The following is a 104,624-nucleotide window of genomic DNA, read 5'->3' on the forward strand; positions in this document are numbered from 1 at the left end:
AGACTCAGCCTTGCACTCCCTGAACATATGATCTTCTCCCCCACATTTTCCGCAACTGTTGGACCTGTCACGGTCACCGGTGCATTTCCCCGCTATGTGGCCAAGTTCTAAGCATCTAAAGCAGCGCTTGAGGGACACCTGTTCCCTGAGTCGGCAAACGACCCAGCCTATTTTTACTCTAGCAGTTTGAACGCAGCTTCAGCTAGTAAGATTATGATTGCCGTTTGTGAGCCTCCGTATGCCTTCCTCAGTCCCCTGATTGCGGAATCTTGCAAGCCAAGTGGTCAGAACTGCATTTCTAAGGCGTCACGGATATCTTCCTTGGTCGTGATTTCATCAATGTCCTTACATTTTATAACAATCTCCTGCTTTCTGGCCCGTACTTGTGCTTCTTCCCCTAAGGACTTGTCCACATTACCGAGGAAGTTTTCTACCATTTTGCCCGGAGACTTCTTCAGCTCCAGTATCAAATCTCCTTTTTGAGAGCGTCTGATACGGCTGACGTTTTCTCCAAGGTCCATCAGCTCAGGATCGGATTTGACCTTCCTCAGGATATCGGCGTAAGTCATATCCCCTTTTTTGGAGATAATAATTAAATCGGGCCGTAATCTTCTTTTCTATGTCACATTTTTCTTCCCGCCAACCTTAGTTCATGCTTCCTCGGTTCCTTTTTGGGGCTTTGCCTCCCTTGGGTGGATTGGAGCCAGCGCCGCAGTTTGCCTTCCCTTTTGCCGGTGAGAGGCCTTTTTGCTCTTTCGCGTCCTGGGAGAATCCGAAAGAATCGTTTGCGCACTATCTGTCTGCCTGTCTGTCTGTCACACGCACTTTTCTCAGAAAAGGCTATACCGATTGACACGAAATTCGATGAGAAGATGGGAACTGTTAACGCAGTGAGTGATATCCTTCCACGTTGAGATTTAGGGGGGGTCCCCATACATGTAAAAGGGGGGTGTAAAAATTTTTTTCACCCAATATAGTCATGTGGGATATCAAATGAAAGGTCTCAGTTACTACTTTTCGAAGCCAGTATTAGTTTTGAGATTTGTTAGAAAGGCGGGGAGTGGGAAGGGTGGAAAGTGACGATTTCTTTAACGGACCTATTCTCAGAAACTACCCAACCGAAAAATCTAAAAAAAATCATGAAGCTGCCTCTATATGGTGCCCAGGCCTCAAAATACTCTCCATATCGACATCCGTTCAAATCAAGTTATTAATAGTATATTACCATATTTTTGGGGAAATTGAGTAAAACCGCCCTTAGGTGTATCCCAGAGCTATAAAAGTTGGTAGTCGTATAAAATATAATATGAAGCATTATCCCTAAGTTTGATCAAAGTAATGCTATTAGTAACAAAGTTACAGTAGCTCAAAGTTGACTTTACCGTGTAAATTTACTGGAACTAAATATCAATATCACAAAAGTGGGTAGTCCCACATGCTAAATGCATATACATAACAGGCTACGTACAAATGGGATAGTTCTGAACTCAAATATACTCACAGAAGAAGCAAACAAAACCTTTCATGCCTGAAGCGCCCAGCTTCCGGTTTCCCGACTTGTTATATTAGTAGAGTAGCAAACTATTACAGGCAACCCCACCATGAAACGGTAGCGCCCGTGGAGAGGACGCACGAGGGACAGCCGAGGGAAAAATTTCGAACCCTATTTTATTTAATAATCTCGGGCGAGCACAATTCTGACCACATTGCTTCTTACAGTGTACTGTGGTGCACTGTTACGGTCTTGAATGAAGTTGTCTAACACACTTCAAGGCCCTGATCCAATATGGATTGTTGCGCAAATGATTACTGATGATTGCCTATGTGCTATCAATACTAATTTCGAATTAAAATGAACTAAATCTTGCTCTTCTTTTACGATCTTATTTCTTACTTATACCGCAACTAACTGTAAATTCTTTAATTGGTTGGTAAACGAGTTATTTTGATTTGCGAACAAATATCGGAGTTTATGCATCAACAAAAATAATGTAATGTGTGGGATTAGAATCAAACTATAAGTGGCATTATTGATATCTCAGTCTATTGAATCTAAGTGTCGCCATTGTTCTTTATTGATTTTATAGTAAGAGAGATTAAACAAGATAGTACATATCATACGAAGTATCTATGTATATTGTTGTCAATTTAATTGTATTGTGATTTTAAAAGCTACTATTTATAGTTTAATTTATTTATTTTTCAAGTGGATGGTATCATAACTACCGTGTGGATGGATGTGGATCATAAGTATCATGCCGTAATTAGTTTTCCCTTCTTGGTTAACAAGTCAAAAGTTGGCATGGCCGGAGTAAGCGGTTAAAACCGCCAAGGAGGTAACATTGGGGGCGCACCCCCAGAAACAAGGAATAATTGGTTTGACGAAGAGTGTCAAGAAATAATGGATAGGAAAACCGATGGCCACAAACAATAAGTGCAATGACCTACTAGAACTAAGAAATATCGTCAGCATCGGCCCTTGAAGATTAGCCAATAGGGCACTGAGGATAAAGAAAAGACACCATTTTGACAATGCACTAAGGGACTATAATGATTTAACGACTTGCAGAAATTATCAAAGAAAACTGATACTCATGTGGAGGCACCACCAGAATAGCGTAACTTACCACGAAGCGAAACTCACCCGCCTGAGTGGCTCGCCTACCTGTTGGTACGGGGGTGGTTGGAAGAAACCAGGGAGGATTAGTCTGCTGTAGCAAAGAGAAAAAAGTGGAATATCGATTGAATAATTTTTAGATTTGGAAATATTAATATTCATGTTTTTGGAAACTGGATGGATTGTTATAAAAACTTAAAAGATTTTTAATTTGAATGTTCTTAATTATTAAATGTGAAAAGATTGATATGTGGTGTGTTATTTTACCAAACTAAGTAGCACTATAGTCATTCTCCCCCGGAGTTCGAAAGGATATCATTAGCTTTGCTCAGAAAAAACTTCGTATCTTTGGGAAACTTGAAACTTAAACAAAAATAAAGAAATCATTTTTAATAAAACGAATACCTTTTAATTGCTTTCGTAAAACATCTGGAAAATTAATTAATAAATTACTGATACTTTGCATATTCGAAAGTATTTCCGACCTTGATTAGATTAAAATATTGAATAACATTAAAATGAGTTGTTTTATCCTTGGAGTATTCACGTCATGAAGGTCCCATCGTCACATCGTGTATTTGGATTCTATGCAAGAGTAATTTATAAATGAGCCAAATGTAGTTGATTGAAGAAAAATCTAAATATGCCTTCAAAAAGAAAGACAACAATTGCATTTTTGATGCTCGAGTCAAATCTTTGGGATAACAATAATTAATTTAACTACATCTGGAAACTGTACGAGCATTTTAGCATAAAAAAATGGAGCAAATTGCAATCTCTTCAGTGCGAAAAGGTGGGTACTTTGAACTACCACACATGCAGTTAGCTACATCGTTTTACGTTAAATTTAGGGGGGTCTCATACATGCATGCACATGGTTTAGCATTTTTCCCACCGAATCGAATTGTGTTGAATATAAAATTAAGAAACCTTTCTCGATTAGTACTTTCGGAAGGAAAGGTGCGGAGCGTGGGAACCAGAAAGTGATCATTTTTTCTCGGACTCATTTCCACAAAATACCCAACCGAAAAATTTGAAAAAAATCACGAAGCTGCCTCTATATAATGTCCAGGCCTCAAAATATCCTCCATACCGATATCTATTCAAATTAAGTTCATATTAGTATTTCACTCTGCTTTTGGGAAAATGACTAGAAACCCACTTGAGTTTATTTTAGAGCCATGGAAGTTTGTAGTAATATAGACTATAGTATAATATGATAAAGTTTGGTGAAAATAGTACTCTTACTAACAAAGCTACAGCCGCTCAAAATAGTCTCTGCAACCCAAAACAAAAACTTTAAATATCACATTAAAGTGAATGACAAATATATATATATGTGTACATTACGGACTACGTAAAAAATATACCTGCACAAGAAATACACGAAACTGTCATACCTGAAACATGGAACTTTTGGTTTGTTTATTGCATACATATAGGACTAACCCTATATCAAACCAATTAAACTAAATCACCTACGCCAAAAACTTTTCTTTTCCACTGACAGCAGGCTGGCAAAGCTACAGGCCGACCCTTATGTTTTTCAAGTGCAAGAGTCGTGGATTTAACGAAATCTGCGGTATTGGATCAGCTGAGAGGACTAGGATCCTGGTGTCGAAACTGTTAGAAGTTGCCATCCTGAGACGATTCTGTTCCTAGAACCTAGTTGTTGTAATCGTACAATACAAAAGTAATCCTATGGTTCTCTCTAAGAGATGTGGTAGCGTATGCAGAGCCAAATGCATTATACATTTCTAGAGTACTTTGAAGAGGCTTGTCCTCTTACTCCAAGCAAACGTGGTAAAACGATTTTCTGGTGAAACAGGGACCTCCAAAAATCAGAAAATCAACCCTTGACTTCAGCATTACTGACAAAAGTAATAAGAATGAGGACTCTTAAACTTCAGGAACTCACAGCATGCATACATAATAATAATCGTTGGCCCAACAATCCAATTGGATCAGGGTCTTGAAGTGTGTTAGAGCACTTCATTCAAGACCGCAACGGTATACTACAGGATTAGAGTACCCTATAAAAGGCAATCTGGTCAGCATTGCACTCGCCATAAGTTATTACCCTGATTTGATTCAGGTTCGATGGTAAATCGCGATACAGATTCCACTGCCACCAGTGAGATTTGAACCGCGACCTTCCGTACGACAGCCTTGTGCTCTAACCACTCACTTCCCAGACACTGAGCATGAATACATGGCGGCCGCAAAAACTCGAAGGAAAACTGTTTTAAACAAGCTGTTGAGAACTGGAAGGCGAAAAAAACTTCAAAGTTGAGCAGAGTCCTTAAAAAGATCGGTTGGTAAAGTTGGACTCCTCTAGAAAGCCGGACAGTATTTTCACAAACTCTAGCGTTGAGTCAGTACAGATTTTCTTGGAAGTACACCATCCGTGAGAACAGAGAACAGGAGATAGGAGCAAGGGGAAGGAATTACCGGTGGTTAGTAGTGAAATAGCAAGAGCTGCTTTTAAACGCTTCGACGCACCTGGTGTGAATAGCATCTAACCAGCGATATCTAGAGCTGCCTTTAGCAAATATTTTTCTTGGCAGAATTATTCAGACACAGAAAATTTCAGATATATCAACGTAACATTATCCTCCTTAAAAGATCTGCATAGACTGGTTGAGCATCACATTCGCAAGAAGGCGTTAAACTTGTACATATCGTGGAAAGCGTGGAAAGTTTGTGAATGACTACGCGTTTAGCGTGCTCGTGCAGATTGAAGGGGCTTTTGGCTATGCGCCTTTGCAAAAACTTTATGGTGCCGTTAGAGATTATAGTGTCGATGATACGTCAGTTAACGGAATGATATGCAAACGTAGAGTTTACTATGTCCTGAAATAGGTGTTGATCGTTACCTAATAACGGAAGAAATGAAATCGCCCCCAAACAGTTGTACTTCTGTGGAGCTTGTTAATAGACTCACTGCTGTGTAAACTGTAAACTCTGCCAATACATATCCAGCCTTATGAATGTGAAGTGATTATGATCGACACGTCGGAACTGCGTATCGAACTATAAAACGCGCCTTTTCTTTGATTGTCAGTTGGTGGCTCAGACGTGGACTTTCAGAAAATTGAAATAATATTACATTGATACAATATTATTTACAAAAAGGAGGAAACCTTTTCTTTCCAGGGACGAGGGAAATAAACATTGAACTCTCCGGAGAAGGGAAGCGTTATTCTATGGAAAAAAGATTCTTTAAAGTAAATATATAGCAGCAAAGGTGAGACAGGTTCCCACAGCTTATCGACTTTGCACGCGGACCTTTGCCACAAAATGGGACTTGGGCTTCATGTGGCAATGTGATTATACGTATTTTGCTATTACTAACTGAAAACGAGCCTTAGTATATAGAACTCTATGTATGTATATCCGGCACAGTCCTCAACTTACAACCCTTGGATATATATTCAGAGCGCTTTAATGAGAAGAACCCATTTAAGTTTATGAACTTCATTTAAGTTTGTGAAGAATCAATTGATATGAGGCGCACAGAGCATTGAAAGAGATATTTGGAAAACTAAATCTTATTTTTATAATGGCTTCTGATTTTCGAATCTCCAAATGTGTATCTTCAAACATACGAACGAACCTGGAAAATGCGTAGGCACCCAGCGATTTGCAGCGATAGTAAACTGCATTGAGGGCGTTGAACAGTCCTTTCATTAGCAGATGTGCTGTAAAGTCTATCCTGTCAAAAAGCAGGAATATTTACAAAAGTATTGTGGGCATTTTGAATGGCTATAATTCACTGTAACGAGCAAGTTGAATCCACGGCATATTTGCTATGTGAGTGAATCGCCTGTGGATGCACCCGACTTCAGATCCAGTTGCAATGGGTAGTATTACGTCCACTAGCGACAATCCTACTATATAGAAACTAGTGCGGGATAGTTCGTTAGACGGGGCGTAGACTGCAGTGACCTGAGCGCTTGGAGACTATGTCTCCTTCCCACTCCATATACACACAAGGGTTATAAGAAAAGGAAGCTACATTGCATCCCGCAAGCACTGCAAATGGTTGTAAGTCTTTATTCTTTAGATTAAAGAACATTTACGAAAAGGTTAAGAGGTGAAGTTAACAGAATATTTAGTAACCCTCACCGTACTATACGAATATGAACTGCTTCCCCAAACACCAAACTATAACTGCCACTTGCACTTATTGGAGAATCATGGGAACCCGACTGGAAAAGGGGGAAGATCGCTAAAATCCGGAGAAGGGCGCAGGTGTTGAATGCGGTACCTGGAGAGGTATGTATTTGCCTACTCTCCACTACCGTGAAGATAATTGCAGAAGTCATGTTCAATCATTACATTAAAGGATAATACAAAGCTTGATTGACTGTGTCCTCCTGTGCTCGCCAAATCGACACGCTGAAGATCATTGTGGAGGATTGTATCGAGTTTATTTGAGTACCCGCTCAAGGTAGGTATTTCATCGATTTGAAGAAAGATTGCGACAGGGTCGATGGGAGAAACAACATTCCGGAGAAACTATTAGCACGGAATATTTCGGCAAAATATAATGTGCTACATTGAGATCAAATCGGTGACGGTCTTCATGCTAATTTCGCTGGAGACCGATGGACAGAGTATTGAAGGCGTCGATCAATTTGTGGGTTTAGGTAAAATTGTTTCTGCCGACAGTATCACCGAACTTTATATTGCTCGAAACATAAATAGTGTAGTGATTGACTTTTGCTGTCCAAATTCTGGAAATGGACGTGCCTGAATATCAACACTAAGGTGAGATTGCATATTGATGTGACGGGTAAGCGGATGGATGACTGCTCACGGTTTCAAACTTGCGCTGGAAAAACCGAAGTAGTCATCCTGACCAGAAGGAGAATCCTGACTCTGCGTCCCATATCGATCGACGAGTTGACTATAGAGTCAAAACCAGCGGTTAAATACCTTGGTTTAATGCTCGACTCAAAGGTGAGCTTCTTCGAGCAAATCAAAGCAGCAGCGGACAGGGCTGCAGCTAATGGCGAATGCCGGGGGCCGCATATAGGATTCGTCTCCTTATGGGAGCAACGCAGTCGGTTCTTCTCTATAGTGCGGAGGTATGGGCTGATGCCCTTGACAAGGAGGTGCATCGTAAACGCCTCGCTCAAGTGCAGAGGCGGGGAGGTTTGCGAGTGGCACCTGCTTATCGCACCATCTCCGAATCGGCCCGTTGCCCTTCTTGGCAAAGAGCGCAAAGCTATCTACCGCCATAGGGGCGAAAACCTAAGAGAGGTGGTTGCCCGTGAAGAACGTTAACGCAGCCTTCTCGAGTGGCAACTTTCTTGGCAAAATGAGCCAAGGGGCAGGTGGACTGCACGGCTCGTGGACAAATTAGTCCCATGGTTGAACAGAACGCACGGTGAGATTGATTACTTCCTTACCCAACTTCTAAGTGGGCATGGAGGTTTTCAGTCTTACCTGCACAGGAATGGGAAGGCGCGATCTCCAGATTGTGTGATCTGCAATGGAGTGGCGGACGACGCTGAACACACCTTTTTCTCTTGCGAGAAGTGGAACGGTCTTCGCGCGGGCTTATGAGGATAGCTGGCAGAGGATAGATTAAGCGCTAAGAAAGAGAGAATGAAAGGAAACTTCATTCCGGCTGAGGCATGCAGCAGAATCCACTAACCCAGAATAGTCAACAAATGGGAGCGCGTGGCACAACTTGCCTTTTATCCTCTCTCTGCTTTTGAGTGAAATTGTTATAGTTTTTAGTGGGTACATTTTAAACCCTGACCCACCTACTCTCCAACCTATATTGAAATTTCCGAAAAGCGGTAATGAAACCCTTTCAGTTAATATCTCATACGACCATATATGCATCCTCTTTCGTATGTATGGAGACAGAACGGCTTTAATAAGGCTTTGTCTGACGCGAAAAGTTGAAAATTCCTTAATTGCTCTTTATGTTCAATATCTGCGTACTTAAATTCTATGCATTGCAAACCTCATAAAATCCTACTGAATCGTTTCCCAACTTGTTTCTAGACATCTAAGAGACCAATGAGCAGTTGGTCACGTACCTTTCTATGACTACGCACCCTTCCCAATTCCTTCAGAGGGAATAACCGCTTTAATTGTGTTCATTCTTATATTATGAATTTCTCTTTAATCGGTTTATTTGCATTTAATGGCGACCAATTCAGACGGCGCAATTTTCATTCCAAACACCATTGTGTCGGGTAATCCTTAAATTTCATTTTGCACGCAACGAAACTATCTATTTACCCACTTGAACAGTAATCAATAAACAATTAAATTGCAAAATGATTTTCCAGGAAGAAATACTTGTTCATGAATGGTTTTCGACTCGCAATTACGATTAGGAGTTCAAATTGGTTAGAGTTATTGAACGAGAAGTTGAAAAAGTGTTTTAATGTGGCAGATTTTTATCAAAAAAGACCATTGTTTTCATTGTAGTGGCGACTAATAGATATCACCTTTTGCTTGTTCTTATTAATTACAAACTTTTCCCAGTTATTCGCGGAACTAACATTAAAGGACAATAGCCCAAAAGGTGAGTGCAAAACTTGGATATTAGCCTGAATGAGTGGAGTGATGTGTCTGCATAGTTCATTGTAAAACGATGGTAGTGTGAGGATTAACTTTGACCACATACTAATGCATACCAAAAACATTGAAGGATATCTTGAAATTTCCAGTTGAAAATCATTTGTTGCCACAATGGGAACTATCATTTCAATGATCAAATCTAAACCTGATGCCATTCCGGAAATGGTGAAACTCAATGACGAAGATGCTGCAAACATCAAAAGAACTTGGGAAATACCTCGCGCAACTCCCTTGGATGCTGGTGAAGCTATTCTTCTGAAATTTTTCGAACTCTATCCGCATTGGCAAAATAAATTTGAACATTTTAAAAATACACCGCTCTTGACTTTGAAGGTATCATATCAGATAGTGTGCGGTAGCTAAGAAAACTTTAGAATTATCAATCAGAAAATGATGGATAGTTTCTCTTCCAATTTTTATTGTTTTTTCTATTAGGGAGCACCAGGGTTTCGCACTCATGCTGGAAGAATCGTAAAATTGTTCGATGATACTATTCAGGAACTTGGAAACGATGATTTTGAAAAGGCGTTGCCGAGGATTTGGGAAGTGCATGGTCGGAATCATTATCGTCGAAGCATTCCAATACGGGCGTTTCGCGTAATTATTTTAAACATGCTGACATACTTTCTTTGAACTAATTTGTTATCCGTAGGATTTGAAGGATGTCATTCTGGGTATCCTAACGGAATTATGTCATCTAACACCAGGAGAAATACAATCATGGGAAAAGTTGTTCTGCAACATTTATCACGTTACGTTTACTACCATGGAGCAAATGGCTATTGAAACTGGAAAAAGTCGTTAAATGTATAAACAAAGCTGATGTACAAATGTATTATAAAATCACATTACTTTATCAATATTAATATTTTATTGCAAAACTAATTGTTTAGCTATAACCGTTTCTCTGAAATAGATCCCAATTACCTCTTCCCGTATATGTTTTTCCCAGCAGAAATTTGGCACGTTCTTGTTGTCCTCATTTATCTATTGTATGTCTTTCATCTTGTGGTTCTGGTCATGTTTAGTTTAATTGATCTCAAGGCGGACTTCTGCCCCTCATAATGTTCTTCCGAACTCACTGACCTCGTAATCAAATTTTCGAGCATAAGGTTCTGTATATGTAGCTGTCTTGCCTAGTCTGTGCCATAAAGGGACAATAAGAGTTTCAGAATATATTTTTAGGAATATTGAAGTGGAAATCAAATACATATAGAATATAGATATAGATATATGAAAGGTTTTGTTTGTTTCTTTTGTGAGTATATTTGAGTGCAGAAGTGTCCCGTTTATAAGTAGCCCGTAATGTATCTGCATTTAGCATGGTAGACTACTGATTTTAGTGTGATATTGATATTTAGTACTTTGGGTTGAAGTAAATTTACATGAAAAGACAAGTTCGAAATACTGTAACTTTGTTAGTAATAGCATGATTTTGATCAAACTTGCTTCATACTATAATCTATATTACTGCAAATTTTTATAACTCCAAGATAAAGTTAAGGGGGGTTTTAACTTAATTTCCCATAAAATACTTCTTTAATGTATGTACTATTATTAACTTAATTCGAGCAGATATCGATATGAAGAGTATTTTGAAACCTAGGCAACAAATAGAGGCAGCCTCGTGATTTTTTTAAGATTTTTCGATTGGGTAGTTTCTGAGAATGGGTCCATTAAAGAAATCACCGCTTTCGACCCTTTGAACTCCCCGCCATTCCAAAAAATGTCAAAAGTAACTGTTTTGTTTTGCAGACAAAACCTTAAAAGTACTAAAACCAAGTAAACAAACAAGTCGGAATACCGGAAGCTCGGCACTTCAGGTAAAAGGTTTTGTGGTCATCTTTTGTGAGGAACTCTCTAACCACGATTTTCCATTCGTACATAGCTAAGAATACAAAATATTCCGCAATATTTTTCTAAACTCTAAGATATACATATGTACATACAGATGAACGAGATAAATAAACAAACATTGCCTATTACCGCATTGATAAATTGATCTAACGCATTTCCATTTTACTCCGTGCACAAAAGCAAATTCAAAACCACTGAAACTGATGATCTGTTCTACTTGTTACTACCTGTACATGTCTCATTCAAGTGATTGGCGCTAATATACAAATAACAGAAAAAAACCAAAAAAGGCAAACTAAAACTTTCCCATGGACCCCGCCATTCATATAAGTGCACTTTATATGATGATGACATCATACACATCTTAGAACGCAATAAATTTACCTGAAATGCGAAACTTTGACCTTCTATAACTTTGTTAATAATAGTTGGATTGACTTTCTTTTGGGAGTAGGGTAGGTGAATGCGTTTACGCACAGAGTGTTAGACTCCCGCAACAGCACGCTGGCAGACTACCAACTAAACACCTCCCCTATCATCAGACAACTAGCCTGGAACCGTTTGACACATTACTTCGAGCTAGCCCTCCCGCTCTCCCGGCTTTCGGAGCCTTTAAGTCAGGGAATTCCTTTCACCAACGGAAGGGGAAGGGAGGAAAGGAGTCGCCGGTCGAGTTCAATCTTCTTCGCAATAAGAAGAGTTCGAACATAACGCGAACTACGATTCCAGCTGCCAGCGCTCTTCTGCATCCCTCTGACAATGTTGTCTGGAGAGAGCTCCCCTGTATCTGCATAAAGCTGCTGACGAAAGCCGTCCCACCTCTCGCAAGAGAAAAAGGTGTGTTAAGCATCGTCCGCCACTCCATTGCAGAGCACACAATCAGGAGATCGCGCCTTCCCAATCCTGTGCAGGTAAGACTGAAAACCTCCAAGCCCACTTAGAAGTTGGGTAAGGAAGTAATCAATCTCACCGTGTGTTCTGTTCAACCACGGGTCTAATTTGTCGATGAGCCGCGCAGTCCATCCGCCCCTTAGCTTATTTTGTCAAGAAAGTTGCAACTCGGTAAGGGTGCGTTGACGTTCTTCAAGGGCAACCACCTCTCTCGAGTTTTCGCCCTTACGGCAGTAGATAGCTTTGCGCTCCTTGGCAAGAAGAGCAACGGGGATCACTCCCGCGATCACCAGCACAGCCGGTTCGGAAACGGTGCGATAAGCAGACGCCATTTGCAGCGCTCCTCGCCTCTGCACTTGAGCGAGGCGTTTACGATGCACCTCCTTTTCAAGAGCATCAGCCCATACCTCCGCGCCATAAAGAAGAACCGAGTGCGTTGCTTCCATAAGGAGACGCCTCCTAGTTGATATAGGTCCCCCGACATTCGCCATTAGCCGACTCAAGGCCGCAACTCCAGCTGCAGCCCTGTCCGCTGCTGCTTTGATTTGCTCGAAAAAGCTCATCTTCGAGTCGAGCATTAAACCAAGGTATTTAACCGCTGGTTTTGACTCTATAGTCAACTCGCCGATCAATATGGGACGCAGAGTCGGAATTCTCCTTCTGGTCAGGATGACTACTTCGTTTTTTTCCGGCGCATGGTTGAAAGTATGAACAGTCATCCATCCGCTTACCCGTCGCATCAATATGCCGAGTCTGCTTTGTGCTTTGTTCAACAGTGCGTCCGGCAACAAGTGCCATAACCTCGTCTGAATAAACGACCAGGCGCGACTCCTCGGACATATCAAGTCTCAGCTGACTATCGTAGGAAGCGTTCCAGGGGTCCGACCCTAGAATAGATCCCTGTGCTAGTCGCGACGTAATTTCCATCCTCCTTTTGCCCTCTAGCGTCTCATATAGCAGGGAACGGTCTTTCAGATAGTCCCTCGATATCCGCAAGAGATAGCTTGGTACGTGAAAGGAGTTTTCTAGTGTGCCTAGCATATCTGTCCATCTTACGGAATTGAAGGCATTTCTGACATCAAGCGTTATGAGGAGGACTATCCGTCGAGATCGGCGGCCGTGTGCCTCGGCTCGATGAACCGCATCTACGACCTCCATAACAGCATCCACTGTGGATATCGCTGTCCTGAACCCGAACTGCCTTGGGGATAAGTCCTCGGCAGCGCGGATCGCTTCAGCAAGTCTACTCCAGATGATCTTCTTTAGCACTTTTCCGGCCGTGTCAAGCATACACAGCGGCCGGTATGCAGACGAAAGCTCCGGGTCTCCTTTACCCTTACTGATCAACGCGAGTCTGGCCACTTTCCAGCGGCAAGAAAAATGTCTTCCTTCAACCAGACGTTGAACACTTCAAGCAGCGATTCTGGCCGTTGGATGCCATCAGGACCTGGTGCTTTCCTATTTTTCATAGTGAGAACCGCTTCTTCGAGCTCTCTCATTGTGAAAAGGTAGCAATCCTCGACGCTTCCGGCGCTATTTACATCAACGCGTACAGGGCGTCTGGGGAACAATGGCCGGACAATACGGTCCATCTGATCGATGCTCAGTTTGCAGGGTATGCAAGTCTCCACAGGTCGTCATTCACCTCGTTAGCAAGGTTCTGCCAGCCGCGAGCTTTGCTCTCCTCTCCTTTTTGCTGATCGATATTGTGCCGTAAAGGCGCATGGCTCCTCGATGGCGCGCAAACGTTGTGCCAAACGGCGGAACTTATGACCTTCCGTAGGTCGGCAATTTCTGCCGTCCACCCGTACATAGAAGGCGCCTGGGGCCCCTAAGGAGCATGGAAGCCTCACACGCCGTCGTTATCAGGTTCATCACTGAATTTACGACGGTGTCAGCTGCGACACTACCACCTCTGGAGTGCTCCCAGCGGGGCCCTGCCTGCTCCAAGAGCTTCGACGAGCTTCCCGATGTTCACCCTCGCGACAGTCCACACGCAGAGGGAGCTCGCCGGCAAGTATCGTCAACCACTTCGAACGCGATGTACTGATGATCACTTGCCGAAAAGTGTTCTAGGACTCGCCACTCGTCCACCGATGATGCCAAAGATTCCGACGCAAATATGATGTCAGAAATGCATCCTTTACAGCCTGGGCGCCGAAACGTTGGCGTGGATCCGGTGTTTAAAACTACGAGCCCGATTCTCGCCGCCATTTCCAGAATCCGTTTCCCTCTGGAGTCTGACTGAGGCATGCTCCATTCAAGAGCACTGGCATTAAAATCACTGCCAACCAGGATTCGTCTCCCCGTGCTCGAAACGGCGTCCTCCAAAGCATCAAGCCGGCGCCGAAAGTCCGGCATCGTCTCATTCGGCGTCAGGTAAACGCTAAAAAAGTTATCCCTAAACACCGGATCTAGACAAACCCGTTCCCCCGGCCTTCGACAAGAACACGAAGTCGAACGTCGTCCCCAACCCAGATGGAAGCGGTGCGCGATAAGTCGAGATGCCATGAGGACGGGTCCTTGTTTCGGTATTGCTCGCTAATCAGCACTAGATCAGCATTTACTTCCGCAGCGAACTGTGCTAGCAACTGGTGAGCGGTTGCACTCCGGTGGATGTTAATTTGCAAAATGCGCTTGGCCGCATCTCCATAGTGCAGACACCTGTAGCACTCGGCGGGGACTATCCGCATTCGCACCCTGCATACTACCCATCCGTTTTGGATTCTCCCGCTGCTAAGGAGTTTCTTCGCTCACTTCCACCACGGCGAGCTTTTGCCCTCGAGCATTTACAGATGTGATACCTATCCGGGGATTGGTTACCTCTGGACATTCACGCTTTAGCATCTCCTCTACTTCAACTTTTTTTGTGAGGCAGTCAAGATCCCGGATTTCCAGAGAGCACATGGGCTTTAGCCTGGAAACAAGAGCCTTCTCCCCTAATAGCCCCTTGACCACTTCGCAGAACGTACTCTTGTTGGTGGTCTTGGGGCCCAGTTCGACGAGAACTCCGCCACTCCTCGTTTTCCATATGGAAGACACCTCTACTCCGTTGTCTTCGGATTTCATCCTGTAGCAGATTTCACTAAGGACTTCCGCAAATGTCTTGCCTTCCGTCGGCTTAATGAGCAGAGCCGACGATCTAGTCCATCTTCGCTTCCTCGTCTTTTCTGCTCCTGGCTTTCGGCAGTCTCCTTGTTTTTGGACAGACGTGTCTCTGGCGGCGGAGTCAGTTGCTTCTTTTTTTCCTTTTTCGCCTCCTTTTCTTGGGCCCTGAGAACTTCTTCAATAAAGTCGCCTTCTGGCACATCATCCTCTTTCCGCTTTTTCCCTGGATTGACTTTAAACTTTTCAAAATTATGTCCTATATTATCGCCTATGTTACTACCAGATTTTGTATTTCTGGGATGAACTTAAATGGGGTTTTCGGTAAATTTCTAAAACATGGTAATATATTATTATTGACTTTGTAGGTGCAGAGACCAATACGGAATATATTTTGAGGCCTAGATTTCATATAGATGCATCACTGTCATTTCTTTCAGATTTCTGAGAACAAGACCTGTTTCACTTTTAGGAGTGCACATTTTGAGCCCTATCTCCCCTATGTTTTACTCAATGCCAGCAATAAGTAACAATTGAGCCTGCTTTTGTATGCAATCGAAATATGATCGGTTGCAAACTAAATATTATACTAATCCAAGCAAAACATTGCTTATTAGCACATACTAATGTTATGCATACTACATATATATATGCGCCAAGAAGACTATACACAGGACCAACTCCAGTGGTCAAAGGGCATAGTTTTTAGTTTTTATTTGTCAATAGTGACTTACATCTCAACCTTGGTAGCTTATTTCTAGCTTAAGTTGAACTTAGCTGCCCTAATTCTATTTCAACGGGTGGCTAGTACATTTGTTTGGACTACCCGACCTCCTATGTAAATTTACTTCCCTGTGCATTTCATATATGTTCATTCGTAAATCTTGACATTTTCTTAGTTACCAAACATCAACTTTATTTAAAACAAGTCGGGAAACCGGAAGCTTGACGCTTCAGGTATAAAAGGTTTTATGCTTCCCTATGTGAGGAGCATAACGTAGTTTTCCATTGGCTTATAGCATTGACGCGAGATATTGAAATCGCTCCATTCTGGGCAGGTTACTGCCATTGCCAGAACTCAGCGATTTAAGTATCTCGAAGGGCAGGTTACTGCCATTGCCAGAACTCAGCGATTTAAATATCTCGCGTCAACGCTATCAGCCAATGGAGAACTGCGTAATGAAATTGCTCCACGCATTAATGCAACCTAGATGAAGTGGCATTCCCCAACTGGTGTTCTTTGTGATCAACGTGTCAGCGCACGTCCCAAATCTAAAATTTACTGCAATGTCGTCCGTCTGCCACTCTCTATAGTTCTGAGTGTTGGCCGACTATAAAGGACAATGAACGGCGTCTTGCGGTAATGGGGACGAAGATGTTGCATTGCACTGGTGGCGTGACACGTTTTGATTACGTCTGAAATCAGAATATCCGCGATCGATATGGGTTTGCACCGATCGTGGAAAAATTGCAAGAGAGGCGTTTTCGATGGTGTGGTCACGTAATTCACGCTAACGAGAATTCAACAACCAGTATTGGTCAGAACATCGAAAGCAATGGCAAGTAACTAAAATCCGCCAAAACAATGGTGGCTTGATACGCTGAATGGGGATTTAAAGGTCTCGCGATTACATCCTGATCAGGCATTTGATACAATAAAATGACGAAACCGATCATCACGAGCCGACCCCGCTTGTGAACTGAAGGCTGAAGAAAAAGAAAAAGATGTGAGGAGCGACGAGTGCACGACAGCTCCGTGTAATATAGCTAAAAATTCCATTACCCTCTATTTTCTAGAAAGCGATTTAAATAAATCATTTGATGGAAAGCCCTGTGTTGATAATGGTCACCCTCGCACGTTTCACGCTCTTAGTTTAATATTATTAGCGAATGAAAACAATTTAACCAGCATCAAATATAAACAAGTCGGAATACCGGAAGCTCGTGCTTCGGGTATAAAGGTTTTGTGTTCATCTTATGTAAGAAATTTCAACGCACATTTTTCTATCCGTGTATAACTACAAATTGAACATAATCTTTCATATTTTTCCAAACTACGAGACATACGTACATATTACAGCCATAGATATTCCGCTCACCCTAAACAAACAAACTGTCTATTTCCGAATACTGTACACATATATGCACGTATATAAATGGATCGTACCCATATTTCCGATTTACTTCTTATATCTATTTGAATTAGGCACTACCCGCAAAGTTCATTAGCACGCATTTATTATATACCTACATACATACATGTCTGGTTGGCAAATAACTAAAAAACTAAAACAAAATAATTCTCTGGAACCCAATTCATAAGAACTCATTTCATTGTGGTATTGACGAATTGATATCTGATGATGACGTCATGCAGGTTGTAGAGTGCACGAAATTCACAAAAAAATGTAAAGTTTCATCCCCTATAACTTTGTTAATAATAGTTGGATTTTCTTCAAACTTGACCAAACTGTGCATTACATTCTTCATTACACGCATGGCAAATTTCGTACCTCTGGGATGAACATAAGGGGGGTGCCGGGTAAATTTCTAAAATGTGGAAATATACTATTATTAACTTTATTTGTGCAGATATTGGAACCGGATATATTTTGAGGCCTAGATTTCGTAGAGATGCATCACTGTGATTTTTTTCAGATTTTTCGGTTGGATAGGTTCGGAGAACGAGACCTGTTACACTTTTTGGGGGTCATATTTTGAGCCCTCACTCCCCTATGTTTCACCCGACATCAAATATTCAACCATTTTCGAAAAGTACTAATTGAGACCTTTCATTTGATACCCCACATGGCTACATTCTGTGAAAAAAAAATTTGCACCCTCCATTTACATGTATGGGGAGCCCCCCCTTAAACTTAACATAAGATGGCGCTACTTGCCGCATGTAAAGGGAACACCAGATTACATACTCCCATCAAATTTCGTGACAATCGGTCCAGCCGTTTCTGAATAAATCAGGTGTGACAGACAGACAGACAGACAGACAGACAGACAGACAGACAGACAGACAGACAGACAGACAGACGGACAGACGGACAGACAGACACCGTCTCGATTCTAATAAGGTTTTGTTTCACACAAAACCTTAAAAAGGGCTAGGGAGAATTAGATTCTTCTTGAATGGAATTTTAAGATTTCACTCGAATTTCAATTATTCTCGTTAATTATGACGTCAGCATCTTATTTGTATGGCTTACAATGCTGTTAATTAGCACGAAATTGATAAGTTTGAACTGCTATAACTTTCCCATTAATAGTTGGATTTTCATGAAACTTGGCATGTGTATGCACGAGGCTGTCCTCTATGTCGGTGGAATTTAGTACACTTAGAATGAACTTAAGGGGAGTTTTTTAGTCAATTTTTAAAAGTTAATAATATACTAATAGTAAATTTTTTGAGCAGATACCGGAATAGGACATCTCTCGAAGATTAGATTTCACATAAGTGTTTTACACAAAACCTTAGAAAGGGCTGTAGATAAATAGATTCTTGATAAATGTGACTTTAATATTCCACACGAATGTCAATTATAATAATAATAATCGTTGGCGCAACAATCCATGTTGGATCAGGGCCTTGAAGTGTGTTAGAGCACTTCATTCAAGACCGTAACGGTACACTAGGAGGCAATGTGGTCAGCATTGCGCTCGCCCGAGATTATTACCCTGATTTGACTCAGGTACTCATTCACAGCTGAGTCGACTGGTATCCGACGTCAAATCACGATACAAATTCCACTGCCACCAGTGAGATTTGAACCGCGACCTTCCGTACGACAGCCTCGCGCTCTAACCACTCAGCTATCCGGACACAATGAATGTCAATTATTCCGGGTAATTATGACGTCAGCATCCGATTTGCATGGCTTTGGAAGCAGTAAACTCGCGCGAAATTGCTAAGTTTGAACTGCTATAACTTTGGCGTTAATTGCCTGATTTCTATGAAATTTAGGGCAAATATTGTCCTCTATGCTGGTACCGAATCCGGAAATCCTAGGATGAATTTAAGGGGGGTTTTCCAGTAAATTTCTAAAAAGTAGTAATATACTATTAGTAAGTTTATTTGAGCAGAATCGGAATGGGACATATTTTGAGGCCTAGATTTCATCTAGGCGCACCACCCTGATTTTTTCGGATTTTTGGGTTGGGTAGTTTCCGAAAATGAGTCCTGTCTCACTTCAAATGCGTACATTTTGACTCATTACTCACACACTTTGCAATTTATGCCAAAACTATTGTCAGTTTCGGAAAGTACAAATCGAGACCTTTCATTTGATACCCTACACAACTATTATATATCCGGTGAAAAAATTTTTTGAATCCCTCTTTGGCATGTATGGGGAGCTCCCCTTCAAACTCCACCTAAATTTATGCCACTCGCTGTATGGGTGGGATTTCATAGTTCCCATCTGTCCACCAAATTTCGTTCGGATCGGTTTAGCCGTTTTGGAGAAAAATGCGTGTGACAGACAGACAGACAGACACAAAAGGTTTTACACAAAACCTTAAAAAAGGGGCTAGGGAGAATTATATTCTTCTTGGATGGAATTTTAATATTTCACTCGAATTTCAATTATTCTCGTTAATTATGCGTCAGCATCTTATTTATATGGCTTAAGATGCTGTTAATTAGCAGGAAATTGATAAGTTTGAGCTGCTATAACTTTCCCAATAATAGTTGGATTTTCATGAAACTAGGCATGTGTATGCACGAGGCTGTCCTCTATGCCGGTGCAAAATTTAGTACACCTAGGTTGAACTTAAGGGGAGTTTTTTTAGTCAATTTCTAAAAGTTGATAATATACTATTAGTAAATTTTTTGAGCAGATGCCGGAATAGGACATCTCTCGAAGATTAGATTTCACATAAGTGTTTTACACAAAATCTTAAAAAGTGCTGCAGATAAGTAGATTCTTCATAAATGCGACTTTAATATTTCACGCGAATGTCAATTATTCCGGGTAATTATGACGTCAGCATCTGATTTGCATGGCTTTGGAAGCGGTAAATTCGCGCGAAATTTCTAAGTTTGAACTGCTATAATTTTGGCGTTAATTGCCAGATTTCAGTAAATTTCTATAAAGTAGTAATATACTATTAGTAAGTTTATTTGAGCAGATATCGGAACGGGACAGATTTTGAGGCCTAGATTTCATCTAGGCGCACCACTCCGATTTTTTCCGGATTTTTAGGTTGGGTAGTTTCCGAAAATGAGTCCTGTCTCACTTCAAGTGCGTACATTTTGGTTCTTTACTCACGCACTTTGCAATTTATGCCAAAACTAATACCAGTTTTGGAAAGTACAAATCGAGACCTTTCATTTGATATCCTACACAACTATATCCGGTGAAAAAAATTTTGGAATCCCCCCTTTGCATGCATGGGGAGCCCTCCTTTAAACTCCACCTAAATTTATGCCACTCGCTGCATGCGGGGGATTTCATAACTCCCATCTGTCCACCAAATTTCGTTCGGATCGGCTTAGCCGTTTTAGAGAAAAATACGTGTGACAGACAGACAGACAGACATTGAAACGATTTTAATAAGGTTTTGTTTTACACAAAACCTTAAAAAGGCGCTCGCACTAAAAGCACCAGAAGGTTACTTAAAAAACTACTATTTATTTGCTTAATTCTAACTTAGGATAGTTACAACTACTTAAAACTACTATACCTATACAATGGCGCATCACAGTAACTTGTGCTTATCCTCTATCTACCCCTATGAGACCAAGAGTGCCAAAGAGGGAAAAGATGGGGGGTCTTAGGTTATTACTCACAATTTGGCTGGGCCTGAGAAATATGGCCAATGTGGATATACTATCCTGACCTTTCTAGTTTTGCAGTTATAAGATAGGCCAATGCAATATCTTAGTAGTCGGAGCTCAAACGCTCCGCATTTATTCATAGCAGGGTTGGATCAAGTGATTCATTTAGGTGCTCCGTAATAGATTATGGGCCTTATCAGGGTCTTGTAGAGAATCAGTTTGGCTTTGGTGCTAAGACCTATTTTCATACGAAGAAGTTAGTAGATCCTACTAACTTCGTAGTTCGTTAGTAGATCCCATAGCCCATACGGAGTCAAAGGCCGTTTCTAAATCCAATGCACAGGCTATGGTTGGTTTATTGTTGACATTAAGTCTAGAAACGACAGTGTCGTGAATGTAGCTCAGTGCATATAGCGTTCCGTGTTGACTGGAAATGATATTTTTAAGATTACAATGCGGGACGAGTTCCAAGCCCTCTCAACAAATTTTCATAGGTTGGAAAGCAGAGAAATGGATCTGAAATTGTTTGGCTCGTAGGAGATTCCCTTTTTTCGGATCGTTTCAATTTTTGCCTGCCGTTATTAATGCAAACTGCTAAAAGACAATGGGCAAATTTTTAATGACGCAATTGGTAATCTTGTCAGGTCCGGTTGATTTTTTACCGTTTAGGTTGTGGGTCAAGGTGGTGAGTTGTGGAAGACTGTTCGTAGTCGAATAGGTCACTAACTTATTGGAACTTTTGAGAAGCAATTTTTTAATTTCGCTTCAACTGTCGTAGTTAAGGCCGAATTGCAGAGCCTCAACCTGTTTATATTCTAAAACATATTAGGCGCGGGTTTTATGTCTGCTAATTTCCTGGTTAATTCTTTATTGGGAAAATTCGCCACCATTTGCTGAAAAATTGTACTCAGGGAATTAATCCGGGAAAACGATGCTTTATACTTTGCATTGACTTTATTTCCATATTAGTGAAAAGTACGTTAGTGGTTCCTGCACCATATTTGTCTGACTTTCATTCGAAGTCATCGACTTTTATTAGCTTGGTGTTTCGGCGTGTAACAATGTTGATAGCTTCGTCGATTTCTATATCTGATAAATTTCGGATTTTTCAAGTTCAGATTAGGCACGAAATGTGACTTGAATTTGTCCCATTTTGTGTGAGTGAGGGATCTGGTAGTCGTTAGGACTTGCTTTTGCAGTTGAGGCGACGTGGGAAGTTGGAGTTCAACTGCAAAATGGTCGGACTTGTCCGTTCAACTGAAATCTTTGCTTGGTTTCATCAGACAGTAGGAAGTAGTCGAGGATAGACTAACTACTCGGTCTTGTCGGTGTATCTGACAAATCCATTTCCGTATTGGTGAGCGAAAAACGGTCGTGAATCCATTTTAGCAAGGTGTCCCTATTTATATTGACTGCCTTGTCGCCCCAGGAGGTGTGCCTCGAGTTGAAATCGCCTCCGAGAAGAAAGTATTTTGACTTTAACTGCAGATTGCCCAGTTGCTCAATTTTAAAATTACACTTGACATTGACCGAGACTACTAGGATCCGCCTACCATCGGTAGTTTTAACTATTTTCGCTGCAGCCGAAAAAGTTTGCAGCTTCTCAATGGCGACTTTCTCAAAAACATAGTCTTTTCGGACTAGGAGGGCAGTGCCTGAATTGTTATCGTTTCGAATAATGATATATCCAGTGAAGTTCACGTTATATTTGCTTTTAAGGTGAGTCTCCAAAATGCAGTAGAAATCTTCAGAGTGTCGATTAACAATTGGGCGGTGGCACTTTGGGCGTGCGAGATGAAGGTCGCGGAGTTGAATGTAATAATACTTAATTCTATAAGTAAAGGATAAGTTTAATCTCAGCGAATTTACGCTGCTCGTCGCTGGGCGCAGAAGCGAGAGCTTCAACCCACTCTCGGAAACTCTTGTTTGGTTGCTTGGCGTTTGCTTGATTCGATGCATTGGGAAGAGATTTCTTAGCAGCTTGTGAGTATGACACGCCTGGGCTGGTCAAACTCTGTGAAAGTTGAGTCACTGTGGCATCATAGCCGCAGTTGCAGCAGTGCGGAACTCCCGTTGTGGGTATTGAGCATTTCCCACCTCGATGGCTCTTTGCGCATTTAACGCATCTGTGCACTATCGACCCACACACTGTGACACTTCCTCCACTGGTTTGACCTTTTCGAAGGTAATTTTTTGATGAAGAACATACTTCACCTTGAAAACTTTGCTTAGTTCTTGGGAAGGCTCAAAACTGGCTATAAAAAGACGAGATTGAGATTTGATGGGGAGCGGAGGATTCTTCCTGTGAAGACCTTATCTTGTTTGCAACGAAATTTCAAAAGTGGTTACTCTGAAATGAGTTTGGCCATAATTTCTTCAGGGTCAGTTTGCCTGTGGAGACCGCGGATAATTATGGACTGAGTTCCAAACGATTGAGGGGTTCTTATGGTGCCACTAAGCCATGGTCTCAAGCGGACTCCACAAAAATGAAGGCTATATCACCCCTCGTATTTTTTGGGATACCTTTAGACCTTGACCGTTAACTGATTTCAGTAGCTGCGGGACATTAATATTATATGCCCTAATTCAAGGAATTTTCTCCTTTTTGGACTTTTAGGCACCAGCAGAGGAGGCGCTGACACTTGTCACTTGGGGAGCAGTTACACTTAGTATTCACTTGTTGCTTTTTGGGCTTTGAGTCGATGACCTTAAAGCACATCTATTCTATTTCGGATCCCTGCCTTGGCTCACTTGTGGGACCCTCCCGCGCTGGACGTTCTGACGAAGTCGCTGCTTGACGTGGTTCGCATAGTGGGGGATAATCAACTGGTACGTCTGCTGGTTTGGTCAGGGAAACATTGCGCTGTCTCATGTTCACTGCGGGAAAAACTGTCGCAGCATAGATTGCAGTACGCTTACTCCCATTTTACCACAGCACATCATCATACTTGGCTCGCATTTCGTCGAGCTCGTTGAGCTCCGTAGGAATTTGTAACTGTTTTTCTAAGTCATTGTCATTAGATGGTATCGGTAACTCTGGCCCGACGTCATCCACGGAAACTTCGTTAATATCCTGGTCATCGTTGGTGGTTTTACGGCGCTTAGGGCCGCTTTTCTCCGTACTCATCAACTGCAACTGCCAAAATCTATTTTTAAAAAGCGTTTTCATAGTTTCTTAAAGAAGAGAAAACATTATTTTAAATGTTGGTCGGCACAGAGTGCCTAAAACTTTGTTGACGAGTCACAACGTCCGGCGACAGTCTGGCAGCGATACAAATCTCTGCTCCTAAAAACTGTTAGTTGATAGCGGCGGTGAGAATTTTCCTTAGGTTCGCACGGGTGGCAGTCCACTTTCTTCGAACCTGAAAAAACCATTTCCTGTCCGCGGTAGTGAGATACATGAGGTAGGTAAATTGACCGAGATCCATGTGGTTAATGTATTGTTCTGTCAGTCTATAGATTTCGATTAGATGGTTTTCTTGTGTGGGTGTTTCCTCGTCCTCTCCCCACATATACGTTTTAGAGTGTAATCAATTCATGTGAAAACTTTTAACCTTCTGTAGCTTTGTTAAGAATAGTTGGATTTCCACCAATTATACCCTATATTAACCCTTATAGTGCTGCCAAATTTTGTACTACTAAAATGAACTTAAGGGAGCTTTCGGATAAGTTTCTAAAATATGGTAATAAGCAATTATTCATTTTATTTGTGCAGATATGGGAATGAAATGTATTTTGAAACCTAAATTCCGTGTATATATTATACATCATTGTGTTTTTTTCGGATTTCTCGGTTGGATAGGTTCGGAGAACGAGCCCTGATTCATTTTTTAAGGCTAACATTTTGAGGAGTGTCTAAAATCGGAACCATGACCATATTTCATAAAAAAATGTCGCCCCCCCCCTTTTCCATGTGTGTAAGTATCCTCCTTAAACTCAACGCAAAATGACGTCACATGCTATAGTTAAAGGGATTCAGAGAATACATCTTCGCACCAAATTTTATGACAATGGGTCGACCGTTTCCGTGTAAATCGGGTTTGATAGACAGACAGAGACGTAGACATCGAATCCATTTTAAGCTTTGTTTCCCACAAAACCCTAAAAATACGTCAGCAACTAAATAAACAAGTCGGAATATTGAAAGCTTCTAGTATAAAGGTTTTGTATTCATATTATTTGAGCAGATCTCTATGCATATTTTTCCATTCATACATAGCTAAGAATGCAAAATATGCCATCATGTATTGCCAAACAAAATACACATATGTACATACATATTAAAAACATGCTCACCCTAAACAAACAAACGTTGCTTATTACCAGTTAATGATGCGTACATAAATATTTTTTTTTTTTTTTTTGTGCGTACACGGAGGTGGAAAATCTTAGAAAGACACGTCCGCCGCAGCTCCGCCGCCCGAACGGCGGAACAACAGCGGGCGCGTGTGGGATTCACACCCACTAAAAACCACCCCCGGTCTCTCCAGCCCCAGCCCCGCGGGACCACAATTGAGGTATTACTTCGCGGGGTAGGTTTGCCCTTAGGCACTCATCCTTCTCCTATTTGCAGCTTTCCTCCTTCTTTGTTCTTTCAGCAACTCCTCCTGCATTTGGATGATTGCGGAGCCAACCGCAAGCCACTTCTCCTCGGACTCCAGCATCTCAGTAACCAAGCTCTCCGGGGTCACACTCCTGCCCAGCACCTGGTTTAAGCTCCTTCTCTCCATCGCAAATCGTGGGCAGTGAAACATCACATGCTCTGGATCCTCCGGTATGCCATCGCATCTGGGACAGTTCGGAAAGTCATCCAACCCAAAGCGGTGCAGATACTGCCTGTAGCAACCACCGTGTCCCGTGAGGAACTGGGTAATGTGGTAGTTGGTATCCCCATGTTTTCGCTCAAGCCACACCCTAATGTTGGGAATGAGCCTGTGCGTCCACCGACCTTCCGTAGACACGTCCCATCTGCTTTGCCGGAGATCAAGCGACTCTGACTTGCCGCATTTCTACGCTGTGCATGCCCCTCTATACGTCTTGCATTGTACAGGACACTCATTTCTTTGGCCAGAATGCCGACCGGGATCATGCCTGCCACCACCAATACTGCCTCATCTGATGTGGTTCTAAAAGCACTGCAAACCCTCAAAGCCATCCGCCGGTAAACCGAGTTCACCTGCTTCCGTCTCTGAAAGTTTGCAAGCGCCTCTGCCCACACAGGCGACGAGTAGAGCAGGATGGAGCGCACCACTTCGGCTAGCACCAACCTCCGACAATGTTTCGGCCCACCAATATTTGGCAACATTTTTGCAAGTGCCGTGGTGGCACTGGCTGCCTTTTGGCATGCATACTCTAGGTGCTCCCTAAAACTCAATTTAGTGTCAATTATTACCCCCAGGTATTTGATAGCCGGCTTTGATACGACCGTATGTCCACCGACCTCCACTTTTACAGTATTATTTTTCCTGCGTTTCGTTATCAAGACCGCTTCCGTTTTCGCGTCCGCAAGGTCAGCCCGGCCTTTTCTAGCCAGGACTTTACCGCTCTCACTGTTTCCGTTGCGTAAACCTCCACATCTTCTGGGTGTTTTGCTGCAACAACCACAGCTAGGTCATCAGCAAAGCCGACAATCGTAGTACCCTCTGGGACGGAAAGAGCAAGCACCCCATTATACATGATATTCCACAACAGGGGACCAAGTACCGATCCCTGTGGTACCCCGGCTGTGACAATGTACTCTTTGGGGCCCTCATCCGTCCCGTACCAGAGAGTCCTCTCTGAGAGGTAGTTTTCCACCAAATTCGCTAAGTATCCGGGGACACCTATGTCAGCCAACGCCCCTTTAATTCTATTCCAGTTGGCCGAGTTGAATGCGTTTTTGACATCCAACGCCACCACGGCACAGCAGCCGCCAGAAATCAGTGCACCTTTTGCCAGGTTTACCACCATGCCAATTGCGTCCACCGTAGAGTGGGCTCGTCGGAAACCAAACTGGCGTTCCGACAAACCATTGCTGGCTTCGACGATGGGCAGAAGTCTGTTGTAGATGACTCTCTCCATCATCTTCCCCATTGTATCCAACAGGCAGATAGGACGATACGACGCTGGGTTTCCAGGTTGCTTGCCAGGCTTCGGAAGCAACACCAACTTTTGCTTTTTCCACTGGGTAGGGAATATTCCTTCTTTTAGGCACGCCTCGAAGGTGTTGGCGAAAAGGTCGGGCCTAGTCTTCACTGCCAGTTTCAAAGCTCGGTTGGGGATGCCATCCAAACCTGGGGCCTTGTTGTCACCGACCCTACCACATATTTCCCGCAGCTCTCCACAGTTACAGGCGGTATTATGCCGTCATTTGGCTGGACACAAACTTGCCTTCCCCTATTTTCGTGGTGAGGGAACAGAGTGGTAACAATCTGTTTCAGGAGGCGCAGACAGGTCACCTGGGGTGATTTCCGCAGCCTTTTCATCACCACTCTGTAAGCCTCGCCCCAAGGGTTTATGTCGGCATGGTCGCACAGCTGTTTGAAGCAGTTCTTTTTGCTCCTCCGAATGGCTTCCTTTAGGCGGCCACGCAATTGCTTGTGTGCCTCCTCTCGACCGTCGCCACCGGGTTTTCCCCTGAGTCTCTGGCAAAGCCTCCTTGCCCGAAAACATGCGGCTCGCAAACTTGCGATTTCATTGTTCCACCAGTAGTTGGGTTGCCTACTGGGGAGCAATCGCCTTCTGGGCATAGTAGCATCGCATGCTTCCGTCACCCATCGAGTGATCTGGGTGGCTTTCTCTCCAGCCGTACCATTCAGGGATATGTCGGATTTGAGCACCGCGGAAAACGTGTCCCCCTCGAAAGCTTTCACTGTCCAGCCAAGCATACCACCCGGCATTTTGCGAAAACTCTTTTTCGAGCTCGATCCGCCCTTGATCTCTATGTAGATTGCCTGGTGGTCGCTGTGAGTATAGTCCTCACTGACATGCCAAGCGATTCTACTGGCTAAAGTGGCACTCACGTATGTCAGGTCCACTATAGACCCCAGGCCCCTTCCCCGGAAAGTGTACGAAGACCCAACATTCGCCAGTACCACGTCCAGCTCCGCGAATGCTTCGAGGAGAACACGTCCCCTGACATTAGTTATCCGGCTGCCCCATTCAAGAGCCCACGCGTTGAAATCGCCTCCTATTATGATCGGCCAACGTCCTCTTGCATCCAAAACAAGAGCAGCAAGCATCCGCTCATACTCGACGAGTGTAGCGCTGGGTGGAGCATAGCAGCTGTAGATGTGGATGCCCTTCACCTTCGCTCTGATGAAGCCCTCCTCCGGGTGCTCCATTATTTCCTGGAAGGCTTGTTCTCCACAAGTCCACAGCGCTGCTTGGCCCGTTTGGTCTTTGACCCAAACGCTACCACCGCGGTTTCGGTATGGTTCACTTAGTATGGCCACATCGATGTTTTTCTCGCGGATGGTTTGCGCGAGCAGAGCCTGCGCCGCCTCGCAGTGGTTGAGGTTGATTTGTATCAACCTCATCTGCGATTTGTGCTAAGGGCTCTCCTGTATTCCGGGCACCTGCTGCTGCCTGCAATGTGCCGATGGTCCACACCCTCCTTTCCTTTGCACAGTAGACAATTTGGGTCAGCTCCGCAATCCTTGCTGATGTGGCCTTCCACTCCGCATCTCCTGCATTGCTTTGACCTGTCATTTGGGTTAGTGCATGAATTCGCAATGTGACCAAAGCCAAGGCATCTAAAGCACCGTTTTAACGCCACCTGTTCCCTAAGGCGACACATAACCCAGCCTATTCTCACTCTCCCTGCTGCTAACAGTTTGAGTGCGTTCTCCACTGGTAGGCTGATGATGGCGGTTTGTGTTCCCCCATAGGCTTTCCTTAGCGTTTTCACCGCTGACTCTTGTAGTCCGGCAAGATCGAACTGTTTCTCCAATGCTTCGCGAACCTCCTCCTTCGTCGTGATTTCATCTATATCTTTGCAGATTATAGTGATCTCCGGCCTGCTAGCTCTTATGTCAGCTTCCTGCCCTAAAGTCTTCCCGATTTGGCTTAAGAATTTTTCCGCGGTTACATCCTTGGATTTCTTAAGTTCCAACATAAGATCTCCCTTCTGCGACCGTCTAATACGGCTGACGTTGTCTCCCAAATTGGTGAGTTCAGGGTCTGCCTTCACTTTCCTGAGAATGTCGGCGTATGACCCTTCGCCTCGTTTGGAAATGAAAATCACCTCCGGTCTAATCTTCCTCCAATAATTTCTTTTCCGCGGTTCTACCTTCCTCCAAGCTTCCGCATCCGCCTTTGAAGGTTCGATCCCTTTTCTCGAGGTAGCCACTGCAGTATTTTCCCTGGTAGCTTCAGACGTACTTTTCATGAACTCCGCCTTTTTGGGAGTTGAGTCCTTTTTTCTTTTCGGGGTTTGCTGGCCTGTTGAGTCATTCAACTTCTCGCGCAGCCTCTTCCCCGGTTTCTCCCCTTTTGTGTTTTGAACCGGCGTTACTTGAGTTGCCTGGTTCACTTTTCCAATCGGCGACTTCCCTACTCGTTCATCCTGGGCCTTGCCGTACGTCAAACGGATGCCTCTTATCATGGCCCTTATATTTTGGTGAATGTTCCTGCGCTCCTTTATAAACTCACACAGCTCCATGATCTTTTTACCGAGGGCAGTAAAGGCAGCTCCAGACTGATCATTGCCCAAAACATCGCTCGGGTGAATCGGCGTCAGCGATTCTTCCTCATCGAAGACTCCCGCTATACGCTTCCCACTGGGGGTAGCGATCGTGGGGGCTTGTGCCCGTGTGGGAGGGGATCTGCGAAAAATCGAGCTCCTTCTGAACGGATCCATCACTGGAGTCAGTTCAAGTTCCTCCCGTACGCTTGTAACATTAGATGCCACAGTAGCCAAGGTTCCCACTACTGAGGCACTGCGGTCGTTGGATATCGACGGCCGGGAGCCCGCTCGCTCACTCCCAAAAACCGCCGGCACTGGGTTTCCGAAGCCCTGCACCGTAACTTCATTCTTCTTCTGCTCCTCCATGTTTGGTTTTATTTCTGGGTATCCTTCCCATAGCCAATTTTTATCCACGGGTGGGTGTTTACTTCCCACCTACCCGGCCTGCGCATAAACATGCCCATACACGCACATCTCCGGATGCGTGCATGTGCATGGCCATGACACATTCGCCGAGCATTCCCTTATCCGCACGAAGGGACGCGCCTGATGGGAGATTTGGCAACTCCACACAGGCGTACATAAATATGTACACATTTAATTGATATAAGGCATCTTGATACTTTTGCACATTCGTGCTTCACTCTGTGCACGAAAGCATACATACGTATACAGATGCCCTCCTTATTGAACACTACCCGCATATCTATGTATAAACATATGCCTGTCTCCAGTAATTGATACTGACACGCAAATAGGCAGAAAAAGCTGACGACCAAAAACAAAAATGTTCCCATGGACCCGGCTATTCTCCCTCTTTTCAATAAAATTCCTACTCAGAACACCCGAACATTTTGAGCTCCGGGCGAAATCCTTTACCATCCCCCTTTCCCACTTCTCTCGTTCGACCTGATGGTTTCAATCCCACGAGGTGCTCCGTAATTGCAACTATCGCCAACTTACTTAACATACAAACAAATCAACGTTGCCTCGTCTAACACGCAGAAGTCCCGTACTCTATCCTACATAATGTTGCAGAATAGTGGTCTCAAATTGAGACCACAACTGAACTAAATAATGGTTCAATATTTTGTTGCACTAGGTTTAATGAAATCGTTGCAGCGTTTTTTGTATGTATTTGGGTGTTTGCATGGGATTTAATTGCACTTTTACCCATCTTCCCTATGTATACATCTACAGAGCACACTTTACAGAATGCATAATGACAGCCTTTTGTTCCCTCAGATAACCATTTAAATTCACTTTCCCAGTATTTTACGTACTTTTGTTCATATTTCTGCTTTTTCGATTTTTCACATTCCTTATCCTTTTCCGGACTTTCATTAATTCCTTCGGTGCTTTCCGAGTCAGGTTCAGAACTTGAAGATGCCCGCTGCGGGTCCTTCGAAACTACTTCGAAAAATCTTTTCATTTTCATGCCTAAAATTATCTTTCTTACAGTTACATGCTAAACTTAATTTTCAATTCTTACTTACATGAATAAATTTAAATTCCAATCTCATAGAATTCAAACGAAACGGACCGGCTCACCGGCGCTAAACAAAGTGCGAACAGTTAAACAAGTAAAAAACACAATCATGTCATGACACACTCTGACACACTTTGACACATTTTCCAACTGCAATTTATACACATGCACGGCCTCATGTCATGCATACACAAACCAAGTGACAAGCCACAAGACTTGACCGTTGAACTACCATGGTAGTCTTTATACTACTGTTTTTAGTTCAGCATCAAGATCCATTCTACTCTAAACGAAAATTGTTGTAATACAACCTTCTACTTCAATGACTATTTATGCGCTTTGCAAAAATCGAAAAATCAATCATAGCGTGTAAAAATAAGTAGATTTCATGCAAAAATAAGGAGATAAGTAGATCTCCTTATAAATAAGTAGAGTTTGCATCCCTGGTCTCAATACAGAAATTTCACGTAATATTTACATATCTCACAAAATAAGCTTTTTTCCTGTCATCTCGGCAGAGCTAAGTAGCAAGAGGCAGCCAGTTTGACTAAAGTTTCCTTAATTGATTCGTTTTCTAGTTGGCCGAATTAAAAGCATTTCTGCATTCCAGCTTGGCCATCGCCTACCAAGCCAAATCCGCGGCCATTATTACCGCATCGACCATAGAACATGCTCACTGAAACCTATAGACTCTCATAGTTAGACGTTGTCGTATATCACTCTCCCCAACATCTTCTCCGTAGTATCTAAAAGTTTTTTTTGAGGCTCTCGCAGCACGACCAACATTTACCTTTTCCCCTTGGCGGAAACCACTGGCAACGAAATTGAGAACTTTATTCGAAATTCCACAGTATTGTTATCCCGAGTAGTTCATCCTTGGATCAAAGGACGTCCTATTATTGCTAATTCAATTTTTATGAATAGAAGTGACGGGACTAACGCTAGTGACATTAAAAATTAACACTTGCAACGCAAATAGTTCTTTCCGCAGTCCTCAAAACGGATTCATTTAAATTAATTACATTCAAAAAGACCAGTCGAAAACGAAAAGTGCTGCCAAATTGCAAATGGCATAATCTGTGATCACAACGAACCTTGTCGACATGGAGCAAACTTTGCAGACCTGAAATCTTCATTGTACATTGAAACTGCGTGCGGATCGGAGCTTGTCTATGCACGCATCTTGATTGTGTTTCCCACTTTACTTTGCTGGTAGAGTGAGTAGAATCTCCCTAAAAAATTGCGTCTCAACTCCTTTTTCTTTCAGTTATTTGCTCTTATAAGGATTTTGGCATAACGTTCGACAGTAAACGTCGATTTAATTGTCATTATGTTGCCATCCTCAGCCGAGCTTACAAAATGTCTTCGTTTTTGAGGTTCCTCTTATGCTACTTTTACTCCCCTGTGCTAAGAATGCCAAATGAACAACAACCGCTTGCAGCTTGGTCCTTTATCCTCATCAGTGTAACGTTTCTTTTTTTCTTATATATCCTTACAATATCTTTTTGAAATATCTCGGTTTATTGTACATTTTGATTTAAATAAATAAACAAAACGCTGACCAGAAGCAAGAAAATGCCTTTGCACCTCAAAGGAACAGGCAGGGAAGGAGTGATAGCGAACGTTTACAAAAGGACTAAAAAAGAGGTTGTTCGACACATTTTTTCGAAAAGCAACATAGTATTGATGCCTGAGCTAAAAATATTCTCTACCAATAGGGAGCCTACGTCCCCGGATTACAGCAAGTCCACTTTTTGAAAATAAAAATTATGAAGAAACCTTTCCTTTCAGAGAAACAGGTGCAAAAAATATTATAGCGGACCCAAGAAAATATCGACTACGGCTGTACCAAAGCTATTTTTACAGATAAAGCTGGAAAGCCAAAGATCCCTCCAAACACCACAAAATACCCTGCAAAAATCTACTATATATTCATAGATGCATTTCTGCATAAAGCTTTGGCTTTAGCTTTGATGTTGCAGTTGTACAAATCTGCAACTGAAAGACTGATATAACACTGATTTCAAATATTGGAGCCAATTTTGCAAGCAACTGAAAGGGAACAAGTTGGAAACCGGCAGCTCAGGTGTGGACTTTCCTTTGTAAGAAACTTAGGGTCCACAACTTATTTTTTTATATCATATATACATCTTCTGTTTACTCTTTTGTGGAGTATCCCCACAGTCTCTTTGGAAAGTTTTGTGTGAAACAAAACCTTATTAAAATCGTTTTACTGACTGTCTGTCCGGTTGTCTGTCTATCTGTCTGTCTGCCACACGCATTTTCCTCGGAAACGGTTATAGCGATTGACACCAAATTTGGTGGAAAAGCAGGAACTGTCAGCGCTCACGCATATACTTAGTGAGTGCATCATTCTGTGGCGAATTTAATGGGTTTTCCCATAGATGCAAAAGGGACGGTTTTTTCATCAAATATAGTCATGTGGGGTATAAAATGAAAGTCAGGGTTAGTACTTTCCGAAGCCGGTCTTAGTTTTGACATTGAAAGTGAGGTGTCGAAAGTGAAAGTGAAGTGAGGAGGTCGAAAGTGATCATTCCTTTAACGGACCCATTCTCAGAAACCACCCAACCGAAAAGTCTGAAAAAATGGGGATGCTGCCACTATATGGTGCCTGGGCTCCGAAATACCTTGCATACCGCTAATCAATAGATCAAATTGGCCATATCTCGATTAGGTATAGTTTTAACAGCAGTCCTGTCTGCTAACAAAGAAGCAGAACGGCTCTCTCACCCATTGTCATTAAAATGTATTTGATCTGCGATTAGCGTTTCGCCTTAAGAACCGATTTCTGTTGCGCAAACGAAAGAAACTTTCAAAAACCCGCATGCGATATTGAAGAGCACTGGATCGAATCAAAAGTTTCTTTATCTTTGACACGGGTAAACAAAATTTAGTTTTTTTTTTCATTATAAAAAAAGCCGAAAAAACGGCTCACATAACAGAAGAAATTACACTTCCCTTGCCGGACACGAGCTGGATGTCCGAAGTAAACTGGTTTATGAAGTCCAGGTGCCGAAGTTGACGAGGGGACAGTTTGTCGGGCTTCTGCTTAAAAGCAAAGGGAAGAGGCTTATGGTCCGTGAATACTGGAACGAGCTCCCTTCTAAGAAATATCGAAAGTATTTGATTGCCATGTACGCGGCTCAGGATCACTCAACAGCTGCCAGATTTGGTTCACCTTTTGGTGAAGGGTAGCATCTACTGCGATGTCTGAGGCATTGGTGAATACGGCTAGGGGTGCAGCTGGATGGAATGCCAGGAGTGTAGTAGCGTCCGCCAGATATCGTTTGCTAACTCAAACGCCTGGACGGCTTCTGTAAACCACGAGCCTTTGATCATGGGCCCAGACAAGTAGGTGTTGAGGATGGCTTGATGTTGTGCGGCTTTGGGCAAAAAATGATGATAGTAATTTAACATGCCCAATAACCTCCGCAAATCCTTGACCGTTTTAGATGATGGCCTGAACTTTGCCTGGATCCGGGTGGATTCCCTCAGGGGAAATCCTGTAGCCTAAAAACTTCACCTGCTGTTGAAGGAATTTGCATTTTTCCACGGTAAGTACAAGACCGGCCTCAAGGAGACGTTGAAAAATGCATTCGGTATGTTCCAAATGCCCAGACTCAGAAGAAGAAGCAACCAAAACATCATCCAAGTACAGGAAACAAAAGCTAAGGTCTCACTAAACAGGGTGAATGCACCTCTGAAAAGTTTCCACCGATCTACACAGACCAAAAGGCGTCCATGCGAAAGATGTGCACAATGCCGTTTTCAGAATGTCTTCTGGAGCTACAGGGATTTGATGGTACGCCTTGTTTAAGTCCAAGGTCGTGAAAACACAACAATTAACGAGGTTGTGCTCAAAGTCGTGGATGAATAATATGGGATAGCGTCCTGAAATGGTCTGAGCATTCAGGCGTCTATAATTTTCACATAGTCTCCATTTGCCATTGGGCTTTGGCACCATGCGCAGTGAAGAAGACTAGCAGTTATTTGAAGGTCTGCAAATTCCCTTCTTTAAAAGTATATCAAATTCTTTCTTAGCAACAGCGAGCTTCTGGGGTGGTAACGGACACAACTTCGAGAAAATCATCATGCTTAGCTGGGTTCGAGAGACTACTTTCGGTAGTTATATTGCTGTATTTTTAAGGGAGCGCTCGAATGCGAGGGTCGACTACTTCTTCAAAAATTATAGAAAAACTGACAGTTGAGCGGGTGGCAAGCTTTTCTGAAGACCTAGGTGAGGTTGTCGGGTCTATAAGAGACCTGTTCTGCAGATCTACCAGCGATCCGTAATGGCGTTAGAAGCCTGTGCATGATATGCGACTGCTGAAGTCCGCTGTAACAAAACGCCAAACGCCGTCGAAGTCCCAGACATCCACTTGCCTATAGCCGTAAATATATATAGTTGAGGAATTTGACGCCTCTGGTTTGAGTTGTGCTCAAGGTATGGGACAGCGAATCAATGCCTGACGATTGGCAACGAGGCATTATCTGTCTCATACATAAAAAGGGAGATATCAGACAGTGCAGCAATTATAGAGGTATCACGTGACTGAGTACCATCTATAAGATATTCTCCGCTATCTTGCTAGGCCGGATAGCCCCAAACGCTCAGAACATCTTTGGCCCATACCAAAGAGGCTTCACTCTAGGCAAATCAGCAACGAATCAGATTTTCTATGTGCGGCAAGCGATGGAAAAACTGTTGAAATATGGACAACAGTTGCACCATCTGTTCATCGACTTTAAAGCCGCCTATGATAGCATAGCCATGGTAAAACTGTACACGGTTATGAGAGAATTCAGTATCCCGACGAAATTAATAAGACTGACTAGGCTAACCCTGACCAATGTGCGAGGTCAGATAATAGCAGCAGGATCGCTCTCAAGACCATTCGACATCAACAACGGTTTACGACAAGGGGATGCCCTATCATGCGTCCTCTTTAATCTTACCCTCGAGAAAGTGATCCGTGATGCTGAGGTAAATGCAAGGGGTACGATCCTCTTTAAGTCCACCCAACTACTGGCCTATGCTGACGATATCGACATCATGGGAAGAACCACCCGAGAAGTACAAACTGCCTTCATCCAGATCGAGCAGGCGGCAATAGGCGCGAGATCTTGGACTGCACATCAATGAAGGCAAGACAAAATATATGGTGGCAACGTCAGCACGGAGACGAATCAACCAACAACATCAAACCGCACTGGTCAAACAGGAAGAATAAGGATAGTAGAATACAACTTTGAGACCGTTGACAATTTCTCCTATCTAGGGTCGAAAATCACAACCGGTAAAAGCTACGATGATGAAATCCGCGCACTGTTATTGGCAGCCAATAGAGCCTATTTCAGCTTACAAAGACTTTTCCGCTCGAAACGTCTCACCATTGGGTCAAAGCTCTTACTGTACAAGACAATGATCTTGCCAATCATCATGTATTCCTCGGAAACTTGGGTTCTTAGCAAAAAAAATTGCGAACTCTTGGCCGCGTTCGAGAGAAGAATCCTCCGAAGAATTTTTGGCCCCTACATGAGGATGGACGATTCCGTAGCCTACACAATGACGAAATCTATGAGCGATACCATGACCGTCCGGTTGTGGATAAAATTCGGCTCAATAGGTTACGGTGGGCGGGTTACTTAATCCGTATGGATGAGGATGATCCCACCCGGAAAGTCTAGAAGGGCAATATCTATTTTAGGAAAAGAAGACGAGGCAGACCCTGCCTAAGATGGAGCGATGGCGTAGGTCAGGACGCCAGACAGCTTTTAGGGATATCGAATTGGTGGACCTCGGCGCAAAACCGGGATGTCTGGAGTTCCTTATTAAGGCAGGCCTAGACCGGATACCGGTTGTTGCGCCGTTGATGATGATGATGATGATGGTTTGAGTTGTACGGGATCAATTTGTGATTCCGCGATACCGGGAGGACTGAGACGTTTGTGGCTATGTCGACTAATTAAAGGTGCTTACTCAAAGGATCGTTGATGGTTAGGCGGCTTGGAGCTGCGTTCTGGGTTGCCGCTACCGGAGCTCCCTCAGAGTTTAGCTTTTTGTTAATGTGAACGTGCACTTCCTGGTATATTTCTTTGTCTTGTCGGCAAAGATGCAGTAATATCAACAAACCGCAGGACTCGTTGAGGTCGCCCATTTCGGTTGGCGGACCGCGATCGAGTTCGGCGCCTATCACACAGCTCGCAATGTTGGCGCTAGGTTAGAGACGGTAGTCCCGAGGGTGGCCACCGTCTGCTGAAGCTCAGTAATTTGGCCGTGGTCTCCCGTGACCTTCACTAACCACAGGGCGCCCATGCGCCTCGTGGATCTTGCCAGCGGTTTTTACTAACACTTCCAAAGGCCCGGAGTCTGCACAGACCAAGATGGCATGGTTCCATCCATAGCAACTTCAGGAACTCTACCCCGACTTTGTCCCCGCCCAACTGCTTCACCTCACGCAGCAGCTTTGCACTTACCGACAGTCGCTTGATAAGCGTTCCCTTTAACTTTGAGTAAAATCACTTTTCAAGTGCGTCGGCGAAAAGCGCATGATTAAATCGCATCTCGTCTGTAGTGATGCCCGCGAGCGCGAACTGCACCTCTAATTTTCGGAACCAGGCCTCCGGATTATGTCGCCAAAATGGTGGCACCTGGCCCTTCTCTTTCCGTCTTTGCGGCCACGGTGTGTGAGTGTGTGAGTGAAGCCCCACAATAAGCGCAAAGCGGGACCGGAGCAGAAAATACAACAGCACTACAAACGAAGTGGAACTCCCCCTCAAAGCGAAATCACCAGAGCTCCAATGTCAATATCAAGAAGAGAAACCACGAGAAACGCTAAAATCTCACGGAATAGGTGTTGGCTATCGAATAGAGACGAAGATTGCCTTTTGTTATATGTGCATCATTATTGAAAACAGGATCTATAATAATAATAATCCTTGGCGCAACAATCCATTTTGGATCAGGGCCTTGAAGTGTATTAGAGCACTTCATTCAAGACCGTAACGGTACACTACAGGATTAGGATCCTAGGCAATGTAGCCAACAACGGCGTCTACTGAAGTTTTGAATGAAATATACTGTGTTGATTGGAAACGGAAAGCGACAGAGTCACACATACATATGTGCATACGCCGCATCTGAAAAAAATAAGGTTATTGTCCGGAAGCAATTCGATGGAAAGCTGACTATTAGAACGTAGCAGCCAAACATCACAAATGGTTCAGAAAAGAATCGAGTTAGAGCGCATCGTCCACAGTTAGATACTAGACAGCTACCTCACTCCCCCTTGCCCCTCAAGGGGGGAAATCAGTGCGAGTACACACGATTTCAAATTGTTTTGCCCTTGAGCATGAGCGAGATGTACCGAAAACCCGATCAGCTGTGTTTGACATACTGCCCGGACTTGCCAATGTATTGGTGAGATTGGCAAGTTTTTGCTCATATTATAAGTATAAGTGAATACGTGAAACAACTTTTTGCTATATGGGTCAGCACGCCGTAGTACCAGAATAGCAAAAGCTCACCGATCTCTCTCTTACCAATACGATTTGACGAAAATTATACCTTTTCCTTGTTTAGCGTCTCTGATGTGTACAGATAAGCTTCTGCAAGCACATTTGCAAGTGGGGTCATTTTTGTGAGGGTACTGCCTATAGTAGATCTACTGTGGCATAGTCTACCCTGTGACCCGCTTACTGGTTTTTGCCGGTAATTTACAATAACTAAAAGAAACAAAGGGAAAGAAAAATGCTCTATGGGTGATTAATAGCCATCATTTCACTAGAAGTCTATCCAAAATTGTCCATCTTTTATTTGATGAGACGAAGAAAAACTGGTAATAGAATCGTTTTATTTTGCTCTTCCCTTTTTGTTTGATTGTTAAAAACTACTTATCGTTAATATTGATTACTCATAATTATAAGTTTATTCTCATTTTGGCTACAGAACTACAAGCTATTAACATTGTATTCCGACCGCTATCTGGGAAAATTTATTATATAAACAAAAGTTAGCCGACACGCGACTGAATGATCCAATCAATTGGGTAAATAGACCGCCAATTCGTACAACAATCTCCCCTTTTTACAATCCTGTTGACTGTAGATAAATTAGCAAGATAACCCAGAACAAGTAGTAAACTATTTAATATACCACTTACTGTTTTAAGTCCTCATTCATTCATTTCACCATTCAAAATTTCAGAGTAAGGGAAACGTGTCAGTTTTTATTATAGACAGAAGCGTAAGGACCTTACAAATCGAACAAATCATCGAGAGGACCAAACAGCGAAGCTAACGTAGTGCAAGTTGGTGTTTTAATTTACCGTTCTTACTCTTTTGGTATCATCTAAATTGCAAGGGAAAATAAGGTTGAATACTTAAAATGGGGATGATTGTATCCTTTCTGCAACCCAAGGATAAAGTACCCGATTTCATAGAATTCACAGCAGAAGATGTAACCAACATAAAACGGACATGGGTACTTCCGCATGAACATCCAATGGACGTTGGCGAGAAAATTCTCTACAAATATTTCGAGACATTTCCGGTCTATCAAGAGTTCTTCGAGCACTTCAAAAATTACCCTTTATTGACCTTAAAGGTAATGTCATCTTCGTAGAAAGATATAAAATCATTAAACCTATTTTTCCCCAATTTTCTTTAAGGGTGCACCTGGTTTTCGAACACATGCCGGTCGAATGATTCGAGTTTTCGATAGCAATGTGGACGTCCTGGCCGAAGGAAACATTGAAACGGAAATGGAGAAAATTTGGCTACCGATTGCCCGGAGTCATTATCGACGAGAAATTCCACAAAAGGCTTTTCGGGTAAGATGGAAATTTTCTTGAGATTGGAGAACTGGCTGAAGTGTTTTTCCTGTGAATAGGATTTTAGAACTATTGCGGTCGAAGGACTTCAAGAATTGTGTAACTTAACGGAGGCCGAATGCAAATCGTACAAAGTATTTTTCAATAACGTCCATCATGTTGTATTTGAAGGACTAGAGGCTGTGGCAAAACTTGAAGGACATCACCATCATGCTCATAACATATAATCTGCAATGAATAGATAAGTGAGAAATCGTTCTTCTTTCACTACAAACTTGTTTTAAGCCCAGGAAATATCCTTAAAGGTTAATATATTATATGTAGTAATTGTCCTTATGGCAAAATGAAGCAAAGGCAAAGGCAATATAGTGAATAGAATTCATTAGTTCCAGTAGTGATTCTATTTTATGGTATTTCGCGACAACTTTTTTTAAACTCTTCATCTTATCAGCGGTGAAATGTGAATGATAGTACACAAAGCTTGTCTTAATCCATATCATTAACGGTGTCTGCTCCATGGAAAACTTATGTAATGGATCTGTCAATTTAAGGATTAACAACAAGTTTGAGACCAAAAGCTTCAGGTGTGAAAAATTGTGTGGTATTCTTATGTGAAGAACTTGGGGTGCACGACTATTCCACATTACCATGAACCTGATAATTTATAATGTCTTCGAGTAAATTGAATTCACGTGAAAAACACAAATTTGCCCTAACAATAATATTAATAATTAAAAGGGATTCGTACTACTTTGGGAAGAACTGTTGTGTTTCTTATCAGAGCTCTCGCAGCTTTTCCACATGCATCAGCGAATACGTTTTCTAAATAGCTTTTGGAATAACTCAAGCATTTGCCCACCCAAAAGACCGCAGTGTTTCTGACTTCCTTGTGGGACAAGACATTTTATATTCTCTCATGCTTTAGGTTTTCATAGGCGTTTTCGATGGTCAGCAACGCGCACAGAGCCACTTCTTCAGTTTCTATTGTTGCTGTTTATATCTACGCTTTCAGACAAAGGATGACAATCTGGAAAACCTAGGGTGACAAAATTCCATTTCGCCCACTCTAGGGGTAAAGGCAACTCCTGCCAACCTCAGTACTCTTAATGTGCGCCCCCAGGCTACACCGTCGCTTATTACAGTCAGAAAGGAACTTGGAATGGAACCCTTTAGAGTAGTACTCGAAAAATGCCATCTGTTCCGGATAAGTTCCGTGGTTTAGAAGTCCCAAATACAATTTTTGTTCTAATTTCTGAGCACAACTTTCTTGCTATTGTTCATCATCATTATCAACGGCGCAACAACCGGTATCCGGTCTAGGCCTGCCTTAATAAGGAACCCCAGACATCCCGGTTTTGCGCCGAGGTCCACCAATTCGATATCCCTAAAAGCTGTCTGGCGTCCTGACCTATTTTTTTTGCTAAGAACCCAACTCTCCGAGGAATACATGAGGACTGGCAAGATCATTGTCTTGTACAGTATGAGCTTTGACCCTATAGTGAGACGTTTCGAGCGGAAAAGTCTTTGTAAGCTGAGATAGGCTCTGTTGGCTGACAACAACCGTGCGCGGATTTCATCATCGTAGCTGTTATCGGTTGTGATTTTCGACTGTAGATAGGAGAAATTGTCAACGGTCTCAAAGTTGTATTCTTCTATCCTTATTCTTCTTCGTGTTTGACCAGTGCGATTTGATGTTGTTGGTTGATTCGTCTTCAGTGCTGACGTTGCCACTATATATTTTGTCTTGCCTTCATTGGTGTGCAGCCCAAAATCTCGCGCCGATTGCCGCCTGCTCGATCTGGATGAAGGCAACTTGTACATCTCGGGTGGTCCTTCCCATGATGTCGATATCGTCAGCATAAGCCAGTAGTTGGGTGGACTTAAAGAGGATCGTACCTCTTGCATTTATCTCAGCATCACGGATCACTTTCTCGAGGGCCAGGCTAAAGAGGACGCATGATAGGGCATCCTCTTGTCGTAGACCGTTGTTGATGTCGAATGGTCTTGAGAGTGATCCTGCTGCTATTATCTGGCCTCGCACATTGGTCAGGGTCAGCCTAGTCAGTCTTATTAATTTCGTCGGGATACTGAATTCTCTCATGGCCGTGTACAGTTTTACCCTGGCTTTGCTATCATAGGCGACATTAAAATCGATGAACAGATGGTGCAACTGTTGTCCATATTCCAACAGTTTTTCCATCGGTTGTCGCACAGAGAAAATCTTATCTGTTGCTGATTTGCCTAGAGTGAAGCATCTTTGGTATGGGCCAATGATGTTCTGAGCGTATGGGGCTATCCGGCCCAGCGAGATAGCGGAGAATATCTTATAGATGGTACTCAGTAACGTGATAATGCCTCGTTACCAATCGTCAGGGATTGATTCGCTGTCCCATACCTTGAGCACCAGTTGATGAACCACTTGGAGTAACTGGTCGCCTCCATATTTAACCAATTCGGTTGTAATTCCATCGGCTCCTCGCGACTTATGATTTTTTAGCCGATGAATTGCACGGACTGTTTCTCCTAAACTTGGTGGTGGCAGTATTTGTCCGTCGTCTTCAGTTGGCGAGACCTCCAACTCGCCGATGTTCTGGTTGTTCAGCAGCTCATCAAAGTACTCAACCCATCGCTCTAATATGCCCATTCTGTCGGAAATCAGATTTGCCTCTTTCTCTCCGCAGGATGAGCATCGAGGTGTATAAGGCTTCATCCTGCTGACTTGTTGGTAAAACTTCCGCGCCTGGTGCGGTTGCTCCCTGTACTTTTCTAATTCACAGACTTGCTGGTTCTCCCAGGCCACCTTTTTCCGTCTGTGAAGTCGTTTCTCCGCTCGACGAAGTTCGTGATAAGTCTCTGCGCGTGCCCGCGTTCTTTGAGAATGCAACATTACTCGGTAGGCGGCATTCTTCCGTTCCGTTTCTAGATTGCAGTCATCGTCAAACCAGCCGTTCCGACTCCTTTTGCGGCTGGGGCCAAGTATGTTTGTTGTCGTATCCAAGATAACGTTCTTCAGGTGATTGTGAAGATCATTTGTTGATACTTCATCTCCAGATCCTCTGTTGGCGTCCATTTCCCTCTTATAGGTGTCGCGGAGGGTTGTGTTGTGGATGGCTTCTGTGTTCACTCTCACCTGATTATCAGAGGGGATTCTAGGTGGTATTGTTATTCGAGCTCGGAGCACCATACCAACGAGATAGTGATCCGAGTCTATATTGGCCCCCCTATATGTTCTGACATTCATCAAGGCTGAGAGGTGGCGCCGTTCGATCAACACGTGGTCAATTTGGTTGAAAGTGGTCCCGTCTGGAGAGGCCCACGTATGTTTGTGGACCGCTTTCCGCGCAAAGCAGGTACTTCCAACAACCATTTCGTGTGACCCTGCTAATTGAATAATCCGTAGTCCGTTATCATTTCTATTTTCGTGTAAGCTATGGGAGACAACGTATCGCCTGAATACGAGCTCCTTCCCTACTTGGCTGTTAAAATCCCCAAGTAATATTTTAATATCATATCTGGGACAGGCTTCGAGGGTTCGTTCTACTACCTCGTAGAAAGTATCCTTCTCCGACTTTGCAGTCTCCTTTGTATGGGCGTGAACGTTAGTGAGGCTTATATTTCTAAACTTGCCTCGCAAGCGTAGAGTGCATAGCCGTTCGCTTATGTTTTCAAAGCCGATAACAGCAGGTTTCATTTTTTGGCTTTTTTTGGCCTACTCCGAACACATAGTTTACTGGATGACCGCTATAATATATGGTGTAGCGGCTCTTCTCCAGGAAACCGGTCCCCGTCCATCGCATCTCTTGTAACGCTGTTATATCAGCCCTATATTGGGACAGGGTATCGGCTAGCTGCTCATCAGCTTTATCTCTGTACAGGCAGCGCACGTTCCATGAGAAAATGCGCAAATCGTTAATCCATTGTCGTTGCCGGGTTCGTCCGGGTCCATCCTGTCCAAGGCTCCTTTCGTGGCTCCGTAACATCGGTTTTCCGTGTAGGGTTGTCAACCCTACACAACCCCCAACCAGGATGTCCCGTTTTTAGGCGCGGGAGACTCGCCTTCATCCTTCTCCGTCTGCAGCTTTTCGTTACGAAAGAGCTCCCAGCGGTCACCACGTGGAGGTGAAGATAGGGTTTGGTAGTAAAGCTGTTGGTGTTGGTTCAGCAGGCATTTCCCAGGTTTTATACTCCATCATGGGTACCAATCCACGTTTCGCACTGGGACCTATACTAACCTTTGATCACCTTGCTATTGTTCAGTTTTTATAAAATTTGGCCAGTTCCCGGCTTTTGTCTGTGTATTTAAAACTCTACCTTCATCTTGGTTAGGTTCTTCTTCCACCAAGATGATGAGGTTGCCTCCCATGTGTCTTTGGTGACTTTATTCCACAATTGCTTCCAATTCCGGTTTGTTCCAAATGTCACTACACACCTTTTAGAGAAGCCAGTTGTTACTCATGTCTTTTATCATACATAGAAATTCCAATCTGTTCTCCTGGTATTCCTCATTCTCCTATCTGGTTAAAAAATGCAGTCAAACGTAGGGATTCGTCACATTAAATATGATCTAAATTATTCTGCCGTGTTCTCCTTAATGTAGTCTACCAGTAGTAGTAAGTAAACTTCCCGTTCCGTCCCGTCCTTGCCCTCTCATTCTCTCGACATTAAGTTTTGGAATTTTTCCCTTCCTCTTATAAATGAGTATTATCCCCGTATATGACGTATATATAGGTAAAATAGCCAGTCTAATGCCCTTGACCACGCTAGCACAGCTAATGCCTGTCCATATGGTTCCTTTCCCTCTGATCTACGGGAGACATTCTCTTAGTTGAGTTGGTGGCTTTGGTGTCATGAGAAGTTTTTCGCCTTGACAGCTAATATCCACGGCAAGGCTCTGCTCTTGGCAGTTCCTCGGCGAATACAGTCGGTGTTCCGCTGGCGGCTGTCGGGGGCCGAGTCTACTCGCACTACCTAGCAGCCGCGAGCCTGAGATGGTGAAGGCTTACAAGCTGTGCCAAGTCAAGGAGAATTCGGCCCGCTTATAACATAGCCCGATCACAAGAGCTCCTGTGCCAGACGCGTGCAAATGCATTCAAGATTACGGCGATCTGCACGGAGCACTGGCCCATAGGGGACCATGCCGCTAGGCTCGGCTTACCGTACAACTCGCATTGCCGAAGCTGCGAAGAAGGAAGGGAAACCCTCATGCACTTTCTTTGCGATTGCCCAGCTCTGGCTCGAGTCAGGCTGCGGACACTGGGTAAACCATGCTTTGGGGACCTCAGCGAGATTTCTAGCTGCAGGGTCGGAGAGCTGCTTTCCTTCGTGAATGCTACGGGCTGGCTCTGAAAATCCGAGCCGGCGGGACTCTGCTTCTCTGCTCCCATAACAGCAGTCACGGTCTTAGGAGTTTGTGGCATCAAAACGGCGCACCAAAGCGCTAATTGGGCTCCTCGGAGCAGCCACTGATATCTACCTACCTACCCGTCTTATCCATTCGTTCATTCCTATAGGTACTTATTTGTTCTACTATGAAGGAAATAACCGGTAATAGTTCCTCACAGCGATCAACAGAGTCTTCAATCCCTTCCGTTCATCGATCCTTCCATGATTTCACAGTGAACCAGATCTTGTGATGCCCCTTCGGAATTTGGCCGACGGCATAAGTAGCACCCGATAAAAGAACATTTTTAAAGACAGCCCAATGTTCACCAATATTCGCAGACGTATTACTCAGGGTATCTGCCGCCCCATCAGTAAGATAGCTTTCCCTCTTTCGAGTGGCAGCTCGATCATACAAGCGATTGATGTTCAACTTGAAGGGTCGCAGCTTTCCAATCCTGCGAGAAGTAGCAGACCCAACACGGAAGCGAAGTTAAGTGACGAATAAATGTTAATCCCTTTTGAGGCCAATGTCAGCGACTCTCTTATTACAAATATCCAGCAGACAACTTCTAAATCGACTGCTGGTGGCGAGGTGATCGATATGATTGCTTGTCTGTGCTCGAACAAAATGGCACCAATTACGAGGCGGTGGAAGTTGCTAAAATCCAAGACCGTATTTCATCATCATCACATGCCCACTTTGGCATTCACTTCACCTATCACGATCATAATGTCACCATCTCCTGAGTTGCGTGTAATGCAAATTGTTCTTCACTATATCGGTAATGTCCGTTGATACATAGAATCCGGTTCCCACCGTAGCCGTGGGTAACAATCCAACACCAGATTGGCATTTGCTACCACTTGGCCAGAGTACAGAAGCATCGTACCGCAAGAGGGAAAGGAGTACTTTCTAGAGTGCCACCATCTCATTCAGCTTAAACCCAGAATATCCAGCTTATATCCTTAAATTTCTAATTGAAGTTGGAGAAAGCAGGCGTTGAGGGGACCCTTGGCATCATTCCAGAGACCAATCATAAGCGGTTTCCGATAGCCATAGGTCATAGCTGTGATGTCAGTCCCTATTCGAGGAGTTGTTGACGTTTCTAATGGGAGTAAAGTTTCAAGTTGCTATCCCACAAATTTCTATCCTTTTTAGTCGCCTTTTACAACAAACAGAGGAAACTTTCAATGTATTTTTAAGCCCCAACTCAGAGCTCTAAAACACATATCTTACGGGACAAATTAATACAATTGGTGAGTAACTACGCTGCAAGAGTAAGGTTGCGCTTAAGTACAACTCCTTTAGCTAAGAGGTTCGACATTGTTTTAAATAAACTGCATATCTTTATATTTCCTGGTTTTTCACCATACCATCAAGGAATGCCCCCAATGGTATATTTGCGGCACTCGTTCATACGACCTACAATGTTTTCTAATTTTACTGTGCTATTTCACCAAATGACGAACATATAATTGACGTAACAAAAATAATCTTTGTAAACTTTCTCTTTAAATCTGTCGATGGGAATCTCACCTTCAGGGGATGCTTGAGGGAAGGTAGGCTTTCTCGCTCCAGCTTCATAGCCAAAGAAATTCACTCTGCTGTTATCCTTAACAAGCATTTTAGGAATATACAGTTGCTAATGTCTGCGTACGGCAACTACAAATGAGAACCATCATTTTCGCTTTCTAAAAATTTGCGATTGCTTCAACCCCTTCAGGATCTCCTAAGAACCCTAGACTGTTTCTCTTCTGTTCTGCATCAAAAGTTTTCTCGGCCATCTTGGGGTAGTGCCATAACCGGCAGTGGAGTTTTTGCGTTTTCGAATTTTGATCAAGACGTCTGCAAGCATCTGGCCTGCATGCTAACGTAATTTTTTCTTCGTGGTTGTACCGGGCCAGAATGATACTTCAGAGACAATTTTTTTAGGCGGACTTAAAACTATTAGACCACAGGGCGATCACTTCTCAATCGCTACCCCCCTGTAGCAAACTAACCAACCTACACTTTCCAGATATTTGACAGAGCAGTGAAATCGAACTTAGTGTTGTTAATGTGTTAATGACATTGAGTTTAATGCCCCTATATCACTTTTTCTATTAATTACCCCTACCTCCATCCCTAAACCCAAAGTCATTTGTCCTAAGTGCATGACTCTTTGAGAGAGCCAGAAAATATTATTAGCCTATTTGAAGTTTTTTTTTAATAGAAACTCCACGCTCAACAAAAGCCTATACTCTGGGCAAAGCAACATGACGGAATTGCAGCCGGGTCTTATAAGTGGTCGCTATTGAATGTCGGAGGAACCCCTTCGTCCCTGTGAGTCATCCCGGACGAAACATGGAAGCTAGACTGTGCGATTATCAATTGATCTCTCTCTCTTTAACTATTGCTGATCACGTTACGGTCAATCTAACTGTACCATCAAGGGAGGCAAAGGATTTTTCGCCCGAAATGCACAATTATGGAACTATCAGCCTTCGAAACTCTCTTTAATTCAATTTTTGGTTAAGCATTGAGGAGTCCTAAGTCCGCATCCACTTGATGTCGAACCGAACCAAGTGAAGAGCAACTTGCTTCTAGTCGGGAGCGTATAATATCTGTGGGCCGCTTCGGTCACGTTGCCCTCGGGTTGGGGTGAGGCAGCGTCTGATGAGTTGCCTCTGGTACGAAACCATAGCTGTCTTCATCCCTCTTTTAATTCTCTTTAGCTATTAAACTCAAAATTTTCAGCACGAAATATACATTTTCTCCTCCTCTTTTTCTCCTTTCCCTCCTTCAAAAATTGAATCTTAAAAAATGATGTTTTCTTTCCTTTCGACAGGCCAATACGGAGTTCATACATTTTATTCGCGAGTTGGAATTTTCGCAGCCTGTAATGATGCTCACCCTTTTTACAACCAACACATAATGCAAGGACTAATTGGAAAATAAAAAATCATCATTTTTGTTAAAAATGCTTTGTTTATCGATTATTTTTTACATAATATAATATAAATAAAATATAATTTTTCCCTCAATTGCAAATAACAATATCTATACTTTATAGAATAATTATTTAGTATCTATTCTATGTTATTCAACAATAACATACTAAATCTGAAAGACTAGTGCAACTATTACATGTACTGAATAAGAATTTATATACTAAAAATGTTTACTAAATAAAAGATATAAAAAGATCCGAACTTATTACGTAATGAATAATTAATTATTTCGATTCAGCTTCACATCCAAAACTAATTAACTAAAGCAAAATCATCAAATAATAAGAAAGGATCTAATGAGACGAGATTTTCATATGGCCCTACTGGTATCGCAATCAAAAAGTTGGCGTGTATGATGTTTCCGAAAATATGCGGCGTCCTGTATACTGGGGTATGGAACAGATTGTTCCCGAAATATCGATATTTGCTTTATAAAATAATCACTACTGGCTTGGTGCCAGTTTGTGTAAGCGGATCTACACAAACCGGACACCGCAAATCAGTGAAGCTGTGAAGAGGAAAACAGACCCTTTATAAATGAGGACATGGGAACTGGTGTACCTCGAAATACGCAATTCTAACAAAACTCAAACAAAATGGGATGGAGTTTCTGGCGGTACGGTGTGAAAGAAATCTGGTCACATGCCGGCCGTGGTATGTCAAAACTCATGAAAGTTGGTCAAATTAACCTGCAGCATGCCAAAGCCTCGGCGGGTGTTAGGTAGTCATATTGTCAAATCACCGGCACCTAAAATTCAGTCCGATTATTGCAATCTGTAATACAAAGACGGAATCCTAGGTAAACGGATTGGACAAAGTTCGATGAGCTTCTTACCAATAAAATGGGGCGACTAAGGACTCCTAGAAGATGAATTAGGAACTCAAAGTCGCACATTTTTAGAGCTTTATGAACGGACTTGTCCTATTACCCCGGGCAAAGCGGTAAAACGGTTCCCTGGTGAAACTGCAAACTGCAAAAACTCAGGAAATCAATCAGACGGGTTCTGAGCCGTGCTTGTAAAAGCGATATGAATGAAGACTGGTTAAACTTCCGGAACGCACAGTGTCAATATAAAGAGGCTCGTAAAGTGTTCGAAACGAGACTATTTTAGGGCATGCAGGGAGGAACTGGAAGTGAAAGAGAGACTTCGAGGCTGTCGGCGGCGAAGCCCTTTAAAGGGATGAGTCGACCAAATTGAACAGGAAGCAGATGGTACTTTCACTGCCGACTGGAATCAGTATATCCGGGAGAACTGGTGAAAGAAGTGGAATGGGAAGAGTTGGCGTCTGCAACCCTTTCAGCACGTAAGTGTGGCAAGGTGAATTGGATTGCGAGAACGGTTGTTATCAATAAAAATGTCAGCGCTACCATACTGTCCTTTGAACACCTCAAAGCACCGCGCTTGGATGACATCTACCCAGCATTACTAAAGGAAAGTATAGATCCATTAGAACGACTGCTCAAAAAGTATTTTTCTAGCATACCTTGCTTTGGGCTACGTGCCTACCTCTTCGTTGACGGTTAAGGTAATCTTTACACCGAAACCTGGAAAAAGTGCTAAAAGATTTGGAGAGGCTGAATAAGCGTCACATTTACGGGAAGGCGCTAAGGTCGCACCCACGAAATCAAAATCAACATGTTTACCAACGTCAAAAGTTCTGAGTCTGGAAAGTGAGTATGCGATGAAGGTGTCCGTGGACACTGAAGGGGCGTTTGCGGTACCTCCAGAGTGCATGGTGTCGATAGTACTTTAATTAAGTGGATCTATGCTATGCTAACGCAGAGATTGCTGTGTGCTGCAGTGGGTATCGATCGCTACCTAACAGCAGAAGCAACAAAAGACTGCCCCCAAGGAGGTGTGCTATCGCCACTACTAATATTTCATTGTTAAAGGGCAGGCGATAGCTAAGTTTCACTAAAGACTTTGAGTAAACCTTTGATCACATAGAAAATCGTTCAGCAATGTAGAAACCGGTTGAACTCTATTTGTAGATTCAATACCTGGTCACTGTGGTATAGAGGGAAATGAAGTCTCGGATGCTTTAACAAAATAGGGGGGACTGGAACCAACAATTGCAGGATCACCAGCATTGGCTAAGGCTGTTTTTATAACCTGGGAACAAGTTTTCTATAATGGCAGGAGGCAGAGCATAAATAGTGCTAGACACACCAAACTTTCCTTCAGAAACTAACATACATAATGCAAAGTTTAGCCTGTCGTGAAGTAGAAAGAATTGCATAGATATTGTGGACAATCTGGCTGGCCATAATTTTTTAGCTGTATATATATTCAGTATAGGAATTGTACAAGATGATACGTGTCCCTCCTATAATGCGGAAGCGGGATCCACGCAGCATTTTCCGTGGATGCCCCTCCTATGGACGCATCGGACATCAGATATTTGGTGTTGATGTGCTCCAGTTGCAATGGGTCGCATCACATCCACTAAAAAAATTCCTGCTTATCGCAGGAATAAACGAATCCGGGATATTCTGTTAGACGGAGAAGTCGAATACAATGGGCCACCATAGGCTCAGTGCTCAGAGGGCATGGCGGCAAATAATTTTCCCAATAAAAATAAGATTTTAAACTTAGTATCTATTATTTATTGGCATCTTTACTAATTACATTAGTGCGTAACAGTTCAAAAACATATAAAACATTAGCTTATCTTGTAGCTAAGAAACTTTAGAATTAGTCACTTAGCATTTTGATTTGGTAAATTGTTAAAATATTTTTCGCGAAGGGAAACGTTACTCTTTCGGCCTTCCTGCTTGCAAGGCACTCGTCGTTATTAATCATAATTCGCAATGGCTAGATAGCACCACAACTAAATATTAGAGTTCATTCGATTGACTTGGAACCAAAGTAATCTAAGCAATGCTTCGATACTTTGTGAAAAGACTATAGAGAACACGAAGTGTAGACTTTAAATCGCTGTTAACAATATCTGAAAATATGTTTAAATAAAAACGTGACGTTAGTTGTTTTGAGTCGATTATCAAGATAAAAATTACCTTCAGGTCTGGCTTTCGGTTTAGCTAGCCCGACATCTTGCATGAGTTCGAATGAGAATGCTACATTATGAACCATCTGGTCCATATCATGAGGCGTCAGATGGAATTCATAGAGCGGGACGAAAAATCCACCCAACAAGCCCATCAACAAGCAAAGGTAAACTCCATCACGAAAATCGGTACTCAAATCATTGACTTCGAAGTTCAATTTAGACAAATGTTTGTTCACGAAAGTCACCAAGGACTGCAACGAGAAATGACGGGTGATATGACTGTGACGAGTAAATTTAAAATTATGTAGAACATACCTTTTTAACAATCGCAAGTTTTTCCGGAGCACAATCGAACAGAGTATCGAAAGCGTCCTTTTCGCATCGCATACCAATGTCATCGTATTGCGAAGTGATTTGCTCCTGATACGTCCTAAATGAAAAAGAAATTTACTCAATGAGTAAAATTAGGCACAGCTTCAAAAAATAATAAATTACTTTGCATTAACGACTGCTCCGCTTTTTTGGGCGATAACGACTGTAACAAATACATTTTCCGGTAAACGGATAGGCGCCCTGAAGTGCCGAACGAGCGCAACCAGTAAATGAAGAATAGCTACAAGATTTTTCGAATGAACACTTTCGACAGACCATTTGGGTATTTTGTGATGGAAGCCAAGTTTCTAAAACTGAAATGTTATCGCAAATGAACACAACGAAACAGCCATTAATCCCTTACATGATTCACTGCATTCAACACGATGTGCAACTTCTGCCGCTGACCTTCCTCCGATTGAGTCACTTCTAAAACATCCAACTTTTCGCCTGTTAACTTTTCCCAGAGTTTATGCAAGACCTAATCAATAGCAATTAATGCAATAACCAGATTCAGCAAGCTTCTCACTAGCGGTTACCTGTCCATCATACAAGTCTTCCTCGATATTCTTCACAATAATTCGCTCGTCAGCCAATTCATCATTAATCCAATCAATTAGGATTTGCTGTAATTGTTTCACTTGTGGGTCGTTGAGAGATTGTGGTTGAATGAGGGCACGTTGTTCATTATCCCCTGTAGAAAGGCATTTGATTTCGTTGATGGAGGAAATTGGATAAATCAAATCATCACAGAAACTTACGCAGTTCATAATCTTCTGGTGGGATATCCGGCGGATTTGGATTTCCAGGAGCGTCGATTGCATATTTGCCTTCTTCTTGGATTTCTTGCACTAAAATCAAAGTTAGAATTGCGTCAGTAGTGACTCGCAATATAATACTCGTATAGTAAATACACCCAGTACCCGATCTTACTTGTTCAAGGTGCAAGAGAACAGTATTTATTCTGAGAATACGCAATGCGTAGTAAGCTCATTGGTTTCAAGTCAAAGTCGGAATGAAGACTTTACTGACCAAGCAACTCCGAACAACAAAAAGCTGAATACACTAAATAAACACAACCGATTTATCAAAAACATCGACCACATTGGAGTTTATATTATATATACAAGCCCTCATTCTTCATAATGGAATGACTACTACTGATACTGTTTATGTAAAGAGCTTATCAGAATTTTATCAACATTGTGTGCACTTGAAATTTTGCAGAACAGCATTTTATGTTTTAAGAAAGCCAGAAAGAATTATGTTGAAAACTCGCAGTTGAGTCTGATAAAGCGTCAATAAAGGAATAGAAATGAAACGTTTGATAGTGAATAGTGGACCAATAAGTACATTTTTTAATAAATGTAAAGTGAAATATTTGGGTTTAAGTGTATCTGTATTCGCTACAAGATGTAATTGGTGAGTAAACAGTGAAACTCCCTTTTCGTGGTTGGTGAATTCATAGAAGTCTTTAAAAACGAAAGCCTGATTTCCATTTCAAGTCAAATATATTGTGGCAAGCGATGGAAAAACTGTTGGAATATGGACATCCGTTGCACCATCTGATCATCGGCTTGAAAGCCGCCTATGACAGCATAGCCACAGTAAAACTCTACACGGTCATGAGAAAATTCGGTATGCCGACGAAATTGATATAATAAGACTGACTAGGCTGACCGTGACCAATGTGCGGGGCCAGATAAAAGCAGCAGGATCACTCTCGAGACATTTCAACATCAACAACGGTTTAAGACAAGAGGATGCCTTATCAAGCGTCCTCTTCAAACTGGCCCTGGAGAAAGGGATTCGCGATGCAGATGTAAATGCGAGAGGCACCATCCTCTTCAAGTTCACCCAACTATTGGTCTACACTGACAATATTGACATTATGGGAAGAACAACCTGAGATGTACAATCTACCTTCATCCATTGATTGAGCTGGCAACCCGAAATCTCGGGCTGCACATTAATGAAGGCAAAGGTTCATGCTAAGAACCCAAGTCTCCGAGGAATACATGAAAACTGGCAAGATCATTGTCTTGTACAGTAAGAGCTATGGTGAAACGTTTCGAGCGGAACAGTTTTTGTAAGCTGAACCAAGCCAACAGAGCCTGGCTGACAACAACCGTGCGCGGATTTCATCATCTGCAGCTGTTACCGGTTGTGATTTTCGACTCTAGATAGGAGAAATTATCAACGGTCTCAAAGTTCTATTCTCCTATCTTTATTCTTCCCGTTTGACCAGTGCGGTTTGATGTTGTTGGTTGGTTGGTTTTTGGTGCTGACGTTGCCACCATATATTTTGTTTTCGCGCCTCCTGCTCGATCTGGATGAAGGCAGTTTGTACGTTTCGGGTGATTCTTCCCATGATGTCGATATCGTCAGCATAGGCCAGTAGTTGGGTGGATTTAAAGAGGATCGTACCTCTTGCATTTACAGCAGCATCACGGATCACTTTCTCGAGAGCCAGGTTAAAGAGGACGCATGATAGGGCATCCCCTTGTCGTAAACCGTTGCTGATGTCGAATGGTCTTGAGAGTGATCCTGGTGCTTTTATCTGGCCTCGCACATTGATCAGGGTCAGCCTAGTCAGTCTTATTAATTTCGTCGGGATACCGAATTCTCTTATGGCCGTGTACAGTTTTACCATGGCTATGCTATCATAGACGGCTTTAAAGTTGATGAATATATGGTGCAACTGTTGTCCATATTCCAACAGTTTTCCATCGCTTGCCGCCCAGAGAAAATCTGGTCTGTTGCTAATTAGCCTGGAGTGAAGCATCTTTGGTATGGGCCAATGATGTTCTGTGCGTATGGGGCTATCCGGCCTAGCAAGATAGCGAAGAATATCTTATAGATGGTACTCAGCAATATGTTACCTCTATAATTGCTGCATTGTGTGATATCTCCCTTTATATGTATGAGACAGATAATGCCTCGTTGCCAATCGTCAGGGATTGATTCGCTGTCCCATACCTTGAGCACCAGTTGATGAACTACTTGGTGTAACTGGTCGCCTACATACTTAACCAATTCAGACGTAATTCCATCGGCTCCTGGCGACTTATGATTTTTTGCACGGACTGTTTCTCCTAAACTTGGTGGTGGCAGTATTTGTCCGTCGTCTTCAGTTGGCGGGACCTCCAACTCACCGAGTGTTCCGTAGCTCATCAAAGTACTCAACCCATCGCTCTAATATGCCCATTCTGTCGGAAATCAGATTTCCCTCTTTCTCTCGGCAGAATGAGCATCGAGGTGTATAAGGCTTCATCCTGCTGACTTGTTGGTAAAACTTCCGCGCCTAGTGCGGTTGCTCCCTGTATTTTTCTAGTTCACAGACTTGCTGGTTCTCCCAGGCTTCCTTTTTCCGTCTGTGAAGTCGCTTCTTCGCTGGACGGAGTTCGTGATAAATCTCTGCGCGTGCCCGCGTTCTTTGAGAATGCAACATTACTCGGTATGCGGCATTCTTCCGTTCCGTTGCTAGCTTACATTTATCGTCACTTCTTTTGCGGCTGGGGCCAAGTATCTTTGTGGCCGTATCAGTGATAACGTTCTTCAGGTGGTTGTGAAAATCAAGCCTATTTCAGTTTGCAAAAACGGTTTCGCTGGTAACGTCTCACTATAGGGTCAAAGCTCTTACTGTACAAGACAATGATCTTGCCAGTCCTCATGTATCCCTCTGAAACTTGGGTTCTTAGCAAGAAAAATTGGGGACTATTGACCGCATTCGAGAGAAGAGAATCCTCCAAAGAATTTTCGACCTCCTACATGAGAATGAACGATTCCGTAGCCTACATAACGACGAAATCTCTGAACGATACTACGACGTCGAATGTGGATAAAATCCGGCCCAACTACTTCAATATTCAGACCAATGTTGGTGAGTGAATTAGTGAAATAGAGCGAATTACGTGACCATATCATCGAAGACGCCTCGCCCGTAATTTTGTCACAATCGAGGCAACCTCATATCGATCGCGGATATCCTCATTTCGGACGTGATCATGGCGTGTTACGACACCGATTCAAGTAACATCTTCTTCTTCATTACCGCGAAACGTCGTTCTTTGTAATTTATAGTCGGGTAACATTCACACCATAGAGGACGACAGGGCGGACGACACTGCGGTAAATTTTGGATTTGAGACGATCGTTGATACATCGATCACGAAGAACCCGAGTTGTGGAATGCCACTTCATCCAGGATACGCTAACGCATGAAGGAATCTCATAACACAGTTCTCCATTGGCTGATCCGAGATATTTGAATCGCTCAATTCTGGACGGATCACTGACACTGATAGCGCTTGTTTCATGAGGATCGTTCGTGAAAAAATTTTCTGTTATTCGGATTCAATCTGGGACTGTGTTGCATAAGGCGATCATTCCATTCCTAAACAAGTAACGATTTTGAATGTGTTCTCACACTTCAAGGCCTAGATCCCAATGGATTGTTGCGCCAAAGATTATTACATATTATCTTATACTCGACTAAAATAGTGATTGACCTGAGTTGGGAATTAAGAATTTATCTCGTTTGCCTTAAAAGGCTAGTGATCTGCAAATTTCGAAATGTTCTTGCTAATGAAACGCCATCCACGCTATCTATAAGCAACTGAATACAATCCAGAAGAGGCAGATTTAGAGATAATAAATATCTGGATTGACACACTTCATTTTTTTAGGATGAGAATATTGTAGAGTTGCCGTTTAAATTTAAGGAGTTAGGTCCTGGAAAATAATGCTGCCGCGAATGAAAAATCCTCACTCTTAGCATTGTTATTATTAACGAATGGAAGTGCCGATTTAGATTATCCTAAAAAATATAGCAAAACGGCATACAAAATAGCGCTCAAAAACAATCCCAAAGGTGAGTACTTTCCAACTACAGTAATTTTATTTCGAGAGATTTTACTCATCTGCAAAAAATTTTAAACGAATTTCTTTTTCACAAATTGTCCGCCTAGAAAATTAAGCGCGGGCACCCCGGGCAACCCCAGAACTCCATAAACTATACAAAAATCCCATTCAAATGAAGAAACTCTGATCAGCATCTATTCGCGCCATCATCACCAAGCATCGAATGCCTTTATCCTTAATGTCCTTTCTTCACATGCATCTCAGATTGAAGTCCTAAAAATATACAATTTATTAAATGGAGAGATTGGGCAATTGTGACTCAAAATACAGGATTATGATTACATGACTACCTGATCACAATCGTAATCACATCGTTAATCATGAATTTGAAATCGTAATCATTATGATTTCGCCCACCACTGCCTGGGGGATGTGTAGGAATTAAAGACTACATCATCTTTCTTTAAGCTACGCTGATGACCTCTGTGTCCTCTCTTACTGAAACATACCTGCGACTCAAATTAAACACCAACGATACCAAAGTTCTTAATCCGGCTAGTCATCACACTCTGCCTATCTATGTTAATAGATAAAACTTCGAAGGCGTTGATCAATTTCTATACTTAGAGAGCTTTATTCCTGCCGATTAATAGTTCCAAATTCCCTTCGTTTTGTCCAAAATTTGGAAAACAAGTGTCTCAACACTAACATCAAACTGAGGATGTTCCGTGCCAATGTTGCTGCTATTATATGGGAGTTGTACATAGAAAGTGACCTCCACTCTTGCTCAAAAGCTCGAAATTTTTCATTAATTTATATCTGCGTCGAACTTGATCGGCATGCGGGGCAGATGGGACAAGTTGACCAGAAAGCGGAACCGGTAGCGGTAGGTGTATAAGTGCTGTTGACGAGCTATACTCACATGAGACTTTATGACATCCATTAACAGAGCTTATAGAAATTGTTCCGCTCGAAACCATAGGTTTCTACCGTACATAGAACGGAAATTAGGTTCTTTTCCTTTTCTTTAGCGGTCGCACAAGCAGGGTCGGCTCGTGATGATCGGTTGCACCATTTTGTTCTATCCTGGATGCAGTCGCGAAGCTTTCAAATCCCCATCCAGCGTATGAAGCCACCATTGTTTCAGCCGGCCCCTAAGTCGCTTATAATCGACTTCCATGCTCAAATCAATCTTGGCGAGTGAATTCTCGTTAGCACGAATTACATGAGGCGAAGACGCCTCTCTCGCAATTTTTCCACGGTCGACACAAACCCATATCGATCACGGACTTCCTCATTTCGAAAGTGACCAAAGCATATGGCGCCCTTAACCCAACGCAGCATCTTCATCTCCATTACCGCAAGACGCCGTTCATTGTCTTTTGTAGTCGGCCAACAGTTAGAACCATGGGCGGCGCTAATCCGTGAAGCAATCTCTCGCAGTTCTTCATTGGCTGATAGCGTTGACCCGAGATATTTAAATCGATTAATCCTGGGCCACTCACTGCCACTGACAGTGATAGTACCTGCTTCTTGGGGATCGGTCATTCAAAACTCAGTTCTATTCAGATTTAATCTGAGACCGTGTTGCATGAGGTGATCATTCCATTTTTGAACAAGATGCTTGATGATTTTTGGTGTTAGACGGTAGGAAAACATCATTTGCATAAAGCGGTGCATAAGGCGCTGGATGTTGCATGTCGCGTCTGACAGTGTCCATAACAACAAGAAAGAGGAGTTATGAGAGGGCACTTCCTTGAACATTCTGCTGGACGACCGTTCTTTTTCCACATTTTAACTGTGGGGCAGTTTCTTGCCAGCCAAATGGTGTTCTATCTTCCTCAATAACCCGATTGAAGAATTCGCTGAGCCACAGTGTCGTGTCCTAGCTCTTCGCTTTCCAGAGGCCAGATGCGATATTGTCAGGTCCTGTTACTTTCCCCGATTTCAATCATTTTATTGCTTCCTCGACTTTAGTAGCGCGGTCGGTAGTACCGTTCTTGTCATTAACGCAACAGAAGTAAGCACGGAATTTAGGTTGCTAGCTGAGGAGCTGAGAGGATGAAAGACTCTGTAGTCTATATAACAGAAATTTATGAGAAAATCTGAGTCGATAGACTTCTTTTCGATGGTCACTTAATCCACGTGGGTGAGAATGGTCCAGCCTGCAAAGTCTGTAGGGGCAATATCTATAGTAGAAAAAGAAGACCTGGCAGAATGTGCTTCAGATAGAGTGTGGGGCAGCGGGGTTAACAACATTCCAAATTTATTTCGAATGTTGTTAACTCGATTGACAGTGGCTACCATCGGTGTTCTCCGTGGCGGAGCAGGCCGTGATTAGAAAAAAAAAATTGAAATTTGAAAAATGAATTTAGTGAGATATCAATTTTAAGAAAGAGAGTATACACAAAGTTTTTAGTTCCTCTTCCATTTTTTGTGTAATAAAGTTATTTACATTCTAAAATCAAATAAAGTTTTATGATTGATTTCCTTCTGCGGTTTTAACCCAAAAGCAACAAGTTTATAGACTTTATTGAAAGATTGGCGAAATCTAGCAGCGTGGTCCGATCGAAACCATATTTATCGCTACCAAGCTATACTCCTGAAGAAAATGTTTGATGAATCGAGTTGCATTGAAGTTTTGCGGAAAGCTCAAGATTTCCTCGAGCGAGTTGCATTGAAATCGTGCGGATAGCTCAAAATTTCCTCAAGCGAGTTGCATGGAAGACTTACGAAAAACTAGAGATTCTCTCGAAAAGAGCAACGGGGTGGGTTAGGACGCTAAATAGTTAAGAGGGATATTGGATTGGTGCACCTCAGCGCAAAGCCAGGAATATGGAATTCTTATTCTTATTAGGATAGGTCTACTCCACTAAATAGGACAAAGCCTTTCCTGAAAGACGCTCCCAAAATGATTTTGCCCGGTGAAATACAAAGTCGAGTAGTTGATTGTCGTTATTGAATCATAATAATATTTTTAATACAGTAGAATACCGATAATTATTACGAATTAAGGGGGTAACCAATTATCACAAGTACAAAATAAAAATTTACTTATAGCCACTGGCCACGGCGTTTATAATTTGTTATTTCTCTTAAATAGAAAAACTTTTTCGGAGACATGGTTGGGTGTCACAACGATAACGAAAACGAGACTGAATTATAGAAAGGAAAGAAAAACTAGCAGCAAATCAACAAAATTTGTAAAACTCCCCTTTAATTCTGTGTGAACTAAGTGATTCCCTAGGAAGCACTTCTCTCGCACCTCCCATTATCCTCTCTCCCCGACTTTAAAAAGCACTAGAAATTAGTGAAGTTTTTAAGCTGGAAATACGAATTATAAGATGTTTTAAACGAGGCCTAACATAAATTTAACAAAAAACTTATCGAGAATTTCTCTGGGGACCCACAAATTTATACAACGTGGGCATAGAGACACGAATTACCTGCCTTCCACTGTATATCGAAAGCAAAATCTTATTCAAATCGATTTACTGTCTGTCTGTCGTAATATCTGTCACAAGTAATTTTCTTTGAAAGGGCTACACCTATTAACACGAAATTTACGAGAATACCCACATGAATGGTGAATTACATTATACCACGTTAAACCTTACGATGTGGGGAAGTTGTTCTTATACATGTAAAAGATTGCACAACACAAGATTGAACTTTTTCTTCCACCGAGTAAAACCATGTGCCGTACAAAATGACAAATCTTGATTAACATTTTTCAAAGCAGATATTAGTTTCGACGCTAATTGCAAAAGTAAGGAGTACGGGGGGCCCGAAAAGGGCCAATTACTTCAAGGACCACTTCTCAAAACTACCCAAGTGGAAAACATGTACATGATATCTAGGCCTCAAAATTCTCTCTTTTACGTTATCTATTCAAATTAAGTGAATTACAGTATACCATTATATTTTTAAATTTAACGCGAACCAAGGTTCATTCCAGATCCGCAGTATTATAGGTTTTAATTTGAGGCATTATACTGGCAAGTTTTGTAAAAATCCTACTACATATTATTAACAAATTTATAGTAGATCAAAAGTTGCCTCTTTCGCGTCAAATGACTACTCCCTAACAGATAAAACATCAGTACCACATTGAGTTGAACATCGGTAATATTCACCCTATACAACCTATACATTGCTGCGAATGAAGTAATAGCAGTCAGTGTTGGGCGATAATTCAAAAGTTTTTTTTTTCAAATAACAGAAAAATCCCCTAAAAATAGTATGCAAAAGCAAAATAAGAATTACTCCCACTTTTGCTTAAAAAAAATCAAAGTCATCAGAAGAAGAACGAGCGCTCAAAAAAAAGCAGTCGAAATATTTTTTGAGAAAAAACAAAAAACAAATTTCATTTTATCCAAATGAGAATAAAACGTTACATTGTGGTTAATATTTCATTGCCTGACCGTTATTTTAAATTACATCGGCTGCTTATTAAACGGCTCAACTAGTGTGAAAATGATGATTTATAGCTTTAAAAATAACACCGAAATTTCAAAATCGTATCTCAAATAGCATTTCTGCAGCAGATTAGAAATGCTACCTGGGGGCCGTCCCTAACTTATAGCTCGGACTATGTGGGTATTGCAAATAATCATAATAGTATTAGGGACCCTATTGTTGACTTTCACATACACAGATACGCATTAGCAGCTAGGCGCTGGCTAATTTGAATGACGTATTTACTTTTCTTGTAATCGTTGAACAGAACACAGTCGGAATATTGGAAGCTTGGCGCTTCGGGTATAAAGGTTTTGTGTTCATCTTATGTGAGGAACTCTCTATGCGCGTTTTTCCGTCCCTCCATAGCTAAGAATGCAAAATATTCCCTCACATATTGCCAAACTCCAAGATACCAATATGTACATACACATTAAAACAAACAAATTACCTATTATCGCATACTACAACTTAAGGAGGTTTTTGGGTGAATTTCTAAAATACGGTAATATAATGTTATTCACTTTATTTCTGCAGATATCGGAACGGGATGTATTTTGAAGCCTAGATTTCAATTAAATGCACTATTGTGGATTTTTTTCAGATTGAGGCCTGCAACCTGTTCCACTTTTTGGGGCAGACATTTTGAGGCTTCATTCACCTGTGTTTCAATCAAGATCAAAAAAATGATCAACTTCGAAAAATAGCAATCCAGCCCTTTCGTTTGGTATCCCAGAATGACTATATTCTGTGAAAAAAAATTTGCACCATCCTTTCGCATGAGCCCCCCTCAAATTCAACAGAAAATGGTACCACTTGCTATATGTAAAGGGATTTAGAGGCCACACGTTCTCACCAAATTTTGTAACAATCGACTCAGCCATTTCCGAGTAAATCGGGTGTGACAGACAGACAGATATTGAATCGATTTTAATAAGGTTGGAAGGTAGTGATCCTGACGGATATGAGAAATGTCTGAATCACAACATAATGATTACACATCACATCGCGTCGGCTTCAAAAATGAAAGTGGGTAGTGTAAAAGACATGTTTAGCCGCTTGAATTGAGTGGAATATACGTAATATATTGGTGACAATTACCACATTTAAAAGAATGTCGGAATTGAATCCATATGATCTTTCTGTACTTCAAAAATACTACAGCCTAGTGATCTTGAGACATCAAGACAACGTGGATGAAATGTATCATGAATTCGACTGATGAGAAACCAACCCATGGAAACTGTCCACAAGGCACAGAGAACTGCCATGCTTGTCGGACTTGACGCCGTTCAAACACGATTACCCCCGCTTGATCCATTGGTTCAAGAAGCTTTGCAGCTAATATACGTGGATTTAGTAGACGTGAGTTGCTCAACAGATGTAAGGGAAATAATCCAAACAATAGCAACGAAAGCTACAATGGCTTGCTTTGGCACTTTGCTCCCAAACAGCTCGACAGTAGTTTTAAAACCATTGGATTATCCAATTTCATTGCTGGTTCTACATTGAATGATGTTTTTTAATCAATCCTAAAATGTTTAGTGTGACGGGAATGACAATCGGACCTGCAGCAAGAGATTCTGCCAATGAGGGAAATGCCGGCATGCTACATCTAGCACAGCATGATCACTAGGTTACGTCGAAAGAGGCCTGATAAGCTCGAAGGAGAGCTGCATAGATCATTACCTGAATTACGCAGATTGGCTTCAGGTATGATATTTATCGATTTATAACAATGGAATCAGTACGTTTATCTTTAATCGCGTTTTTCTCAAAACTACATTTTACAAATTTGCTGCAGTTCTAACCCGATAATAAATTGCCCGATCCATTTGTCTTTGGTACATCTTTCTCCATACTGGATTGGATGAAAAATGTAATTTAACCATTCCAAAAACTATCAAATTTTAGGGCAAAATTCGAAATTTCAGTTTGTGAAATTTCATTTTTTCACTATTGTGGGTCATTGTATAGACAATACCTTGTAGTTTAGCATTTTTTTTTATTATTTCAGACACTGTGAAGGTCACAATCACTATAGTAGTGGGGAAACCTTTTTGTTTCTTTTCAAAATTTCACCATGTACACATTATTTATCTAAAAATATAACCACAACATTTCAAGTAATTCGATCGACTAGTTTTTTTGGTATCAATTGCATCTAGATATACTCGTAGTGTAGAATATATGGGCAGTGATTTTTTGATATTCGGAGTCGTTTAGAAATTATAGTGGAGAACGACCAGTGCAGAATGTGTGGTTCGCCTTTAGAGGCGTTGGACCATCTTATTTCTGGCTGTATTGTTATGACACCGGTGCAATACATCGCCAGGCATAATGCTGTATCTAAGGTTATCCAGCAAAACCTTGCATAAAAGCATGGGCTGATCACGGGAACATGTCCGGTTTACCGATATGAGCCACAAACAGTACTTGATAGTTCTGCTTACAGATAACAGGCCTGACAGACTGTTAGTTGAAAAGACGGGTCGCTCCGCATATATTATTGATGTTGCTATTCCCCATAACAGCAGCATCAAACGGAAATATATGGAGAAAAAAGTGAAGAAGGAGAACTATGAGCCATTGGCTCGAGAAATCAAAAAAATTTGGCGTCTCGAGCGAGCGGTTGTAGTTCCCATAATATTGTCAGCAACAGGTATTGTACCAAAATCCCTCGCGGCTTCCCTTGATGTCCTGGGACCCTCACACAGTCTGGTTCAAATCATGCAAAAGTACACTATTCTGCATACGTGCGCGATGTTGCGGGGAGTTCTCGACGGATTCTCCCATTGACCTACCACCAGCGCCCCTTTATAATTTAGAGCTTAGTGCTAGTATTAGGTAAAATCTGGCATCATTCAAGAACGTAACGGTATACTACAGTACAATGTAGGATTCAATGTGGTCAACATTGCGCTCACCCGAGATTATTACCCTTGACAAGTACTCATTCAAAGCTGCGTCGACTGGTATCCGACATCCAGTCATGATAACAAATCCCTCTGCCACTAGTGAGAATTGAACCACGACCTTCCGCTGCGACAGCCGACCACTCTAACCACTTGAGCCATTCGGATCCTTAGCTTTCAACATTTTTTAATAATCCTAGTTTGCGGACTGTGGTTAAGTCCGCACGTTAAAATGCCGTTTACATTTTTTTTAAGACGATCACAGCGCCCTCTAGCGTGGCAGCAGAAAACGCCTTTGTTTGGAGATGGGTGTAAGGTTGATTTGTATTTCAATAATGAACTATGCTATCAAGCTGGAAAAACTACTACACATGCTCAAGATATTAACAAATATATGGTGAAAAATTCGTATTTATACCTTTATCTATTCTTCATAAAAAAGTACTAAAAAAAAGCGAAAAAACTTTTTTACTCGGATTTCAGATTTTCAAATTACTGTCTTCCAATCTTTGCGGAACAGTATGAAGAGTAACTGCATACCTGAAGTGTCGAGCTTACACTTAAAATGTTTTCGTAAAAAATGTCTTAGTTTTAAAAAATGTCAGGTGATGACGGCTTTACGGTTTCTTACCAGGGCAGAGGAAAATCTGTCTACGAATTATATTGAGCGCAAATCCGCCTTATTGACCAGAGGTTGGCCAGAGCTGAAAATATTTTCTTGCGAATCCTGGGGTGCTAAGTCCGCATCAACTTAATACCGGACCGGACCGAATGAAGAGGCAGCGTCTGACGATTTGCCTTTGCCCTGCCTGGTAAGAAACCGTAAAGCCGTCATCACCTGACATTTTTTAAAGATTGGGTGCTTAGCCCTAAATGAGGGGTCCGTGGACAAAAAAAAGAGGGTGTAAGTTGCTCCCCATTCGGTCCAGTCCGGTATTAAGTTGATGCGGACCTCACAATTCTCGAAAAATAGTCTTAGTTTTAAGTTACTTCAGATCTTAAAATAATTATGCCCGGAATTTTCAGACAAATGTCCTTATCTGGCATATCGATAATGCGATTGTCAAGAATGCACTCAAAAATGTTCATGATATGAGTTAACATTGGAGCTGGACAATAATTTGAAGAAAAAATGTGGCTGATGGTTGATGCCCAAAGGAGACAACTCATCAGAGGCTGCACCAATTCTGGTGCAACATGACCGAAAGCGGCTACAGGCGGTAATCGCTTCTCAATCTTGAAAAATAATAATTTCGCTTCGGCTAATTTGGATCTGAATAGATAAGGCGGATTTCACTTGGATATAATTCGCACTTGTCAGTCACTTTTTGAGTTTTGGGATATTTAGCTCAAAAAAGAGGAGTCCGTGGACCACAAATGCGGAAGACAATTTCTTCCTAATTGGTCCGGTCCGACATCCGAATGCGGACTTAGGACCCCCTCAATCCTCAAACAAAAGTAATGTGAACATTGCGCCGGATCGCCACTCTTCGATTTTGGAACGGTTGTGCCTTATTGCCAATCGAATGGGGGAACATAAAAAACACTTTCAAATATTTCAAGACTTTCAAACTGGAATGCCATCTAAACTTTTATCTTCATATCCGTCATTTGTTTACTTAAGGTCGCTGTCGGGCACCACCTGGTCGGAAAAAACATGTTCTAATTGCTCAAAAACCAATTGCCGACATTACATTTGCAGAAGCCTCACCACTCTGCTATTTACAGAACCATTCAGTAACATCCACGCAAAACCCAGCCCTAATTTCCACCTTTCCTTTGAAATTTATCAATGAATTAGATATCTTCCTCCTTATATGGGCATTTGGTGATCAATGGAATGAGCGCAAATCGGACGAGAGAGCTCACCCACTTCACAAAGCTGCCAAGAACAATTACCTTCCTTGATGCGCTTCTTCCTTCCCAGCGTTCCTATCTTATCCCAGAAACTTTCATCCTTTCCCGGGCTGCGGACGGGATGAGGAGATCTCGGTGATTTTGGGCGAGGAATTGTTGACGCCATCCTACCTTTCTCTTTGCTCTCTACCACTTTACAAATGAAAGACGAATTTTACTATATTTCACCAACGATTCCGTGATTCATTGACAACTGACAGTTCCCACGCCGCTGAGCGTTGCCAGACCTGGTGTTTGAGCATTCCGCTGAATAGGAACAACTTTGTTGATAGTTTTCAAAATTAACTAAAACATAAATTAGTGAATGTTAAGACAGCGGATCGAAGTAGACAATCTTCTGAATATCATTGAAGACCATTCCTAAATAACATAGCATGAATGCAACATTGTTAAATTTTCTTCAACTATCGGGATTTGCCGCTTCTGGCGCTTCGAGCGGCCATTGCGCTTTGGTCGAATCTCACCAATCGGCCACTATCGAAACGATTACGTCATGTGTCATTCGCTAAAAAGAGCAAACAAAACGCAAATACAACTGCACAGTGCATAGTAAAAAAGCATGGCCGCCCAGACTGCTCGTAGTGCGTAAGAGGGTGTACGGAGGTTTTAGGTTTTGCGTTCTTCGGTTTTTTAAGTGCACACAGTTTTCAGCCGGAATTTCCGTACGACGTCGAATCAATTACTGCCGCTGTGGAATAGTTCGTAGGTGTTTGTAAAGTCCCGCAAATAAAAGGTTCGTGGAAATCCAAACTCAAAGTAGAGAAAAGTTTGTCCAGGGCACCTCGCCCCATCGTCTCCGTCATTACGAACGACTTTTGCGTACGAGCCCCAAAGAATTGCAGAATTTTTTCGGGTTCGTCGAATGCAGTTGTCAAAGTGATTTTCGCATGGCGATTTTGTTGCATTTTCCATTGGATTTTGGTGTTTTTGCCCGGCCGAGTGCGATCAGTGTAGCTGGGAATGTGATTTCATGTCGGTGTGAATAGTTTTCCAGGCAGAAAACTCGCCTACTACAGCTTAAGTTCGAGTAGCTATGCATGCGCTGCGAGGAAACCTTTTTTTCTTGCGTTCTTGGTGTCGTTTTTGTTGGTGTCTGATTGCTGCTTGACATTTCCTCCGCAAATTGCTACGAGTCTGAAAAGCGAAAGAAGGTATTGCAAAACAGTCTTTTCTTAGCGAAATAGGCTTTCAACTATAAATGAATTGCTAATTGGATTGTTTGCGATGTGAACGTGGAGTGCATGCTGGACTGCAAGGAAGTGCTGCCCCTCCAGACGCGTTTTTTTTATTCATTCATCCCAGACTTGACCAGACGATTGCCCAGGTCACTAATCAGTTGCCTGGAATGAAATCTCAGCGTAAGGTCGGTTTTACGTGAAAAGCTATTAGCTATGTGCTAAATATTTGCGAATTATTCCCCTAAAAATGGACGTTTCAGAGGATAGCACTTGACGACTGGGTAGGTAGGTAGGTATCAGTGGCCGCTCCGAGGAGCCCAATTAGCGCTTTGGTGCGCCGTTTTGATGCCACAAACTACTAAGACCGTGACTGTTGTTATGGGAGCAGGGAAGCAGAGTCCAGCTGGCTCGGATCTTCAGAGCCAGCCCGTAGCATTCACGACGGAAAGCAGCTCTCCGACCCTGCAGCTAGAAATCTCTCTGAGGTTCCCAAAGAATGGTAGGCCCTCGAGAGCCGCCAGCGGAACACCGACTGTATTTGCCGAGGGACTGCCAAGAGCAGAGCCTTACCTGGCCAATCCGTCAGCCCGCTCGTTCTCCTCTATGTTTCTATACCCGGGAACCCAGATGAGAGTGACCTTGAGCGTGCCGCCCAGATGGTTGAGCGCGTCTCTGCACTGCCCCACCAGCCGGGAAGATGTCGTCGTTGAGTACAAGGCCTTGATGGCCGCTTGGCTCTCGGTCAGAATGGCTATGTTACGCTACGCTTGGGGCTCGAATCACGCTCCAGCCATCGACAGACTTCCAATATCGCCAGTACTTCCGCCTGGAATACACTGGCGAAACCAGGGAGACTATACGACTTGGAGACACCGTGTGTATTCGAGAAAACCCCCGTGCCGACTCCATAGGCCATCTTTGATCCGTCCGTAAAGAATACCGTGTCATAGTCTTGCAACACGCCGTGGGGCTTCCCCCTTGCCCTAATTGGAAGGTCCACCGCAAAGTTTCTCGTGAAGTTCAGCTTGCATGTGACATAGTCCGTGAGGGATGCCCAGATTTCTCGAGGTATTTCATCTAGGATGTTGCTGTGGCCGTAGGACTTCGCTGTCCAGCATCCGGACTCACGTAGTCTGACGGCACGGTACGCTGCAACATATTTGATGTGGAGGTCTAGGGGGAGGAGATGCAGGAGTACATTGAGAGCATCTGCCGGGCAGGATTGCAGAGCCCCCGTAGCACCTGCACACGCGGTTCTTTCAATCCTATTAATCTTCGTTCTATTGTATTTCTTCTTCAAAGCCTGCCACCATACAATAGAGCCGTAGGTCAGGATCGGACGCAATACAGCGGTGTACATCCAGAGAACCATCCTTGACGACTATTGCTTAATACTACTATTCCTACGATATGCTCAATAAACGACTATTCTTCAAGGTGCACTTAAACTGCATTTAATTTGTTTTAAACATTTTACTGGTATAATTGAGGCTATTAACATAGTACGCTGGTTCCAAGCCCAGGTATTAGAGGAGGGTTTGACACAATATACTCTGTACTATCCTTAGTAAACAAAAATAAAATGCTGAGATCAGGAAAAGAGATAAATAGAGTATAGTTGGAGTTATTCCACTATGCTAAATCCTACCAGATCTCTCTTGGTGACAGGTCCCGCGACAGGCCGACCAAGAAAATTCATCCAATGTCGTTAGAAACAAGATCGAGTAACAAGCCTCGGAAAAATGATAGAGCGTTCACTTCAGTCGACGCGGCAGGACCGACCCCGGTCCTGTCGAGAAATGGACAAGGGTTCTTGATGCATGGAGGCGTCAGGAAATAAGTTAATCCGAGCAAAACGTGACGGCACCCTAACTGGAAAGGCTGAACTCGAAAAGTCCTTCGGAAAAGGTGCATTGATATCTGCATTCTGCAAGAAACCTGATGGTCTGGTGCCAAAAGCTGCGACTTTGAACACGAACGCGGCTACAAAACTTCTCTATTTTAGTAGCCCACGGTATGTTTCCGTGATGCCATTAAAGAAGTCGAACGATTCACTTTTTCGCCGGAAAAATACCACAGACAAGTCGATCGGATGGCGAGAAAGATACCTTCTGGCAACTTCACGATGAAAAGACTAGTAACGTGTCTGCTACCGACTAAATTATCATTGCCGCCGACCTTACTGGACATGTGGGTGAAAAGGCAGACGGAAACAGGTGCCATGGAGAAAAGGGGTTTGAAGCGCACAATGAGGGTGGAGAGCGTATAATCGATTTTGCGGACACCCATGACCTTGTACTTATGAATACATGGTTCATCAAACAGTTGTCTCTTAGTACTTTAGAATACTAATCACCATTTTCTCTTGTTCACTTGGATTGGCTGTTATTCTTTGGGCAATAAATTTACAATTTCAATTTAAGTTAATTTTAGGTTTATTGAGTTAGCAATATTTCACACTATTTACTTTATAATTCAAATAATACTTAATCTTTGAGTAAAGTGACGTTGAGCGACTGGTCGCGGCGATATCTGGAGGCAGAAGAGATCGGTTCGTCTCCATGCGGTTCTTTCTGCTCCCAACCAACGGCAATTCTCACCGCTAGCTCTCCACTCCCGTGACGAATTCTAAAGACGTGGAGACTTCCGTGCGCCAGCTATCCGCTCGTATTCGCAACATTCGAAATAAATTTCGAATGCTGTGAATCCTGCTGCGCCACATCACACCGCCCCCAGATGAAACCTAGGGGGTTTCAGCGACTGAACCCGAAACTGCGTTCTCCATCAGTCCGCGAAGCGAACGCGACGTTGCTTCAGGGCGCACACGGGTTTCAGCCTGGACAGAGAGACCGCCTTTTTGCGTCCCTCGATCTCAAACTGGAAGAAATGTTCTCCCCGCTCGAGAACGCGGTACGGGCCCTCATATGGAGGTTGCAGCGGCTTCCGGACGGCATTCGTCCTGACCAGGATGTGCGTGCACGTGTCCAGCTCCCTGGGCGCACAGACAGGTGCGGACGGCATCCGTCATGACTAGGACGTGCCTGCACGTGTCCTGCTGCCTGGGCGCACAGGCAGGTGCGGACAAGTGTCGGGTGGGTGGTGTGACTTTGATGCGTCGGAGATTGTCCCTCAGCAGACGCACCAACCCCGACTCTGTAAGACTCGATCTTTCTGCTGCGAAGACTCGGGGAAAGGGACCTCGGCCATACATTTTGCAGTGTAATGAAACGCAAATCGACTATATTATCATAAGACGCCGACATTTTACCACCGTCACTGATTGCAAAGCTGTTCCCTATGAGACCTTCGCACCTCAATATCGGCCGCCATCGATACGAAGAACGCACTAGCCCGCCGCGTATTAAATGGTGGCGATTTCGTGAGAAGGAAGAAAAAATGATCTAACGCGATTACCAACCATTACGAATGTGAAAGAATCGTGGAACCAAATGAAAGACACGATCTACAGAAAATATTTCGGGCAGATTTCAACTGAAGAATTTGTTCATCCTCCACTTCCACAATCATCGCCGACATTTGGAGCAGTTCCACCTGTCAGCGTAACTGAAGTCGAGGAGGCAATAAAATAAATGAAATCGGAGAAAGCAACAGGACCTGACGACGTCGCACCTGAGCTCTGTAAAGCCAAGAGCTGGAACCCAACACTGTGGCTCAGCAAATTCTTTAATCGGGTTATTCTGGAAGGTAGAACACCATCTGATTGGCAAGAAAGTATCACTGTTCCAATATGGAAAAAGAAAGGTAGTCCAGCGGAATGTTCAAATTCCCATATCATGAAGATTTTTGAACGCATTCTTGACAACCGTATTCACGATATCGTTGAAATAACCGTAAATCAAGCCAGATTTGCCAAGAAGTGCGGAACTACTGACGCAATATTCGCTGCGCGGTTACTCATTGAGAAACACTGTGAGAAGCATCACCTTCTTTACATTGCATTTCTGGATCTAGCGAAAGTGTTGTTGCCACACGAATTCATCTGGTATGTTCTACGACAACACTTAGTGCCAGAAGAAATCATGCGCTGGGTTCAATTGCTCTACCACGATCCGAAAAGTAAGTTCGAAATGTGACGGGTGTATCAAAATCGCTTCGAGTCTCTGTTGGTGTTCACCACTCCTCTTTGTTCTTGTTATGGACACTGTCACACGGGATATCCAACGTCCCGCGCTCTATGCACTGCTGATGATGTTTCCCTAGCGTCTAATAGCAAAAATGATCTCGACCAACTTGTTCAAAAATGGAATGATCACCTTATGCAAAACGGTCTCAGATTGAATCCGAATAAAACTGAATTTTTGACGATCGATCCCCATGAAAGAGGTACAATCACTGTCAGCGCAGTGACCTGCCCAGAACTGAGTAATTTAAATATTTCGGATTAATGCTATCAGCCAAAGGAGAACTGCGCTATGAAATTGCTTCGCGCATTAACTGAACCTGGATGGCGTTCCACAACTGGTGTGCTTTGCGATCGACGTATCAACGAACGTCTCAAATCTAAAATTTACCGCAATGTCGTCCGTCTTGTCGCTCTCTATGGTTGTGAGTGTTGGCCGACTATAAAAGTTAACAAGTCGGGAAACCGGAAGGTGAACGCTTCAGGTACGAAAGGTTTTGTGTATTTCTTAGTACGTAGCACGTAATATATCCATATATTATGTGAGAGTATCCACTTTCGGGTGATATTGACATTCATAGTTTTCAATTTTCAAAGAAGCAACAAATTTGAGGTATTATAACTTTGCTAGTAATAGCGCGATTTCCACCAAACTTTTCACGATCATGCTCTATATTATAGCCCATATCACTGCAAAATTTCATGGTACTAGGATGAACTTAAGGGGGGTTTCCAACCAATTACAAAAAATTGTAGTAATATACTATTATTAACTTTATTTAAACAGATATCGGCATGGAAGGTATTTCGGAGCCCAGGCACCATATAGTGGCAGCCTCCTGATTTTTTTCAGATTTTTCAGTTTATAGGTTCTGAGAATGGCCCCCTTAAAGAAGTGATCACTTTCAACCCCCCGCGTTCCCCACCCATCCAACGAATGTCAAAACTAAGATCGGTTTTGAAAATTACTAACCGAGACCTTTAATTTGATACCCCACATGACTATATTTGATTAAAAAAAATTTACATCCCCCTTTTGCATGTATGGGGACCTCCCTTAAATTCGACGTAAAAGGATGTAATTCACTGTATGCGTGAGCGTTCACAGTTCCCACCTTTCTACCAAATTTGGTGTCAATCGCTATAACCGTCTCCGAGAAAAATGCGTGTGACGAACAGACAGACAGACAGTAAACCGATTTTAATAAGGTTTTGTGTTTACAGAAAACCTTAAAAACGGCATTTTGCGGTAATGGAGACGAAGATGTTGCATTGGACGAGTGGCGTGACACGTTTCGATCACATCCGAAATTAGGATATTCGCGATCGATAAGGGGTTGCACCGATCGTGGAAAACCTGCGAGAGATGCGTCCTCGATGGTATGATCACGTAGTTCGGACTAACAAGAATTCACTTGCCAAAATTGGTCTGAACATCGAAGTCGATGATAAACGACCAAAAGGGCAGCCAAAAACAACGGTGGCTTGGTGTATCTAGCAGCATCATGGGAAGCTTGCTCCCAATTTTTGAAGGCAATCTTAGCTAATTTTACTGAGACTCACAATTCCTGGTTCTGATCCCGACATGGGAGAAATTGAATCCTCTTTTCCTAAGGCATCCAAAATGTCATTTTCTTCTAATTAACAATGACCAGGTAAACAGAGCAGGTTCTTCGTATTGAGTCTAGAAGTAGAGTTCAATTGGTTTCTACATTCCTGAATGATTTTCGAGGTGATGAAAGCTTTACTCAACGCCTCACTCCAGCCTGGCTATCAATGCAGATTGTGATGCATCTGTCCTTCAACCGCTCGCCAAGCACCCGAGTTGTCGTCCGTAGGATTGCATAGACTTTAGCCAGAAAGATCATGTGTTAGTACAGTCATCCCAATTCTGTTAATCCGCGTCGAACCTTGGTATGCGCACGCATAGCAATTCACTTTTTCCAGCTCCCTATTAAAGAGGAATGGTAACGGATTGATCTGACTTTTTGTCCAGCTAAATATTTAGTTGAGTACTCCCATTCCATTGAACGATAGATGATGCTGGCAATCAAATCAGCTGTTATGGAATTACTGACACAGCTTTTGCATACTCCTAGCTTTGGTTCAACTTGCACGTATGAATGTAGAACTATTTGCGATTACTTTTACGCCATTATGTTATACGTAAACTGTTAATCATACAAACAACACTGTTTGTCCTCTTCGCGTTGGCTTTAACTATAATACATCTTTTTGCAGACGGTTCAAAAAGGTATATTTATTGGTCCCTGCTATCGCTTCTGAATGATTTTCGTTTCTGTAAATAGGGCTCACTCAACGATCTTGCACTCATAGAACAACACGTTCTCGAGATGACGAATTTATTCATAGCCATCATTTATCGCAAAAAGTGGGAACTTTTGAGAGTTGAGTAGTTCGGGAAGTATATTAGCAGCTCTGGGATGCTAACAACGGCTAATCAATTTTTCGAAAATCAATAAGCCTCGAAATGCTCCAAAGATGTGCCACTCATTCGATTCGTCTTCGACATATAGAGTGTTCAGCTCAAGGCCCTGTATACTGTTGGCAAAACGGTTACAATTGTTGAGAAACTAGTGCCATTTAGAGGCCGATATTCATTTCATTAGTATATATCGTTGTATTTCATCGGAGAGAAAAGTTGTTAAAGTTTTTCACGAAACGCAGCCTACAAATGAAATTCTTCCATCAAACAATAAGCACAATCGTTGCTAGATCTGTACCAGTCATAGTAATCGCAACGTCTTCGGTACTCGGATGTGAAAAATGTGCATTTGTGCTCACCCCAAATACAACATTTGTATTCTTGCGCTTCCCGTATACTCTAGAATTAATTTTATCAATTATTGATAGATATTGTTGCTGTTTTTACGATAATCCTCTTAAAAGAGTCCATTTTTTCGTCATTGTGACCAAATATTTCAATCGGTTATCATAAATTTTCGATGGAATAACTAGAATATTGAATAAAGAGTCGAGTTAAGCAATTTGCAATGTATGTCTTACCGAGGTGTCTGTTTTATAGAAGTATGCGCATAGTATGTGGATGCATACCAACGACATTTAAGCATGTCGATACTAACTTTCGATAATGATTAATGCAGAGAACAATGAAGGTGCTGAAAATGCAAATGCCTTAAAATAAATATCAATACAATATTTTTGTAGGATCAATAATCAAAAATCATCAGCTTTATTTGTGGACGAAGCACCACGAAGTTACAACGCTAGTCTAGCACAATCTTAAGTAACATAAATATCTGTAAAAGTATAGGGTAGTCGACAGAAATAGTAGTAGAAAAATGGCTAAAATTCTATGCCGTTCAGTACAACCTAATTTCGCGACAAACAATAATTCTTCCTTGTTGATCGCTTCGCATGAGTAGAACTCAGCATCTTCTAGATGCTTTGCAACTACAACTAGTGCTATGTCATCGTAACTAAATAGTTGCAAATAACTATCAGTGACAGCAGTGAGATAGGTGGGAATATTGCTGCTCGTATTAGGTTCCAATTGGCCGAATTGAATGCATTTCTCACTTCCAGGGCTACCACCATACAATATTTGCTAGTTATACCTTTTCTTAGCAGGCCAGTAACCAATTTTATGGAATCAATGGTTAATCTAGCTCTACCGGACCCATACTGTCGAATTGAAATACCTCCTTGATTTTGGACAACCGCTAGCAATCTGTCTGTCATACCTATTATCTCAGAAACGGTTACTCCTACTGATATGAAATCTGCTCTTAATAAATACGATGTCTTAAATCAAAGGAAAAGTCATACCATTGCGGGTTTTAAGTGTGATTGTAAGGATATTACAGAAAAATTACTAATTCGAAAAATCTATATTTAAATTGAGAATTTTTCCCCTAAATCTCTTTCCATTGAATCCTACTTTGCATCCGTGTTGTGAGGGTTAGGGTGAGGCAAAAGAGTCTTCACTGAAACCTAGCCTCACTGCAGAGAACTGTATATATATGTACTGTTCAATTTGCAAACTTCAAATATACATTCATGGGTAGCAGTTCATAGGCTAGTTCGTTTAGCACAGTGCATTGGAAGATATATTGAGAGAACTCTTCTTGTAATGTCCTGTGGTTCTCTGATCAAACGGAGAGAAACTGGAACGAACCAGAAGAATAAAAGGCCTTCTACAATGATGGCTTCAATATAGAACAAGGTTCTGAAATAGGAGTCTGGCTTTGACATAAAAACCAGAAATGATCTTGTTTCTTACGACAATACATGGACAACGGTCTTTTAGAGTGCGATCCTAAGAACCGCAACCTTGGTGATTGACAAGCGATCAAAGGTCAGGTTCATCGTAGTTGATAGCAATTGTCAGATACTGGGAGTGACCCAGGGAACTCGCCCTTTTGTAACTCAATTTTCAAGAGCTCGCCAGAAACACGTGAGTAATAACTTATCATAAACCAAAAACAAAATTTTTCTTACCTGAGCCTACAAAACAAATTATATCTCCCAGTTCAATAAAACACCATGTACAGGGTGCGGCAGCATAACTTCCTTTTTTAAAATGCGCGCCACTCAGTTAGTTGATGTCATAGCGAAGCGCTAGTGGTCTCGTTCAAGAGGGGATACTGTAAAGTTTTGTCCCGATACGGTTCAGTCGCCATCATGCGTTGGAATAGTGAGGAGCGTGTCTTTGCCGTTGAGGTTTACTTTTCAAGCGGATGTTCGGTTATTGCAACACAGCGTGCATTTCGGTTAACAAACAAAACATGCGTTACTGAGCTGACACCAACCCTCGAGAATTGCATCAAAAGCCTTTCCATTCACCCAAAGTCACAGTGTGGTGTGCAATTTCCTCAGCTGGAATTATTGGTCCCTGGTTTTTTGAGGAAAATGAGGTTACAGTGACAGTGAATTCGGACCGGTATGTAAACATGCTACAGAATTTTTTTTTTCCCACGGCTAGAAAATTTGGATTTGGGGGACACTTGGTTCCAACAAGACGGTGCAACAGCATACACTTCAAGAGCATCGATGGCTGTTTTGAGGGAACACTTTCCAGAGCGCCTTATCTCAATTAGAGGCGATTTGGAATGGCCGGCACGCTCTCCCGATCTGTCCCCTTGTGATTTTTTTCTATGGGGTTTTTTGAAATCCCGTGTTTATGTGAACCGTCCAAGAACCCTACAAGATTTGAAGACCAACATCCAAGAAGAAATTGCCAACATAACACCTGCTATGCTAACAAGATTCATGGCAAACGCCAGAAATCGGTTTACGCAATGTATGGAGAATGGGGGACGTCACCTAACAGATTTGATCTTCAAAACAATGTAAATAAAAAATTTAGACATGTACCTACATTATAAAAAATAAATAAATATTTTCCGATGCATACAATAGTTTTTATTGAGTTTTGAAAAAAGGAAGTTATGCTGCCCTGTAGAAGAAGTTTGAGAGCTTTCAACCAAAGGGCTGGTATTAACAAATAAGTCCATTATGTCATGCACAAAAAAATGGTCTTTGCTGCTGTGCTCGAACAGAGTATTGAATGTAACCGAGAGTTGAGCAGAAAGTGGCCAGAAATTTTAGATTCGCATTTTTTCAGTTTATTTTTATTTTTTTTCAAATATAATTCCAGCTAAATTAAATATGAATAACTTTGTTGCAATCGCCTCCTACTGAACTATTCTGGAGAAGTCCTGCCGCACTTTAAATTTGTTCTTTCTTCTTGATATCAAAGGTTTCGTAAAGTATCAATCCCCTCATCTCCCGTTTGATACCCCATATGGCACATTTGGGGAAAAAAAGTTACGCTCGATTTCATTTCACACAAAATCATGTACACCCTGTATGGCAGAATTCATAGTCTGCATATGTTAACCAAATTTGATTTCAATAGATGTAGCCGTTTCTGATTTCTGTCTTTACATACATCCTTAACAAACAGAAAGTTTGTGGTTATTCTATATGGTTTGAACTAGACTTTTTGGGAATTACGGAAGATTTAGGAAAACCGTATTTATTGTCCTTTGTGCGTTCACACGTGTGTGTAGCTGTTTTCGAATATTGAGGGATGGTACCAGTTTTTTGTTAGTGTTCTCGAGCTTTAGGTTGGCAGTGTAGGTTCTGATGGATAATGCCTGCCCGTGTACAGTGTGATCACAGTGTAATCAAAATTGAGATCATTCAATGTTTCTAATGCAGAACCATACATTATAGACTGATCGTTTTCCGTCTTATGCTGAGCGGGAATGGAGCTAGGTACCTAGAAAACGACATTTCTCAAATATCCAATAGCTCCAAATTTTGTTGCAGTGCTTAACACCTACCTCGATGTATCGATGGATGCATAAGAAACGCTAACCTATCATACATTGTCCCTTCTATCGGTGGTAGAGCAATTATCTTGCCGTTAATTTCATGCTAAGGCTGTCCTCCATTAATACTCTATACGCTGCAAGTATAGTAAATTTCGAATCTTCATTGAGCGATATTGTAATCAAAATACACTTTACTGCTGTATGCTGTACAATTGACAAAGATTATATAACTTTCCCCCTGAGGAAGGTTTAAAGAACATATCAGAGGACTTACAATTGTAGTGCAAAGGTATCCCAGCCAGTCAAAAAATGCCAGAAATGTCCCGGGAAACTAAAACATGTCTTCGAATCAAAGAAGGAGATTTTTGTACGATTAACGAACTGCAAAATATAAAAACATGGTATGCCGGTGCATTCTCCAAATGCAACAATGTTGCATTGGGTAACCTGAAGATTAAAGACAATGTTGTTATTCGATTCTTGTCCAGTTTCTAGAATGTGCCTAGCAATGCCAGCTTGAGATTAGTGTCTCCTGTTCGCTCCTTTTTGGAATCTGGCACATCCACCCAGTCTCTTTTTTTTATTAAAAACTTGTAAGTAGTTTGCAGGATGAGTTTAAATATTGCTTGTAATTGACTATCTAATCGAACTTTACATAGCAAGCATATTGCCGGATATTTTAAAGATCAATAAAACTGATGTCACCACGTATCTTCTACCACTACACAATTCTATGTTGAATTTGTTAAATAAAGAAATATTCCAATCTTTACATGCATACGGAAGTATTGCGTGCCTTGCAATCCCATACAAGTGTACTTTGATAGCACAATGATAAGCGATGCACGTTCACAATCAAACTGAGTCTTACAGTCGTATCTTGCGCTTAAATTTTCTCATATAAATTTTCATTTTTCATCTAATTTACGTACGCATAAAATGTATCATAACAACTAGTGAATATTTGCTTTTGTATTGCATTTCTTTTTGTTCTTTGTTTTTTTTTTCTGTGTGCCTAACTCATCTCACAGCCACATTTCCATTTCCATTCTTTTCCGCTTACAGATTATTAGGCATGAACAATCAATGCATTTTAAGATTAACATGGAACCACAAATGCAAATAACCGATCTGCTCGACTCGCAGCAATTTGATCAATTCAGCAGTATTTTTGCTATGAGCTCTGTTGCTACCGCAACTGCTGCCACTGTTGTTACTGCCGCTGCCACAACCGCCGCTGCTGCACCTACTGTAAACGCAAATAATATCGGAATCTTATGCAACGGCAGCGATAATAATTATAATTATAATACATCTACGCAATCTCAGAATCAGCATCAATCCCAGTCGTCTCAGACACAAACGCATCATTTAGTGAGCACAAATAGTTTTGAATTGAACGCTGCAACTTCTTTAAGTGATGACTCAGGTGTTCCACTAACAAATAGTTCAATATCAAGTGGTGATTCTTATCGTTTAGGTTTGTGCAAGCTGGAGTTGGAGGTAAATTTTTGTCTCCTATATTTTCTCACATTTTGAATTTTGATTACATTAACAATATTTGTTTGTTATCTGTCGTTGTATTTTGTTTGTTTCAACAAGATTTTTTAGCACTGTTTTTTGAAGTTGTTACTAACAAAGTGATTTTGTCCAGTTGGTAGAAAGCGATGGTGAAGTCTCGCAATTCGACTCGTTGGATAATTGTTCGGATGGTGGCATGAGCGCAGAGAATTTTAATACTTTAAAGAAAGGTCCACTCGCGCCAATAGACCCGCCACCAGAGTTCCAGGTAAGTTTTATGTTTTCATCCTGAAACGTGGCATGTTCATACAACACTTGTTTTTGTTCGCTTGTTTTTTTTTAATGTTTTATGTTGCGTCCTGCCTTCAGAGCACAGTGATAGTAACTATTCAAGTTTTGCATTAAATGTTACGCTGTTCTCCCAAGTGTTCTTTACTTTTTGTACTTGCTTTTACATAGATAACATGTCTTCTGCATTTGTTATAGCTTAGCGAAATTGTGTTCGAACACAAATATTGGACAGGGTACCATTTACACACGCATTAATGGCTGATCTGAAGCTGTCTTAAGAAGGATGATAACGGCACCTCAATTGTATTTGAGTTTTCAAAATACTTATAATTATGTACTGCGATAAGCAGCATTTCTTTTTGTTTCTTAAAATGATTCAAACTTGTATCCTTGTCTTTCGGGCTAGCTTCCGTTTACCTCAAGGGGTAATCGTTGATCTGAATTGTATTCGTTTAGGACGTTTATATACTCAAGGCTCGACTCTTGGACATAATAAAACGAGTCTCAAACACACAAATGTTGAGTCTTTCGAGTTGCGAAATGTTGAATCAACCACGAATCTGCGATTCCTGTGATAGTGAATTTTTAATTATGGTCAGAAAAGAGCTGTTATCGTATGGTTTTCATTCTTGAAACTATTGGTAATCATTCTTAATACACTGCTTGCAACTCCTGCTTCATTGCGCCCTTTCATAATTCACTGCCTTTTTTATCTTTTACTATTTCCCTAGCTCTACACGATAACGAGAGATAATCGTGTATTACGGTAGCTAAATATAGCTCTTTCTGAAAGACCCTTACATATAGCGATGGATGGGTGTGTAAACTAACTGTTCTAGAGATTTTTTCGATTTTTTAATAAGCGTAAACTTTGACGCTCTCATTTTTTGAAAATAATATTTCCTTCTCCTTCCTTTCCGGGAAACTATAAACATGTTGACGAACGTATTTGGTAGCTTTTGTAAATTCCATTTGATGTTCAGGAAATAATGTCATGACACTCAATAGCAATTAAATAAAAAAGTTCCATTTCCTGGACTTTTAACATATATCTACATGCAAATATTCTATGCTGCATTCTGTTTTGTTTTTAACCCTATTAACTTTCTTGCCTGTCTATTTGAGATTTAGTACTTCAAAACAACATTATACAGTCGAAAATAAATGAAATCATTGCGGGCTGCTGTCAATAGAAACGTACCTTCGTGATCAATTTCAAATCAAAAGTCCACTTTCCAACACTTTTCATCCTATTTGTTCAAAGCTTCGTTGAGTTTATCATGTCGCTAGATTATTCTACTCAGACCAACTTCAGAAAAATGGAATCTTTTCTCAAAAGAAACAAATATAGGAGCGTTTTCCTTTATTGACTTAAATTAAAAAGCAAGCCTGGGAGCCGGAATTTGTGTTCCCCTATGTCAGGAAGGATGAGTGCATGACAAATTCGGAGGATATTCACTTCCACGTGATACTGACATTTAAAATCTTGAATTTGTACCAAAGCGGCAAGTTTGATCTATTATAACTTTGTTAGTAATAGCGCGATTTCAACCAACCAACCAGACAGGATCATGCTCCATGTTATAGCCTGCATTACTGCAAAATTCTACGAGCCTAGGATGAACTTAAGGAGGGTTTTGAAGTCAATTACTAAAAATTATAGTACTATTATTAACTTTATTTGAAGCATATAGTGGCACCTATAATCGTTTCTGAGAAAAACCGCGTGTGACAGACAGACAGGTAGTGAACCGATTTTAACAAGGTTTTGTTTTACACAAAAACCTTAAAAAGGGCTGGAGAGAAGTGGATTCTTCAAGAATGGAATTTTAATATTTCACTCGAATGTCAATTATTCTCGTTAATTATGACGTCCGGACGGTGTCCGGATAGCTGAGTGGTATGAGCACAAGGCTGTCATATGGAAGGTCACAGTTCAAATCTCCCTGGTGGCAATGGGATTTGTATCGTGATTTGACGTCGGTTACCAGTCGACTCAGCTGTGAATGTGTACCTAAGTCAAATCAGGGTAATAATCTCGGGCGAGCGCAATGCTGACCACATTGCCTCCTACAGTCTACTGTAGTGTACCGTTACGGTCTTGAATGAAGTGCTCTAACACTTCAAGGCTCTGATCCAATATGGATTGTTCCGCCAACGATTTTTATTATTATTAATTATGACGTAAGTCTATCCTTTATGCTGGTGCAATTTGGTACTGAAGGGAAGTTTTCACTTAATTTCTAAAAGTTGGTAATATACTATTAGTAAGTTTATTTGACAGATATCGGAATGGGACCTATTTTGAGGTCTAGATTTCATATAAGCAAACCACCCTGATTTTTTAAAGATTTTTGGGGCTGAATCATCATTATCAGTGGCGCAACAACCGGTCTCCGGTCTAGGCCTGCCTTTATAAGGAACTTCAGACATCCCGGTTTTGCGCCGAGGTCCACCAACTCGATATCCCTAAAAGCTGTCTGGCGTCCTGACCTACGCCATCGCTCCATCTCAGGCAGGGTCTGCCCCATCTTCTTTTCCTACCATAGATATGGCCCTTATCGACTTTCCGGGCTGGATCATCCTCGTCCATACGGATTAAGTGACCCGCCCACCGTAACCTCGATCTGGATGAAGGCAGTTTGTACGTCTCGGGTCGTTCTTCCCATAATATCAATATCGTCAGCATAGGTCAGTAGTTGGGTGGAATTAAAGAGGATCGTACCTCTTGCATTTACCTCAGCATCACGGATCACTTTCTCGGGGGCCAGGTTAAAGAGTACGCATGATAGGGCATCTTCTTGGCTTGAACCGTTGTTGATGTCGAGTGGTCTTGAGAGTGATCCTGCTGCTTTTATCTGGCCTCGCACATTGGTCAGGTTCAGCCTAGTCAGTCTTATCAATTTCGTTGGCATACCGAATTTTCTCATGGCCATGTACACTTTTACCCTGGCTATGCTATCATAGGCGGCTTTAAAGTCAATGAAGAGATGGTGCAACTGATGTCCATATTCCAATAATTTTTCCATCGCTTGCCGCAAAGAGAAAATCTGATCTGTTGCTGATTTGCAGTTAAACTGCACAGTTCATCACGTGTGAAGTCGTGACTGAGCGGCAAACCTGCATGAACTGCATGCAGGTTTTTATGCAGACCAATGAACTGCGCTAGTGATTGTGTTGGATTGTCTTGTTATGTTTTTATGGCGTGCGGAATGAATAAGAACACAACGGTGCAATGACACAACAAAATGCGGCTTTCCTTTCCCTTTCATCGATTTCTGCACTTAGTACTACCCAGATGAAAGGAACTGAGAAAGCATTTGAAAGAACAGCTGAAGTAGCCCACACACTTTCAGTTCCGATAACTTGGCAGTTTTTTTTACCCCGAAAATTGCGCAGTTAAACCGAAGGGGCGTCATGGATTTTAACCCGTACAAACCGCTACAGTTACATAGATTGTTGAGATTCACTCATCGTTCTCACACTAGAATTTCTCATATTCAATTATTAAGGTGAATAGAAATGATTCTATTGAATATGTGGAATATGATCGGCTTTTTCTGAGCGATGGCGAAATTGGTCCTGCATTGGAATTTCCCAGACTGTTTTTTCCCTCCTAGAGATTTTTCATAAAACATCAAAAATTGATGTCGTGCACGATTTTGGGTCACTGCAATGTTTAAGAAAAACTAAAGATGTGGTTTTAGGCAGTATGGAATTCCCATAGAATGGCCCTAAAATCAAAAGCTTTTTGCGCAGAAACTTGATCTATTATATATCCAAAAGTTTAGCACTAAGCCCCATTATAGGTCCCTTTATTGTTTTGAATGTGGATAATGGCATATTCGAATTACAAAGTGATTGGTTAAAATGTTTTCAAAGTTTTGTATGAAACAAAATCATATTAAAATCGGTCGGTCTATCTGCCACATCCGATTTACTCGGAAGCAGCTGAAGCGATTATTACAGAATTTGATGAGAAGATGTGGTCTATGTGCCCCTTTACATGCAGCGAGTGTCGCCATTTTGTGTTGAGTGTGAAGGGGGCTCCCCATACAGGGGAGGGGTATTTTTTTCACCGAATATGATCAGTGATCAATGAAAGGGCTCAATTAATACTTTCCGAAATTGATCTTATTTCTGATATTGGGTAAAACGTTGGGGAATGATGGCTCAAAATGTGTGCCTCAAATGTGAAACAGGTCTCGTTCTCAGAATCTGCCCAACGGAGAAATCTGAAAAAATCACAGCGATGCAACTATATGTAATTTAAGCTTCCTTTCCATTCCGATGTCTGCACAAATAAAGGTAACAATAATATATTACCATATTTTAGAAATTTACCGGACAATGGGGACGCGTTTAGTTGGTAGTCCGACGACATACTGGACCGGGAGTCCAACACTCCGTGCGTAAATGCATTCACTTATCCTGCTCCCTTCGTCAACTCGAAAAACGCATTTAAATTTTACCAAAATAAATCTTACCTGCACTTAATCTGCGATCTCTGCACGATATAGTATTTTTTCCTCCTCATATGACTTCTCTACGTCAATGAACGGCGTCTTGCGGTAGTGGAGACGAAGATGCTACGTTGGAATAGTGGCGTCACACGTTTAGATCACATCCGAAATGAGGATATCCGGGATCGTTATGGGGTTGCACCGATCGTGGAAAAGTTGCGAGGGAGGCGTCTTCGATGGCATGGTCACGCAATTCGTGCAAACGAGAATTCACTTGCCAAGATTGGTCTGAACATCGAAGTCGATGGTAAACGACCAAAAGGCAGACCTAAACAACGGTGGCTTGATACGCTAGATGAGGATTTGAAAGCCTCCAGATCAGCCATTCGATAGAGCTAAATGGCGAAGCCGATCACGACGAGCCGACCCCGCTTGTGAACGGGACAAAGGCTGAAGAAAAAGAAGAAAGATATGACTTCTCTACGTACAATATATACATATAAGGCATTAGGGGGAAAAATAGATGTTTTGATACAAGTAAGAGAAATACATTCAAAATTCGGACTTGACGCACCACACTATATACACTACCACTAGCATTTTTAGAACCGAATTCGATTTCCATGTTATTAAAAACATATTTTTAAAGATATTCCCTACGAAAACTAATCCTCAAAAATCGCCCCCTTAAAGTCATTTATTTCTGTGAGTCCATGTCCGGATGACTTAGTGGTTAGAGGTGCTGAATGTGTGCGTGTGTGTGTGAATGAGTACCTGTTAAATCAAGGTAACAATGACGCGCATGCGCAATGGTGACCGAATTGCTTCCTAAAGTCAACTGTGATATATAGTGTACCGCTACGGTCTTGTTATGAATTTCTCTAATACGCTTTAAGGCCGTGATCCAATTGGTCTATCGCGCCAATAATTATTATTATTATTTTTATGGAGAAGAAAGGTTAGTTATATATTTTCCGTTTTGTTTGATGACGTTTTGCCACCTTTCGATGAGCTTCATGATTCTCCGTTCGTAGGAGGGCCTGTCTTGAAGAGAGCGAAACAAATGGAACTCTGATAAAGCAATTTTAGACAAGTATGCACCTCCAACAGCAGCATATCTCATATGTTAATACGCGCGGTCACATTAACTTATTTGAGTTCGTTGAAGGGTACGATGGTCGTGATGGTTACGCATCTGTCTCTCGATCTCGTTACACCGGGCTCGAATCGCGGTCGCCTCGGATGTTGGTGTTCGTATTCGTGGTGTTCCGCTGCTGAAGGATTATCTCTTGCACAGGATTAGGTGTGATGATATTGCTATTGAAGCACATTCTCGCGAAAACCTGATACTGGGGATACTCTATATTCTCCACAAAAGAAGTGAACAGAAGAGATACAAACAAAATAAGTGGAAATGAACACCTTTTTGGTTAACACGTAACGTAGCTTGATTACTGCCAAAATTATCATATTCAATCTCAGTAGGCTTCTGATCGAGGAACATATTTAATATTTTAATTTCTAGCGTTGATGTTTTTTTTTTTTTGGCGCATTGCTACCGTAAACTTCACGCATTTTTTCACGGGCTACACTCACGTTCTTCCCTTTATGAAAGTTGAACTTGTCTTGAAATCTCTGAAACAATAGAATCGCTCAATTTTTTCCAAAGAATGAAATTTAAATTGTCAGCTGTCAAACGACCTATGACAAATAAATATAGCAATATCCTCAATGGTGCCAGAACTGGCCTCTCCTCTCAATCACATTGGTTATATAAAACCGAAACAAGGTGCCTCGCGCTCTTTCACAAAAATTTTCGTGTGGCATGAGTTTCAATTTCTCTCCACAAGTTAATTTAGAGTTGAAAGGCACTCTTAAATACGTGTTTCCAGTAATTAGATTTACATAGCTGATAAAGTGGATGGCCGGTAGCTCAAACACTTAACGTTCTTAGTGAACATAACTAGACCAGTGTTCCAGGATCCATTTAGAAGACAGCAACAGATCACCTGCAGAGTTGAATTCATGTCGTTAAATATTGTGTTCCCAAATTCGCCAATAATCACAACGGCTAGATCGTCTGGAAATATTTACAGAAGAAATCGTTCGAAGTGATCCTGTCGACAATCCCTAAGATAATTTGTCTCAATCGACTGTCGACTAAACCAGCTAATTAACACTGAATCGATCCCATGTCTTACGGTGGCACAAACTACTGCAAATGTGATGCTATTAAAAGCACCTTCAGTATCCATGAGTGCACTCAAGTTGTGTTTTGTATTGTTTTTTTTTTTTTTTTTTTTTTCGAATATTCACTTCTTAATTTTTGCTGTAAGCTCATGGAGTGTTGTTTGCATGGATCTACCTTAAAATTGCTTGAGGATATATTACTGTTTCTATGGTGCTATGGTTTGATGTTTGTCTATGGCTTCCCCGACTCTTCATCTCCACTCATTTCAATCAAGCGGTCACGTCCTACAATTACGGAAACCAGGCAGTGTGTAACTGGCTTTCAAAATTTCAGGCGATATAACTCACTATTGCATCTCGTTAGTCATCCGCCATTCATTATTTGAAAGTATTTCTCTCTGACCAGTTTTATCGTCCACGTCTTACTGCCTTAACACAGGACACGCCGACACGAAGTTTTATATAATGTGAACTTTGTTTTCTTATCTACATTTTTAAGGTTTTGTGTGAAACAAAATCTTATTAGAATCGATTCAATGTATGTCTGTCCGTCTGTCGGTCACACCCGATTTATTCGAAAACTGCTTGGCCCATTTGTCACAAAATTTAGCAAGAAGGTGTGATCTGTGAATCCCTTTACATATAGCAAGTGCGCCATTTTGTGTTGAGTTTAAGGAGGGGTTCTCCCGTACATGAAAAAAGCGGGTGCACTTTTTTTCACAGAATCATCATCAATGACATCAAATAAAAGGGTTCAATTTATACTTTTCGAAACTGGTCACATATTTGATATTGGGCGAAACATAGGAGAATGAGGGTTCAAAATAAGACCCTAAAAAAGTGTAACAGATCTCGTACTCAGAACCTATCCAACCTGAAAGTTTCAAAAAATCACAGTGGGGTATCTAAACGAAATCTAGGCCTCAAAATACATCCCGTTCCGATATCTGCACAAATAATTGTATATTACCATATTTTAGAAAATTACCCCAAACCCTTCATCCTTGACGTAGAAAATTTGGCATTAGCATAGACGATAAATAGGACATAATTCTGATTCAGGTAAATTTATTGCGCTCTAAGACGTGTATGACGTCATCATCATATAAAGTGCACTTATATGAACTCCGGGATCCATGGGGACATTTTAGTTTAGTTTTAGCTTTGGGGTAGTGCCAATTTTAGATAGATATATTTGTACATTAAACCAGCGGTATTCAATCTATATACTGTATATGCACATATATATGCTTTTGTCCACGAAGTAAAGCGGAAATATTATAATTTATGTACGCGCATGTATACCTACAGTATTCGGTAATAGGCAGTTTGCTCACGCTGAGGATAATATCTATGTCTGTTTGGAAAAATATGAGGGAATATATTCGATTGTAGCTATATACGGGTGCGTAGAAGTTTCTTACATAAGATAAACACAAAACCTTTATACCTGAAGCGCGATCTTCCCGTATTCTGGCTTGTTATTTTTTAGAATCGGAAGTTCAAAATAAATTGTTTGGTTTCCTCTATTTCATTGTTGTCATGTGATAGGATCCATGGGAACAAACAATATTAGCCTGAATTAAGTTGAGGCAACTGCGAAACCCAGTAGGCATTTCAATCTGCACATTTGGTTGCAAATTTGAAACCTTTTTGCAAAGTCTGATTATTCCTATCTAAGGAGCAAACATAATTGACAGAAATGTAATACTTGAAAAGAGATGCCACTCTCTTTTGAAATTCTCTAAAAACCAAAAAGTCTAAATGGATCCACATGCAAAAATTGTTTCAATATTAATATATACATATTCTTCTCGATGAAGCCCGTATCATTTGTAACCTTCGTGATACCTATTATAGTATAATCACTGCAGAAAAAAATCGATAATCTACATCGAGTCAATAAGAAGCACATATAAGAATAAAATTGGGCACAACCGTCTGTAATGATCCACAAGTTTTCATATGCCCAAAACGAGAATGGGATACCAAGTAAAACCCAACAGTCTCTGTGGTTTCCTTTAGTATAATCTACGATTATCAAGCATTCAAGCGGGGTTGATATTTGACTATATTTTGTGGTCCCTGTCAACGACACAATTATTACTCGAATAATAACTGTACTGTACTGTAGTATTCACTTTCAAACAGACTTGACGGCAGCTTTTAAAAAATTAATAGTTTAATAAATTATTACTTGTAGAATTGAAGAAGTCATAGATGATCTGCGAAATACCGGTATAAATGGCAAAATATGATCCCTATTTTTAACTTGTAATCTGCAATGAATATATATTTGCCTGCCCTGCTGGCCTGCGAATAACCATTTACTTTCTTGCTCTTTATAGGATTCACCCCAAACAACACTACTTCGATCGCAAGTACTTCAAAACTATGCATTAAAACTTTGTGAAAACCTCATATCGAACGCTTTAATACATTATTCATCGCATTGTTCGCTTCTTAAGGCAACAACCAGCGATAATCATTTTCAAAATGACGAGGATAACATTGTCCACCATTACCATTCAAGCGAATGCAACTTCTATTCATTGAATGCTTCGTCGTTTAATAAACAAATTTATGCCAGTGATTCACTTCTAAATAAACACATTGATAATATTTATGACGAACCAAATGACACATCTTGCTCATCTTATGAAAACAGTTTGGAAATTGCAAGTAATAAAGACTTATGTGAAAATTTTGATCATCAGTCACGTTATTTCAAAGTAATCAAATCTGAGCAAGACTATTCAAAGTCGCGCAAACTGAATTTATCGCGCATGTCGGAAATCCATGATTACGACTTGTACTACGGTTTAAAGAAGGCTCATCCAACCGATACTTTTCAACAACGAAAGACACCAGTTTTATACAGTCCGTTGCATCATCATACAGGAAGTAATATATCTACAGGGAATAGACCTAATTCTAGAAATTCTCTTAATAGTAGACTATCTAGTTCGCATAATTCATTAAGTGTACCAAATGCCAACAAAGCTGATGATTCAATTTTCATAACACAAGCAATGTCGCATGACGCGCTGTTGGGTCGCGAGATCTCCGATTTCTACAACGTCCCAATAGACTCGGACATTTACGCATTTCCGATTGACATGGTGAAGCCAGACCCGAAAGATTTATTTCGTCGCGACACAAATCGGCCTCCAAGCAAGGGCCGTTTGAAGTACATCCGGAACAACAAGAAAAGACGACGAAACAATAATGTCATCGAAGCCACAGGCGTGGATAAGTACGGTAGCAAAACAAAGATATCTCGTCCTGGAGACAAAAGGCATAGCGTTCCTGAAAACACTATTCAACCTTTACATATGACTTTGGACGAAGTGAAACGGTTCTACCACAGTTTGTACTCCAGTTCTAGTGATTCGAACGAGAATCTAACTAACAAAAGAGTGGCAATGCAGTATCGCAAAAGTTCGGAGAATAATAATAATATGAACAGCAACAATAACAATATTGTTCGTAATAATGAAAAGACTCTTGCGCTGCAACACAGCACACCTAGCACAATAAAATCCACCAATTATAAGAACATTGCAAATGGACGGCCGAAAAAGATCGCTCCAAAGTCGACTGAAATCCAACCTCCCCTTAGTAATAATACTAATACAATGAATAGCAGTAACAAATATACAACTCACCATGTGGAGAAAAAGTCACAATTTTCCATTACACTCAATTTGAAGCAGAGATTTTGTAGTATATTCCGTTTCCGTAAAAATCAACATAATAGCAGACAAAATTTAAATGAGTCGGCCGAGTACGTATCGAATCGTGAAGATAAGAGGAAAAAATTATTGACACGAGCGCTGCCACCGTTGCCAAATAAACGTAAGTCTTGCACTCTGCTGCAGCCTGAAATAGATTTATAAAATATGTACGGAAATATGTATCTATACGTAATATAAATTCACAGAAAATTCGGAAAACAACGAGCCAGCCGTTGAGGAGAAAAAAGATGATAAGAAGTCGGATTTCAACTCAGCCATACATTTCGCATCAAATATAGAAAAAGTGAAGAATGTAAGTTCCGCAATTGTAACTTTCAACGAATCATCGGCCATAATCAACTTTTTTGATATACATACATTTCACAGTATGGATGGTATTGGGGTCCTATATCAAGTGAGGCTGCTGAAAAAATATTATCTAACGAGCCAGATGGAAGCTTTATTGTTAGAGATAGTTCTGATGATCATTATATATTTTCACTAAGTTTTAAGTTGAATAATTCTGTAAGGCATGTGCGAATTGATCAAGATCAGGGTAAGGAATATCAGTTTATTTGATGATGATCTGATAATTTTTTTTTCTGAATAGGTACATTTTCGTTTGGATCAAACGCAAAATTTAAATCGCAATCGATTACGGAATTTATTGAGAAAGCTGTGGAACATTCAAGAAGTGGGAGGTAAGTTTTCTATTGAAATATTGAAAAGGAATGTGGGATAATCTAGACGATAAAAAATTGTTACTAGATAAATCTGTTTTCATACAGTGTACACTTCAGAAAAGTACGCGAAGAGCGAATATTTGTAGATCTAACTAATTTTTCGGTTTAAATGCATACACGAGCAGAAAAGGTTTCTATTCATTTTAATTTAGATAAAAAAAAAAGTAGGTAGTAATACTAAGTCTGCGTTTTGTTGAACAAACTGCGCACATTCATGAAAATATTCGAAATTCTGTCCTTTAACGCGAAAAGTTCAATACCCAATCAGACAGAAACTTTCTCTAGATTTCTCCAATCCAAAATCTACATACTGCTTCCCCTTAAAGTAGGCCTAGTGGTTTTCGTGGATAGTATAGTAAGACCGAGCGCAAGTTGAAAAACAGCTTGGTAAGGTGGCATTGTCCCACCGAGCAACTTGCGCGTCGGACGCAAGCAAGTGTAAGTCGCGGCAACCAATTTTTACAACAAAAATTGTTCTTCGTATTTATGATGAGTTAAAAATCGGATAGGAAACGGGGCATTTGAGTCTGCCGACTAAGACAAATAATATGTATAAATAATAATAAATTTTAATTTGCATATTATATATAAGTCGGGCACAGTGCTATCGAATCGTTGCAATTGTAGTAAATGTGCAGGTTCTCCGTTTTGGAAGGAAAGTCCGAAGTGGAAGAAGCATTTCCAATTTTTCCCCACTGTCACTGGGTACAGTTAGCCGAACTTTGTACGCGTCTTTCGAAAATGGTCCGTATTTCTGTTCTCACGTCAACAGCGGGTACAGCGACATTCACCTTTGGGATCAAGATAGGCGAACCTGCTGCATCGTCAGCTTCAATCGCCAGTTCGATAACTTCCAGCGACACGACTGAAATTTCGGAGTCGGCAAGGAACTACAGAACCGGGCGGACGGACCTGAGGATAAGCAAGAGATCCGCAGTCATACTTCTACAAAATCTTCAACCAATTTCAGCTCCCAAACAACCTTGGACTTCTGCTTCACTTCCGCAAAGCTATAGTAAGAAGAGAAAGCTGAAGAAAAACGCAAGCGAGTGGCTGAAGAAAAATTCCACGAAGGGCTGGCACGTAAAACTGAATCCAAAGCAACTTAACAGGCAAAATACTGCACATATCAAACGGCACCGAAGAAGAATCGCTTACCTATAAATGTTACAATCAAAATTTCATTGTTCTCCCAAGTTTCATAATTTGTAAGGATCATATGTTCTTCCGGTAGTATTAAACTAAAACGCTTAGGCCGCAAGATTCGGCGCTACCTCTTTCTCTTTAATAAATATTATAAAAAAAAATCGACGCAAGAGACAGTGCAGGACTGTTCTCCTTCCCCTCTGCTCATTTCTCCACTCATTTCACTTGCGTGTTTTCTCTCTTGTGAGTTGTCCGCTTTGGCTAACGATGTCCACCGGAATAGAGGCAGGTCCCTCGGTAACTTCCGTGGCCGTACGGGTGCCGCCGTTTTGGGGTATGAGCCCGGCAGTACCGCTCCTCCTGCTCGAGGCCCAATTTGCTTTGGCCGGTGTCACAGCGGATGCCGTTCGTTTCTATTACGCGCTGTTCAGGCAGGACGAGGAGCCAGTTGAGCTTGGCTCCGATGTCCCCCAGGACTGCTCTAATAAGCGATTGAAAGAACAGCTCATAAAACGATTGTCAGTAAGTGAGACGGCTAAACTTAACCACATACTGAGAGCTAACACAAGGACCGTGTGCCAAACCAATTGCTCTGTGAAATGAAGTAGTTAGGTGGTGATAAAGCCGGCACCGAGCTGCTACAGTTTTTGTGGCTGCTCCCGGAGAACACACAGGTCATCCTGACATGTGCGTATTTGGGGACTCTGGACATGTTAGCCGACATCGTGGACAAAATTCATGAGGTCCACGTGTGACCAATGGTTGGTGTCTCGCGACAACTCAAGCCAGGTGATTCAGCTGCAACAAATAATGGCAGCATTAACAGCCACCGTCTCAAGATAGAGATCCACCTCCCGGAATGGACGATCAAATAGTAGGTCGTCGGGACCTTCGACAAGTACCGGGGCCTGCTGGTACCATCGTAGGCTCGCTGAAAAAACTAAGAAATGCACCAGCCCCTACAATTTCACACCAAAACAACCAGACTTGCAGGAAGTTCTGGTGACTGCTACCCGAAATGCAGCTCCATGTCGCCTAAAAATCTACGACTCCTTGACTCGGCCCAACTATCTGGTCGATGCAGGCGCTGAAATTTCGGTTCTTCTCATATTCTGGCATCATAATTCAATACCGCAATCATTGAAGCCCGCAACAGCAAATTCTTCGTCGATCTACACGTTTGGCTACAGACAGGTAGACTTGAATTCAGGAATTCACGCTTCATTATCGCGAACATCATCATACCCATCTTAGGCGCAGATTTCCTGTGCCATTATAGATTGCTAGTGAATATGGTGGTGCATGTATTCGTGGAATTCTTCAAAAACATCGTAACATCACTACCGAGCGTAGTCTCTCTAAGCCCGTTAAACATTATGTTCAGCTACATCAACACTCCTGGCTCCCAAATCTTTTCTAAGGTCCGGCCATTACTATCGCAGAAGCTCGCAGTTGCACGGAAAGAGTTCGAAAAACTTTTTAAACAGTCCTTTAGACAGTTGTTGGTCTTCGCCGCTTCACATGGTCCATAAATCCAATGGCGAATGGAGACCTAGTGACGACTACAGACGTCTACATGCTCAGACAATTCCAGACTACAAAGCATGTGAGGAAAGAGATAGGAGTGTTCCCTCGGTCCACCAAGCATTTCCACAGAATCCACCTTGATATCATTGGCTCTTTGCGAGGTGAGGTATTGCCTCACAATTATCGATGGGTTAACACGGTGGCCTAAATCGATACCTCTGAAAGACGTCACTGCACAATCTTGTGCACAGGCCCTCTGTCGAGAATTGATTCCACGATTTGGCGTGCCGGTAATTATAATCACCGACCAGAGAATACAATTTGAGACCTCCAGTTTCTCAGAGTTGGGCAAACTGCTCGGCTCCAAACGTCATTGGACAACCGCGTACCACCCGCAGTCCAATGGGATGCTTGAAAGGTGGCACAAGACACTGAAGGCCGCTATAATGGCCCAAGACAACCCTTCTTGGTTACAAGTCCTGCCACTCGTTCTACTTGGCCTCCACATTCTGGTTCCTCGCTGACACCCTCTTTGGTTTCAGCTGGGGGAGGAGTGTTGTAGCGTAACGAGCAACTTGCGTGTCTGACGCACGCAAGTTCGAATCGCGGTGGCCATGACACGAAAAAAACATTTTTTTCTCACAGCGAAAATTGTTTTTCGGTGTCATAATAAAATTGAGTAGAAAATCGAGTAGGAAAGCTGGCAGCCAAGTCTGCCGACTAAGGTTAAGACAATTAATATGTATAAATAATTTTATAATAAATTTGAATTTAAATATTATATGTATAAGTATTTTTTTTATTCATGCCGTAGTTTTCACTGCGTTGGACAATGACTTGCGTTGAGTAAAAACTAGCAACTATTGAGTTCTTGAGGAATGCATGTTATACAACAAAAATTGTTCTGGGATTGCTTAATGATACTTTTAATATTTTTCATTAGAAAATTCGCCCTTAATATTAAATTCATCGCTTTTTTTCTGTTTTGCTTTTCGACAAATTTCTACGGAATATTGTTGCAATGTTTTCGATATTCATAATAGGAATCCGATTTCGAATTTAAAAAACAATAATGGTATGTATCTAAACAGGAATCCCGTACATTATTTGAAACAGCCGCGATAGAACTGCGCCTCCACTTTCGCTCTACCTGCTCGCTCCTGCTTTCCTTCTTGGGCCTGGTCTAAAAGTCGGGTGTCTCACAAAACTTTCATCGTTGACATTCTGTTCACGAAATTCGTGTGCTAGAGAAAATGCTGCCACCATAATTTTTTACCACAACGCCACCCAATAGAGGCAGAATCACGTCCCAACGGAAATTTACCTTGAACTTTGGGATTAAAATGGACATTTTATATCGTATCTTCTACACACAGTTTAGTTTAATATATTTTCGTGAAACCCAGTAGCAACAGGTGAATTTTTTAAAGTCACCATTCAAAATTGAAAATTTTCCGTTTTCTTTAAGTCGAAAGGGCGTTTTATTCGGATATGGATTTCAATCAAACACTTGCTGTCTTCTTATGGTAATGAAGGGACTCTGGTCGAGGAGTTTTCAATGCAGGAGAAATTTCATGTAATTTTTGCGTCCACGACTAAATCAAACTTTACACTTGGTCGTTTACTTATGATGCTAACAAAAAAAGGTACTTTTGCCAATTGATTTCGCGTCGGAGTTTCTTTCTCGGTCCCTTGTATTCTGCGGATCTAAATGGGGTATCGCATCTTGACTTCTTGCGCGTTGTGAAATCCGCCGCAATCTGAGATAATTCCTGCGTAAACTTGCAATTTCAGTCGTCCAGCATTACATAGGTGCCTCACGATTCACCGTTTTCCTATTCGCGCCCGGGGCCTATGGCTCGTTTGCTCCTCTTGAGAGAGCTTTGGCAAATTTACCAACGGACGCCGAGCATTTTTCAGGCAGATTTAACGTCTACCCCAACGTCTTTTGGTTTGTTGTTGTTGCGGATTTCTCGAAAAGTTCGGTGAGAGATCTCTCTTCGTTTGGCACCGACATTGCCGTTGTAATTCACCTCGACTTGGTCCGTTTGTAGATTTGATTTCTCCACAACTTTTCTTCAGCGATGTTCTAGGAGTTCCTCTATCTCCATTATGCCGTTTTCGACATCTATAGAGATGTTCCGTTGGCCGCATTTCTTGAGTGGTCGTTCTTCCTCTGCCATTGTCCTTCGGATGAAGCTTTTCCTCTCCAGGAAGATGAGTTGCGTTTCCACCTGGTTGACGAGTTTGTCAATCCTTTTTCCTAGTAAGTGATTGACATGCAGCTTCCTATTTTTTCTCGTGGCCCCTTTTCATCTCAAATGCAACCTATTCTGAACCGATTGCCGAATCATGATTTCGCCGCTTACGTTAGTTCACCATCTGGCTGACTGGTGCCTATCCAGGACTACTAATTGGGAGATGTAAGTCGACTTGGTTCGGAAATAAATAAGGATTATTTGCTTTTCAGCGACTTGTGCTTGTGAATTAAGAAAGGCAATATGTGGATATTCTTTGGTCCACAAGAGCATTAAAAAACGAAGTGGTGTACGGAACACTGGCTACATACGCCGATAGTGTTCTATTTTGAATCATAGTCAAAGTCGACCATTAAATACCAGTATCTGTAAGTAAAGTCGGGTATTAGCTTTCATTTTAAATGAAATCTGCAGCATATTTTAATGAAAGTTTTTAGTGGTAGTAACTTCGCGTAAATAATTCCAACGATAAGAAGGAATAGCGATGAAAACGACAGAAGAGCAATATTCACAGGCGAAAATAAAAGACGAATATAACATTAGGGTGAATCCAAGCAACTAAAAGCATAGTGAAAATGGATTACGATCAATTCTATAATAAGATCAATGATTATTGAAATATCTGATTATAAAAATATTTATGAATTTTGTAGACTGACTGACAGTGAAGATGTTGGAAATCGTCTCTTTTTTTCCAGATATTTATTCTTCCTTAACCGGCGTCCCGAGCCTGGACCAATGCGTGTGCAACTTACAAATCCAGTGTCTAGATTTAAGCATATACAAAGCTTGCAACATATGTGCAGGTAATGATTACATTAGTTTGGCTGTTTTCCTCGAAACATTCTCTAAAACAGTATTTTAAATCTATTTTCAGGTTTGTTATACTGAAAACGGTGGTTCGGAAAGATCTGATACAGACACTTCCTTTGCCTAGACGGCTTCTCGATTATTTGAGTTATAAACATTGCTATTCTGAACAAGTAGAAAGTGATAGCTCTCAATCCCAGGTTTGTATTGAAAGTGACTTGAACTTGTCAAGAAACATCCTAAGAACGATTTCGTCTTTACAGATGTCTGGAGATGGAAGGGCCTAAACATAATTCGTTTATTCTTACTCTCTATATATATTTACTATGAGACTTCTTTTAACACGAATTGTTAGGTAATTTTTCATACATTCTCGTTTTTTAAATATGAATCATTATTTGAAATTTATATTTATAATAAATTTAAATATCTATTTAAAAATATTCGGTGCTATTTGAGTTTAAAAACAATATAAAAACAAGTATTCTTACGAAATTACGAAGTGAAATGGTCCATTAATTTATAAAAACAAAATATACTTGAAGTAAATAGTAGAAAATACGATACGAGTCAAAAAAGATATGTTTGTACTATCAGGGCATCATAATTGTTGTCAAACAAATGGATTTACTCTTATTGCATTACAATTGTGATATACATTTAAAATGTAGTTGACAATGTAGGACGTTTTTATATATCCTTTTACAAAAACAAAAGTGAGAAATCAATTTGAGCCATCTCCATAATTTCGTTTTAGTCTTTACTTCTGAAATTCTGGAAATTTCACTCATAAACGAAGCAAAATTCAATTATCACCTTAAATTACAAACACATTTGAGACAATTTTTGATGATGTTCATTGCGTGTGATTATGTCAAACAATTATATGAATGAAAGAAATTAGGAAGAGGCACTACGGCTCAGTACTAATTGTTGCATCGCTGATGAGATCAGAAGATACGAAAAACAAGAAAGCCAAAATTTCTAATTAGAAAGGTATAACAATAACAAATAAATATATCAAGAGCAAAAAGCACAACACCAAATATAATGTTAGGAGACGAAATGTGTATAAAGTTAAGTTGTTTTCTATGCTAGTCATTTTTGATATTGTCATTGGAAGAATGCCTTTACGAATGTGTAATGTCCATCCCTGTAATCTTGCAATTTCAATAAATAATTTTATGAAAATTAAGCATCAAGAACCGTTCTAGTGTTGACAAATCAAGAAATATTGTGCAATTATTATTTCCCAGTAATTTGTGTCGAGTTTGTTTTTATCACTTCACTCTAAACAATACCGCAAAATATCTGTCAACGGCTTTTCACTATCACATAACTGCATGAAAATAAAGCATACGTGTCAGTAATTATTTAAAGGAAAAAATTAAACCATACCAGATTATCATATGCAAGCAAAATCAATATCATCATTTATGGTACATGAAAATCAGAATTAAACAAAGAAAAGATATTATTTCAGATTGCATTGTAATGGTGAGAAAATATGAAAGTCGGAACTAAATATAAATTATGTAAAATTAATATTTTACATGAAAGTGAATTTCCTTGTTTGATTTCTTTCTTTTTCAGAGCATGAGATATCATACCAGTGTGTGAGTGGTCATTTCCCCCGTGAAGAAATTCTGGCATGATTGTGCTGACCAGCATTGGTTATATTTATATATGTGGTTGCTACTGCCCCTTGGTTGGGTATAGCGCGTCAAGCACACCTACGCGCCATCGCACCCGGCCCACTGATATGCGTCGTTTATCAATTTTATATTACCCATCACCAGTAGCGCATTCGTTTTGATATCCTCCACCAAACTTTTCCAAAAATATATTCCAATTTGTTTGCTTCAAGTTCAATCTATGAATTTCACTGCTCCCTTAGAAAAAACAATTTTTTCTCTATCACACAAAGCCTTAGGAAAGCGTTAAAATCACTATTGGAAAGGAACGTGTGTAGTCTTCTTTTCAAATTATTGAACTTCAAACCTACTCTGGAATCAGGTATATATACCATAAATCCAGATAGGAAGTTGTGCTAGACCAAGTAGGACATAGATAGCTACCTGACCCATGGAGTTCTATTTAAACTCTTTCTGATATCGCTCAATTTAAGTTTTGAGGAATACGTCTGTGGACTATTTGTGGCGTTCAGCTAAGAAGTATCCCTGGCCGAGTGTAACATAATAGTTGTACAGCTTATCTATATCAAGTATTTTAAATAAACCCCTCTGTAAACTTTACCCAGTTGTTTCTCACTGCATAAATGAAAATGTAATTAAGATTCCCTCTCGTATTACAGTTGGATTAGAATTCATGAAACCTCTAATCGAAGGTTTCAAACTCAGAACCGGTTTATGCACCTAATCCAATTCGTGCGGCTCATGGGGTGTAAGTCCAAGTATTTCATACTTAGGAGCAATATTGTAGTCACATCAGGACCACCAACCACCACAGCTCATGGGTCTTATCAAAGTGCCAACTTCGGCTTAGGCCATTATTTTGTAATTACGAAATATTACTAGAATAGAAACTAAGCAATCCTTACCAACAATTCTTTGGCTGGCCTAGAGATCATAGTCGAGGAATTATGGACGCGTATCAAGATTAGCATCAAAACAAAGGCGGGACAATATGATAGACTCCTTATTTTTTTTTATTTTCCAACACCTCTAAAAACCACCTCAAGAGAATTCCTGGTTCAGGTGCGTTCAGCTCGGTTATAGCGGGGGGATGTGGTTACGTCCAAGCGAACAAAGACGTTCGAGCCTCAAACGTGGTGTTGCGTTTTGGCACGGGTGCCGTCCTTCTTAGTTCGGTAGAGATTGGGTAGGATTGCATCCACCAGTATGAATGCTGAGCCATGCACTCAGTATAGGGTGGAACCGTTACACTTGGCTCATCGGGCCTCTACTGGGTAAAGAATCATTCAAATTTTCGATAATGTGGATGCGGATTTGATTCCAAGTATGTGCAGTAGCTTCGGAAAGTTAATTTCCCTAAATTGATTTGACCACCAGCTCCATCAGTTTCTAAGATATTCATACCCGGACCGGAAGATGCGCGGTTCGGGTATAAAGGATTTACGTTCACCTTATGTGAAGAAATTTCGACGCACGTTTTTCACGTCATACATACTAAAGAATATGAAATATTCTCTCATATATTACCACACTCAAAGCTATATATGTACATTTTAAAGACATAAATGTTGTGCTCATCCTAAACACACAAAAATTGTCTATTACCCCATATCTATGTACGTATCTAAATTGATCAAACGCATCTGAATATTTCTACTTTCCACGCAAATTGAATACCAACGATACTAACGTACGTACGAGGATCGGCTGATAAATTCGCACCTAAGGTACTTAATGAAGATCGCCTTCTTTTCGCTATCGTCGGAAAATTTTCATCATCCTAATTGCTTCTTCAAATTTGAAAAAAGTCGCTGGGAGCCAGGAGAGCCAGGTCCGAATTGTAGGGCGGGTGATCAAATTTTGTGAATCCCACAGTTTTTAGGGTAGCCGTAGCAATCTGAGCGGTGTGAACGGACGTGTTGTTTTGAAGAAACAATCTTCCCGCGCTAACTTGCCACATCTCTTCTGCCCGATTGTCTCACGTGCCTGACCCAGTAAATTAGCAGTACTACGGTCGTTGCAGTCTTTTTAGGCAAGTAATAAATTAATAAAATTCCCTCGCTATCTCAATAAATGGTAGCCATAATCCTCAACGACTTTCGACTTTCCCACTTTGAACTTCTTTGGTGACATTTTTCCATTTTTTATCCACTGCACCGACTCTTGTTTGGACTCCGGATCACTTTGATGGATCCCAGCTTCACAAGCCGCCATAATATGGTTGCAAATTTCATCCAAATTACTCTGACACAGCGGTTTGAGCAGTTTGTAACCGTGACTGGATGTCGGATATCAGTCGGCTTAACTGTGACTGAGTACCTGAGTAAAATCAGGGTAATAATCTCGGGCGAGCGCAATGCTGACCACATTACCTCCTACAGGGTACTGTAATCCTATAGTGTACCGTTACGGTCTTGAATGAAGTGCTCTAACACACTTCAAGGCCCTGATCCAATATGGATTGTTGCGCCAACGGTTATTATTATTAATTTTTTACCAAAATGCAGAATCCCCAAGAACCGATGGCATTTATTCTAAAATTTCTTCCGACGTATACTCCAAACTGCGCGAGTTCCGAGTTTCCGTTGACAGCGTGACTTTGCCTGTACTATAATAACTAAAAATGAACCAAATAAAGGGAAGGATGTATTATTTATACTGACGATGATTCATATACCATAATTAGTCTTATCAATAACGAGATGATGAGTCATCACTAACTACCTTGGACTGCAAGCTTATCAGCCTCGTACATATATATCTGGATTGGATACTACCCGCAAAAAAGGAAAACCAAAATGGTCCAATGCGCCCACGTTTTTGTGAATTCACTTTATATGATGGATGACACCACACACGTCCTAGAGTGCAGTGTGCGGTGCAGCTCGCTTTGAAAAAGTGCTAATCAAGCCCTTTCATTTGATACCCCACATAACTATATTCTGTGAAAAAAAATGTGCACTCATCTTTCCCATGTATGGAGAGCCCTTTAAACTCAACAGGAAATGGCGCTGGCATAAGACAGAGTATACTGCAATTACTTATTGCTCTCAGGAGGAGGAGAAAACAACAATCGGATTCTAGGCTTAAAACTACTGAAAAAAAAAGAAGTTAAAAGGACAAAGTTATTGTAAGTTAGCTAAAGCCTAGCCGGAGATTGGAAGTAGACTTCAAGCTCTGCGAAGGGAACGTTGAAAATGTCTGCGTTACGTGTATCATAAGACGCAGGACGACAGGTGATGTCGACGAGACGGAGCAGTCCATCAGACCCGAAGAAAATTAAAAAAAATGTGCATAGATCCAGATAGGATCTACGGTGTTGTGGGAAGAGGAGGTTTAGAAAAACCGAGGTGGGAGGCTATATGTGAAGGGATTCGCAGACCACATGATTTCACAAAATTTCGTGGCCGGTTCCGAGTAAATCGGGTGTGACAGACGGATAGACAAACTTTGAATCAATTTCAATAAGATTTTGCTTCACACAAAACCTTTAAAACAGTTGCGCACCACACTAGCCGTGCCTAGAAGGGCATTATTATGCTGGAAAATCCACTCCACTACCTCCGAACTACCCGTTGATCTTTACTTCAATTAGTCAACTGGGCCATGATAAGAAATTGGAGCCGGAACCTATTCGGCTGGGCCTCCTCGAAAGGTGCTTAGGCTCATCAAATCATCATCATAAAAGTAATATCTAAACCCATCTGGGCAATCGAAGGAGAAGCTTTTTTTGGGGGAAAATGTTACTTTTCGCCATTCTATTATCCGTGACATGTGATTTCTTGCGAAGTCGAGCCAAACTTTCAAGTTTTTGTTGACTTTCTACAAATATACGTTATTACAGATCGGAGTAGTGTAATTTTGTATCGCTTTTTCTGTTCTCGATTTCAAAGCCGGAAAGACAGAAAAAAACGTTCATTGACGTCAATACCATCTTTCTTCAGTTGCGCACTAAAATAGATGTTTTGCGCCTGTCACTATGAAACCTCTATGTTAGTTGTCTGCACATCTTGGCTTAGAATTCAGTGTTATTCATGGTGGCTTTTATATTGTAATTTGACCTGTGTTTTCCGTATTCGAAAAACAAGAATTATAGATAGGAGTAAAGCCTACATAACTACGAATTCGAAACGTAGACGCCAACAAAGGCATTTAAAAACAAAATCAACATTTTTTGAGCGTCGAATACTTCACCGCATACTTGAAGCAGTGCGTATCAAATTAGAGAATTTAATACAATCATGAGCTGTACAACATCGACGATGACCCAGTAGTATCCATTATAATCCCTTGTACCTAGCTCGTATTGTTTATGCATTCAGTTTGTCAGGCTATTCACTTTAGTGCGATTCTAACATTCTTGAGGCTTAGATTGCAATTCCTAAATTTGCACAAAAGAGACGACTTTGAACTATTATAACTTTGTTAGTAATTGTGCAATTTGCATCAAATATTAGTAGTACTATTATGATCTATATTACAGCCTATACTACTGCGTTTCTAGCCAATTTCTAAAAATATACTTATAAGAAACATGGTAATAAATACTAAATTTATTTACATAGATATCGGTGTGGAGAGGATTTTGATGCTTAGATACCATGTGCATGGACCACTGTAATGTTTTTCAGATTTTCAGGTTGGGTAGTTTCTGAGAATGGCTCTTTGAAGTAATTGACCCTTTTAATCGACCACTCGGATGACTGCGATCGCTTTCTTTGCTTCCCAGTTGACATTCTTATAAACTTGCCAATTGGCGAGCGTTTTAGCGTTGAGAAACTTGTGCCAAGTATCTCGGCTAATATACTACTTATCTGGGTTGGTGACCCCGAGGGTTACAGAGCCCGCTTTTGTGGATCGTGACTTTAATTTAGATCCACAATTCTTCCACATTCGTAATGGTTAGTAATCGCGTAAGTGCGATCATTTCTTCTTTTTTCTCACGAAATCGCTACCATTGAATGCGCGGCGGGCCAGTGCGTTCCTCATACTGTTTTATCGGTGGCTTGGTTCACAGGACGGCGATCAACGACATATTGCCGGAAGTGACAAATGCCCGCAATCTAGGAAGGCGCTGATTGCAATGAGAAAATTAGGTTTATTCAAATAAACCTCAATTATTTATTTATTTTTTTATTTATTTATTTATTTACTTGGCTTGACCATGTACAAATCTGAAATGAAAATTGCCACCATAAGTAAACCGTATAGAAACCGTCACGATGGTGTATAGGTCACAGAATCGACTGGTGAAGTGCTGATAAGGGGTTACGGTCGACAAGCCATACCATGTACTGCGAGTCAGACAGCCAGTGGCTTTGTGTGGGCGAAAATAAATGTTGCTAGGCCTCACCAAGTTTGACACTGTCTGAATTCAAGGAAATCTTGTTCTCGGTGCAAGGGGACGAAGTCTAAAGGTGGTTGTTGATGACTTTATCGCTTAGGCGCTTGAGTGAGATAGAAGAGCAACAATTGTAAAGGTGCTCAGTTTCGCAGTTTATTAGAAGTTTTCGCGCAGTTGGACAGAGTTTTGACCAAAGAAAGTACTGTAAACACCTTTCGAAAAGGGGGTTCTGGCTCGGTTGTAAAGCTGCATTGGCGCGTTATATGTCCTGGTGCGCCAGAGAACGCCACCCCCATAGTAATCACCAGGAAATCTTCTTTGAGCTATATTTGGAGCCACAGGGCCAAGAACCATCAAGCCCGAAATCGAGAAAGATTTCAGGTTGATCTGCAAAACTTTGGATGAGCGTGTGATTAGACCAACCTAATAAAACAGACGCCTCTATGGAAAGAGCTGCCCATGTGGCACAATGCATCGCCAAAGTATGTGAAGCGTTCATGCCAAGAAGATACTCATTTCCCAGTAGGAGACCAAACTACTGGTGAACTAGCCAGCCTTCGATTGGTCTGCCACCGAGTCAGAAGAGCGGCTTAGGGGACTTTAGGTACAATTAGTCAGGGGCAGTCCTTTAAGAAGCACAAAGCCCTCAAACTCACCATCCAGTGAAACAAGAGGAAATGCTTTAAGCAGCCCTGCTCAGAAGCGACGTAAATTCGTGGGGAATTGCCTATTGAATCGGATGGGACGATTCATAGGCCGTTCATCTCCGCACATCACGTACGGTACCCTATTTGTTAAAAATAATCTAGGGGTTATTCCCATATCAAGAGACAGAAACGCTCTTCTAGCGACCTCTAAATGTAACGAAAATTCCACCAGTTACCAGAGAGGAGCCGCTGTAAATCTGCGGCAGATTAGGCGATAGTGAAACCCAAAGCATCAAATAAGGTCCTTAAGCTCGCCGACCCAGACTGTGCGTGTCCGAGGGGATATTCCCTGCGATATGGAAGCGTTACTGCTGTCTGAGTCTAGTAAACCTAGAAGTGAATCATCCTCATACAGACGTATGTCTTCAGGACAGTCTGGGGAAAATATTAGAGAAGGTAATCTTTAACAGATTACTCCCGGTTGTTGAGAGCCAAGGAGGGGGTAAAAATTCCGCATACTGCCGTATTCAGGCCAGTGTCCTTTGAAGATTCCCCCCTTCTTAAAAAAAAAGACACGAACATGCCACGGCAATGCATTTCTTAAAAAAGAAAAAAAATCAACAGAGCAATTATTTTAGAAGCAATTTCCATTGGTATGATTGCTGTAGATGAACTCACAAAAGATTACAATGTTTCGTTTTAAATTCGATGCTTTCCATCTGATAGGCCTTTACTAACGTGTGAAGAATCAGCTGCAGCAATCTCCTAATAAATAGACAAAATTCGAGATTTTGAATGGAGTGTGGAGTCTACCTTCCATCAAACAAATTCAAATACCCCCACAAGATTTACTTTATTGTTTGCTAT

General features: G+C 41.6%; 4 protein-coding genes across 10 annotated transcripts; 3 read left to right on the forward strand and 1 right to left on the reverse strand.

Annotated features, from left to right (window-relative positions):
* Positions 1-8,984: 8,984 nt before the first annotated feature.
* On the forward strand, positions 8,985-10,366 carry LOC119661361 (globin CTT-VIIB-8-like). 2 transcript variants are annotated; one of them, XM_038070671.1, is made up of 4 exons: positions 8,985-9,170; positions 9,316-9,559; positions 9,662-9,823; positions 9,879-10,366. In XM_038070671.1, the coding sequence occupies exons 2-4, from the start codon at positions 9,338-9,340 to the stop codon at positions 10,029-10,031; spliced, it is 537 nt and encodes a 178-aa protein (XP_037926599.1). In that variant the 5' UTR covers positions 8,985-9,170; positions 9,316-9,337; the 3' UTR covers positions 10,032-10,366. The 2 variants fall into 2 exon arrangements, with proteins under 2 accessions (XP_037926599.1, XP_037926598.1); XM_038070670.1 differs by having other exon boundaries at positions 9,297-9,559; positions 9,879-10,365.
* On the forward strand, positions 10,354-48,752 carry LOC119661360 (globin CTT-I/CTT-IA-like). The gene is made up of 5 exons (XM_038070669.1): positions 10,354-10,484; positions 39,249-39,647; positions 39,712-39,873; positions 39,933-40,118; positions 48,084-48,752. The coding sequence occupies exons 2-4, from the start codon at positions 39,429-39,431 to the stop codon at positions 40,098-40,100; spliced, it is 549 nt and encodes a 182-aa protein (XP_037926597.1). The 5' UTR covers positions 10,354-10,484; positions 39,249-39,428; the 3' UTR covers positions 40,101-40,118; positions 48,084-48,752.
* A 2,079-nt stretch (positions 48,753-50,831) lies between these two features.
* On the reverse strand, positions 50,832-65,976 carry LOC119648566 (beta-parvin). 2 transcript variants are annotated; one of them, XM_038050337.1, is made up of 8 exons: positions 65,766-65,976; positions 52,392-52,481; positions 52,170-52,324; positions 51,995-52,111; positions 51,754-51,938; positions 51,574-51,688; positions 51,266-51,509; positions 50,832-51,198 (listed from the first exon to the last, which is right to left on the reverse strand). In XM_038050337.1, exons 1-8 carry the CDS (start codon positions 65,887-65,889, stop codon positions 51,122-51,124), a joined length of 1,107 nt encoding a protein of 368 aa, XP_037906265.1. In that variant the 5' UTR covers positions 65,890-65,976; the 3' UTR covers positions 50,832-51,121. The 2 variants fall into 2 exon arrangements, with proteins under 2 accessions (XP_037906265.1, XP_037906273.1); XM_038050345.1 differs by lacking the exon at positions 65,766-65,976 and adding an exon at positions 52,564-52,715 and having other exon boundaries at positions 51,057-51,198.
* On the forward strand, positions 52,768-97,675 carry LOC119648537 (putative uncharacterized protein DDB_G0277255). 5 transcript variants are annotated; one of them, XM_038050319.1, is made up of 10 exons: positions 52,768-53,052; positions 78,491-78,928; positions 79,080-79,214; positions 88,239-89,748; positions 89,834-89,940; positions 90,015-90,183; positions 90,238-90,328; positions 96,000-96,107; positions 96,179-96,311; positions 96,375-97,675. In XM_038050319.1, the coding sequence occupies exons 2-10, from the start codon at positions 78,512-78,514 to the stop codon at positions 96,396-96,398; spliced, it is 2,694 nt and encodes an 897-aa protein (XP_037906247.1). In that variant the 5' UTR covers positions 52,768-53,052; positions 78,491-78,511; the 3' UTR covers positions 96,399-97,675. The 5 variants fall into 5 exon arrangements, with proteins under 5 accessions (XP_037906247.1, XP_037906235.1, XP_037906239.1 ...); XM_038050307.1 differs by lacking the exon at positions 52,768-53,052 and adding an exon at positions 66,308-66,934; XM_038050311.1 differs by lacking the exon at positions 52,768-53,052 and adding an exon at positions 66,308-66,516.
* Positions 97,676-104,624: the final 6,949 nt, after the last annotated feature.

Source organism: Hermetia illucens, chromosome 1 (genome assembly GCF_905115235.1).
Source record: "Hermetia illucens chromosome 1, iHerIll2.2.curated.20191125, whole genome shotgun sequence".
NCBI lineage: Eukaryota > Metazoa > Arthropoda > Insecta > Diptera > Stratiomyidae > Hermetia > Hermetia illucens.

Bases quoted from the DNA above. Each gene is read 5' to 3' on its own strand.
- LOC119661361 (XM_038070671.1), top strand. From the start codon at position 9,338: ATGGGAACTATCATTTCAATGATCAAATCTAAACCTGATGCCATTCCG. The intron at 9,560-9,661 runs GTATCATATCAG...TTTTTCTATTAG, and splicing joins CACCGCTCTTGACTTTGAAG to GGAGCACCAGGGTTTCGCAC. The intron at 9,824-9,878 runs GTAATTATTTTA...TGTTATCCGTAG, and splicing joins TTCCAATACGGGCGTTTCGC to GATTTGAAGGATGTCATTCT.
- LOC119661360 (XM_038070669.1), top strand. From the start codon at position 39,429: ATGGGGATGATTGTATCCTTTCTGCAACCCAAGGATAAAGTACCCGAT. The intron at 39,648-39,711 runs GTAATGTCATCT...ATTTTCTTTAAG, and splicing joins ACCCTTTATTGACCTTAAAG to GGTGCACCTGGTTTTCGAAC. The intron at 39,874-39,932 runs GTAAGATGGAAA...TCCTGTGAATAG, and splicing joins TTCCACAAAAGGCTTTTCGG to GATTTTAGAACTATTGCGGT.
- LOC119648566 (XM_038050337.1), bottom strand. From the start codon at position 65,889: ATGGCGTCAACAATTCCTCGCCCAAAATCACCGAGATCTCCTCATCCC. The intron at 51,939-51,994 runs GTAAGGGATTAA...TTTCAGTTTTAG, and splicing joins TGTTGAATGCAGTGAATCAT to AAACTTGGCTTCCATCACAA. The intron at 51,689-51,753 runs GTAATTTATTAT...TTTTTCATTTAG, and splicing joins GGAGCAGTCGTTAATGCAAA to GACGTATCAGGAGCAAATCA.
- LOC119648537 (XM_038050319.1), top strand. From the start codon at position 78,512: ATGCATTTTAAGATTAACATGGAACCACAAATGCAAATAACCGATCTG. The intron at 78,929-79,079 runs GTAAATTTTTGT...GATTTTGTCCAG, and splicing joins TGTGCAAGCTGGAGTTGGAG to TTGGTAGAAAGCGATGGTGA. The intron at 96,312-96,374 runs GTTTGTATTGAA...TCGTCTTTACAG, and splicing joins GTGATAGCTCTCAATCCCAG to ATGTCTGGAGATGGAAGGGC.